Raw genomic sequence first — 143,412 nt, forward strand, 5'->3', positions numbered from 1 at the left:
CATGTAGCATCTGAGGCTGCTATGGAGGACCTTTGAGAGTCTCTTTTAGTTAAACTGTCTATTGTTTTAAAGAGAACTTTGGGATGATTTTTGTTTTGTAAAATTAAGTTTTAGAAGTGGAGGGTTCTAGCTTTTTTATTGCATGACTGTACATCATTTGCTGTTCTTTCAAAATTTCGCGATGTACAGTAAATTTAGTTTTTTTCCACTTCCTCTCTGGCCTCCTGCATTCATGTTTCAAGGCTCTGATTGGTTCGTTCCTCCAGGGTGCTGTAGCTTTAGTTTTCAACGTTTTTCTGTGGAGCTAAAGCATAGATGGCTGACTGTAGTTTGTTGTTAAAATTCTCAACCATAAAATCACACGACGCAGGTAAAATCTGAGCAGGAGTTTGATGTAAAATATTACTAAAATTTACAGCCACATCAGGAGTTACGTTTAGTTTTCTCACAGTTCTATCTGGAGCTTCCTGTCGAGTAAAACTGGTGATATTCAAAAGATATACAACAGTGATCTGACACAGCCATGTCAACAACAGAAGACACACTACAGGATAGGGCATAGGCTATGACCAAGTCTAGAGTGCGCCCCTGTTGTTGTGGGTAATCACCAGTTGTTAAAACTCTACTGTATTTGGAGTGTATGAATGAAAAAAAATCAGAACATTCTAGAATAAAACACGAGGGAGGGTTTGGTGGTCTGTAAACAAAATAGATGGGCTGTTAAAAGAAAATGCATGATGCTCAAATGAGTAGTAGCTATCTAGCGTGATTGTTTTGGTTATAAATGAGCCACAAGCAATCGATGCAGTGCCACCACCTTTCTTTATCTCCCTTGGTAAAAAATAAAAAGTTAAAATTTAGCGGGGAAGTTTCAGTGAGATTAACAGGAGCATGAGTACTTATCCAGGTCTCTGTTAAAAGAAAGTAATCTAAGTTGTTGTCTGAAATGGGCTCTTTCACAATAAATGATTTGTTTAAAGAGAGCGAATATTTAAAACAGCAAAGTTCAAAACCATGTGTGTGTGCAGATGGATTGATTCATCTTTTTTGTCCAGTCATGTGTGAATGCGATTGAGATATCTAGCTGTGCTGGTGGATTCGAGCTGGGGGTGTTTGTGAGATCTGATTCTTTTGTGAACTGGGATGTGTTGTATGATAACTGGTTTTAACTGAGGATGGATGCTGGTGGACCAGACGGTCAGTGATCAGTTTAGCAGAGCGGAGTGTGAGTTCAATGTTCATGGACAGAAGTTGAGATCCTGTTTGGTTTGGATGGACGCCGTCTGTTTTAAAGAGAGATGGTCTGTTTTAGAAGGTGGTGAAATTGTCAACATATGGAATAATATTGAAAATACAGTGTCCTTTAATGAGATATGAATGTATCTGGGATGCCTTGGCGAGCAAAATGAGCTTTAAGTTTCTTTATCACTGTAGTGGACTTTGTGTCTGTTAGATAATCTATTTCCCAAAGATGTGAGTAATAGTGCACTGTGATCAAATGGCCTCTGTTGTCAAAGCAAAACAAGTCTGTGCCCACCTTTGCCCAAGGTCTATTTGGCAAAGGGGGCTTGCCATTCTGCACGAGTGCTGCTCCAAACCATGTGTCTGAGGCATCACTCTGCACTGTGAGCTCCTCCTCCAGGCTGTAATACTTCAGCACAGGAGCATTGGTACTAGTTTCCTTTAGTTTTTGTGTGAGTTTTCTCAGCACCTCACACTGGTCAAAGAGATGTGGGCAGAACTTGGCTAAATAGTTCACCATTCCTAAGAGCCTCTGTAGTGCTTTGACATCTGCAGGTTGTGGCATTTCATTGATGGCTCTAACTTTTTCAGGGTCTTTCTTCAACCCATCAGCTGTTAGAAAATGTCCAATGTAGGCAACTTCTTTTCGGCGCAATTTCAATTTTTCGGCATTTAATTTGAAGTTCTTCTGTATGCACCTGTTTAAGAACAGTCTTAATTTCTAATCATGATCACGTTCAGCAGCCTCTTGTGTCTCCCCTTAGCCTGTGATCAGTACATCATGTGCAATTTTGAAATATGTGAAGTTTCTGTGTGAATTTTTCATGTGCAGCTCTGACCAGGTGATGCAATCTATGATGCATAGTGGTTCTAGCGGCCGGGGTGCAGCGGTAGGGCGGTCGACCCATGATTGTAAGATTGCAGGTTCGATTCCAGCCTTGCACACCCATGAGTCGAAGTGTCCTTGGGCAAGACACTGAACCCCACCTTGCCTCTGGTGGTAGGCGGGCGCCTGTGTTTGGCAGCGGAGCCGCCACCAGTGTGTGAATGTGTGTGTGACTGGGTGAATGGGTGTGTGACTGTAAAGCGCTTTGTCCTTGTAGGAAGAAAGGCGCTATATAAGTATACGCCATTTACCATTTTTCCTTCAGAAAAACACAAATCAATGCATTTCTCTCAATCACATCTCTTTAAATATTCTCTGAGTAGAGTCCCATTGATCCCATTGATCTGGTGAGTGGTGAGTGGAAATTCCCTTCTGTTTGATCCCATTAATCATTAGCATTTCGCTTTAAAAAGTGATTTGTGTGTACCGAGAACACAAAAAGTTTGAGTTGACCCCATTACAGGTTTTAAAAGCTCCTGTCAGTGCGGCAGAGTTTCTGTGTCTGATAAAGATGAGTGCAGAGAAGATCTCAGTGCTGCTGCTGCTGGCAGTGATCGGCTCACATGCAGCTCCAAACGCCTCAGAGTGTGACGGTTTGACCAAAAGGCTGCCGACAAAAGACCTGAACAAGGTGAAGCACGGAGGGACGCTTTCATGAGGAAGTTTGACTGCATGATGAATCAGCAGGTTATGGAGACGTGTTGACAGGCTCTGCAAGTATGAAGAAAAGATGGAAGGAGATGTTTGAAAAGCTCATCTTCTTTAATTCTTGTGTCTCGCTGTGGGTGGTGAGCAGGTGGAGGAAACATCTAGAGGTGGAGGTTTGACTGAGGAGGATAGGGATAGACGGAGGCAGATGATCGACTGTAGTGACCCCTAAAAGTCGTGCTCTCATGTGCAACATTTCCCTTCATTTGCTCCACAAACGTTTCAAACGTTTGTGTTTTTTATTTCATTGTTAAATTCTGACATGTTTTCAGCCGCTGATTCAAACACGCCTTTGCTTCATGCAGATTTTCAGTAACTGGGTTCTGGTCTGGGGCGTGTCCGACCGTGAAGAAGCTATAGATATGTTGCCAAATGTCTCCAGCTCACACGTGGAGTTTAAACTCCTTCCAGACAACAAAACCTTCTCGTACATCGAGAGGAACATGTTCAAGTGAGTTCTGCCTCTGGAACTTAAAGCGTATCATTCCATGTGACGTTTCCTGTTTACGTGACGTCGGTTTGTGTTGCTGTTTCTCAGTCACAACCTTTCTTCCTGCACTACTTACTTCATCCATATGACCGTACCATCTAATATTGAGACCGAGCTCCAAACCCTGCATGCTGACAACATCCGTAAGTGTCAAAAAAAAGACGGAGTGCACGTCTTAATCAATGATTCATCTATTATTCATTTAATTTTTTTATTAAATAAAAGTTATTATTTTGTGATTGATTAATTAAACAAAAAGGATAAAAAAAAACGATGCTTTGGCTTTGATATGACCTAAAACGAGTTGTTTACTTTGTCCACTACTGTTTTTGTGTGTCAGGACTAGAGAAGGGCAGACAGCCTGTGGAGTACAATGACACCGGAGCTGTGGACTTCTATGAAAGCTGCTCTGATTGTTTGCTGCTGGTCTACAAGTCCTCAAGATTTCGATACCTGCTCAGCTACAGTAAAACCCATGTTCACACTGAAAACAGACTTTCGGTTTGACTGTTTGATCTCACTCTTATATGCTGTGTGTCAGAGGAAGAAGGGTCACATCGGGACGTTGAGCAGCACAAAGCCGCCCATGACGACCACAGGAAACTCGCCGAGTGTCTGGGGTTCCCTAAAAAGAAGCCGTACGTCTATGACAGAGTGGCTGGTGAGTGTCAATCACATCACGGAGAGGACAACTGAACAACCGGGGCACAGTACTAGAAGAAAGGACAGTAAAGGCATTTGTTGTTGTCAAAAATAACTAATCGTTTGTTTGTTTTCTTCTATCAACCCAGACTTCTGTCACAAGAAATCCGCTCCAGAAGCAAACCCTGATAACCAGTCTTAGGAGGATTGTTTCAACTTTTATCAGCAAGAATAGTTTGTAATGAAATAAAAAAACAAGCAAAAAAGTGTAATAAGTGTTTTGGATTCTCAAAATAAAAAGAGCTGCTCATTTTTTACCTGTATGTTTCTAAGGAATTAATAGATTCCTTTCCAAATCCTACTCTACACTGTAGAGGACATCCTGAGCTTTCCAGTGATGTGTCATGTGATGAGTTTGCATCCTAGGAACTCTAAGTTTTACATCTACCAAGATGGCTGCCATACCATTTACCTCATTTTATGGAAAGGTGAAAGGCAAGTCCAATATTCTGTATCTATTCCTTTTTTTTGCCATGATACTTATATATATTCTTGGTCATAAACATGTTAGGAACAATATTTTTAGATCTAAAAAAAGTTTCATGTTTTCTGTTTTAAAACAGCAGGCGTTTAATGAATGTCCACTGTAGAGGACACCGGGACCATTTTAATGTACTTAATGGCTGCACATTATTTTAGGAGAAAAAAGTGAAGCAGAGAGGATTCTATACCAGATGGTTAAGGGAGATTCAGATTTGGAGCTTTTGGATGATAAAAAGGATGAGGATGAGATTCAGGAAAAAAATAACTTATTTTTTTACTTAACTTGAATTCATTCATTTTCGTAATTCATTTTCTATACCGTTTTATCCCTTTCGGGGTCACGGGGCTGCTGGAGCCTATCCCGGCCACTTGTGGGCGAAGGCAGGGGACAACCTGAACAAGTCGCCAGTTTGTCTCAGGGTAGATTGTCCACAATCACACATCCATTCACTCTCACACTCACACCTAGGGACAATTTAGAGTTGCCAATTAACCTAAGAAGCATGTTTTTGGACGGTGGGAGGAAGCCGGAGATCCCGGAGAGAACCCACACATGCACGGGGAGAACATGCGAACTCCACACAGAAAGGTCTCCCATTGATGTTGATTTTTCACATCCCCCACCCAGGACCTCAGGTCCAGGAACAACAGTTCGGTTTCCGTCCTGGTCGTGGAACAGTAGTCAAAGTCTACTTTATTGTCGATTCTTCACATGTGCATCACATACAATGAATCGGAATTCCGTTTCTTATTCTCTCATGTCTGTTCAAGAGAAGAAAAATAAAATAAGATGAATAAATGAAAAGAAAGACAATTTGGCTAGTAGCCATTAAAGTACGAGTGCACTTGAGGCAGTGTCTCAAGGCAGCGGGGGGGGGGGGGTTTCGTTTGAGCACTGTTCATGGGGTGAGATGGGTGGTGGGTAGGTGGAGAGGGGAGAGGGTGTTTAGCATTCCTTATGGCTGGTGTGTGAAGCTGTTTCTGAGCCTGGTGGTGCGGTAGCGGAGGCTGCTGTACCTCCTCCCCGAGGGCAGAAGGCTTGTGTGCAGGGTGGTGTGCGTCCTTGATTATTGTTAGTGCTTTGTTTGTGAAGCGGATGATGTATAAGTCCTGCAGGTAGAGGAGTGGTGCTCCAATGATTCTCCTGGCTGTGTTGATTATGCGCTGCAGGGCTCTCCTGTTGCTGTGTGTGCAGCTGCCACCCCACACAGTGATGCAGCTGGAGAGGATGCTCTCAATGGTTCCTCTGTAAAATGTGGTCATGATGGCTTGAGAAGCACCTGATCTTTTTAGTTTCCGCAGGAAGTAAAGAAGTTGCTGGCCTTTCTTTGCCAATGATGTGGTGTTGGCGGTCCAGGAGAGGTCCTCATTGATGTGTACCCCCAGGAATTTTGTGGTGCTCACTCTCTCCACAGCAGTACCGTCGATGATCAGTGGCAGGTGTTGAGTGTGGCCCCTCTGGAAGTTGACAACAATCTCCTTTGTCTTGCTGACATTTAGCAGGAGCTTATTATCTCCGGACCATTTTGTCAGCAGATCTACCTCTTCCCTGTTGTTGGTCTCATGGCCCTTGGTGATAAGACCTACCATGGTTGTGTCGTCTGCAAATTTCACAAGGTGGTTGGTGCTGTGGGTTGTTGTGCAGTCATGTGTCAGCAGGGTGAAGAGCAGCGGACTAAGCACAAAGCCTCGGGGTTCCCCGGTGTTGAGGATGATTGTATTTGAGGTGTTGTTGCCGGCACGTACTACATAACAGCTCTACACCATCTTAAGGGTGCTGGAGGGAATGCGGGAGTTTGCTCATCCAGTCCAGATGTGTTTTGTGGATTTGGAGTAGGCGTTCGACCGCTTTCCACATGGTGTCCTTTGGAGGGTGCTTTGGGAGTATGGGGTCCGGGGAGCCTTACTGAGGGCTGTCCAGTGATCTTATCCTCACTTTAACTCAAACCTGTTGCTGGTGCAGGTTGGACTCCGGCAAGGATGCTCTTTATCACCGGTTCTGTTCATAGTTTTTATGGACACAGGCAGGGGCCGGAGGGGGGTCTGGTTTGGGGACCACAGGGTTTCATCTCTGCTTTTTGCAGATGACTTTGTCCTGTTGGCTTCATCAAGCTGGGACCTCCAGCGTGCATTAGGGCGGTTTGTGGCAGAGTGTGAAGCGGCTGGGATGAGGGTCAACCCCGCTTAGTCTGAGGCGTGTTTCTCGACCGAAGAAAGGTAGTTTGCCCTCTCTTGGTGGGTGAAGTGTCCCTGCCCAAGGTGGAGAAGTTTAAATATCTTGGAGTCTTGTCCATGAGGAGGGGAAGACAGGAGCATGAGATTGACAGGCAGATCGGAGTGGCGTCCATAGTTATGCCGTTGATGTACTGGTCCGTTGTGGTGAGGAGAGAGCTGAGCCAATAAGCAATGCTCTCAATTTACCGGTCGATCTTCCTCTGTAGCAGATGGTCCAACAAGTAACAAAAGAGTGATACAGAATTTTGTTGTTTTAGAACAAAATTGAATGTTTTTTGGGTGAATATCACTCTAAAGATTTAACCTGCTCCTTTTTTCTGATTTTCCAAATTTCAAAAACTTCTATTTTCACAGAAATATCGTGCTGTTATCTTCTACAGTGGACGTGTTGGGAAATTAAAATAAAAAACATCTAAAAAAAATTAAAATTGTAAGGTGTTTCTTTTAGGCCCAAATAGATAAGAAATCACAAAAAACAGAAATTGTGAGACACTTTTTTTCCTAAGTTCTCAGGAGGATATCTCATTTTATTTTAATTTTTTTAATGATTTTGGTTCTTTTGAGACAAAACACATTTGAAAAAATAACAACAGTCTGTCATTATAGAACTGGAAAATAACAAAATATACAAACCGCACTTTAAGATCCACTTAAAAAAGTCACACAGAACTAGGTTATTATATTCAAACTGATTAAGTAAATAGCTATTAAGAACAACAAAATTAATCCACAACTAGTACTTTAATCTTGTGGCACATAACCCCTTAGCAGAAAGTAGTCTATTTAAGTGTACTACAAGTTTACTTGGTCTGTCCCTGGGGGGTGGGTTCGGGTCTTTGCCCCTGGGTACTGGGCCCCGCCAAGTCTCCAACTGTGGCCGAGCCTGGTCGGGCCAAGTTAACAACACCCCTGGTGGGTCCCCTTTCTCCCCGGGGTGCTCCCCTCCTGGGCGGGGGCGGCTGGCCCCTGCCTTGCTCCTCCCTGGACCAACCGTGGGCCGGGTGGGTGGCTGCCTGGAGTGTGGGGCGGGTCTCCCTTGGGGGGTCCTGGCTCGTACCTGGGGTTGGGGCGGGGGAATGCCCGGAACTCCTGGGGGGTGGTGGGCTGCTCGTATGGGGCTGTGGGCGCCCTTCTCGGGTGGGGCCCTTCGTTGGGCTCTCCCGGCGCGGCGGGGGGCTGCCCTCCTGGTTGGGCTGGGGCGACGCTCCCTTTCCCTCCATGCCTCCCTGCTCTCTGGCTCTGGGGGCCTCGCGGCGGTCCTCCTGGCCCTGGCCTGGGTGGTGGGCTGGGTCGCCCAGGGTGCGGTTGTTCCCTGCCTGCGGCCGTGTGGCGTTGGGGGTTCCGGCTGCCGCTGCTGATGCGGCGGGGGTCTTGGTGTGGGGATGGCTGGGCACTCTCCTTCCTTCTTTTCACATTCCACCGTCCATTTTAGAAAAACATAAACACCTGAGCACAGGTGTTAGCTCACCTTTGCACTAAAAGTTTGCATGATTAAATGACTGAAATATTTCACACTAGTTGGTTTAAAGGCATAAGTATGTGTGTGTGAACACTATCTGTTTTGTGTACATGTTGACATGTGGACGTTTTTTTTTTCTTTCAGCCAGCAGGTGTGTTGATAAAATTTGAGTGTGTGTGGACAGGCCCCGCCCTTTTTGTACTACATTTGAACCTTACCATAATGATTAACAACCAGTAAACTTGTTGCTTTATGCTGCTTCATGGTCTTATCCCCACCCTCCTATTATCACCCTCTTACCCCCCCTCTCTCTCTAACATCCCTCTCTCTACTTCCCTTCTTTCCTTTTCCGTCCGGTCCAACACTAAAGATTTTCAAACCTGATTGGAATTAATAAAGTTTGGCCTCAATTACAAAAGGGGTTTATTCAGACATACCTTTGGTTTGTCTGAAGATTAATAACCCCTCTTGTTAAAGTAAAATATGTCCAACGCAAGAGGCCGTCAGCTCTCATCTGCCTGCCCAGCTGTTGGACAGGACAAGTTAAAAAAAAAAAAACAACTTTAAGTGTACTTTTTTTTTTGTGCCCTGCTGTCCTGTTTTAGTTCTTTGGTTTTTGTGTTTTTTGTCCGCTCCTCACGAGCTCACGCGGCATGATTGAATAATCAAGTGCAGGAGCGGACTACTTCTTTGTATTTTGTTTGTCATTTTTGTTAAAGTCACTTCCTCTCTTTTCTATTGGACATTGTTTTATAAGTGCCGTATCTGACCGAGTGTGCTGTGCATCACAGTTTTCTTGCATATTTGAATTTTTTATTTTTGGTTTTGCAACGATTGTGATTTTCTTTTTTTCGCACGTTTGCTGTGATGTCATCGGTACAATGGTATTGTACTGCAAATAATGATCCTGTGTTAATAAAACTTTGACTTGCTTTATGGCAGTTATAAGTTTTTACTCGGTGTAACATTTGGCGTTGTCGGCAGGATACCAAAGGGAAGTGACTTGATTTTTTTTCTGTAAACTCTGCAGAGCATTTGTCTTTTACTTATTTTTGAGGACAGCAGGGGCAGTATCTGCTCAGGAGTCGTGGAGTCTGAGAAGGGGGACATGTCACGGCGGATAAAGGACCTGGAAAATGAACTTGCTACCGTGAGAGCGGCAGCCACAAACCCCGGTCCGTCATCCTCACCTGGAGCCTCAAGTGCGAACATTGAGACTGTAAGACCAACTCCAGTGATCTATGTGCAGCAGGACAGAAAGCTGCCTGTTTTTTTCAGGAAATCTGGACAATACAGACTCATTGACTTTGAATGGATTGAACTAATGACCATTGCTGTACAAACCAGGGGAAGATCTGAGAATGAACGAGCCCAAATTGTCTTTGATCATCTTGAGGGAGCTGCTCGTACAGAGATAAACTTTTTGCCCAGAGATCAAAGAGAATGTGTTGAGGGTATTTTTGCAGCTCTTAAAGATGTATATGGTGGAACACACTCTCGGGTTGCATTACAACGAAAAAATTTTTAACCGCAAGCAACAAGAGAGTGAATCGTTAATCGATTATTCACATTCTTTAATGGAACTTTAATGGAATTCTTCAATGGAGCAGATAGTAAAATCTGATGGGCATGCTGCTGTTACAGCATCCAAAGACCTGCGTGACCAATTCTGTGATGGTGTCAGTAATTCAGCATTGAGGATGAGGTTGAATGATCTGATTAATGTCAACCCACAGTGGACTATTCGGGAAGTGAGGGGTAAAGCCACTACGTGGATGGCACAATATGGAAATCAGCCTCTGAAGCTTAACTGTAGTACAGTGGCTGCCTCCTCTGAGAGTGTTACCTGTAGTTCCTCAGAATATGGTGAATTAATGTCCTTGTTGAAACCACAACAGACACAGCTAGAATTGGTCATTAAGGCCTTCAAACGTCAGAGTTCACCTCCCTCTAGAGTACACACAATGAGGCCAAGAAGAACTGTAGATGGGAAACCAATCCTCTTCAGATGCGAACAGAGTGGGCATATTGCCAAATTTTGCCCTGAAAAGATTTAGGGGAGAGAATGTGACTGGAATGCCATCAAAACCAGCAGGAAACTAGAACCCCCCAGTGCACAGAGCCAAACACTGGTGGGGGGTTTGCAAGGCTACACTGATGACCTTCAAATGAACAGACTGATTGGGGAGTGTGTGGAGGGGGAGGTTGATTTTGAAGGGGTTATGGTTCCATGTCTGATGGATCCAGGGTCTTTGGTCACCACCCTAACCGAAAGTTGTTTTCGAACTAACTTTTCTCACCTGTCTGAACAAAGCTTTAAAGATTGTGGGTGGCTGGGCCTGTAAGCTGCAAATGGATTAAGCATTCCCCTACTTGGGTTACATTGAGTTGGATGTCACAGTACTGGGTGTAACCCTTCCCAGCCGAGGCATATTGATTGTAATAGACCCAATGGACTATTCCATGAAGCAAAGGAAGGTTTCTGTGCCTGGGGTGTTGGGAATGAAAGTGTTTAACCCTTTGTTCTGTGAATTACACGAGCAATATGGCTCAGACCTTTGGGAGGCCCCTGTCTTTAGTTGGAGGAAGTCCCTGAGATTCTCCCAGAAGATGGAGGTAATTAATAACTCTCCTGACCCTTATCCTGCACGTCTACAAGGTAAGAAGCCTGTTTGCATTCCGCCGGGTAGTCTGGTGTATGTCCCTGTGACATGTCCACATATGCCTGCGCATCAACATGTAGATCTTTGTGTTGAGCCCTTGGGGCCAGAGAATAATGGTCTCCCTGAGGGCTTGTTGGTTTCGCCTTCCTTAGTGAAAGCAGAAGGAGGTAGGACATATGTCCCCGTTACCAATGTTGGTACGAGTGAGACATGGTTAACACCCCGGAGAGTGGTGGCTGCATTCCAAACAGTTTGTGTGGCACAAGGGAGTGGACCTGAGGCATGCATTTCAGTTAATTCTGAAAGTTGTGTGGCCACAACCTTTAGCTCTGAAGCTACTCCAGATACCACTGACTCAATTCTGCCACAGCTTGAGCATCTGGATGAAAAGGACAAAGAGCAGGTTAAGGCTCTGTTGTCAAAATACAACAGAGTTTTTGCTAAGAATGACCTTGATGTGGGTTGGACAAATCTAATGACACATGAGATCCTACTATTAGATGAAACACCAGTCAGACAGCCATGCAGAAGAATTCATCCATTCCAGTATGAGCTGGCACGCAGCCACATCAAACAGTTGCTAAAAAGTCATTTTATCCAAGAAAGCAGCAGCCCATATGCATCACCCATTGTGCTTGTGCAAAAATAGGATGGTGGTCTGAGGAAGTTCGTAATGGTAAATGGTGTATACTTATATAGCACTTTCTACCTTCTTACGAAGGCCCAAGCGCTTTACAGTCACAGTCCCATTCACCCATGCACACACACATTCACACACTGATGGCGGCTCCGCTGCAGAACATTGGCGCCAACCTCCAACCAGGGGCAAGGTGGGGTTCAGTGTCTTGCCCAAGGACACAGGGGCGTGCAAGGCAGGAATCGAACCTGCAATCTCACGATCATGGGTTGACCGCCCTACCGCTGCACCACGGCCGCCCATTCAGCTGCCGAGTAGATTACAGGCAGCTGACTGCTAGGACCAGAAAAGATGCATTCCCCTTGCCAAGAATTGACGAGTCTTTGGAGGCTTTGGCTGGAGCACAGTGGTTCACAACACTTGATTTAGCCAGTGGATACATCCAGGTGGAGGTGGCTGAAAAGGACAAGGCAAAAACAGCTTTTTGCACACCGTTTGGTTTATTTGAGTTCAATCGAATGCCTTTTGGGTTATACAATGCACCCAGCACTTTCCAGCGCCTCATGGAAAGACTTTTTGAGGACTGTCGTTTTCAGTCGGTGCTACTGTATCTGGATGATGTCATTGTTTTTTCTTCCTCTGTTGAACAACATCTGCAACGTTTAGAACAAGTTTTCTCTCGGTTAGATGCACAAGGCTTAAAGTGCCGTTTTTTTTAGAAGCAGCTGAAGTATTTGGGCCATGTGGTGTCAGCTGAGGAGCTGTCGACTGATCCAGAGAAAGCTGTTGTAGTCCGTGACTGGAGAAGACCAGCTAACCTAGCTGACCTCAGATCTTTTTTGGGGCTTGCAAGCTACTACGGAAGGTTTATCGCATGGTTTGCAAAGATTGCTTCTCCATTAAACCATTTGGTAGCTAGATTTCTCCCTCCTGGAAGAAAGGGTAAGACGCCTAAAAAGCCGGTGGATGAATTTTGGGACGCAGAGTGTGAGCAAAGCTTTCAGGAACTGAAGCTTTAAAAACTACCCCTGTTCTTGCTTATGCAGACTTTCAGAAACCCTTTGTGGTGGAGGTAGATGCTAGTCATGCGGGGTTGGGGGCTGTACTGTCTCAAGAGCATGAAGGTAAGTGGCGTCCCGTGGCTTTTGCAAGTCGTAGCTTTAAGCCTACCGAAAGGAACATGAATAACTACAGCTCCATGAATTTGGAGCTTGTGGCAATCAAGTGGGCGGTTACGGAGAAGTTTCGGGAGTATCTGCTGGGGAACGCATGCAGTGTTCACGGACAACAACCCGTTAAGTCATCTAGCGACAGCAAAGTTGGGTGCCACAGAGCAAAGGTCTGAGCTGGCAGCGTTTGATTTTACAAAAAAAGTATAGCCCAGGTTCCCAAAATGCCAATGCTGAGACGTTGTCCCGTCAGCATCCAGTGTTGGAGTTGTCAGAGGCTAGGCCTTTGGAGAGTGAGAGGGTTTTAGGGGTGCAAGCGGAGATAAGTACTTTACCTGGGTTGTCTCCTTCAGACCTCTACCCTTTACAGCAGCAAGACCCTGTCCTTGGTCCCTTTATGAAATACTGGGAAAGCGGTAAAATGCCAGATGCAAGACAGAGGCACGGGTTAAGTAAACCAGTCTGGGAATTGATAAGGCAGTGGAAGCGTCTCCGGGAGCACGAGTCGGTACTCTACCGCTGTATTTACAGTTCAGACGGACAGGGAGAAGCTAATCAGTTAGTGCTGCCTCAGTCTTTACAGGAGTCCATTCTTCACTCCCTGCATTATGAGCATGACCATCAGGGCACCGAACGGACTTTGCAGTTGATTCAGTCGATGTATTATTGGCCGAACATGTATTCAGATGTGGAGAAGTGGTGCAGGAGCTGTAAGAGGTGCGTTTTTTAGGCATTACAGCCTAAAATAAAGACTTATATGGGTTCAGTGAAAGCCTCTCGACCTCAAGAAATTCTGGCAATAGATTTTACTGTGCTGGATCCGGCTACTGATGGTAGGGAAGAACATTTTGGTGATGACAGATGTGTTTTCAAAATATGCACAAACGGTCCGTACAAAAGATCAATGAGCTAGCACTGTTGCAGAGCCAGCATTTATTCGGACCAGAAGCAGAATTTTGAAAGTAATCTAGTGCACCAACTTTGCAAACTTTATCAGATTGACAAAAGCCACACAACCCCTTACCATCCCCAAGGGAATGAGCAATGTGAACGCTTTAACCGCACACTGCACGACCTCTTACGAACATTACCTCCTGAACAGAAACGCAGATGGCCTCAGCACCTTTCTCAAATTACATTAGCCTACAAGCGACTGTCCATCAATCAACTGGTATGACCCCATATTTTCTGATGTTTGGCAGAGAACCGAGGTTTCCCTTTGGGCGAATGGTTTGAAGAGCACCAGATCTCTTTAGCTGTGGCCTACGAAGCGGTGCAGCGTAGGATGGAAAACGTCAGGAGACAAAGAGACCTTAAGATGAAGGATCAGTGTCTGGCCCCAGATTTTGAGGAGGGTGATTTCGTGTACACTCGGAATCATGGAGGTTTTGTAATGAAATTAAAAGCCTTTTGTCACAGTCCATAATATAATTTTTCATCTTTTTCTATTTAATTGTATTAAATAAAAAAATAATCATAATTTTAAGTTTACCAAATATAGATATTAAATACAGATAAAAATTACACTGGCTCACTTTTACTGGTAAACGTTTTCTTATGCTAAGGGGTTACAGACACTTTAAAAGGTTCCACAAAAGTTGGACATTTTGTCTAGAATTATTAGGAGAATACTTAAGAACCCTATTACCACAGCTACAGTGAATTCAGAGATACAACTATTAATGTAACTTAAATTAGTACAAATGATCATGGAAAAAAAATCAGCTTAAAACTTTTTATTACAGTCCATAATGTAATATGAATACTTTTTTTTTTACCTCATTCTAATTTAACGAAGAAAAAACCAAGTCAGTTAAATTTTAACTGAAAAAAACTATTTTTCAAACTAGTTAAAGATGAGGTTTATGGGAAAGGCTTTGAATTTGCGAGTTAATTTACCCAACAAGATTCTTTGAAATTGCAAAATGCATTAATATCGTTTTTATTGTTGATGATAGTGTTGTTGAAGGTTTGTCAACTGTTGTTTTTTTTAACTTTATTATTAAAAACAAATAGAACAGTTATTCATGACAAGAACAATAGTCATAACAATAAGAATGCCAGGGGATAGTACATGTATTACAGACTAAACAAAATAGATGGTGTGTTAAAAAAAAATGCATAATGAGTAGTAGCTATCTAGCGTGATTGTTTTGGTTGCAAATGAGCCACAAGCAATCGATGCAGTGCCACCGCCTTTTTTATCTCCCTTGGTAGTAAATAGAAAGTTAAAATTTAGTGGGGAAGCTTCAGTGAGACTAACAGGAGCATGAGTACCTAGCCAGGTCTCTGTTAAAAAAAGTAATCTAAGTTGTTGTCTAAAATGAGCTCTTTCACAATAAAAGATGTGTTTAAAGACAGCCAATGTTTAAAACAGCAAAGTTCAAAACCATGTGTGCGTGCAGATGGATTGATTCATATTTTTTGTCCAGTCATGCGTGAATGTGATTGAGATATCAAACTGTGCTGGTGGATTTGAGCTGGGGGTGTTTGTGAGATCTGCTTCTTTTGTGAACTGGGATGTGTTGAGTGAAAACTGTGGTTCTAACTGAGGATGGATGCTGGTGGACCAGACGGTCAGTGATCAGTTTAGCAGAGCGGAGTGTGAGTTCAATGTTCATGGACAGAAGTTGAGATCCTGTTTGGTTTGGATGGATGCCGTCTGTTTTAAAGAGAGATGGTCTGTTTTAGAAGGTGGTGAAATTGTCAACATATGGAATATTATTGGAAATACAGTTTCTTTTAATGAGATATGAATATATCTGGGATGCCTTGGCGAGCAAAATGAGCCTTAAGTTTTTTATCACTATAGTGAACTTTGTGTCTGGTAGATAATCTATTTCCCAAAGATGTGTGTAATAGTGCACTGTGATCAAATAGTCTCTGTTGTCAAAGCAAAACAAGTCTGTGCCCACCTTTGCCCAAGGTCTATTTGGCAAAGGCGGCTTACCATTCTGCATGAGTGCTGCTCCCAACCATGTGTCTGAGGCATCACACTGCACTGTGAGCTTCATTTAGTCTTTAGTCAAAGAGATGTGGGCAGAACTTGGCTAAATAGTTCACCATTCCTAAGAGCCTCTGCAGTGCTTTGACATCTGCAGGTTGTGGCATTTCATTGATGGCTCTCACTTTTTCAGGGTTTATCTTCAACCCATCAGCTGTTAGAAAATGTCCAATGTAGGCAACTTCTTTTCGGTGCAATTTTAATTTTTCTGCATTTAATTTGAAGTTCTTCTGTATGCACCTGTTTAAGAACAGTCTTAATTTCTAATCATGATCACGTTCAGCAGCCTCTTGTGTCTCCCCTTAGCCTGTGATCAGTACATCATCTGCAATTTTGAAATATGTGGAGTTTCTGTGAGGATTTGTCATGTGCAGCTCTGACCAGGTGATGCAATCTATGATGCATAGTGGTTCAAGCTGTCTTTTTCCTTCAGAAAAACCCAAATCAATGCATTTTTCTCAATAACATCTCTTTAAATATTCTCTGAGTAGAGTCACATTGATCTGGTGGGCAGTTGAAATTCCCTTCTGTTTGATCCCATTAATCATTAGCATTTCGCTTTAAGAAGTTATTTGTGTGTACCGAGAACACACAAAGTTTGAGTTGACCCCATTACAGGTTTTAAAAGCTCCTGTCAGTGCGGCAGAGTTTCTGTGTCTGATAAAGATGAGTGCAGAGAAGATCTCAGTGCTGCTGCTGCTGGCAGTGATCGGCTCACATGCAGCTCCAAACGCCTCAGAGTGTGACGGTTTGGCCAAAAGGCTGCCGACAAAAGACCTGAACAAGGTGAAGCACGGAGGGACGCTTTCATGAGGAAGTTTGACTGCATGATGAATCAGCAGGTTATGGAGACATGTTGACAGGCTCTGCAAGTGTGAAGAAAAGATGGAAGGAGATGTTTGAAAAGCTCATCTTCTTTGACTCTTGTGTCTTGCTGTGGGTGGTGAGCAGGTGGAGGAACATCTAGATGTGGAGGTTTGACTGAGGAGGATAGGGATAGATGGAGGCAGATGATCGACTTTGGTGACCCCTAAAAGTCGTGCTCTGATGTGCAACATTTCCCTTCATTTGCTCCACAAACATTTCAAACTTTTGTGTTTTTTATTTCATTATTAAATTCTAACTTGTTCTCAGCCACTGATTCAAACACGCCTTTGCTTCATGCAGATTTTCAGGAACTGGGTTCTGGTCTGGGGCGTGTCCGACCATGAAGCAGTTGAAGCTTTCTTGCCAAATGTGTCCAGCTCACACGTGGAGTTTAAACTCCTTCCAGACAATAAAACCTTCTCGTACATCGAGAGGACCATATTCCAGTGAGTTCTGCCTCTGGAACTTAAAGCGTATCATTCCATGTGACGTTTCCTGTTCACGTGACGTCGGTTTGTGTTGCTTTTTCTCAGTCACAACCTTTCTTCCTGCACTACGAGCTTCATCAATGTGACCGTACCTTCTAACAATGAGACCGAGCTCCAAACCCTGCATGCAGTCAACATCCGTAAGTGTCAATAAAGACGTTGTGCTCGTCTTACTCATTGATTCATCTATTAGTTATTTAGTTTTTCAAAAATAATAGTAATAAAACACATTTTGTGATTAATGAATTAAACAAAAATGATCAAAAACCGGTGCTTCGGCTTTGTAATGACCTAAAACGAGTTGTTTACTTTGTCCACTACTGTTTTTGTGTGTCAGGAGTGGAGGAGGACGGACAGCCTGTGGAGTACAATGACACCGGAGCTGTGGACTTCTATGAGAGCTGCTCTGATTGTTTGTTGCTGGTTTACAAGTGCTCAAGAGTTCGATACCTGCTCAGCTACAGTAAAACCCATGTTCACACTGAAAACAGACTTTCGGTTTGACTGTTTGATCTCACTCTCATATGCTGTGTGTCAGAGGAAGAAGGTTCACATCGGGACGTTGAGCAGCACAAAGCCGCCCATGACGACCACAGGAAACTCACAGAGTGTCTGAGGTTCCCTAAAAAGAAGCCGTACGTCTATGACGGAGTGGCTGGTGAGTGTCAACCACAACACTGAGAGGACAAACAAACAACCGCGGCACAGTACTAGAAGAAAGGACAGTAAAGGCATTTGTTGTTGACAAAAATAACTAATTGTTTTTTTTCTTCTATCAACCCAGACTTCTGTCACAAGAAATCCGCTCCAGAAGCAAACCCTGATAATCAGTCTTAGGAGGAACGTTTCAACTTTTATCAGCAAGAATAGTTTGTAATGAAATTTAAAAAAGCAGAAAAGTGTAATGAGCGTTTTGGGTTCTCAAAATAAAAAGAGCTGCTTCTTTTAAAAGGCCTTTCTTTTTATTTCATATCTCATATTTTGTTGATATTTTTTTTAATGATCTGTTTTTTTGAGACAAAATACATTTGAAAAAATAACAGCAGTATGTCATTGTAGAACTGGAAAATAACAACATATACAAACTGTACTTTAAGATACACTTAAAAAAGTCACACAAAACTAGGATATTATATTCAAATTGATTAAGAACTCCTCCAGGGCCAACTTGATGGCTAAGAGTTCCCAGTTTCCCACGTCGTAATTGCTTTCTGTGGGTGATAATTTTTGTGAGTAGATGGCACAAGGTTTTAGCTTGCCTGAGGACAATTTTCTTTGAGACAGGACTGCACCAACACCGGAATCGGATGTGTCGACTTCGATGATGAATTGCCTAGTGGGATCGGGTTGAATAAGAATGGGTGCGGAGACAAAGAGTCTTTTGAGGGTGTCGAAGGAGGCCTGAGCTTTTGGGTTCCATTTAAAGGATTTGGAGATCGAAGTGAGCTGAGTAAGCGGAGAGGCAATGCTGCTATAGTTAGGAATAAATGTACGGTAAAAATTACAGAGCCCCAGAAATTGTTGCAACTTCTTACGAGTTTCTGGCAGTTCCCACAGGGAAATGGCTTCAATTTTGGCCGGTTCGGGGCGGATGCTACCTGCTTCAAAGACGTAACCCAGGAAATGAATGGATGAAACATGGAATTCACATTTTTCGGCCTTAACAAAAAGTTGGTTTTGCAAAAGTCTGGACAAAACAAGGTGTACATGGTTCTCGTGTTGAGTGGGGTCATAAGAATAAATTAAGATGTCATCTAAATAGACTAATACAAAGCAGTTAATGAAGTCACGAGAGGACATCATTCACAAGCAGCTGGAAGACTGTGGGGACATTGGTCAAGCCAAATGGCATTACAAGATACTCGTAATGACCAAGGGGAATGTCACGCTCCGGTCCGGAGTGAGACCAACAGGTCCAAGGCAAAAACAATAAAAACCACTCCAGAAGTTTTTGTGAATGTAAAAATGACTTATTTATTTTCTAGCAGGTAACCAGCAATGTCAATACATGCTCTGAAACACAAACTCCTCTCTCTCCTGAACCAAAATTCTCACTCTTTTATAAGACATGGTCCCTCCCCTGGGCCATGTGGTTCCAGTTGAGGTTAATGGTTGATTTTTGGTCAGGCTCTACAAAAGCCTACCAAACCCAGAAGTTGGGTCCGTTGACCCAGGAAGTGAAACTGAAGAAGGTAAGACACAAGTCAGCAAAACTTACAAAAACATAAACATAATACACCCAAACAAATCACCCAAAACAATAAAAGAGTTAACAGTGTGTATATCAGCGTGTGTTATCAGGAACTTGCTAAAATGTTTTAAATGGTTGAATGTGTGCGCCCACCCAACCAGCATTAGCTTGGTTCCTGAGTATATGATGTGTATGTGTGTGTATGTTTGAGTTCCTGTGTGGAGTTTCAGTCACGGGAAACTGCCACAGGGAGTGTTGAATGCGGTCTTCCATTCATCACCTTCTCTCATGCATACAAGGTGATAGGCGTTTTGGAGATCTAATTTAGAAAATATACTAGCTCCTTGAACTGAATCGAATACGGAGCTAATGAGTGGAAGAGAATACTTATCTTTAGCTGTTATTTGGTTAAGTTCGCAGTAATCAATACAGGGGCGTAAGGATTTATCCTTCTTTTCAACAAAGAAGAACCCCGCGCCCACTGGAGAAGCTGAGGGACGATTGTGTCCCGAGGAAAGTGCCTCTTGGATGTATGACCCCCATGGCTGCTTTCTCGGGACCGGATAGATTAAATAATCTACCTTTAGGTAAGGTAGAGCCCTGAAGTAATTCCATGGCACAATCATAAGGTCAATGAAGTGGTAGGGAACTGGGTTTGGCTTTGCTGAAAATGGCCTTGAATTTATGATAACACGAAGGAACTTTAGAGAGATCAAAATTTTCGGAAATAGCTTCACAGTGGGGTGTGGCGGCAGGAATGGCTGACTGGAGACAGTTAGCCAAACAAAACACGCTCCAATTAATAACGCGATGATGAACCCAATCAAACTGGGGGTTGTGAAGTTTGAGCCAAGAATAACCTAAGACTACGGGATTTTGAGTAGACTGAGTGAGGAAAAATTGAATATGTTCACGGTGATTTCCTGAAGTGATTAGTATCGGTTTCGTGCGATGGGTGATGAGCGAGAGGTGTTGATCCCCCAAACCAGCTGCTCGATTGGACTCCATTCGGCTCCGGAATCAATGAGGGCTCGGGAGTCAGAGATCTCTGAGTTATAGCAAAGCTTGACAGGGATATATAAAAAGTCTTTTCTGGTGGAAATGACCGACTGACCCTTCTGCGGCCTGTCTTCTAGCGGGGGGGGGGGCGCTCCGGAGTTTAAACGTAGTCGGCATTGCGAAACCTGATGGCCCTGCTTGCCGCAGTAGTAGCACGAACCCTCCTCTCTGTGTTTCTGATGCTCCTCATCGGATAACTTAGAATGGCCAATCTGCAATGGCTTTTCCAGAGGTTTACGTGTCATCTCGGACGGAGAAAATGAATTGGTGCTGGTGGAATGCTGAGGAATGCTAGGCGATAGCTTACAGGGGTGATGACTGCATTCTTTGTGGCGAGGTGAGTGACAGAACGTAGGGCTGCAGAGACAAGTTTTGTGAAAGATGGGGCTTCAGGTTGAGTGCATAGATGGTCTTTGATGGTGTCATTAACAGATTAATAGAAAATACCTCTTAGTGCTGGATCGGACCACCCTGCCTCCAACGCTAGAATCGGGAAGTCGATCCCGTGATCGCTGACCAATCGATTGCGTTGCTTGAGCCTCAGCAATCGTCAAGTGGCTTCTTCCTGCTTGTTGGGTTTATCGAAGACTAGGCGGAATTCTCAGATGAAGCGCTCGTAGGGAAGATGTGTGATGGGATTGGGCGCTAAGAAAGCCTGGGCCCATTGCAAAGCCTTGTTTCTGAAAGAGTCAACTATCAATATAATTTTACTGCGGTCGGTGTGGTAGTACATGGGAGCTTGTTGGAACAAAAGTTGACATTGCAATAGAAATCCACCACAGGCTACGACCTCACCCAAAAAAGGTTCAGGCTGGAGACGGAAGTTTTCCGGTGCTGAGTCGGAAGTGGAAGTGGGCATGTTGCCGGAAGACGGGAGTGGATCTGAAACAGTGGAGTTAAACAAATGACCAGTTATTTCCGTAAAAGTTCGTGTGATACCGTTAATACATGAAAACAGATCCTATTGAATAGTCTTACTACGAGAAATTATGTTGGAGTGGAGTTCCAAGAATATTCCTTGCTGTGAGATCGTGTGGCGGAGACCTTCAAGGTCAGCTGGGTCAGGAGTTGGGCCAGTTTGTTCTGTCATGATCCGAGGACGAGACAGACCCAGATACTGAAACCCAGAAGGAGGACACAGGTAGGATGTAAGGTAAATAATAAGATTTATTTTGATCCGGCGAGGTTGGTTGATTTGGCGTGGCTGGAGGTTCTGGCGAGGTTGAAGATCATGGCGAGACTAGAGGTCCAGATGTAGTATGGATTTGTGGCATGGCTGAAGGTGTTTGCGAGCTCGGGATGCGTGGCGTGGCTAAAGCCTAGGACGAGGTAGGTCTCTTTAGGAGATCAAGGAATGTAGCTACTGCTCGTGGAAGCGTCTGACTCAGGTGACTCTTGTGGCATGACGTCCTGAGGCAGAGAAAAACAAGGGTTAGCTAGAAATGAGGCTAGGGGGCCAGACATGGTTCTAGGAAAGAACGAGCACCATTAGGGGCAACGAACTGGCGTGAATACTGGAGCTGGGTCTCCTTAAGTAGAGAAGAGTCTTGATGAGGTGAGTAGTCACACCTGGTGGGGGAAGAGAACTGACAGAGGCACCATGACAATAGATGGGCTGTTAAAGATAATGCATGATGCTCAGATGAGTAGTAGCTATCTAGCGTGATTGTTTTGGTTGCAAATGAGCCACAAGCAATCAATGCAGTGCCACTGCCTTTCTTTTTAAATCTCCCTTAAAAAGTTAAAACTTAGTGGGGAAGCTTCAGTGAGACTAACAGGAGCATAGGTACCTAGCCAGGTCTCTGTTAAAAGAAAGTAATCTAAGTTGTTGTCTAAAATGAGCTCATTCACAATAAAAGATTTGTTTAAAGAGAGTGCATGTTTAAAACAGCAAAGTTCGAAACCATTTGTGCGTGCAGATGGATTGATTCATATTTTTTGTCCAGTCATGCGTGAATGTGATTGAGATATCAAACTGTGCTGGTGGATTCGGGATGGGGGTGTTTGTGAGATCTGCTTCTTTTGTGAACTGGGATGTGTTGAGTGAAAACTGTGGTTCTAACTGAGGATGGATGCTGGTGGACCAGACGGTCAGTGATCAGTTTAGCAGAGCGGAGTGTGAGTTCAATGTTCATGGACAGAAGTTGAGATCCTGTTTGGTTTGGATGGATGCCGTCTGTTTTAAAGAGAGATGGTCTGTTTTAGAAGGTGGTGAAATTGTCAACATATGGAATATTATTGGAAATACAGTTTCTTTTAATGAGATATGAATATATCTGGGATGCCTTGGCGAGCAAAATGAGCCTTAAGTTTTTTATCACTATAGTGAACTTTGTGTCTGGTAGATAATCTATTTCCCAAAGATGTGTGTAATAGTGCACTGTGATCAAATAGTCTCTGTTGTCAAAGCAAAACAAGTCTGTGCCCACCTTTGCCCAAGGTCTATTTGGCAAAGGCGGCTTACCATTCTGCATGAGTGCTGCTCCCAACCATGTGTCTGAGACATCACACTGCACTGTGAGCTTCCTATAGTCGTTATGTGTGAGTTTTCTCAACACCTCACACTAGTCAAAGAGATGTGGGCGGAACTTGGCAAAATAGTTCACCATTCCTAAGAGCCTCTGTACTGCTTTGACATCTGCAGGTTGTGGCATTTCATTGATGGCTCTCACTTTTTCAGGGTCTATTTTCAACCCATCAGCTGTTAGAAAATGTCCAATGTAAGCAACTTCTTTTCGGCGCAATTTCAAGTTTTCTGCATTTAATTTGAAGTTCTTCTGTATGCACCTGTTTAAGAACAGTCTTAGTTTCTCATCATGATCACATCCAGCAGCCTCTTGTGTCTCCCCTTAGCCTGTGATCAGTACATCATGTGCAATTATAAACAGACCAGGTAGGTTATCCAGAGCCTTTGTCAACTTCCTCTGAAAGATCACTGGTGCAGTACTGATTCCCATTGGCATCCTGAGCCAGCGGTAACGTCCAAATGGGGTGGAAAATGTTGTCAGGTAGCTGGACTCTTCTTCCAGTTTGACATGCTAGAATCTACTTTGACATCACTCACGGTGACAACTTCACATTTTGACAGATCAGGGAGATTATCTTCAATAGTCGCCTCAGTGCTTTGTTTAGAAGTCTTGGATCAATGCAAACCCTTGGTTTCCCATTTGATTTTTGGACAACCTTCATACCGCTAATCCAGTCTGTGCTTGGCTCTACAGGCGAGATTATTTCTCTTTGCACTAAGTCTTGTCGTTCATCTTTAAGTGGTTTCATCATTGCTACAGGAACACGTCTTTTTTGTGGCTGCACAGGTTTAATGGACTCATCTATTTCAACTTTGTGTACTCCATCCAGACATGCATCTCCAGTGAACACATTTGCATACTCTGTTTTTATCTGTTCTAATGTCCACTGCTCTATTGAGGGAGTATGCGAGGTGACGATGCTGTCTATTGCCATGATGTTCTCATAATGGATTTTAATGAGTTTCATGGCCTTACTTGCTTTTTTGCCCAACACCGGCACTGAGCAGTCTTTATTCTTGACCTGGAACTCCAGCTTGTAAAGCTTTTTCCTAGTGTTCTAAGCTTGCTTTTGTTGTAAATAACTAGAAGTGTCTTTGTGTCTTCCAGTCTTATATCAGGATTCAGTAAGTTAACTGGGATAACATTGCAAGTAGCAACACAATCTGTTTGAAATTTACAATGTCTTTCCTAAGAGCATGCAAGCAAAAAGTTTAGTTTCTGCTGCCTTCTTAATGTCTGTTGCATGCGCTGCGTCTGACCCTGTTACACATAGGATTTCATCATATTCATTGCTTTCGCATTCCGTCACATTATGCACTGATTTCCTTTTACTATGTTCTGCTGGCATCTTACACTTTATTGCAAAATGGTTCCCTTTGCCCCAAAATTGCAGGATTTGGTCAGCAGCTTTAACTCCGTGACGTAGCTGTGGATTGACTCACCCCCACCTTGGTTCCTCGAGAATAATTTGTAGCGTTCCACCGTCTCATTAGTGCCTGGACTACAGTGATCATCAAACCTCTCAATTATGTCTGCAATCTTCCAAGCATCCAGCGCCGATTCACCCATCAGCGTTTCTAGAAGCTCTCTGCCACTTTCTCCAATCAATCAGATAGGGAAATAATTTAACTTTCGCTTTTTCATCGTCGGCGGGAACAGTTAAATCCACATAAAGAATGAATTCTCTCCAGGTCTACCCAATCTTTGTAAGGTTACCGGACTCAGAGCAGAGTGGCTGGGGAGGTTTCAGACCTTCCACGGCTTCACGTAATGCAAGTCTCTGATTTTCCCGCGCCTCAGGGCGGGTTTGTGCGTACTTAAATTATTATTATTATTATTTTTTTATCAGACACTAGTTTGTTTTTTGTAAAACGTACTGACATGTTTCGGTAAAATACCTTCCGCCTTCATCAGGTGGTGGTGTGTGACGTCTTTAAAAACAGCTGATTGTGAATATGGTGGGGTCACCTGTCAAACTTTGACAAGTGACTCCGCCTCTTGATGTCCGTTTTTTGTTGGAAGATGTTACTCCAGGTGTGAGAGAGCAGGAAGGCCCCCTCATCCCTGTTCATGGAAGTATGGGCTCGCTTTCTTATCTCCACCACCTCCATGATCCATCTGCGGTGTCTGTTGTCTTCAGTGTGGAGGACTTTGGCCTTTTCCCAGTCCATGATGTGGTTTTCTTGTTTGCAGTGGTCCGTTATGGCTGATTTCATATTTTCTAGAAGTGCTTGTTGTCGTCTGGCTCTTGTTAGTATTTTATTTGTTTCCTTTTCGCATTTTTTTTTGATGTTCTGTTTTTCTTGTGATGAAGGTGCGTCCTGTTTCTCCGATGTATGTTTTATTGCAGGTGTGACATGGGATTTCATAAATTACATTGTATTTCTTATTTTGTTCGATCTTGTCTTTTGGGTGAACAAGAAGTTGAGCTGAGTTTTTTTGTACGGTGTAACCGGGGTGCTGATGTGATGTTTTTTCATGGCCCTTTGGATGCGTTCTGTTATTCCTCTGATGTACGGCAATGTGACCATTCCTTTGTTTTCTGATTTCTTCGTCAGATTTTTATTTTCTGCTTCCTTGTATTTCCTCTGCTCCACCTGTGTTTGTCCCTTTTTATGGCCCATTGAGGATATTGACACCTGGTTATTGCAATTTGTATGTGTTTCTTCTCTTCCGTTTTGTCCCCCTTGTCCGTTACCAGTTCTGCACAATCAAATAAGGTTCTTACGACGGATATTTTGTGAGTGGTAGGATGTTCTGAGGTTCATAATAAATATTGGTCTGTGTGAGTTGGTTTCCTGTATACTTTTAGTTTTATGTCCCTGTTTTTGGCGTGGGTGATGTTTATGTCCAGAAAGTTGACGGAGTTGTCTTTTTCCTCTTCATGTTTGAATTTGACTAGTCCCGTATCGTCCATGGTGTTCAGGTGGTCTGTGATCTCCTGTGTGTGTCCTGCTTTGATTTTTTCCAGAATGTCATCAACGTAGCGTTTCCATAAGGTTGGACTGAAGTGCTCCAGTGCAGATGTTATTGCTTTCTTTTCCAGGTCCTCCATGAAAAAGCTGCACATTGTGGCTAATAGTGGGTCGTCCATGGAAAAGCCTTCCTTTTGTCTGTAAATTGTGTTGCGGAATTGGAAATAGGTGGATGTAGTGGTTAAACAGAGAAGTTGTGTAATGTCGTTAACTGAGAGATTTGTGCGTTTCCTTAGCAATTTGTCTGCTGTCAACTGTACCTGCACTATTTGTAGTGTGGCTTCTACTGGAGTCCTGGTGAATAATGATATTACGTCATGTGAATTGAATATTTCGTTTGCTTCCATCTTTGTGTTTTTGAGTTCTTCTCCCAGCTGTTTTGCATTTTCGCAATGGTAGTCTGTGTTTCCTAGGAAGGGTTTCAAGATATCGGCAATGAATTTGGATAGGTTGTATGTTACTGATCCCATGCTGTCTATTATGGGCCTCAGTGGTGCTCCAGGTTTGTGTATTTTTGGAGTGCCATAAATCCGGAGGATGATGCCTGCTGTTGGTATGAGGTGATTGTAGGTTTGTTTATCTATTTTCTTTTCCTCCTGTTGCTGTTTCAGTATAGTCAAGTTTTTTCTTCTTTGCTTCTGTGGGGTCTCTTTTCAGGTCTCTTTTCAGGACCTTATAGGTGTTCCCGTCTTGAAGCATCTCATTCGTTATTGTTCTGTGTCCAGGATGACTGTGGTTCTGGCTTTGTCCGGCAATATTGTGATTTCTCTATTGTTTTTCAAACTGTGGATGGCTGCCATTTCTTTTTTGGTTATGTTACTTGGTGGTAGTTTTGCGGTTTTGAGGATGCCTGCTATTTCATTGCGTAATGCTGCTTTTTTCCCCTGGGTTCTGTATTCTTTCACATGCTAATTCGTTGGCTACGATGAACTCCTCATGCGGGATCTGTTTTAGGATCATGGCGTAGTTTAATCCGTATGACAATACGCTACGTTCAGCTTCAAATAGAGTGTGTTTTGATAGATTGCAGATCTATTTATCATTTATGGCGTTTTTTTGTTCTTGCTTTATTGCTGCTTTGGCTATTCGTTTTTCAAGTTTTGCTATGAGACGTTGATGCTCCCATTCATTTTGACTGTGCAACGTCAAACTGGAAACAAACACACAACAAATGTTCCTAATGTTACTGAAACAAAACAACAACAAAAGCAGCATTTTGAAATATGTGGGGTTTCTGTGTGAATTTGTCATGTGCAGCTCTGACCAGGTGATGCAATCTATGATGCATAGTGGTTCAAGCTGTCTTTTTCCTTCAGAAAAACCCCAATTTATGGAATTTCTCTCAATCACATCTCTTTAAATAGTTTCCGAGTAGAGTCACATTGATCTGGTGGGCAGTGGAAATTCCATTGATTAATCCCATTAATCATTTGCATTTTGCTTTAAGAAGTGATTTGTGTGTACCGAGAACACACAAAGTTTGAGTTGACCCCATTACAGGTTTTAAAAGCTCTTGTCAGTGCGGCAGAGTTTCCGTGTCTAGTAAGAAGAGTGCAGAGAAGATCTCAGTGCTGCTGCTGCTGGCAGTGATCGGCTCACATGCAGCTCCAAACGCCTCCGAGTGTGACGGTTTGACCAAAAGGCTGCCGACAAAAGACCTGAACAAGGTGAGGCACGGAGAGACGCTTTTATGAGGACATCGGGGCGGGGGAAGTTTGACGGCATGATGGATCAGCAGGTTATGGAGATGTGTTGACAGGCTCTGCAAGTGTGAAGGAAAGATGGAAGGTGACGTTTGATGAGCTCATTTTCTTTTATTCTTGTGTCTCGCTGTGGGTGATGAGCAGGTGGAGGAACATCTAGAGGTGGAGGTTTGACTGAGGAGGATAAGGATAGATGGAGGCAGATGATCGACTGTAGTGACCCCTAAAAGTCGTGCTCTGATGTGCAACATTTCCCTTCATTTGCTTCACAAACTTTTCAAACTTTTGTGATTTTTATTTCATTATTAAATTCTAACTTGTTTTCAGCCACTGATTCAAACACGCCTTTGCTTCATGCAGATTTTCAGGAACTGGGTTCTGGTCTGGTCCGTGTCCGACCATGAAGCAGCTGAAGGTTTGCTGGCAAAAGCCTCCAGCTCCCACGTGGAGTTTAAACTCCTTCCAGACAACAAAACTTTCACATACATCGACAGGAGCATATTCCAGTGAGTTCTGCCTCTGGAACTTAAAGCGTATCATTCCATGTGACGTTTCCTGTTCACGTGACGTTGGTTTGTGTTGCTGTTTCTCAGTCACAACCTTTCTTCCTGCACTACGAGCTTCATCCATATGACCGTACCATCTAATAATGAGGCCGAGCTCCAAACCCTGCATGCTGACAACATCCGTAAGTATCAAAAAAAGACGTTGTTTTCATCTTAATCATTGATTCATCTATTAGTTATTTAAAATTTTAATAATAATAGTTATAAAACATGAATTAAACAAAAAGGATAAAAAAACGGTGCTTTGGCTTTATAATGACCTAAAATGAGTTGTGTACTTTGTCCACTACTGTTTTTGTGTGTTTGTGTGTCAGGATTGGAGGAGGACGGACAGCCTGTGGAGTACAATGACACCGGAGCTGTGGACTTCTATGAGAGCTGCTCTGATTGTTTGCTGCTGGTCTACAAGTCCTCAAGATTTCGATTCGTGCTCAGCTACAGTAAAACCCATGTTCACACTGAAAACAGACTTTCGGTTTGACTGTTTGATCTCACTCTCATATGCTGTGTGTCAGAGGAAGAAGGGTCACATCGGGACGTGGAGCAGCACAAAGCCGCCCATGACGACCACAGGAAATTCGCCGAATGTCTGGGGTTCCCTAAAAAGAAGCCGTACGTCTATGATGGAGTGGCTGGTGAGTGTCAACCACAACACTGAGAGGACAAACAAACAACCGCGGCACAGTACTAGAAGAAAGGACAGTAAAGGCATTTGTTGTTGACAAAAATAACTAATTGTTTTTTTTCTTCTATCAACCCTAACTTCTGTCACAAGAAATCTGCTCCAGAAGCAAACCCTGATAACCAGTCTTAGGAGGAACGTTTCAACTTTTATCAGCAAGAAGCATTTGTAATGAAATTTAAAAAAAGCACAAACGTGTAATGAGTGTTTTGGATTCTCAATATAAAAAGAGCTGCTTCTTTTAAAAGGCCTTTTTTATTTCATATCTCATGTTTTATTTATGTTTTTTTGTTGTGGATAATCATAATTCCTGTTCTTTTGAGACAAAATACATATACAAAAATAACAGCAGTCTGTCATTATAGAACTGGAAAATAACAACATATATAAACTGCTCTTTAAGATCCACTAAAAAAATACTTATACTTATACTCATGTATGCTTAATAAAGAAACTTTTACTGTACTTTTTGTTAAGGAACCATCACCTGACTGTAGCCATGGTGGAAAAAATACTAATTTTAAAGCTTTTTGTCACAGTCAATAATATAATATTTAATTTGTTTTCCATTTTGCCTATGAAATAAATAATAATCATAATTTTAAGTTTACAAAATATAGATATTAAATACAGATTAAACTAATCTAATTACACTGCCTCACTTTTACTGGTAAACGTTTTCTTTTGCTAAGGGGTTACAGACACTTTAAAAAGTTACACAAAAGTTGGGCATTTTGTTCAGAATTATTAGGAGAATACTTATATAGAAGAACCCTATTACCACAGCTACAGTGAATCAGTTTAAAGCTTTTTATTACAGTCCATGATATAATATGGATCCTTAAATTAAAAGGAAAAAAACAATTCAGTTATAATTTTATTAAAAAAACTATTTTTTCAACTAGTTAAAGATGAGGTTTTGCAAAATATATTAATATTGTTTTTATTGTTGATGATGGTGTTGTTGAAGGTTTGTCAACTGCTGTTGTTCTTTTAAAACTTTATTATTCAAAACAAATAGAACAATTATTCTTGACAAGAACAATAGTCATAACATTAAGAATGCCAGGGGATGGTACATGTATTACAGAATAAATTGTCATGGTGCCTATGTCAGCTCTCCTCCCCCTCTTCTCTCTGCCTTGCTCCTGATGTGACACAGCTGCTACCACTCACCTCTTCACTTGCCTGCCTACTTAAGAAGATCCTGGACCAGCATTCATCGCCAGTTCGTTGCCTCTGATGGTGCATTGTTTGGTCACTATTTGTCTTGTTCAAATACTCTTGCTTTTTGCCTAAGTCTCGCTCTCTGTCTCATGCTCAGAAAGTCATTCCCACGAGTGGTCACCTGTGTCCTCAACTCTCACGGATCCAAGCCTCAACCTACCTCCAGTTTCGCCACGAGCTACTGCCGGATCTCCAGCCACGCCACGAGGCATGGTCGTATCTTCCGGTCACGTCATGAGCCAAGGACAAACCTCCAGTCACGCCACGAGCCATCATCCATTCTCCCGCAACACCAACTATCACACTGGACCAAGAAAAAAAAAATTATTACTCACCCACCATCTCACCTGTGTTTTCCTTCCGGTTTCCAGCATCTGGGTCTGTCTCATAAAGCTAGCCATGACAGAACGAACTGGCCAAACACCAGACCTAGCTGACCCGGAAGGACTTGGCCTCGCAGTTACCCAGCAAGGGATCATGCTTGGACGTCAAGCAGATGCCATATCTCAAATGGCCGCCGCTCAACAAGATCTGTTTCTTCGTCTAGACCAGGGGTCCCCAGATCCAGGCCTCGAGGGCCAGTGTCCTACATGTTTTTCAACAAACCTGCCATTGAGGCTCCTTATTGGCTAAACACACCTGATCCAGGTAATCAGCAGCAAATAAGGCAGGGTTTCTGGAAAACCAGCAGGACACTGGCCCTCGAGGCCTGGATCTGGGGACCCCTGGTCTAGACGGTATGACACAAACTATCCATGATCTAAACGGACAATTTTCTCATACTGCAGCAGCTGCATCCCAAGTATCCACCAGCAACTTAAGCCATCTCCTCTTTCGGTTCATTCACAGCACCAGAAAACTTCCGTGTACAACCGGAACCGTTCCTTGGAGACGTCGAGACCTGTGGAGGATTTATGTTACAGGGTCAATTGATCTTCCAGCAAGCACCCAAGTACTATCAGTCTGATCACAGCAAAATAACTTTAATCGTAAATTCCCTAAGGAATAAAGCTCTGCAATGGGCCCAAGCATTCATAGCATCCAATGCCATCTCCCATTTATCATATGACCGTTTCGTTAATGAATTTCGACTCATCTTTGACCAACCCCGTAAACAAGAAGAAGACACACGACGATTGCTGAACTAAAAACAACGTAATCGATCGGTCAGCGAACATGTGATCGAGTTTCAAATTTTAGCTGTGGAAGCATGATGGCCCGATCTTGCATTAAAAGGCATTTTCTATCAATCCCTTAATCAAAACATCAAAGACCATCTCTGCTCACAACCCGAAGCTCGAACTTTCGAAGTACTTGTGTCTGCGGCTCTCCGTTCAGATATCCGTCTTCGAGAATGCCAAAACGAAAAGAATCAGTTCCCTCGTAAAACCTCCACTAACAACACTTTCTCAATACCTACTGCTGATTCATCATCCAGACCTGAGCCTTTTTCTATCCATAAAACTCCTGAAGAACCTATGCAAATCAGACATTCAAAATTAACTGAAGAAGAACGTTGCAGACGCCGTGAAGAAGGTTCCTGCTTTTACTGTGGAAACAAAGGCCACCTTGTACTACAATGCCCCCTGCGTTTAAACACCAGGGCCCCCCGTTAAAAGACAGGCCGTGGGCGGGCCACTCTGTAAATAATACAGAGAACAATTTCTTATTTATTCCTGTCAAAGTCTGCTTTCAGTCCAAAATTCAGGATTTACGAGCCCTCATTGACTCCGGTACCGAGCAAAGCCTTATCGATCAGCAACTTGTCACCACAGCAACTTGTCTCTGCCCACAGAACCCCTGGAAGTACCCATCAAAGCCTCTGGATTAGGGGCATCAACACCTCTCTCAAATCACCCATCGCACCAAACCCATCCTTCTCATCTCATCCGGTAACCACAGAGAATCTATTCAGTTCCTCATTACTCCGTCCACTCATAACCCCATCGTGCTGAGGCTCTCCTGGTTAAAACTACACAACCGTCAGTTTAATTGGTCTCTACGTACTATTGTTAATTGGAGTGCTTACTGCATGGCCAACTGCCTCCAGTCTGCCATCCCCACTGTATCATTTTCCCACCACGATGAATCCTGTGAGGTGGATCTCTCAAAAATCCTTTCCTGTTATCATGACGTAAAAGACGTTTTTTGTTAAACCAAGGCTAGCTCTCTACCACCTCATCACCCGTATGACTGCTCTATCAATCTGTTACCTGGCGCCACCCTTCCCTTCAATCTATCGGGCCCAGAAAAATTGGCTAGGGAAAGCTACATTCAAGACGCCCTGTCTCTTGGACACATCAGGCTGTCCTCATCTCCTGTGGGTGCAGGGTTTTTCTTTGTAGAGAAAAAAGATAAATCGCTATGCCCATGCATTGATTACTGTGATTTAAATCAAATCAGGATCAAAGATGAGTACTCACACCCGCTCATAACCTCTGTTTTCTTTTTTTTTTTTTCTTCTTTTTTAACTTGTTCTGTCCAACAGTTTAGCAAACAGATTAGAGCTGAAGGCTTTTTGTGTTGGACAGGTTTTACTATCACAAAAAGAGGTTATATAGCTTCGAGAAACTAGAGTGTAGCTTTGTATAAACCCCTTTTTGTTGTATTAGTTTTTATTTATTTGTTACATTTAGTGTGTGTGGGGAGGGAGAGGGGAGAATGTGAGGGGAGGGTGGAAGAGAGTAAAAGGAAGAAAGGTGAAAAGGTGGGGGATACAAGCACTGATTTGAATAAGTTATTATTTTAAGCTGCAACAATTATACCAGATCTGCTGGAAAGACAAATATTACATCAAAGGTGAAAATCTGACTCTAATATGAGTGAAAAATAAAAAATAAATTTTTTTTTCCATCAATACACTGTGGGTAAGGAGGAGGGATGAAGCAGACAGGGAGCAGTGTGGCAGTGTGCACGTGCACGTGGGGGTGGGGATACATAAGCAACCCAGGGATCGCCACGCACCCACAGCCACCCCCCATAACCCTACAACCCTACACACTACAACCCCCCCCCCCCCCCCCCCCCCGCCATAATATCTGAGCCCCCCTCCCCAACCCTCTCAGTGCCCTCCCCTCTCTGTGATGGGGAGGGAAAGCCCCAGAGGGTCCCAGCGAGCCAGCCCCCAGGTCCGTCCTACCCATGCACTCACGCACACATACTCACAATCATCTGGTTACCCTCCCCACCCCCCGCCGCCTCGCAGTAACCCCCCCCCAGCCGGCCGACCCCCAGCGCAGCATGCCCGACCCCCCCCGCAGCCGACAGGATTCCCATAAGCCCGGCCGCCCTGAGAAGACCAGGCGGGTGAAGACCGGCCGCCCCCCCCGACCCCACCCATGTGTGGAGGTGTCGGAGTGCTGTGTGTGTGCTGCAGGTAAAATAGGAGGTCCTCAGTGTGGGGGGCCCCACCGCTGCCAAGCCGCAGAGCCACCCACTCCGGGGTCCCTCTGAGTGTGGTGTGTATTTGCTGTGTGTGTGCTGCTAGCATGCAGTGTGTGTGTCTAAAGAGGAAGTTAAAATTGTGGGGGAGGCCAACGAAAGGTGAGCACGGATGTTTCACCGTGCCCCCCTCCACCAGACCCCCTCCACAAGGCCCTAGATGAATCAGAATGTCTAATATGCAAGTAAAAAGCGGGGAGGAGGGCGGGTGCCGACGAGCACCCAGAGAGGGGTATCCCCAGTGAGCCCCGCCAGCATACCCCTCCCATCCAGTTCCCGGAGCCCTATGTGCCTGTGTGCAATACTTGTTTGGGTGAGAGCGGGGAGGAGCAGGCAGATGGGCACAAACGGGGGAGAAGGCTCCCCCAAGCGACCGGCCCCCCAGCCGGCCGCGGTAGGCGCCCCCCCTCCCAGAGCGGCCAGGCAGCCAGACACGGCAAGCCAGCCGCAGTTGGAGGCCAGAGCCTCGCAGCGCCGAGAGACAGCCAGCAAGGAAGGGTCCCGGTGCCAGAACGGAGGGGCAGGGGGTCCAGCCCCACCATTCATACCCTGACCTCCCTAAGGACTAGCACGCCACCCCCCCAGGCCCCCCTCTCAAATAAATAAATAAATAAATAAATTAAATAATAATAATAAAATCAATAAATAAATAATAGTAATAATAATAATAGTAATGATAATAATAATAATAATAATAATAATAATAATAATAATAATAATAATAATAATAATAATAATAATAATAGTAATAATAATAATAGTAATAATAATAATAATTATAATAATAATGAAATAAACTCACCCAAGTGAACCCCTTAACCCCTGCTGTGACTGCGGCGTCGACCCCCGGGGGGCCAGGCCACGCGCCAACTACCGGCCACGGGCGAAACACCGGCCATGGGCAGACGACCCCAAGCCCCCCCCCCCAGCCCCCGCCACGGCTACCAGCCACCCAGCACGGCACCCGGCCGCCGTTCCCGGTCAGCCGCACTGCCTATCCCGCGCCCAGAAGGCATCCGCCCTCCGGAACCCCTGCTAAGTTGCCGGCAGAGTGTGCGCCCCCACCACCACACCATCCGGGCAACCAGAGCCCCGAGCCGGGAGAACGGCAGGCCCGGCAGAGCCCACCCCCCCAAACCCACCCCGGCCCACCCAACCAGCCAGGACCCGGCCCAACCTATCACCATCCCACCCCTATTAGGGAATGTGACTAATCAGCTGGAGCCAGGGAGAGTCTGAGGCCGACAGGTTTTTTGTGGAGGACATTATCTCTAAACTAATATGCTCTGACATGAGGTTTCTGTAGTGGTTGATGCTAAGATTATTTTTAGATTTCCAGTTTAGGCGGATAGTTTTCTTTGCGATACATACAGCAGTGAGAACCATATAAGCCTTGTTAGATTCCATGTTGATGTTATTCAGGTCACCTAATAAGCAGAATTTGGGGCAAGCAGGAATCTTATGATTAAACCAGACTGATAAATCCTCACAAACCTTACGCCAGAATGATTGGACAGGTGGACAGAGCCACAGAGCATGCAAATAGTCGTCTATGTTGTTACCTATGCACTATGTGCATATAGCAGACTGATTGAGACCCATTTTAAATAGCCTCTGTCCAGTGTAGTGAGTTCTGTGGAGAATCTTGTATTGAATAAGTTGCAAATTAGGGCTTTTGGTCATATTAAAGGCATTCAAACAGATCTGTAGCCAAAATTGATCACTAGAATTCAATGATAGCTCAGACTCCCATTTTGTCATGGGTAAGTAAATTGTTTCATCTATGTCCGATAACATCTTATAAATTTTGGAGGTGAGTTTGGGATTTTTCAGGTCAATGAAATGTGTTACTGTAAGGGGAAGGTCTTGGTCTATTTGGGTCAGGCAGTATTTAGTGCTTATAGCTGATTTAAGCTGCTGATATTCTAGAAATTTGTTTATATTAATTCCATAGGTTGAGGATAATGTTGAGAGGGACATAAATTTTCTATTCTGAATTATATGCTGAAACTGCTGGATTCCTTTGTTCTTCCATGAAGCAAAATGAATCATGGTTTTGTTAATCAAAATGTCAGGGTTGTTCCAAATGGGGGTAAGTTTACATGGAAATAATGTGAGGTTGTTTTTTTTAAGAAAATCCCACCAGGCTGTTAACGATGAGCTGATGTTTAAACTTCTGAAGCAATTGTGTTGTTTAATTTTAGAACTGAAGAAAGGTAGATTAGAAATATCTAGGTTATCTGTCACGCTGATCAGCGGAGGTGGTTGCCTCGCTGTGACCTGGAGTGCGCAGTGCCTCACATGAACGCGCAGCACCTCACACATGAGCGCACAGCTATGAGGGGCCGTATAAGACATTATTTATTCTGAACCATTCACATTCATACATTCTTGCTCTCACAGTCATATATACTCTCTTTCGCATACATATATTCTCTTACGCATCCATATATTCTCTCTCTCACATTCATATATATTCTCTTACGCATTCATATATTCTCACTTGCACATCCATATATTCTCTCTCTCGCATGCATATATATTCTCTTACGCATTCATATATTCTCACTTGCACATCCATATATTCTCTCTCTCGCATGCATATATATTACTTTACACATACATACATTCTCACTCTCATTGTCACTCTTAATAAAGAATGTATGTATGTGAAAGACAAGTATATATGAACGTGTGAGGAAGAGTTTATATGTGTGTGTGAGAGAGGAGTATGCATGAAACGGAAGTGACTTTGAATGAAAAGGAAGGCACTTTGAATGAAACGGAAGGCAGATGATTTCTCGTGCTCTGATTGGACGAGAGGCCGCCACCTCCCATTTTGAACACACTCTAAACCCTATCACTTGTACTGACTCATAACTATTAAGGTTACACAACTTAAATGTCATTTTGTAGTTGATTCAACTATAAAGTATTAAGCTCTATCAATATTTTTTCAAATTTAACTTAACAGTGCTAAATATTTTAAAGCTTATTTGTATCTAGCACTCAAAAATTTTAAGATCCCTGAAGTAGCGTCATGACGTCATCACGTACTGGTGGGAGGGTCTTTCGTTTTCTCTACGTTAGCTCAGGTGGCCATGTTGGATTTGCCGAATGCGAGTATGCGACGTTTGAAATTGAAAGTCAAGCATTTTATTTTTCTGCAAAGCGTTGCGATTTCGTCCCGCTTCAAGACGCCCCAACCTCGGTTTTTTTTTTTTTCATCCGCCTCATCGCTGATGGTGCCGTCTTGTCTTCAGCCCTGATTTAATTTGGTAAGTATCGTTCATGGTTTATTTTGAATGAATGCTTTAAAAATGCTCTTATACTACCGTAAATGTGATTTACTGTTGTTTAAACATATGTGTGTTATGATTGTTTTAGAGATTAATGTGGAAATGTATACATGATTAGTTTGTCATAGCAGACGTATGGCGAGCCCAGCCCAAAATGCATTTCTGCCACGACGCTGAAGTTAGCTTCCGATTCACAGCTTCCGATTCGCGAGGGCACAAAAGAAACATTCCGCTGCAGTTTTCGCACTAAGACCACCCTGAAACCGGGTCCTGTTCAAAAGCCGCTGGACCTGGACTGCTCAAACCTGGATTAAATTATACATTAGATACTAAAGAACACATTAAACACAGTTTCAGATTTGTGAAACCTTCCTCTGATTTGTGAAAATCTCAAATAGGTTGATTTTTATCGCATTTTACGCACTGAGTCCACCTTAGACCAGGTCCTGTTCAGAAACCGCAGGATCTGGACTGCTCAAATCTGGATTAAATAATAATTTAGATAGTAAAGAACACGTTAAACCCAGTTTCTGATTTGTGAAACCTTCCTCTGATTTGTGAAAATGTGAAATAGGTTGATTTTTATCCCATTTTACGCACTGAGTCCAATTCAGACCAGGTCCTGTTCAAAAACCGCAGGACCTGGACTGCTCAAATCTGGATTAAATAATAATTTAGATAGTAAAGAACACGTTAAACCCAGTTTCTGATTTGTGAAACCTTCCTCTGATTTGTGAAAATGTGAAATAGATTGATTTTTATCCCATTTTACACACTTAGTCCACTTCAGACCAGGTCCTGTTCCAAAACCGCAGGACCTGGACTCCTCAAACCTGGATTAAATTATGCATTAGATACTAAAGAACACATTAAATACAGTTTCTGATTTGTGAAACCTTTCTCTGATTTGTGAAAATGTGAAATAGATTGATTTTTACAGCATTTTACGCCCAGAGTCCACCTTAGACTAGGTCCTGTTCAAAAACCGCAGGACCTGGACTGCTCAAACCTGGATTAAATAATAATTTAGATACTAAAGAACACAATAAATGCTGTTTCTGATTTGTGAAACCTTCCTCTGATTTGTGAAAATGTGAAATAAGTTGATTTTTAATCACATTTTACGCACTAAGTCCACTTCAGACCGGGTCCTGTTCAAACACCACTGTGGGAAAAAGTATCATTTCATCGAATTTTATGCAATTTAAGGATAATGGGGACAAGGGAAGGACAACTTTAAGGAAAACACCATAACAGGGACTTTAAAGTAAATCAGAAAACAAACCAAGAAATATTGAACAGAAAAACAAAACTTAAGTCAGTGGTACATGCTAACCATGACCATAACTATTTGTCCAATCTGACATCTGTTTCCCAGTTTCTTTTGTATGTTGAGATTTTGAGACTCAGTGCGTAAAATGCTATAAAAATCAACCTATTTCACATTTTCACAAATCAGAGGAAGGTTTCACAAATCAGAAACTGTATTTAATGTGTTTTCTTTAGTATCTAATGCATAATTTAATCCAGGTTTGAGCAGTCCAGGTCCTGCGGTTTGGGAACAGGACCTGGTCTGAAGTGGACTAAGTGTGTAAAATGGGATAAAAATCAACCTATTTCACATTTTCACAAATCAGAGGAAGGTTTCACAAATCAGAAACTGGGTTTAACGTGTTCTTTACTATCTAAATTATTATTTAATCCAGATTTGAGCAGTCCAGGTCCTGCGGTTTTTGAACAGGACCTGGTCTAAGGTGGACTCAGTGCGTAAAATGGGATAAAAAATCAACCTATTTCACATTTTCACAAATCAGAGGAAGGTTTCACAAATCAGAAACTGGGTTTAACGTGTTCTTTACTATCTAAATTATTATTTAATCCAGGTTTGAGCAGTCCAGGTCCTGCGGTTTTTGAACAGGACCTGGTCTAAGGTGGACTCAGTGCGTAAAATGCGATAAACATCAATCTATTTCAGATTTTCACAAATCAGAGGAAGGTTTCACAAATCAGAAACTATATTTAATGTGTTCTTTAGTATCTAATGTATAATTTAATCCAGGTTTGAGCAGTCCAGGTCCAGCGGTTTTTGAACAGGACCCGGTTTTGGGTGATCTTAATGCGAAAAATGCAGCGGAATGTTTCTTTTGTGCCTTCGCGAATCGGAAGCTGTGAATCGGAAGCCAACTTCAGCGTCGTATTTCTGCCCGTAAGTTACGACAGTGATGAGGTTTTTTTTTTCAGAGGTAGAAATGATCTGTTATGCTGCAATCACACTAAACATGATCCGCGTGTGAAATTCGCGTTGGAGGCCTCTGTCTGTGGCTAAAGTTTGCTGCTGGACATTTGTCCAAAAATGTCACTCAAAGCCTCTAACGGTTGTGTGGGAGGAGCTACCGCCAACAGTTTTAAGCCTGGTTGCTACATGGAAGCATTGGGTTTTGAATGCAGCTTTAAGCTTTTATAAATCACTGATCTCCGTTATAAAAAAGGTTTTTGTAAAAATAAATTAATCAACGTGCTCGTGTTGTGTTCAGGTACCGAACTACAGAGTGTTCAGTGTTTCACCTCCAGGTAGACGCCAAGGCCAGCGAGGTAACTTGTCTCAGTTATTTGTCTAGAGCTATTTTAAAAAAAACAAAAAATGCAATGGGTTGTGTAGTGCAATAAATGTTTTTTGATCAGAATATAATTGAAACATTTTTTAACATTGAAAAATCTCTTTTGGACTTTTTCAGATACTGAACTTCAGAAGGTTCACCAGAAAGTCACCATTTCACCAGAAAAGAGGTGTCAGTGGGTGAGTTTTATACTTATTTAATGCATTCATCCTGAACTATTTCCATCATTATATTTATACGGCAGCATGGAAACATTTATGCACATTTTAACTAGCCAAAGGTCTAAATAGAGCTGAAATTATTTACATTTGAACTAAACATATTTAGATTGCAGGCTGAAGGTGGCACAATGGAATGGAGGTGCAAGTTGTGTTCTGTTACTTTGGCACTATGCAGTACTACATATAATACTGCAGTACTACATAGCCAATATTCCAAAGTGTTTCCACTGCCATGTATGTGGAGACACTTTGGAATATTGTCATGTCTTTATGACAGTATATTACAATAATAAAATGATGTTGCATTAGCACCATTCCATCATTTGAAACCATGAAAACTCATCTGTCAAGATCTGAAATGGATTTATGTAGAGTAGATGCAGTCAGAGGAAATTGTGCAGTTTTTACATGTTTGTGTAACTTAAAGCTGCCCTTTTCTGAGACTAAGTCCACCAAAACAGACAGGAACTGGCCAGCTTGGTTAGGATTTATGACCTCCAGGTGAATTTCTAATGTGCATAATTCAAAAACGGATAACAAATCATTTGTAAACAGCTGTAAGAAGCCAAGGTGCAACTTGCCTTAAAAATGACTTTGGGTCTTTGACCTGAAGTGGATCATGCCATGAACACTGTATTGTCCTCTTACTAGAAATAGACATCTAGAAAAGGTATCATTTTATTATTTCTTAAAGTTCCTTAAATAAATATTGGAAGTGTTTGCTTTGCATTTGCTTCAAAGGTAATGGATATTTCTTTTTATTCTTTTAGGACCAGCGTGACGTGAACATGAGACGGGCACTTGTCCTCCTTGCACTTCCTGTTTATCTGCATGAAGATGCCTCCAACTTCTTCAAGACCTGTACTGTAAGTGCACATGACTCCCTGTCAATGGTTTTCACTAATCCTTTAATATTGATTGAGATTTTATTGAGTGACATAATAAATAGGGCAATTGTTTGTAGTTTGTAAACTGAGTGATATTTTTAAATGGTTTTAAAAATGAGATGGAAGATGAAAGGCGAACATCAGGGACTCCTGATTGGAAGGAGCGGGAACCTTTTCGTTTACCATTTCTGCTCCTGATCCATCATTATTTGAATAAAGAAAAATGAAGCTTTAGTCTTAAATTATTTTATAAATGTCCTCCTTCGGAAAAATGCTAAAGAACTTTTTAAAAACACAATTTTAATTGGAGTTGGTCCTTAAAACATCATAGCCAGTTGATTAGAAGCTAACAGAATGTTAGCATGAAAAGATTCCCATTGACAGATGGCAGGAATGTCAGTTTTGGACATTAGTGTGATGAATATCTTTGAGGGTCTGAACTCATCTGTGTTTTTTGTTTTGTATTTTCCAGAATACCAGACCTCACAGACACTGCTGTGGGTATCTTCTCAGTTGTCGTGGTGATGCTCCTGATGCTGCCGTCAGTGATCCCACACATCTGGCTGACTAATCTCTTCTAACTCTTCGGGGACATCTATGCTCTGGACCTACAGCACCCCAAAAAACTTGAACTCGCCTTCATATTTATTCAGAATGCTGTCTTGAGCCTTGAGGACAGCAAACCACTGAAAGGACATTTATTGACGCTGAAGAATGTTTCGTTGAGTGAGTCTTCCAGAATGGACTATTTGTTGGTGTAAGTGTTATGTAACTAATGTGTTTTGTTGTGATCATTTGCTTTTTCTGCCGTACAATACAAAACCAACTCTTTTTGTCAATATGTTGTGTGGCACTCTTATAATGCAGTTTTATTGCACTTATTGTTTCTTCATCCTCTTGAATTTGTGCTTTTTTTTTAAAGAGCAATTAAAAAAAGTGTATTAAGCAATCACTATTGTGTGGCCTTCACGTTTGTTGGTTTTTATCAATGTTAGCCTTTAAAATGTAGTGGGGCAGTATCAATATCTCTGTTTAGAATACATTTTAAGCTGAAGAATTTTAAATATTTTCAATGCTACACATTTAATGAGTTAAAGAATTTATAAAGCATTTGAGTGAATTTTACATATTTTATGAGTTGAGTAATATAAAAATATAGTTAGTTAAAGCGTTTTTTAGTTGGAAAATATTAAAAACTTTAAGAATCTTAATATTTTTTATATGAAATAATACAAATGTAAGCCAACTGACAATATTAATTTTAATAAATGTTAACTTAAGTTTTAATAATATAACTTAACTGTTGCGTAATCTGTTACACAATAATTTTTAAGTTCAGTCAACTCGCTAGGGATTACAGTGCAGACGCTAACATGAACCAGCAAGAAATCCCAAATTAACAGACTTGTGGTGTGGAAAGGTATGTTTTTCAGCTAGCAGGAATAATCAAAGTATCCGTTCTCTGTTGCAAAATGAGATTGCCACAAAACCGTATATTATCTCATACTGGAACAGCTTTGGATGTAGAATTCAGTGGGAAAAGGTTTGGACCCTGCCACAAAAGTATTTCATCACCAATAAAATCAGAGAAATTTCTTTCAAAATTCTTCACAAATTTTATCCAGTGAAACATTTCTTTACTAAGTTTAAAAAAGATCTGGACATAAACTGTTCATTCTGTCATTCCTCACCAGAAACTGTGCCTCATCTTTTTTGGTTTTGCTCTTTCACTCAACTATTTTGGAAAGATGTGATACATTTTATAAGAACTCATCAATGTGAAAATTATAGATTATTTTACGAGCATATTATTTTTGGATATTTTACACAAGAAAGACTTAAAGTGTGGGTGACATGGCCTATTTTAATAAGCCAAAATATAGTAAATAGTTTCTATTTCATGTTGCGATTGTTTTTAATATTTTTCGAAAAAGAATAAATAGCGAAAAATGCAATATAAACAACGAGGACGGCCGCCGGCTTCACGCATTCCGCCGAATTCGCGCCGCCCTGTTTGTGACGTAACGAAAGGAAGACAAGGAAGACAACATGGCTAGCACCGATAGCGAAGCACAGAGTGATGCTACCGTCTCTATTAGCGATTTATCATCAGATGAACAGAAAGATGAAGAGGAAAGTTGCGGAGATTATCATGATGATGAGTCACTTTTGCAACCGTATCGATTCGAACCCTTTTGCGAAAGTGAGGAGGATATAGCAGAAAGTAGTAGGTCTAGTGATCATGCCGATGACGATAGCCAGCATGAAGATTCGGTTAGACTCCAGTAAGTCTAAAAAATGTATAAAATTAAATTACTCCACTTACCCTAAAATATACTCAAAATGTCCCCTTTTGGCCTAATCTAAACAAAGGTAAACACTGGTTTTCAACCCAATTTACAAAATAAATGTCACAAAATAAAAGTTTCCCAGATGGTACTACTCTTTAGTTAACAAAGTCACTGTATACCATTAACAACTGTGGAACATTAACAGTTTTACCCGTTTGAACCCGTTTGAAACCTTTTCTCGTGCGCGCGCGCGCTCACACACACACACAGTTCAGTTTACTCACGGTACCGGCACCTCAAAAGCAAAAGAAAAAAAACGTTGCAGGCCTGTTGCTTCTCTTGCAAAACATTGAGTGCGTTGAAATACTCCAGTTGGATCCAAGGACAACAGAAAACACGACTACTTCGCCTCAATGTGATCCATCGTGATGCACACTAGCTTAGCAGCCTCCGCTCCCGACTCCAGCGCCGTCCTCTCCGACCCAGAAAACGGCTCGCTCGCTTCCAGCTCACCCGCCTTTCCTCGACTCAGAAGCCAAGATCCTCCTCCCAACTCTCCGTTCAAAATTCTTCGTTTGTGTCCCGGTTTTTGTCCCTTCGAAAACGCAGACTTCTCTCCTGCAGATCTGGAGGGAAAAATCCTTCGCCGTCCACCTTCTTGAACTTTCCCCTTTTCAGCAGCGTTTCTTGTTTTGGGAATTTTATACACAGATACACTTTCACTAGATGTATTGCTACATCCAGCTGCCACACAACGACTTGGCATGTTGATGATTAACAGATTTAAACACGAGAGAAACGAAGACTACCTGTTTTGTTTACATGCTGTCCGAAGCGGAACTGCGAAAGTCAACGCCTTTCATGACGTCACAGGTTATATCGGGTTCACTTCCAGCCTGCGCTCTAGCGGCAGATCCAAATCTCTGATTCCTTCGAAAGATGTCTATTATTCATATGCTTCGGATTTTTTTCGACGCGAACTATTGGTATCAATAGAATCAGCGTTTAAAGGGCTTTTTTATTTGACAAAGTTGTTCAAAGCATGGCATCCACACTTTAATGCAGAAAAAAATATATGTAGTTAATTTACTTATAATTATGGCTAAATACTTTATACACAAGTGTAAATATGCCAACAAAAAAACCGTGTTTTATGTTTTTCAGAAAGAAATGGTTTTGTATGTGAACAGTATTAAATCTTCCACTAACAAAAAAGCTGTCAGAACAGTTGAAACATGGTCTCTCCTGAAACTTTAACAGATTCCTTTGCCTTATTATTTTTGTTTTCTTTTTGCATAACCTGTTTTACATGGTTATCATTATGTTTTTTTTGTTCATTCTCATGGCGAACGTGAAGATTGTATTTTGCAAAAAAAACGAACCGGCAAGAAGTAGCCACGGGGGTCCTGCAGCCATCGGAACCTTAACAAATATTTCATCTCCACCTCACCGTTGCCTTTTTTAAGAAATGACAGCTGGTTTTCCCACATTTATATGTAGTTATGGATCGAAAACAAGAGGAATTTGTTTTAATGTAAATGCGTGTTCCAGCGTCTACAGGAAGTGTCGCCCATAATTCACGCAAAGGCTCATGGGGGCTAGGAATAAGGTGGATACGGATTTTCTGTTTCGGTGGCACTTCTATTACCATTATTGGTATTTGAGACATTCCTTTGTGTCTCTAGAGATGCAGACAGATTTGTGACCACTTGAGGTGAAGATAAAATATTTCTTAAGGTTCCGATGGCCTTCTTATTGGTTCGTGTTAGCGTCTGTTCAAAATGGGAGGTGGCGGCCTCTCGTCCAATCAGAGCACGAGAAATCATCTGCCTTCCGTTTCATGCAAAGTGCCTTCCTTTTCATTCAAAGTGCCTTCCTTTTCATGCAAAGTCACTTCCGTTTCATGCATACTCCTCTCTCACACACACATATAAACTCTTCCTCACACGTTCATATATACTTGTCTTTCACATACATACATTCTTTTTTAAGAGTGACAATGAGAGTGAGAATGTATGTATGTGTAAAGTAATATATATGCATGCGAGAGAGAGAATATATGGATGTGCAAGTGAGAATATATGTATGCGAAAGAGAGTATATATGACTGTGAGAGCAAGAATGTATGAATGTGAGAGAGAGAATATATGGATGCGTAAGAGAATATATGTATGCGAAAGAGAGTATATATGACTGTGAGAGCAAGAATGTATTAATGTGAGAGAGAGAATATATGGATGCGTAAGAGAATATATGTATGCGAAAGAGAGTATATATGACTGTGAGAGCAAGAATGTATGAATGTGAATGGTTCAGAATAAATAATGTCTTATACGGCCCCTCATACACAGCAGCCTGCGTGCGCTCAGCACGGAGGACAATACACGCGCGCCGTTACCAGCTGAACTAAATGAACGCAATCAGCGCGGAAGCTGGGAACGCTTAAAACGGCGTTTCACCACTGCGTGTGTAAGAACTGAGCTGGATGACGGCAGTTTCCACGAACTTGGATGCTAAACTCAAACCACTGCGTGAGTGGGGCTTGGACTATAAAGGGCTACTGGTAAGCTCAATGCTGGACTTTAATATGTCACATTATTGTATTGGATTAAGAGAAAAAATAATTAAATGTTGTAAAATGTCCTACAAATGTTTGTTTTGAAATTATATATATTTGTTAAACTGGAAAAAGATAATTATTGGTAAAATAATCTACTTAAGTTAAGATAAATTGTATTTAAGTTTCCTACAATTTAAACTGAGTTGTTGGTTTAATTTTCTTGGTTACAAATTGTTGGTTTAGATTTCATTTTAATTTACTTACCTGGTTTACCTTATGTTTGATTTAAATATGCTGAGCATTTTATTGATTAAAGGTTTTGTTTTGATTGTTTAAAGGTTTTTCACCTATCCCCACTACTACCTACTTCCTACTTCCTACTTCCTATTTTCAACAATGTTCAATAACTTCCAACTACTACCACCTACTGCCAACTACTGTTGCTAATAAAAGACTTGGAAAGAGTGAAATCCTTGGTCCAGTCCTGTCCCTTTGCAAGTGTGGGAGCACGCAGTTTACAAATACACTTGACAGTGAAAAACCAAAGTGCAACAGTGTGAATCACGTGCAACAGTGTGAATCACGTGCAACAGTGAAAAACCAAGTGCAACAGTGAAAACCCAAGTGCAACAGTGAAAACCCAAGTGCATCAGTGTGAATCACGTGCAACAGTGAAGACTCCACATAAAGCCCACCACCAAGAGGGATGGAGAAGACTCCACAAGGGGGCCTGGAGACTTACCTGCCGTCCATCCAACAGCTAAAGAAAGAGCAGCATGGCCGAGTCAAAAACACTCGAGGAATTAAAAGTGGAGCGGACCACAGCAAAAAGACTTTTTTCCCGCTTGACCAATAACATTGTGAGGACCCACATGGAGATGTCTGTGGAGGAGCTACAGGAAAACTTCAAAATGCTTTCAATGGAGGGCTCCAGAGTCATGGAGGCAAACGAAGACGTGAAAGCCGCATATCTGGAACAGCGCAACGCAACAGAGGGCGCACCAGGGCTGAGCGATCTACAAAGAGCCGACATAGAAAAGACGGAGAAAGAATGTGAGCAAAGATTAAAAGAAGTTAAGCTCCTGATTCGAGAGACATTGTGGGCCTCGTATGGGGAAAAAGAACTGTTGCTGGCGCTTCAAGTTGCAGAGGCAGAGTGTGAGAATGTCTCTTCCACTCAGCCAGACACGCCACTGGGGGCATATGATTTTATGCTCACCAACCTTGAGAAGCTGGTGTACAAGGTCAAAAAAGAGCATCAGATCTGGAATCGCTGGGCGCCACCTGCCGAGCAAAGAGACTTTGATCGCCGCCTTAAAGAGCTAGAGTTATGCCTGCCCAAGTTGGTGTCAAGGAAGGCTGCCTTCATTAAAGCAGCAAGCATCAAAGAGGACACTGAACGTCACCCTGTTACAGCCCACAGCAGTGTAGCAGCTATAAAGCTCAAAGCCACAGCTCTACCAAAGTTTACCGGCATTCAACGTGACTATTACAGATGGAAGAGAGAATGGGAGGCTCTGCAGAAGCAAGGGGAACCAACCGGGTCCAGAGAAGTCCGGAAGTTTCAACTGCTCGATAGTCTCGAAGAGAAGGTGGCCAAAGATCTACGTCTGTCAACTTACGCAACAGCAGATGAGATCTTCAGAGTCCTCGAGAACCGGTATGGGAACCAGACCGCCATTGCACTAGAGATCATTGAAGAGCTACAAGCCATTCCACCTGTCAGGGGAAACAACCCGAGAAGAGTTGTGGAGCTGATCCAAGCTGTTGAAAAAGCGCTCTATGATCTGAGTCAACTAGACAGTGCAGAGGCCTTAAAGAACCCCCTAGTCACAAAGTCCATAGAAAGCAAGCTGCCAGAAAATCTGAAGAAAGATTGGTTGACCTATGCTGCGGACCAGAAAAATTTTGTGAACCACCAAAATCGCTTTGATAAGTTGCTTGGATTCCTGCATTCCCAAGAAGCAATTTATGAACAATTAGAGCAACTGAGGGACATCGACCCTGCCAAAGAGAAGACAAAGGTTGCAGTAAAATACGCTAGAACAAAGACCACAAAGTCTACTAGTGAAGCAGGCTGCACAATCTGCGGAGACACAAGACACAAGAAAAAGCTTTACGTCTGCAGAAAATTTAGGACCTCAAAGCTGTCAGAGAAAAGAGACGCTGTGCAGCAGCTTGGCGCCTGCAGGAGATGCCTTGAAGTTCATAATGGCGAACCCTGCAGAAAATCCACTTACCTGTGTGGCAACCCAGAGTGCAAAGACCAACACCACTATCTTCTGTGTCCATTATCCAGAGACTATTCCCAGAGGTCATCAAAGTCCACGCCAGTGAGAGCAGAAGGAAAGAAATTCACTGAGGTCCAAGAAGCATTCTTCTCCAAACTTTCACCTGAGCTGGCCCAGCAGTGTCGAGACGCTTTCTGCAACGTCATGTCTCGTGCATACAAATCTGCTGCAGCTGAGAGGGGCCTTCTGGAGGAGCATGGCTTACACGAGTATCCAGTCATCTTGATGCTCCTCAATGTCACTGCCAACGATGGACAGAGAGTTGGGACTCTCATTGATCTGGCTTCTGACACAAATTATATAACGCATCAAGCTGCAAGCAAGCTGAACCTTCAGAGTGAGAACGTCACATTAGTGGTCCATGGCGTTGGAGGAATGAAGGTGTCCGTTGCAACAAAGCGTTACCTCCTCAAAATACGTGTGAGCACTCCAAGAGGGACTCTCAAGTCACATCAACTCATCTGCTATGGACTTGATGAAATTGCAGAAGTTCATAGACATGTTTCAGCTAACAAGCTACAGAGGATCTTCCCAGATGTTGCCTTCAAAGACCTCGTGAGACCCAAAGAGATCCAGCTACTGATTAGCCACAAAGAAGGTCAGCTCGTACCTCAGAAAGTTCGCTCAATCGGTGATCTGGTGCTCTGGGATGGCCCACTAGGCAAGACGGTCGGAGGCACGCACCCGAACCTCTTTGAGGAAGTTACTGTAACAGCTCATACGTCAAAGACTCACTTTGCAAGATCCATGAGAACTGCGGCTGTTAAGTACAATGAACTTACTTCTAAAGAGTCAGTTTCCCGTCAGTACACTAACCAACCTGAGGTCCAGTCCAATACAGCCACCAGCAGCAAAGAGTTCCTAAAATGGTGGAAATGGGAGTGTATTGGAGCCGCCAAAATGTGGAGGTTGCCGCTGCGGGAACTGCCAGCCTGGAGGAAAAGAAATGACACTCGCTGAAGAAAGAGAAATGGAGATCATAAGAAATGGCCTGACTTATGTGACCGGAGATGAACACAGCACTGAACCACACTGGCACGCAAAGTATCCGTGGACCGCAGAGCTGGAATCTCTGCCCAACAACAGAAGAGCAGTAGAAGCAACTTTCCTCAGGACAGAAAAACAACTGTCGAAAGAACCTGAGTGGAAGACAGCCTACACCTCACAAGTTCACGAAATGATCGTTCGTAAAGCTGCAGTGAAGCTGTCCAAAAAACTTCTACAGAGCTGGACTGGGCCAGTGTGGTATGTCAGCCACTTAATTGCACCAAACCCACACTCTGTCTCCACCCCAGTGAGATTGGTGTGGAACAGCAGTCAGAAGTACAGAGGTCTCAGCCTGAACGACATGCTGATCAAAGGTCCAGATGTCCTGAATCCAACAAGAGCCGTCCTGCTGAGGTTTCGTGCTGGGGTCTTTGCTGCGCTTGGTGACATCCTTAAAAGTTACAACTCTGTCTGGTTGGAGGAGAGAGAGGTCCATCTGCATCGATTTCTCTGGCGTGACACGGAAGAGTCTGAGATAGAAGACTATGCTATCACCAGGGTAAACATCGGAGATAAACCTGCCGGTTGCATCGCCCAGGTTGCCATGCGAGAGACTGCCAACCTACCTCCATTCAGTCACCTAAAAGAGGAAAGACGTGTACTTGAAGAAGATGCATATGTGGATGACATCTTAACTTCTCACAACAACCTTGACCATCTAAACCTCCTCACGTCTAACATCGAACGCATCCTGAGAGCAGGCGGGTTCTACATGAAGCCTTGGGTCTATTCAGGTCAAAGTGGAAGGAAGCCCAGAGATGAGAAGACAGAGCACCCAGAGGTTATGATCTTGCCAAACCAGCTCACCGAAGATGACAACAAAGCCCTTGGCCTAGGCTACACAATAGACGACGACAAACTCCATGTTATGGCTGCAGTAAACTTCTCTAAAAAGAAGAAAAAGATGCGCCTCGGCCAAGACCTGCTTAAGGAAGAAGTAAGAACCCAAACTCCAGATCCGCTGACAAGAAGACAACTGCTGAGCCAAGTCTCTGGACTATATGACCCCCTTGGACTTGTGACTCCTGCAAAACAAAAAGGGGCCATTCTTGTCAGGAGAGCCTTTCAGGAAGCAAAAGCAAAGTACTCTTTAGAAGAAGACACCTGGGATGCTGCCTTATCCAAAGAACTCAGAGAAGACGCCATAAAACTGCTCGAAGAATATGCTGTCCTGAGCCAACTTCGATTCACTCGCTCCCTGACTCCATTAGATCCATGCGCACAACCAACTGGCATTACCTTTTCAGATGGCAGCGAACACGCATATGGTGCTGTGATGTACCTTTGTTGGAGCTGCAGCGATGGTGTCGTCGTGAGACTGGTCGAGTCTAAAGCCAAGCTGACTCCTCTTGACCACAAAGGTGATCCTGTTAAAGCAGAGATATGTGGAGCAGTCTTTGCAGCTCGACTGAAGAACTATTTCCAGAGACACTGCAGAATTGACGTCAAGGAGTGGTTTCATCTTGTCGACAGTCAGACAGTCCTGGGCGCCATTCAGCGTGAGAGTTATGGTTACCAGACCTTCTTCGCGAATCGAGTAGGTGAGATCCAGAGCAGCACGAACGTTGACGACTGGTGGTGGATTCCAGGACAAACAAATATCGCGGACATCATCACCAGAGGGGCCAGTCCTGAACTTTTGACTGAGGACTCTGAGTGGCAGTCGGGTCCAAAGTTTCTTAAACTCCCTACAGATGAGTGGCCGAAGAAATCCGCCAGAGACGTTGCTGCACAAGCCAGAGACAATGTCGCTAAAATCCAGAAAAAGACTTTTACAGCAATAATTACCAAGACTCACCTGAAAGACCATAATCTAGTCAAAGACTCCAGAAGACCACCTGCAGGAACAACAATCAAAGAGCTGGTAGACGAAAGGCGCTTCAGTGATCTGAGGAAACTGGTCAAGACCATTGCATTCATCTGGAGAGCAGCAAAAAAGTTTTTACATGTCAAGACCAAAGACAAAGAAAAGTGGGAGGCAGTACAGTCATCGGGTGTCATCACAGTCTTTGAAAGAGAAGATGCATTCAGAGACCTTTGCCTCGCGGCACAACAGGGCGTGAACTTTCAAAGTACCACAACAGACAGGCTCGTTGTCTACAGAGACCAGTCAACTGGACTTTTAGTGTGTGGTGGCAGAATCCAGATCTTCAAAGAGGACTTAAAAGCTGTTCCCCTTCTACCATTCCAAGCCTGGATCTCTACCCTCTTAGCCAGAGAAGCTCATGGAGAAGGGCATGAAGGAGTGGCTGGAACCCTACTGAGAATGAGGAGGAAGGCATGGGTCATCAAGGGAAGAATTCTCGCCCAAAAGGTCGAAATCAAGTGCATCCTCTGCAAAAAGGCCAAAGCGAGAACCTGTCGGCAAATCATGGGGGACTTACCTGAAGAAAGATCAAGTCCTGCCGCACCATTTCAGTTTACATCCGTTGACCTGTTTGGACCATACCATGTAAAGGATGATATAAAGAGGCGAGTGACCATGAAAGTATGGGGCGTCGTTTTCTGCTGTATGTCCAGTCGAGCCATCCATGTTGAACTAGCAAATACGCTATCAACAGAGAGCTTCCTGCTTGCCTACCAGAGGTTCACTGCCGTCCGAGGCCACCCCCGAAAAATCTGGTCTGACCCAGGCACAAACTTTATAGGAGCAAAACCTATACTAAAGGACATGTATAGTTTCCTGAGAGAGCAAAACGAAGCATCACTAGAAGAATATGCCACCAGAAATGGAACCCACTGGACATGGAAGATCCACCCTGCTGATTCACCTCACAGAAATGGGGCTGCTGAAGCTGCTGTTAGAGTCACCAAAAGAGCTCTGTTGAGTCTTCGCAAGGTAGAAGGCCTTACTTTCAGCGAGTTCCTAACAACACTTCAGCTAGCTGCCAACCTAGCCAACGAAAGACCCATTGATGCCAAAATCCAGAGTCAAGAGGAACGCATAGAGTCCATCAGTCCAAACACCTTGCTGCTTGGTAGAGCCTCATCGAGTGGAGACTTCAAGTCATTCGATTACACCACCTACCCTCTGAAGAGACTAAAGGAAATTCAATGCCAAGTCAACTACTTCTGGAAGTCCTGGAGCCAACTGGCCGGTCCCAATCTATTCGTTCGCAGTAAGTGGCATACTGCTGAAAGGAACGTTGCCGTTGGAGATGTCGTTTGGCTCTGTGACCAGAACGCATTACGAGGTCAGTTCAAGCTTGCAAGAGTGGTTGGTGTGAATACTGACAAGAGAGGTGTTGTTCGAGATGTCTTTGTAAAGGTCTCCCCAAGTTATGGTGCTTTCAGTGTGGTGAGGTCTCCAAAGCCAGTTCCTGTCGCTGGAGATTCTGAATCCTCAAAGAGCTGTCAGAGTACCATCCTGCATCGAGACGTCCGACGCCTCGTTGTCCTCTTGCCAGTGGAGGAGCAAGTTCAGAGCGACCAGATCGCCTGAGGAAGTACGATCTTTCAGGACAGTGCCACAAGATCGAGTGGGAGGTGTCACGCTGATCAGCGGAGGTGGTTGCCTCGCTGTGACCTGGAGTGCGCAGTGCCTCACATGAACGCGCAGCACCTCACACATGAGCGCACAGCAGCCTGCGTGCGCTCAGCACGGAGGACAATACACGCGCGCCGTTACCAGCTGAACTAAATGAACGCAATCAGCGCGGAAGCTGGGAACGCTTAAAACGGCGTTTCACCACTGCGTGTGTAAGAACTGAGCTGGATGACGGCAGTTTCCACGAACTTGGATGCTAAACTCAAACCACTGCGTGAGTGGGGCTTGGACTATAAAGGGCTACTGGTAAGCTCAATGCTGGACTTTAATATGTCACATTATTGTATTGGATTAAGAGAAAAAATAATTAAATGTTGTAAAATGTCCTACAAATGTTTGTTTTGAAATTATATATATTTGTTAAACTGGAAAAAGATAATTATTGGTAAAATAATCTACTTAAGTTAAGATAAATTGTATTTAAGTTTCCTACAATTTAAACTGAGTTGTTGGTTTAATTTTCTTGGTTACAAATTGTTGGTTTAGATTTCATTTTAATTTACTTACCTGGTTTACCTTATGTTTGATTTAAATATGCTGAGCATTTTATTGATTAAAGGTTTTGTTTTGATTGTTTAAAGGTTTTTCACCTATCCCCACTACTACCTACTTCCTACTTCCTACTTCCTATTTTCAACAATGTTCAATAACTTCCAACTACTACCACCTACTGCCAACTACTGTTGCTAATAAAAGACTTGGAAAGAGTGAAATCCTTGGTCCAGTCCTGTCCCTTTGCAAGTGTGGGAGCACGCAGTTTACAAATACACTTGACAGTGAAAAACCAAAGTGCAACAGTGTGAATCACGTGCAACAGTGTGAATCACGTGCAACAGTGAAAAACCAAGTGCAACAGTGAAAACCCAAGTGCAACAGTGAAAACCCAAGTGCATCAGTGTGAATCACGTGCAACAGTGAAGACTCCACATAAAGCCCACCACCAAGAGGGAGGGAGAAGACTCCACAAGGGGGCCTGGAGACTTACCTGCCGTCCATCCAACAGCTAAAGAAAGAGCAGCATGGCCGAGTCGGAGTAGTAGTCCTGGAAGTCTGGAAGGCCTAGTCCTCCTCTATCTTTAGGTTTTTTAATAGTTTTTAAACTGATCCGTGGGGGTTTACCTTCCCAGAGGTATTGGGAAATGAATGAGTCTAATGATTTGAACCAAGTAGTTGGAGGTTTGGAAGGAATCATTGAAAACAGGTAGTTCATTTTGGGGAGAATCGTCATTTTTATGGTTGCAACTCTCCCGATTAGAGAAATGGGTAGAGTTTTCCATCTAGTGAGATCAGCCTCGGTTGTTTTAAGTAGTTGGGTGTGGTTTAGCTTGAATAAATCAGAAAGCCTAGAGGAGATATTTATACCTAAGTACTTATGTTGCCTGTTTGTATTTTAATAGATAACGGATTTAGATAATTGCAATTAATTGGTAGAATTGTGTTTTTAGACCAGTTTATGGGGTATTCTGAAACTGAGGAAAATCTATTAATTAGGGAGATGATTTGGCAGATGGAAGATTGTGAATTTGGAGTAAATAGTAAAACATCATCTGCATACAGACTTATTTTGTGTTCTAGATTTTTGGTTTGAATGCCTTCAATGTCTCGACTTTGCCTACTAGCAGCAGCTAGAGGTTCAATAAATAGTGCAAATAAGGACGGAGATAGTGGACAGCCTTGTCTGGTTCCTCTTTGTAAATTAAAGCTTGGAGATGTTTGATCATTTGTTCTGATACGAGCATTAGGAGAGGCATATAATATTTTAATCCAGTTAATAAATGATTTTCCAAAGCCAAATTTGTTCAGGGTGGCTATTAAAAATTTCCAGTTGACCCGATCAAATGCCTTTTCTGCGTCCAGTGACAAAATGGTTGCTTCTCGGTTGTTGATGGTTGTATAATCTATGAGGTTGATTAATCTGCGCACGTTGGTAGATGAATGTCTACCCTTTATAAAACCTGTTTGGTCAGGATGTATTAGAGAGGGAACTACCTTCTCCAGCCTTCCTGCCAAGGCTTTGCAGATTATTTTAAGATCTGCATTAATCAGTGATATGGGTCGATAGCTGGATGGTGATGTGGGATCTTTTCCAGGTTTCAGAAGTAAGATTATATTAGCAGAATTCATATTTGGAGGTAGATAATTGTTGTCCTTAATTTCTTTTGTCATTCTGAGAAAAATGGGAGCTAAGATTTGCCAAAACTCTTTATAAAATTCTGCTGGGAAGCCGTCTGGTCCTGGGGCTTTTTTACTAGGCATGTTGGTTAATGCTTTATGTAGTTCTTCTTTAGTAAAAGGGGACTCCAGGGCTGTGATTTGTTCCTCTGTTGGTCTAGGCAAATCTATGCTATTGAGAAAACTATTGATGTCATTGTCAGAAGGATTAATTTGGGATGAGTAGAGAGATTGGTAAAAGTTTTTAAAAACTGAATTTATTGCAGCTGGATCATGTGTTGCATTTCCTGTTAGGTCTATGACTGATGAAATAGTTGTCTTCTCTTTGTTTATTTTGAGTTGATTTGCCAAATATTTCCCAGATTTATTACTGTGATCAAACCTCTCCAAGCGTAGTCTCTGTAATGAAAACTGTGTTCTTTGATTAGTTATTTCATTTAATTCAATTCTTACTTTCCTTATTTGTTGTAGAGTTTGATCATCCGGAGAGTTGCTGTAGGTTTCCTCTAACAGTCTGATTTTTTGCTCTAAATCCACTAGTTTAGAGTTTTCTTTTCTTTTTTTGTGGGATGAGAAGGCGATTATTTTCCCTCTCATGACTGCTTTCCCGGCCTCCATAACCTCTGTTTTCGACTCTGTTCAAGAAGCCTGTATCTTCTCTAAATTAGATTTACCTAATGCCTACCACCTCGTTTCTTTTAAAGAAGGGGATGAGTGAAAAACGACCTTCAATACTCCTCTAGGACAGTGGTCCCCAATCTTTTTGTCACCGCGGACCAGTACAACGCAAGACACGTTTACCGCGGACCGCTGGGAGGTGTTGAGGTGCTACGCAAGGCACGTTTACCGCGGACTGGTGTGTGCATGTGTGTGTGGGGGGTTGAGGTGCAACGCAAGACACGTTTACCGTGGACCGGGGGTGGTATTTTCTCTTTAGTAATAATAAAAACAATAAACATGTTTGTTTTTTGCTCATTTTGGTTGTTTGGGTTTAATTTCAGCGGGGTGTATCATGTGATGTTTGGTGTCGCGACTTTGACGTGCGTTAAGTGTGACGGATTTAACAGAGAGAATCCGGTCACTTTTCAAAATAAACGTTTTTTTTCGGAAAAAAAACAATAAAATGGAGATTATTTTTTCTTTCTGTGCGTCCCAGGTGCCAAAATTTCCCGCGGCCCGGTGCCAAGTGTCCCTCGGCCCGGTACCGGTCCGCGGCCCGGTGGTTGGGGACCACTGCTCTAGGACACTATGAATACCTGGTCATGCCTTTTGGATTAACCAACGCTCCAGCCATATTTCAAAGAATGGTCAACGACGTTCTCAGAGACTTCCTAAACCGTTTTGTCTTCATTTATTTGGACGACATCCTGATATACTACCAAAATCAAACACAACACAACAACCACATCCGCCAAGTTCTGGAAAGACTCCTGGAAAACAAATTGTTTGTAAAATACGAGAAGTGCGAGTTTCATGTCAACACCGTGCAATTCCTAGGTTACATCATCGAGGCCGGTCGTATCCAACCAGATCCCTCTAAAATCGAGGCCGTCTTAAATTCGGAACCTCCTGAAACCCGTAAAAAACTACAGCAGTTCTTAGGATTCGGCAATTTTTACCATCGTTTTATCCAGAATTATAGTAGTATTGCACCCCCCTCACACGACATACTTCTACCAGCCACCCATTCCTTTGGACTCCTGAGGCCCAAAACGCCATTGATAAGCTTATAGAACTCTTTGTTACAGCGCCTATTCTCATCCAACCCGACCCGTCACGACAATTTATTGTACAGGTTGACGCCTCCGATTCTGGAGTGGGAGCCGTTCTCTCACAGAAGGAAGAAAGTTCAGGAAAGCTTAAACATTGTGCCTTTTATTCCGGCAAGCTGTCTCCTGCAGAGCAGAACTATGATGTTGGAAACCGGAGTTGCTGGCCATCAAATTGGCTCTGGAGGAGTTGCGTCACTGGCTGGAGGGAGTGGATCAACTATTCATTGTCTGGACCGACCACAAGAACCTGGCTTATCTATGAACCACGAAAAGACTAAACTCCCGGCAAGCTCGTTGGTGCTTATTCTTTGATCGCTTCCGTTTCAACATCACCTACAAGCCAGGTACCTGTAATGTCAAACCGGTTGCCCTCTCACGCAAGTACTCCCCCACAGAACGTACCACCACCACTATTTTGCCCTCCACCTGTGTCGTGGGGAACCTCACTTGGACGTTGACACCAGGGTTCTCCAAGCCCAAGGTGAGGAACCTAACCACCCACCTTGTCCCAGTGGTAACTTGTTTGTCCCCTCTCGTCTCAGGTCGAAGGTGATCTCTTGGGGACACATGTCCAAAGTATCTTGCCATGGAAGAGTACAACGGACCCTCAATCTTATCCAGAGGAGGTTTATCTGGCCCTCAATAGAGAGGGACGTCTGGGAGTATGTCTCTGCCTGAAGCTGAAAACATCCCAGTTCTTCCATGGCCAGCATACTCACCGGACATGTCACCCATTGAGCATGTTTGGGATGCTCTGGATCGGCATATACGACAGCGTGTTCCAGTTTCTGCCAATATCCAGCAACTTCGCACAGCTATTAAAGAAGAGTGGACCAACATTCCACAGGCCACAATAGACAACCTGATCAACTCTATGCGAAGGAGATGTGTCGCACTTCATGAGGCAAATGGTGGTCACACCAGATACTGACAGGTTGTCTGAGTCCCCTGACCCCCTCAATAAAACAAAACTGAAGACCTTTTCTTGTGGCCAGTCTAAGGCACACCTGTGCAATAATCATGCTGTCTAATCAGCATCTTGATATGGCACACCTGTGAGGTGGGATGGATTGTCTTGGCAAAGGAGAATTGCTTACTATCACAGATTTAGACAAATTTGTGAACAATATTTCAGAGAACTGGTTATTTTGTGTATGTGGAAAATGTTTCACATCTTTGAGTTCATACCATAAAAAATGGGAGCAATAACAAGAGTGTTGCATTTATATTTTTGGTCAGTGTAGAAGAAAAAGATAAGGGGAAATAGGACACCCCTGTCTGATTCTTCTATTAAGATTGAATCCAGGGGAGGTACCATTTTTCAGTTTGATAGAGCATTGTTACACAGAGTTTTAACTGTATTACAGAAGAAAGGGCCAAAACCGAATTTATGAAGACAACTGAAGATAAAATGATGATTAACAGTCAAATGCTTTGTAAAAGTCTGGAAAGAGTATAAAACTGTCATCAGAGATTAGGTGTGAGTAATCTAAAATATCAAGAACAAGACAAATGTTATTGGAGATAACTGAGTTTAAAACAGATTTAAGTCTTTTTGAAAAGACAGATGCAAGAATCTTGTAGTCATTATTTAATAGGCGTATGGGACGCCAGTTGTCAATGAAAAGTACATCTTTTTTGGGTTTGAGAGTCTGGGTAAGTACACCTTGATTTAATGTTGGAGGAAGGATGCCTTTTTCTATGCTCTCCACAAATACCTGTGTTAGATAGGAGGTAATTTTATCACTAACTTGTTTATAAAATTCTCCTGTTAAGTCATCTGATCCTGGAGATTTGTTATTTTTAAGGTGGTTAATAGACAAAAGTATTTCATTTTGTGAGATGGTAGAATCACAAAGATACCATTCAGAGGCCTGTATTTATTCTATATTCTAGTTTAAGATGTGGTCAGGGTCTTCACTGGGTTCAAAGGCATACAGTTTACTGTAGAATAGGTTAACATAATTTGCAATAATTTTGGGATCAGAGGTAATCTGGCCTTCAATATTTAATTGATGTAGTGTATTTGACTTGGCACGATGTTTCTCCAATTGAAGAAATAAGAGGAATTATTCTCCCCCTCTTCTAACCATTTCAGCCTTGATCTAACAAAGGCTCCTTCAGCTCTGTTCTTATAAATACTGTCTAATTCTAATTGAAATAATGCCACATTTATTTTATCATCGTCTGATAAATCTGCAGGATTTTCTTTTGGAAATTGTCATAATTGTCATGGTGCCTCTGTCAGACTCCTCCCCCTCCCCTCTCTGCTTGGCCCTTGATTCTTCCCAGCTGTGTCCACTCAACTCATCTGCCTGCCAGACCTACTTAAGGAGCTTCAAGACCAGGATTCATCGCCAGTTCGTTACCTCTAATGGTGCTTAGTCTGACCCTTGATTCTTCCCAGCTGCGTCCACTCAACTCATCTGCCTGCCAGACCTACTTAAGGAGCTTCAAGACCAGGATTCATCGGCAGTTCGTTACCTCTAATGGTGCTTAGTCTGGTCACTCATGTTCTCAGATTATGTACCTCACGCCTTTAGCTCACGACTCTCTGTCCTGTTCCCAGGAACCACATTCCCACGAGTGGACGCCCAAGCTGTCACGCCGAGCAGGAGCTCTTTTGGACTCAATTACCTCCTTGTGGAACTTCGCCAAACGCCACGCATCTCACGAGTAATAGCCGGACCTCCAAGCCACGTAGAGCCACCGCTGATCCTCAAGTCTCGTCCCAGACATAGGGAACCTCTCCAGCCACGCTGCCTCCCTGCCGCACCAGAACATCCTCATCAGCAGAGGAAATAAAACCCTTACTTACCATAACTCACCTCCTGTCGTCCTTCTGGGTTTCAGCATCTTGTCCGCCTAGCCTAGCTAGCCATGACAATCATGTCATAGATAATTTGGCTTTCTTTAGATTTTTTTTAGTTTTATTTAATTCTGAACTAAGCTTTCTAAGAAAATTAGTCATTTCAATTTTAAATAGTTCCCAGTTTTTACCATAGCAGTTGTCTTCTTTTGCTTGATTATAAAAGTAAGAGATTACTTTAGAAACCTTTTGTTGTACTATGTCTAATTTAAGCAGTGAGTTATTTAGCATCCAGTAAGCTCTCTTATTTAGGATCCAGTTTTGGATAATTTAATGGAAATGTAAATTGCTTAATGATCTGTTAGTGGAGAAGGAAGAATGTTGACTTCAATATCATCTGGCACCCAGACAATCAGACACCAGCCAGTAATCGATGCGAGATTGTTTGAATCCATCATCGTTACTCCAGGTAAAAACAGACTTTGATGGGAGTTTTTCTCTCCAAACATCTTTCAGGTTATATTTCTGCATTAATGAATGGGAAGGGGACTATCGTATGAATGGGACTATCGAATGAATGGGTAAGGGACTATCAGAAGAAAAAGCACATGGTGGCCATTTTTCTATTAGATTATTTAATGTGACATTAAAATCCCCTCCAATTATAAGAATTGCATCAGGAAATATGTTTAGACCAAAATTATATCATTTTCAATCAAAGAAAGGAGCTGAACGTTTTCAAGTTTGGAGTTGTAACCATATATATTAATAGTAAAAAAGATCTTATTTTGAGTGGATATTATTTGAAAAACATAATGACCCTGACTATCACATTTGCTCATAAGAATGTCGCCCTCAAATGTATTTTGAACTGTGAGAGTTACAGCTGAATACTGACTACCATGTGATGGATAAACATTTTCACCCTATTGAAATTTCCAGGGGCTGCACGGTGGTGCAGTGGTTAGCGCTCAGCAAGGTTCAACAGTACAGTTCAAGGTAAACAGCTAGAATGATTGTCCAGAAGCTAACGTCAGCGTAGGAAACAGACCTGCAGCCCCCAGTCGGTAAGTGTGGCCGTTTTCCGCTGTTTTCAGGCTTCAGCGCAGTCTTCTGCGTAGAAGAGTGCGCTGCATTTTTGCGCACTTGCTTCAACGAGGACGTTTGAGTGTTTTCATAAAACTGACTCAGCGGAGTTAGCTGGAAGAGTTAGCCCAAAAAAATGTTTGCTAGCACGGAGAGTTGTGTCAGAGCAGAAAGCGGCTTAATGCTGAGCTGTCAGTTAGTGCCAGGGATCCTGACATACTTCTTATGAGATGACGGCTGTTGTTGGCAGAAGCTTTGGTTCATACATATGAGTGACGCAGAGTTTCTGTTTATGGTTTTCTATCTAAATGAGGTGCATTGTGGGATACTTGACATACAGCTTGATTGACTAATCACTATTTCAGAGATTACTCTAAGTACTGGTTCCAAAAATCTTGTTTTAATTAAGCAAAAATAAAAACTCTTAGATTTTCTCCATCTATCTACAGTGAACAACTTTTAATAAAATACCACGTTTTCCCCATAATAAGGGTGTATCATGGCCACCTGACCACAAAAAACCCTCTTATGGTGTGTCCTGACTTATGTATATTTTTGTCTTAATTAAAATATGCGTGTGTGTTTTTCTTGTTTGTCTTGTTTCTTTCTCCTCAGGTCTGGCAGGATATCTTGGAAAGTTTTGGTTTGTTTGGTGTATTTAGCTGATTTCGTGCCCTATTTTTTTGCTCTCGAATCTCTATGAGTAAAGATGTGGGCGTGGCCAACATTAGACACTGTGGTCATGCTGACTTTCCAGTAAAATGTTAGTAAATAGTGGCCACACCTGCTAAAAATACAACCATTTGAGAAGTGTTCAGTGTCCTTGTAGTTCTTGGTGCTTTGTGGTGACCATGTCTTCTTAGTGCCAGATGTTGGCTGCCTTGGCATCTTGTTTCAGCCAGACATGGCGGAATCCAGCTCACAGCCTACAGCAACGGCAGACGTCCTGATTGATGACAGTCTGGACGGGTCGCCTCTTGGCGTCTCCAAAGGACTGATTGTAAACACGACAAAGGAGGGAGCCGGCGCCTTAAGAAACGAGGCGTCAGCGGCAGGGCTGCCTTTTGGTGACAGGCCTTTTGCTGCTAGAGTCACAGAAAAAAAGGAGGAGGCCACGCCCACACCGCCAGAGTGTGAGAAAAATATGAGATATGAAATAAAAAGACCTTTTAAAAGAAGCAGCTCTTTTTATTTTGAGAACCCAAAACGCTCATTACACTTTTCTGCTTTTTTAAATTTCATTACAAACGATTCTTGCTGATAAAAGTTGAAACGTTCCTCCTAAGACTGATTATCAGGGTTTGCTTCTGGAGCGGATTTCTTGTGACAGAAGTCTGGGTTGATAGAAGAAAACAAACAAACAATTAGTTGTTTTTGAAAACAACAAATGCCTTTACTGTCCTTTCTTCCAGTACTGTGCCCCGGTTGTTCGGTTGTCCTCTCGGTGTTGTGGTTGACACTCACCAGCCACTCCGTCATAGACGTACGGCTTCTTTTTAGGGAACCCCAGACATTCGGCGAGTTTCTTGTAGTCGTCATGGGCGGCTTTGTGCTGCTCAACATCCCGATGTGACCCTTCTTCCTCTGACACACAGCATATGAGAGTGAGATCAAACAGTCAAACCAAAAGTCTGTTTTCAGTGTGAACATGGGTTTTACTGTAGCTGAGCAGGTATCGAAATTTTGAGCACTTGTAGACCAGCAGCAAACAATCAGAGCAGGGCTCATAGAAGTCCACAGCTCCGGTGTCATTGTACTCCACAGGCTGTCCGTCCTCCTCCACTCCTGACACACAAAAACAGTAGTGGAACACAACTCGTTTTAGGTCATTACAAAGCCAAAGCAACACTCTTTTATCCTTCTTGTTTAATTCATGTTCTATAACTATTATTATTAAAAAAGTAAATGAATAATAAATAAATCAATTTTTAAGACGAGCACGTCTTTTTTGCCACTTACGGATGTTGTCAGCATGCAGGGTTTGGAGCTCGGTCTCATTATTAGACGGTACGGTCATATGGATGAAGTAAGTAGTGCAGGAAGAAAGGTTGTGACTGAAAAACAGCAATACGTCACGTCAACGGGAAACGTCCCGCTTCGAGTTCCAGAGGCAGAACTCACCGGTACACGTTCCTCTCGTTGTACGTGAAGGTTTTGTTGTCTGGAAGGAGTTTAAACTCCACGTGGGAGCTGGAGGCATTTCCCAGCACATGATCACCCTCTTCATGGTCGGACACGCCCCAGACCAGAACCCAGTTCCTGAAAATCTGCATGAAGCAAAGGCGTGTTTGAATCAGCGGCTGATAACATGTAAGAATCTAACAATGAAATAAAAAACACAAATGTTTGAAATGTTTGTGGAGCAAATGAAGGAAAATGTTGGACATCAGAGCACGACTTTTAGGGGTCACTACAGTCGATCATCTGCCTCCGTCTATCCCTATCCTCCTCAGTCAAACCTCCACCTCTAGATGTTTCCTCCACCTGCTCACCATCCACAGGGAGACACAAGAGTCAAAGAAGATGAGCTCTTCAAACATCTCCTTCCATCTTTCCTTCACACTTGCAGCGCCTGTCAACACATCTCCATAGCCTGCTGAACATCCTTCCATCTCCTGTGCAGATTCACCTCTCCCTCCTTTGAGGCCAACCTGACAAAGAAGCTCTTTGTTTGGACCTTTGCCACCTTCCTCTTGATCTCGTGGTCCTCACTTTGATGATGAAGACTTGAGTCGGCTCTACCAGTCTCCCTCATCCCTTTAGCTGTGGCTGTCCAGTCATCTAGAAGCACCTTGTGATCTTTTCAACGTCCTCCCTGAAAGTCTCACAGGACTCTTCCTGTGCCTAACTTCTACCACAACCAGAGTCATCCTCACACCATCTTCCTCTGCTCTCCGGCTCCACTCTCCCCAGCCTCCACTTTGCAGTCTCTGATCTCTTTCAGATCCCAACATCTTCATCAAGATCTAATCAACTCGTGTTCTCCTTTCTCTTCTCCCATTTGTCCAACCTTGGGTTCTTCCTTTCCCGGAAAAAAACATCTTTACCGCAAAGAAAACAAAGACGTATATGATTTGAAATGTATTTTTTGGTCTGCTCCTTGATTTGAATAAAGAAATACTTAGAAGTGGAGTTTTAAACTAAATTTAGTCCTTTAATCATTGGAAAACGACACAAGAACATGTTAAAAACACAATTTTCATTGGCGTGGGTCTTCAAAACCTTCGCCAGTATCCATTCTATCCTCTGTAGGGATGCCCTGGACCTCCTCATCCGTCTCCCTCCACATTTTCTCCTTCTCCTCTCGCTCACATCAACATACCTTAAACTTCCGTCTTCAGACTCATCACCCTATCTGACCCTTTCTTCCCTTCCAGAACTCCTTCACTCTTCTTTTCATCCACTCCATAATAAAACAGTTTCACCCCTTTCTGTTTTCCTGAACACACAGCTTTCTTCTTTCCATCATGCAGTCCAACCCCCCCGATGTCCCCATGGAAGCGCTTCACCTTGTTCAGGTCTTTTGTCGGCAGCCTTTTGGCCAAACCGTCACACTCGGAGGCGTTGGGAGCTGCATGTGAGCCGATTACTGCCAGCAGCAGCAGCACTGAGATCTTTTCTGCACTCATCTTTATCAGACACAGAAACTCTGCTGCACTGACAGGAGCTTTTAAAACCTGTAATGGGGTCAGCTCAATGTTTGTGTGTACTCGGTGGGTTACTCAACAAAAATGTAATCATTGAGCCATCTGCTGATTGCTTGATTTTACTCTAGAACTGCTGTTTGTGGAAGAAGGATAAAAACAGTTCAGGGGAACTGAAAAACGCAGCAGATTCTAAAGACACATTATTATTATTTAACAACTTCAAAAAACTCTGGATGTCTTCCCTTGAGTGATATTTCTATTTTATTTTTGGGATTCATTAACATTTAAAAAACTTAAAGTCAAATTGTGTCCAAATAACCTCATGGGAAAAAGACATATCTTTCTTTACATATAAACGGCTGCAAAGGGTTTTATTTAAAAAACGCAATGTTACGCATTTATCAATCACTTCCTAAAGTGAAATGCAAATGATTAATGGGATCAAACAGAAGTAAATTTCCACTGCCCACCAGATCAATGTCTCTGTACTTAGAGACTATTTACAGAGATGTGATTGACAGAAATGCATCGATTTGGGTTTTTCTGAAGGAAACAGACAGCCTGAACCACTTTAGATTGCATCACAGATTGCATCACCTGGTCAGAGCTGCACATGACAAGTTCACACAAAAACCCCACATATTTCAAAATGATGCTTTTTTTTAGTGGTTTTGTTTTTATAGCAACCATATTATTTTTTGGTCGCCCAGGGGTGACGAACAGATATATGTCATTTCTACAAGAATCTGCAAAGGTAAACTTTTGGATTTTCATGGCAACGGAGGTTTTTTTTTGTTAACCATTCCCACACTTCTGACAGTTTGTATCATATGTCATGTATATTTTTGGAATATTCTGGCAAAATAATTTCAATTTCCTTTGGATATCCCCAACACATGTGTTTTGGTTTCTTTAGTGGATTTTGAAACTTTTTTATGAGCCCAATAACAGAATTCTGATGGTTTCTCCAGCTGTGATGTCATCATTTTTTAGACAGGGTCTTTCACAATGCTCAAACTTAATTTTGAACGGATAGGCCTACTACTACTAGTTCTTGAGCACAAGCAGATTATTTAATTCTTCCTGAGAAGTATTAAACAAGCTGGTCCTTGCAGTTTGATGATAGGCACGTTCTTGGTCTTTAAGTGACCCCCCTCACCCCCATCGCCATGGAGAAGCTGCAGTCATTTTCAGTAGAAGCTACTTAAGAGGTGTGGAGGCTTACCTTCGGACTCTGGATGGCAAACCCAGTCCTTGAAAGTGGAAAGCGTCCACAGAAAGACCAGAGCAAACATGGGTGAAACCTTTCTGCCTTTTAATATAAAAGCAATTGTTTGTTCAACTGTAAAGGAGGATTTGATGACTGTGATTTTTGATGTTTGGAGGCAGATTTGGTTTGAAAGATGGAGGGATGCGTAAGGTTCTTTATAAAGGAAAAGGATTAAATAATCATGTACTGTATTCACTTGTATAAAAAAATAATTCAGGCTACAATTGGTACGAGATGGTACAAAGATTGCATTTCCCTAACACATATGTGCAAAACTTTATCATCAATATTTTGCACCTTATGCTAACATTGTGGTCATCAAAAAAGTCATTCAACAACATTTTAATTCCAAAATATTTTTTATTTTATGAAATTCTCTGATGGAGTGGGCTGTTTTATTCTTTGTAGGATGAGTTGTGATAAAGTATTTTGTTCATAAACATTGGTCACTGACACTCATTGGATGTTTTTTTAATTTTACTTTTTATTTTATTGAAGTTAGAGACAGATCACATTTTAACAGATGAAACTATTGGGAGTACGGCATTCGGATTCCTTCCCCTTCTCGACAGAAACCTGCAGAGACACACAGGTGATTAAGTTACGGGGTTTTCTATGCAAATGTTCAAAGAATTTGAGTTCAAAATCACTTTTTTCTGGATTGAAGAGAAAATCTGGCTCTCCCATGAAGCCGAGGCAGCTGGCTTGCTTCCTGAAATGCTCCAAGTCTGACGGGCTTAGCGTCAACTGTTTGCCTGGAAACCAAAAGACAAAAGATCGTAAAAAGCTGCAAAGGCAAAAATTAGCCTTTTTTTGGGTCTTTGTTCAGTTGTTTCCTACCCATAAGATACAGACTGCTTCCCTGAGCCTCATCAGCCGTAGCTTTGTCACTGACATTGATTTGTTCGAGGAGTTTTTTCACATTAGTGGCTGTAAAGTTGATGTAAAAGACGAAGCAGCCGTCGCAGCTTGGCAGCACAGACAGCACCGAGTTCATGTCTGCAACTAGAGACAAGAAGAAAACAAATGTAAATGTTTTTTTTAATTAACACATCATTGCCTACATCATATTTCATGCTGCTTCTCTTTATACAGTGGTACAGCTGAATACTCGATCCTGATTGGCTGCAGGGTGTCCATTAAGTAAGGGATAATAATGCCTGACGAGGTGTCCATGATCAGAAATGAATGAACGTGAAAGCCTGAAATGTCCAGTTCACATCCAATAATTTCTGATGGTGGACACCTTTATTTAGATTTAATAACGTACACAATAAGGTATTGAATAAAAATGTCCAAAACACAAATCCAGAAATATGAAACAATCAATGAGAATCTCCTAACTCAACAGCTCTTTTTTATTGTTTTTTTTATAAAAGGAAATTTTATTTCTTGGCTGTAATTTGTCCTCAAATCTCAATAAATTAATGTAAAAGTGATACAATTTTTTTTTCTTATTTAAAGGAATTCAAATTCAACTTGATTTCCATACAAAGCATCTCAAAGTGCTTTCCAAGATAAAATAGATAGCAGTAAGACAATAAAAATAGTAGTTTAAATACCATACATAGTAAAAATAATAAAACAAATAATAATGAAATAAATAAATAAAAACACATAAACCCCCAAACACATATCCCACAAGTATAGTCAAAATCAATCAAATAAATTGTTAACAAGATTTATAAAATCAAATGAAAACATGTGGACAAGTAAAACTACATAAAGGCTTTACTAAAAAGGTGTCTTTGAACGCTAAAAGCTTACGTTTTAAAAATGTGTTTACAAGACAGAAAATTATAAAGAAAATAAAAGAATAGATGGGAAATAGACACTAAATCTATTTTCTGTAGACGGTTTAATGTCTGAGATGTGAAATGTTAAAAGATTTTGAAAGAAACTTAAAAATAAAAGATAAAAGCAAAGAAAAATCTCAAATGAAAACTGTAAATGTAAGAGTCATAAAAATGAGGTGGAAACAGGAATCTAAAGTCTCTTAAAATAAAAAATACACAGACTAAAATGATAAAAGTCTTACAAATATGCAGATTTATCTGATTACAAAGATGCAAAACTTTTTTCATCAAATTTCAATTTCTAAAAAATGAACTAATCATCTTTGCTGCACTTTTGTTAAAGACAATCAGTCTGGTGGTGTTTTCTGTTTTTGCAAACCAAATCCTTGTGAAACTAAAAAGGATCAAAAGTCTGCACAAAATTATTTTCCCAGTTTGTTTAATCTCAAAGGAAGCGGACTGTGCGCAGGAAAAAAAAGTTTCATGTTGACAGGAGCCGGTTCAGGGCTCAAAACTTACATGCAACCTTTGCACTCTGCCCTTCCAGGGTCATCGCCACCGTCGACCCAACGCAGGTTCCATTTCTGTTTGAATCGTCACACAAAGAAGTGAATCAGATCGGAAATACTAAGAATATGAATAAAAGTGACTGAAAATAGAAACATTGTAATTCAAAAGCAGGCAAACAGTCATTGTTTTTGTTGCAAATTTTGCTTCCGACGGTCAGAATTGCCAGATCTGACCATTTTAAGCCCAAAAAAACAGCAAAAATCCACCCCAGTTCATCAAAATCCACCCGATTCTCAGTCTCTGAGACAAACAAAAGACGGTTTATCAGAGTAAAATAAACAATTAGGCAATACTATTTATGGCTCCTTAAATTAAATTGCAGCTAAGTTATACTTTAGACGTGTCAGGCAGCAAGTTAGCAAAAGAAAACCTCCAAAAAACAAACCAATAAAATTATTTTTGACTTCAGCAAATTCAAAAAACAATTTGTTCTGTGGATGTAGCTCTCAATTCTGTCATATTTTCAGATTAAGACTTTGTCATGGGGCATAAATGATTATTTCACACATTGAAACACAAACTTTGTTCTTTGTTTTCATCAGTCACAGCTTTGAGTTTCCCTTTGCCCACATATGACGAAGCCCATTGAGACGACTGTTGTTGTGATCTTGGGCTATACAAATGAAATTGAATTGAATTGAATATTCTAAGTTGGTCATGCTTTACAATTTCAATTCTTAAAATAAATTAGATATTTATATAAAAAAATAATCAAACTAGTTTCCACAATACATCCATGAACCTCTGTGGCTTCCACAGTCGTCCTAAGAGCTCCTCATCAGAGACTCAGCCTGCTTCTGCAGATGTTGCATTGAAATAGAAGTGTTTCTGCTGCGACGACTCACATCCTGTTCTCCTGAGACATCAGCACTTCAGAGGCGATGTTGGACTCTGTGATGTTCAGCCAGGAGCTCTCTGTGGCCTTCAGGATGCCTTTAAAAGCACCATAATCCGTGTAGCCTGCCAGGAAGTTTGTCTTTCCGAGAATCTGTACAGGAATACGTGGTGACAGCTTTCATTCAACATCCGAGGGATTTGATTTTTTTGATAAGCTGAATATTTGCTGAACTTTTACACTAAGGATACAGTATTTACTTTTGTGCATCAGCTTGTTAAAAAAAGAGAGATTAAGCTTCTCCAAGTGGAAAAAAAAAATAAACCTTGAAGTCTTATTAAGGACAAATTGACATGTCAGCTTTCATTTTTGGCACTTTATCTGTCTTTTTGCTTCTTTCTAATTAAAAATATGTCTCCTAATTTGGATTTTTAAGGAGGATTTTTACCACAGAAGGGTCGGCCAGAGACAAAGGCGTGACCAGCAGCTGGCATTCTTCAGGCGTCGCAGCAAATACGTCCAGAAAAATCCCAGCAAGCAGGAGATGACAGCTCAGGCACACACGCATCATCATCTTCATCAGGAAGAAGAGCCTTTCCTGTTTACCGCGGTGAAGCTTTTATACCAGCACCTAACGTTACAAATATGAGATTTCCAGAAATTGCATAAAAAAGTGTTTGTTTTGTCTAAATGTGTTAGTTGCATAAGCAAAACTCCAGATATCTTGGTCGGTTCAGGGTCCGGTTTGCTTTTGTGGAATTTCACCTCAACGTGTTTTAATGATTTACTGATTTGCTTTAATCACACCTGAGGGGAAAAGAGAAAAAAACAGTATCTGTGCCTTTGTTTCTGTTCACAAGGCCTGCAGCTAAAAATGTAATTTTCTATGATTTGATGATTTTCCACACATAAAAGAACAAAACATTCCAGAAAAGTAAATTAAATAGAGTATAGAGAGAAGAAATACCCATAGGGCTTCTTTAAACCCACTGCCTAATAAATTTGAATAAAGAAAAGTACAGAAGTGTATAAAATAATACAGAAAAAATAAAGTTCAATTTCAAAAGAAGTGTTCCTTTGTGACACTTCATAGAGATTCATCTTTTTCCTATGCTGAATTCAACATTTTATAGTTTTTCGTAGGTAAAAACACAGATTGGAAAACTATGCATGTCATGATTGTGAGAATTAAAAGTCTCTGAAATAATGGGTCAGATGAAATGTGTTGTGAACTTAACATTCACTTTGAAATGAAAATAAAAATACATAGAAAAGAGGCAAAAGTAAAAACAAAGAAAAAACAAAATCCAGTTGCTTTGATTGGAAACTGTCCAGAAATATCTGCCCACCTGATAAACTTGGAACATTTGCTGTTGTTCAAAGCAGAAACGGACTTTTCAAGTGTGGCAAAAGGTCAGATGACCAAGATCGGCCTTAAGCAAAGGAAAAAAATCAGATTTTAAATGTGAAAATAGGCATCAAAAATTTCAATAAAATATTGAAAATGTAAAATATAAAAAAAATTGAAACTTGAATAAAAAAAAACTATAAAGTTGAAGCTGTAAACAGATATGCCGACATGCTCAAAGCTCGACTGCCGCGTAAAATCCGGTTCAACATAGAAAACAAACATTCTGAATTGAATCTATAAATGTAGGACAAAAACGACGAGGAAAACGAACAAATTCATTATTCATTCATTATTCAATTCAAATTAATTTCGTTGTTTTGTTGTTATGATTGTTGTTGAGTGGGGGTTTAGATTTTTAGAAGCTTTCGCTTCTTCCATTCCCCTTTCAAATCTTATTTTCCAAGTCATGTATTGACTTATATTTTCTTTTTCCAGGTAAATGTTGATTTGATTTGAAATAAACTTGTTACTAAATGCGCAAAATAATTGAAAATGCAAAAAAGCTGCTGTAATAAAAAGAAACATAAAAGTTTTAAGCCTAAAGTTATTTTTTCTCATCATCATATTTTTAAAGATTTTTTTTACATTTTCCAAATGTTTTCAGGTTTTTAAAAATGTCATCATGTCTGTTTTTTTAATTACACAATTTTTCCCCCCATTTACTTTTATATGATGTTTGCAGACATAACAGTGAAGAGAACTTATGAACTTTGTGAAATCCAGAAGAACGGCTGTTAATCAGAAAGGGAAGGAATACCAACCTTGTTAGGTTAGGAGTAAGCTGGACCCAAAAATGCAAACAGGGACTTACGGTAGTTTGAAATTGTGAAATTTATTGTAGGATGAAGAGGGGTTTGGCTTTGGATCTTTGGCGTTGGTTTTTTGGTTCTTTGACATTGGCTTTGGTTCTTTGGGGTTGTCTTTGGTTCTTTGGCGTTGGCTTTGGTTCTTTGGCGTTGGCTTTGGTTCTTTGGCATTGGCTTTGGTTCTTTGGGGTTGTCTTTGGTTCTTTGGCGTTGGCTTTGGTTCTTTGGGGTTGGGTTTGGTTCTTTGGGGTTGGCTTTGGTTCTTTGGGGTTGGCTTTGGTTCTTTGGGGTTGGCTTTGGTTCTTTGGGGTTGTCTTTGGTTCTTTGGCGTTGGCTTTGGTTCTTTGGCATTGGCTTTGGTTCTTTGGGGTTGTCTTTGGTTCTTTGGCGTTGGCTTTGGTTCTTTGGGGTTGGGTTTGGTTCTTTGGGGTTGGCTTTGGTTCTTTGGCGTTGGCTTTGGTTTTTTGGGGTTGGCTTTGGTTCTTTGGGGTTGGCTTTGGTTCTTTGGCGTTGGCTTTGGTTCTTTGGGGTTGGCTTTGGTTCTTTGGCGTTGGCTTTGGTTCTTTGGGGTTGGCTTTGGTTTTTTGGGGTTGGCTTTGGTTCTTTGGGGTTGGCTTTGGTTCTTTGGCGTTGGCTTTGGTTCTTTGGCGTTGGCTTTGGTTCTTTGGGGTTGGCTTTGGTTCGTTGGGGTTGGCTTTGAGTTTTTTGGTGTTGGCTTTGGTGTGATCTTTGGCGTGAGCTTTGGCGTAGGCCTTGGCTTTGATCGGTGAGTCCTTCATGAAAGCAGGCGAACAGACAATGGCTGGATGGCGTGAAGGACCAATGCAGGATGTCTAAATGCCAAACAGGATTGAACGAGTACTATGGCGACCCTGATATCTGACAAACCTTGGTCATGCCGCAGAATATGGACCCTTTTTATTTCATAGAATTACCTTAATATAATGAAAAAAATAAAAATGCTTAATCTATTATTGAAGATGGTTAAATGATTATTTTCTAATTACATTATTTTAATTGCTCCAAAAATTGATTCAGGATTTTTCCTAGTGAAACTTAATTTGCACCAATTTTTAACTTTTGATACTTGATTAATTTATGCTATGAATATTTTTGAAACAGTGTTATGTCCATTTTACTGATATAGTATTTTATTTATCATATACATGATATTTATGTCTATTTTGTACATCATAATTAAGTAATTCATTTTCGTCATGTGCTTTATTGATACCTAATGATTCTTAATTTTGTCTGATTAAAGTAATAAAATGGTTACGGTAGAACAAGGGTGGGATTATATTAGTTCACTTCCTTCCACTCCCTTTCAAGCAATATTTAATTTTATGTCTAATTATGCTAAATTTGATACCTCATTGTATGAATGTATAACTGATGATTGTAATGTTTTTTGTGTATTATACTTATTTGATTGCTTGAAATAAACCATTTAAAAATATATATGTATATATATTTATCAAATCAATTATCCTGATTTGACGTATGTATATAGATGACTGTTTAATTGGATTGGGCAAATTATTGGGGTGGAGTTTTCCTTCCTTTGAGTGACTTTTAAAGCTAAAACAGTGGGGCAAAAAAAAATAAAAATGTCACCACTCGTGAAAGTTAATAAGATGAGAGGCCTGTACTTTTTATTAGCGGTAAACCTCAACAATGAAAAACTAAATGAGGAAAAAAATCCAGAAAATCACATTTTTCAAAAATTGTCTGATTTTTAAAGAATTTATTTTGAAAATTATGGTGGAAAATAAGTGGCGACCGTGGTGCAGCGGTAGGGCGGTCGACCCATGATCGTGTCATTGCAGGTTCGATTCCCGCCTTGCACGCCCATGAGTCGAAGTGTCCTTGGGCAAGACACTGAACCCCACCTTGCCTCTGGTGGTAGGCAGGCGCCTGTGTTTGGCCACCAGTGTGTGAATGTGTGTGTGACTGGGTGAAAGGGTCTGTGACTGTAAAGTGCTTTGTCCTTGTAGGAAGATAGGTGCTATATAAGTACAGTGATCCCTTGCTATAACGCGGTTTACTTTTCACGGTTTCGCTACTTCACGGATTTGCATCATGCATTGTGTTCTGCATTCTGATTGGCTAAAAAAGTCACTCCGCTTCTTCTCTACCTGTGCGTCAATAATGTTGCAGTTTAATGTAATGTACACGTACGTAAATCAGCTTTCCAAATTACGTACATGCAAATCATCTTGCAATTTCAAGTTTCTCTAAAACCCATAGAAAAAGAGCAACACCAACTGCCAATCACTATGTTCTTCTCCCGAGCAAACACACACAGCTGCACCGCGGGCTTGAGAAGGAGAAAACACTGCAGCTTCTCAGACTGAAGAGCATTGAAATACACCCGAGCCACTATTTGTCCGTTTGTTTTTTTTGATTTTTTGATTTGAAATGGTTTATTTCAAGCAATCAAATAGAAATAATACACAAAAACAATATTATCATCAGTTATACATTCATACAGTAACTAATCAAACTTAGGATAATTAGACATAATTAATAAATATTGCTTGAAAGGGAGTGGAAGGAAGCGAACTTATATAATCCCACCCCGTTATACTATAACCATTTTATTACATGATTTATCAATATCCGGTTCCTAGGTTTTATCAGACAGAATTAATAATCATAAGGTATCAATAAAGCACATGCCAAAGATGAATTACTTAAGTACTACGTCAAAAATAACTATTTTAGAAATCAACATGGCAAATGCAGCATCTGAAATATATGCAAATTATGTTACTTTTAAAAGTCATGCTTTAAAACATAATACTATATCAGTAAAATAGACACAACACTGTTTCAGGAATTTTCATAGCAAAAATTTCATCAAGTATCAAAAGTTAAAAACATGTGCAAAGTTATGCTACATTAGGAAAGATTTTTGAATCAATTTATCAATTTTTGGAGAAAGTGAAGTACTATCATCAAAAGTCAATCAATTTAACAATTTTCAAAGGTGATTAATCATTTGTTTTACTCTTTTTGTATTTTTTTTGTATTTTTCTTTTTTTTTTTCTTTTCTTTTTTTTTATATAATAAAGTAATGCTGTGGGGGAAAAATAAAAAGGGTCCATAAACTGTCGAATTGTCCAAGGTTGGCATTTCTTCTTTTACTGATAACAGCCGATTCTCTTGGTTTAAACAGTTAATAGTTTTCTTCCATGTTATGTCTGCAGACATTAGATTCAGGTCCATATCCTTCTTCAGCTGATATCAGCTGCGGTGAAAGTTGAGGTCAAGTTGTCTGCAGGTCAGAACTCTGCTGTTATTCAGGTTACGTCAGACATACAGAGAAAGTGATGATTCCAGGTGTCATATTTCTTGAAATTATTTGGCTCTTTGATTTATTACTCCACGTTGTTTCAGACAACCGTAATCAAGCACTTCTCAAAGTCCTTCAATGTGTTCACGACCAGAACCTTGGACCGGTCCTCTGGACCGAGCGGTTTGACGTAAATCCTGCAGCCTTTAACCCAAGTGTTCTCAATCTGCTTACGCTTCCTGAGAAGCCGTGCATGTTTTGAGATTTCAGCATTCCTTCTGGTCAGATGGTCGTTCAGATAAACAGCCGAACCTTTCAGTTGTTTCCTTTGGTTCATCAAAGTTAGCTTGTGTTTGTGATTCACAAACCTGATGAGGATCGCTGGTTTATCCGTCTCCTTTCTCCTGGGGAGCAGGTGGCAGGTCTCGATGGTATTGAGATCCAGGGAAATCCCTTTAGATGTGAGAAATGAAAGTATTTGCTGTTCCAGCGACGCTGCACCGAACTCCGTATTAGAACTGCTAGCTACGCTAGCGCTAGCATTAGCAGTGCTAGCTCCTGCTGCATTCAGCTTCGCTCGAGGCTTGATTGGTACTCCAATGAGAATGACATTATTCATCCTTACTTGCTGTTCCACATCGTCCAGTCTTTTCTCCAGAATCTCGACGCGGTTTTCTCGCTGCTCGTTCTGAGCCCGAAATCTTCGGAACTCTTCCATCATCTCCCAGAGCGGTGTTAGCTTAGCCGACACTTGATCCATAAAACGTTTTAGCGTTTCTTGAATAATGTCAAGAGACTTTTTGAGCTCTTTATATTCCTGGGGTTTCTTCGGGGGCATGGTCAGCTCTCTTTTTTGGAGAAAAATCAACTTTTTAAGTAATTTGAAGATAGTTGTATTCGCAGAGAGGCACGCCACGCGTCCTGCTGTATAACCCGGAACCGGAAAATTCGTACTTTGTATTTTTTTCATGATCATTTTAAATTTTCTCCCGTTTAATTCAATTACTCTCGGGTCGCGGTGGGCGGGGCTAATCTCCGCGATTTGAAGCCTTCTGTTCACATCGATGATTCAAATTATTATTTGAGAGTACAGAAGTTATTTGTTGAAAAAAAAAAAACGTTTCTGAAGTACTTTGATTTGTGAAACAAATGCTTGAGCCTGTAAAATGGTTTGTTCTTTCTTTTCTATGTATAACAGAGTATTTAATTGTATAATAATTGTTAAAAAAAAATAGAGGTTTCTACTTCACGGATTTTGCCTATCACGGGTTCTTTCTAGAACGTAACCCCCGCGAAAAACAAGGGTTTACTGTATACGCCATTTACCATTTTACCAAAATTGTGGTGGAAAATAAGTATTTGTTGTTATGTTTTTTTTTTTTACAAACAAACAAGATTTCTGGCTCTCATAGAGCCGTAACTTCTTCTGTGGAGAATCCTTTGTCCTCCAATCATTACCTGTATTAATGGCACCTGTTTGAACTGGTTATCTATTTAAAGACACCTGTCCACAACCTCAAACACTAACACTCCAAACTCCACTATGGCCAAGACCAAAGAGCTGTCTAAGGACACCTGAAACCAAATTGTTGACCTGGACCAGGCTGGCAAGACTGATTTTGAAAGAGGTAAGCAGCTTGGTGTGAAGAAATTAACTGTGGGAGCAATATTTAGGAAATGGAAAAGAAAGAAGGAAAAGGGGGATTAATGAAATTGGTAGATGAAAACTGGCTGGCGGGTGTTGAAGCTACACTTTTAGAACATTTGAAATAAAAAACAAAACAAATTTTACCAGTCAACCGAAAGTCCCTCTCTGATCATCTATTGATCTATTTTCAAAGCATTCTCAGTGGTCTCTTCATGTGGATTTTTAGAATAAAATAAAATATATTAGCGTATCTTCTACGTCACATATAACCTTTTTTTGCATGTCTTTCTTTCATCTGCTCCTGATTCACAAGAATTTGAATAAAATAATACTCAGATATGCATTTTTAAGCTTAATTTTGTTTATGTATGTCCTTCATGATAAAAAGAAATGCCCCAAGAAGTTGTTGAACACCAAAAACCTAAGATTTCATTTGGAAAACTAGGGGGTGGGACAAATGAAAAATGGCATTTTAGGGGAAACTCCAGACTTGTATAGTATTATATTTAAGTATTTTTTTCTCTTAGTTTTTGTAGATTTGGTCAGAAACCGCTTGTTTTTAGTACTTTGTATGTGGATTATTTCAAATATGTCAGGTGGAACGAGAAATGTTGGTAACTGTTATGGTTTTTGTTTTATTCAAATTTTACATTTCCATTTTTGTCAAACGTTCAATATTTCTTTCAAGCTTAAAGTCTAGTTTTCCAAATGTACAATATTATTTATAATGAATTTTAGTATTTCATTTAAGTTTACTATGTGTACATTTGAGTTAAAAACTGTTTCCAAATGATCACATTTTTTTGTTTTTTTTAATTTTACAATCTAGTTACCAGTTTCATCTCCTCTAAGTCACTTTTAAAGCACTTTTAAAACGTGCAAAATTTCAAAAAGAAAAAACTTTAAACTGTGAAATCCCAGTTTTTGTATTTTTTTTTAAGTCTCAGGTTATGTCAGAATTCCCTCCAAGCTACTAACTAACTAGATAGTGTGGAACCGTCTAGTGCCCTGGATTTTAAAATCAATTTAGACACCGTGCTCACGACAACGACAAAAATGACTTTACCAATTTCCCAAAGTAAAAACCTAATAAATATGAACATTTTGCAAAGACATTTTATGACTCTGATTATGAAAACTCAGATAGTTGATTAAAAATAAATTCAAATACCGTTTTTTAAAAGGAAAAAGCATTCAGATGCAATGCATTGTGGTCTATATTTGCCAATCTTAGTGAGCACCGATGCACAGTGGCTTTTTTGCAGAGATTTCTGTGAAATTTTTAGGGAACTGGATTTGTAAATAACTATTATGAAGGAATTCAGACACAAGCCTATTTTCTTTCTGGAAGGCATATGGATATCTAATATCGCATAAACGGATATTTGTGATAATAAGTGAAAATAAACTCACACCTACAGAACAAAACAGACCCTTTAATCTAATATTATTATTATCATAAATCACAAATGAAACAAATCCTCAAACGAAGGATAATGAAGGTCTCGTACGGCCAAAGAGCCACAGTGAGAGAGAAAAAACAATCTCCTCTCACAAAGCCTCATTAAAAAACATTTTTCCGGTCAAATGAGAGGTAACTGCTGTAATGATCATTATGGGAGCCGTTTCCTGCTGCGTCGATGAGGAAATACCCAGAATGCTTGGAGTTCAACCTAAAGGTTAATGACAGACTGCTTATTAATGTTATGGATCACACTGAAGGTCCGTCTAAAGCCCTTGAACTGAAACTTCTGCATGCAGCAGATGTTTGGCTCTCGGCTGCTCGCTTTAGGGGATCATCATCCTCCTCCACCCTCATGTTTCACCACCTCCTATTTGGTCTTCCTCCTCAGCATCTTTTCACCAACACCATACATCTCCATCTGCTTCCCTGCATTTATCTCCAGAACATATGCCATGAGCTGTTCCTCCGATGGATTCCTTTCTGATTCTATCCATCCTCCAGTAGAGAACCTGAGCATCTTCATCTCTGCTACCTCCAGCTATGCCTCCTGTCTTCAAAACCTTTTCTTTCATCCCACCTGAAACCTTCCTCCACACATTCCAACCTGCTTACACACTGCTCTGTTGACCCTCCACCGTCTTCACCTCATCATTCCTCTGAAATTTCCCTCATTTAAACTCTGATACTCTTATGTTGACCTTCATTCCTTTCTAGAGCAAATCTGCACCTCTCCAGATGTTTCTCCTCCTGCTCCCTGCTCTCACTACACATCACAGTGTCATCTGCAAACCACAGAGATTCCTGTCTAACCTTATCCGCCAGTCTGTTCAACCCTGCATGAACAAAGAGGAGCTCAAAGCTGATCCTTGATCCCACCATCAGCTCCTCTGTCACACCTACAGACAGTGTTGGGGGTAATGGATTACAAAGTAACGAATTACTGTAATTTAATTGATTTTTTCAGTAACAGAGGAACATAACGAATTACAGTTCAAATTTCGGTAATTAATTACAATTGCTGACTGTATAAACCCCTGGTTACTTCATTACTTAGGTTTTTCTCTCGGTTAAATGAAACGGTTAAATAAAACTTTAAACCTTTGTTTCAAAGGTTGATTTAAATAAACAAAACAAACACGCACATGTGCACGCATGTGCGTGCAGAAATGGGGATCGGTCAAAGAACAGACTTCATTGCTGCTGTCACATTGCTTTCTAAACTGGCAAAACTGGTTGAGACGGAAACAACTCTAGAGCCGCTATTCGGTGTGGTGTTCATTCACCCTCTCTAGGCTGCACGTGACTGCGTCTCTGGTCAATATGCGTTGGCGCTCAATGTGCTCCGTAGAGGATTGGGGGTAAAGTTCGGTAAACTCACAGCAGTGCAGAACTGTGCACAAACGGCAGACGTAGAGGGAGAAAGGTGCAACTCATTGTAATGGAATACCTAAAGTCAGAGAAAATGACCATGAAGTCATTAAATAGTTCTGTGTCTTCAAAAGAGGGGCTTGATATTAGATTTGATAGATGAATGAAGGTGTAACAGGTTCATCTCCCTTTGAGCATTGAACGAGGTCATTGCTTTAAAAAAACAAAGTTAAATGAAAGACAAGACGATCTTGGTTGTGTCCAAATTCCTTCACTACTCACTACATAGGGCGTTCGCCATTTTGTAGTGCTGTCCGAATCTACAATTCCAAAATCGAGTGCCCTAGAAATTTCCCTGAAGTCTCCTTCTGACGTTCTCTGTTCTTCTCTAGAAGCCTAGAAGCAAATATTACAACTGTAGTTCTCCTTTATCTAAATATGCAAAACAGATAATGAGACCAACCTGAAACACAGAGAAAAAAAAAAAATTAACCTGAGAAAAGGCAAGTTTAGATCGAAAAATAAATAAACAAAACCCAAAACTTCAAATTGAGATGTAAAAAAGGAAAAAACAAGTGAGTCTTTTAAAAAAATCACATAATTTAAATAAACAAACCTCAATTTCCAAAGTCACCTTTGATTGTTTTAATTTATTTAACAAATAGGTATTTCACCTTTACTTGGTTTGTAACCCTTGTGCTATCCTAGGCACTTGGGAGTTGGGTCATCTAGACCCACTAGACAGTGCTCTGAACCTTTTTTCTTCAATGATTTGTGATCTTCACTGGTGTCCATGGATTACATGAAATCTTTCCACCTTTATCCACCTTTGTCATGGTAGGGAGAACACGTCAATGTAAGGGTGGGGTCATAGGATAGCACAAGGGTTATTAAATATATTTCATACTAAAAAAATAAAAATGAAATGATCTAGTGTCTGTGATAGCAGTCAGTAAACACAAGGGGGAGGCAGACTTCAACTGTTTAGTTAGTGCAATTTCAAGGTACATTGTGTCAGTTTAGAAAACTAAAGGCTGCATTAGTTTATCTCAATTAAACTAAAAACACAATTATGGGAAATAATCCACTTAAAAGCTGTATTAAAGAGTGAAAAAACACAGCACAATGATTTAATTTAAAAAAAAAACTTTATTTCTTTAGTTGTTGGTGTAAAAATATGCAATTAAAGAAGAAAATCTCGGCAAAATATTCACAACGAAGTACGAGTGATGGAATAGTCTGAAGTCAGTTTTTAACTTCTGGTGTTTCTTAACCTACAAGAACAGGATGTGAAAAAGAAGTTCAGCAAGATTAAATTCAATAAAAACTAAAAACTTCACACCTGTTCTATAGAGTCCTCCCATCGCTTTCACCTTTATTATTTAGAAAGAGGCTGGATGTGGTAAATCAATGACTGCTTTGAGTGTCAACAATGTAGAAATTATTTCATACAAACAAATATATCTTTATTGATCTTATTTTTGGTTAACTTTGGACTTAGAATAAAAGTTAAGTAATCAAATCATACAAAAATGCAGCTTTAAAAAAACAGTTGTTTTTGTGTTTTTTTTATTATCAAAACAGACACAAAAATGTCAATTTACATGCTAACACTCTGTGGTTTAAGGACAGAATGCCATAAATCTCCTGTCATTGACAGTCTGTGTTAGAATAATGTTGTTTTTATTATCATTTTAATAATTCCATTTTATTCCAAGAACCGCAGCATTGGCTCCTGATAATGAAAACCGTAGAGAACAAACAGCAAAATGAATCCTCGTTAAGTCACATGTTTTGTTCGGCTTAATTGGAGAAATCCCCTGTGAAAGCATTCAAATTGTAAATCCTGACTCGGAATAATAAAGAATTAACGACAGGAGATAGATAAAGCAAAATGTTAAAAACGTGACATGATTGTTGCAAACAAAGCAGATATAACAGGAGGTCAAATGCTAAATGAAAAACATAAAGTTCAATACTCTGGGATTGCTTTTCTGCAGCATTAATAACAAATAAATACACAAAAATCAAACAAAAAGCATCAAACCATGCTTACATTTCCTCCATAGAAACATAATAGGAAGATTAATAATCAAAAGGAATATTATATGTAACATATAAGCATGACAACCCACAAAAAACTGGAAAAGGAATTCTGGGACATCAGAATGATGATGTTTGCTCAACTCTTCAGCAGGAAGCTGTTTGGCATGGTGGTACCTTCCAAAAGAATTTATTTCTTCTTTCTGACCACAGACACAAACGTTTGGTGATTGCAGGCCAAACATCTTCCTGCTTTTTGTCTTTTTCAAACCTCAAACATCATCATCCAATCAGTGGTGGCCCAAAAGACCCCAAAAGACCTACCTTTTTTAGTTTTCTATTTTTATTTTTTATTTTTTTTTCTGATATGCAGCCTAACCGCGCTCGGAAGGCAGTAGCGTTAAGATCTTGCCTAAGGACCTCAATGGGTGATGTTAATTGCTCACCATTGATATGGTAATTGACCCAGTACCATTGTTTAGCCCCCTCTGGGAATCGAACCCTACCTCACCAACTAAGCTACCCAGCCGCTGTTTCCTCTTATGTACATATCATCTTGATTTTTTGGAAATTAATTTAGTTTTCAGATTTTTTTAATGTTCTGGTTTCTGGAATTTTTTTCTATTCATAAAATTAAATGCTTTTTAAAAAAATGTGTTTTATTTTTTATTTTCTATTGTTGTTGGGTTACTTAAAGACCCACTCCGAGGAAAAATGTGTTTTTTACATGTACTTGGAGGACATGCTTAAAGAAAATTAAGCTTAAGATTGAATTTCTGGGCATTTATTTGTTACAACTGTTGTGAAACAAAAGCAGAAGCAAAAATGCCGTTGGATTAAAAGGTTGTAAGAACTACTATGGTTAGCCAGCAGCTCCCTGCTCTGCTCAATTCTGAGCATCCACTTGCAGACAAATAGATCCATGAACGTCTTTGTTTTCCCCGTCTGAGCTGGTCCAATGTTTTTGTTGCTGCGGTAATGTTGGGGTGGGGGTGTTAGGGGCTGCAAATTGGCGGGAGTGCACGTATTCAGATTGATGATAGGAAGTTGAGGCAGGCTTACTACACTCAAACGGTCATGCCAACTCCTGCCACTAAGCTGGAACTGTGTCCTAGAAAACAAAACAAGTTTTTTGATTTTGGCTAGAAACGGTATAATCATAAAAAAAAAAACACTGAGAACAATGAGAAAGATAATTAGAGTGATTCTTTAATTATTATTTTTTTGTGTGATATTGTTGACTTGATTTGCACTTCAGGGCCACCGTAGCTTTTAGATTTCAATTACGCTTTTTCAAATAAATGTTTATTTTGTTAAGATGAAAAAAAACAGATCCACATACATTGTTTGAAGGGCTTTAACGTCATAGTAATTATTTGGTTTTGTAGCAGCAAAAGTTAATCTTGTGTTTGTGAACAAACCATTCGAGACTAAATATGTGACCCAAATTCAGCTTTAAAGGTTAAAACAATGGAAATGTAAATCCCATCTCAGACTTTTCTCATTCTGATGGGACTTTACCTTTAACTTCAGCGGAAAAATACAATTTTTTTTATCAAGGAAATTGTCATGACGCTCTAGCGTGAGGACCCAGATGCTGTAACCCAGAAGGAAGACAGGTGAGGGATTTGGCGAGAAAAGGTTTATTATTCCTGCTAGGACGATGGTAGGAGTTGTAGCTGGGTGAGGTCCGGACTTGACAACGGCTGGTGGCGTGGCTGGAGGGCTTAGTGCGGTTAAAGAGAGCCGTGGGATCCTCAGGATGTCTATGAGCAGCAGGAGGTAAGAGAGCGCTGACGTCACTCGTGAGGTGCTGGTAATCCTGAGACAAAAGGCAATGATTAGTTTGAGGCTTGGAACAAGACAAGAGTTTGCAGAGCATAAACTTAAGACCAGGCATAGTCACCATAAGGGGTAACGATCTGGCGTTGAACTGATGAGTAAGGTCTCCTTTTAAGCAGTATGGCCGATGAGGTGAGTGGCGTCAGCTGGTGGCAATCAGGGAGCAGAGCAGGCAGAGCTGGAGGGGGAGGAGTCTGACAGGCACCATGACAGTACCCCCCCCTCAACGACCGCCTCCAGGCGGTCCGGGACGACGATCCGGGTGGGCCCGGTAGAAGTCGGATATGAGGGTCCGATCCAAGATCAGGGAACGGGAGACCCAGGAGCGTTCCTCCGGACCGTAACCCTCCCAGTCCACGAGAAACTGGTAACCGCGACCCCGGCGGCGGACGTCCAAAATCCGACTAACAGTGTAAGCCGGTGCGCCATCAATGAGCCGGGCGGGTGGAGGGGAAGCGGACGGCGGGCAAAGGTCGCTGTTGACAACAGGCTTGATCTGTGACACATGGAAGGATGGGTGGATTTTGAGGGCAGCCGGGAGTCGGAGTCGAACACAGGTGGGATTGATGATCTTGTCGATGGTGTACGGTCCTATGAAACGGGGGGCAAGCTTGCGAGAGGTGGCCTGAATAGGGATATTGCGGGATGAAAGCCAGACCTTTTGACCAGGACGATAGGCCGGTCCCTCCACCCGGTGACGGTTAGCCGCACGGCAGTTGTTGTCTCTGGTACGGAGCAGCGCTGCCCTGGTTTGGTGCCAGATTTCCTGGCACCGGCTGAGATGGTCTTGTACCGAGGGAACAGCGAGGTCCAACTCATGTGAGGGAAACAGCGGGGGATGATAACCCAGGGAGGCTTCAAACGGGGATAAGCCTGTAGCAGAAGATGGGTGAGTATTGTGGGCGTATTCCGCCCAAACGAGATACCTGGACCAGTCCGAGGAGTTCTGATCGACAAGGCAACGTAGCGAGGTCTCGAGCTCTTGATTAGCCCTTTCGGCTTGGCCATTTGATTGAGGATGGTATCCTGAAGATAGGCTCACGGAGGCTCCCAGTGCTCCGCAGAATGACTTCCATACTTGGGAGACAAACTGGGGGCCCCGGTCGGAGACGATGTCAGCCGGGATACCGTGGTGGCGAAAAACGTGCTGGACGAGGACTTCGGTGGTTTCCGTAGCAGTGGGTAACTGAGGGAGTGGAATGAAATGAACGAATTTTGAGAACCGGTCAATGACTGTGAGAATTACTGTGTTACCCTGAGAAGGTGGGAGACCGGTGACAAAATCCAGAGCAACGTGGGACCAGGGGCGGCTAGGAGTAGACAGGGGATGCAGGAGACCAGAGGGTGGAGAAGTGGAGGACTTTGAGCGAGCGCAGGTGGTGCAGGCAGCAACGTACTCCTTAACGTCCTTATGCATGGATGGCCAAAAGAAACGACGACGGAGGAGGTTGAGGGTTCTGGTAACTCCGCCATGACAGGCAATGCGTGAGGCATGGGCCCAGTTGATGGCATCGGACCTAAGGGAACGGGGAACATAAAGGGTGCCGTTAGGGGGGTCCGGGTGATCGGGATCCTCACCTTGAGCCTGTAGAACTTTATGTTCAATGTCCCAAGTGATGTTCCCGATTATACAGGTCGAGGGGATGATGGTGGCCTCTGTGTTGTCCTGGTCGTCAGAGGAGCAATATTTCCGGGAAAGGGCGTCTGGCTTGATATTGCGGCTTCCTGGTCTGTAAGTTATGGTAAAGTTGAAACGATCGAAGAAGAGACACCAGCGGGCTTGACGGGAATTCAAACGCTTGGCGGAACGGAGATAAGAGAGATTTTTATGATCAGTCCAGACTATAAATGGATGAACCGCACCCTCCAGCCAATGACGCCACTCTTCAAGAGCAAGTTTAATAGCTAAGAGTTCACGGTTGCCCACGTCGTAATTGCGCTCTGCGGGTGTAAGTTTCTTTGAATAGAAGGCGCAGGGTTTTAACTTGCCAGTCTTCTCCTCACGTTGGGACAGGATGGCTCCTACGCCTGAGTCTGATGCGTCGACTTCAACCACAAATTGTCTGGTGGGATCCGGTTGAATAAGAATGGGTGCTGAGACAAAAAGGCTTTTAAGGGTGTCAAAAGCTTCCTGGGCTGCAGAGTTCCAAAGAAAAGCCCGGGCCGTGGAGGTGAGCTGTGTAAGGGGGGCGGCAATAGCGCTGTAATTTCTGATAAATCGTCTGTAAAAATTAGCAAACCCCAAAAACTGCTGCAGTTTCTTGCGCGTATTGGGGGGTTCCCATAGGGAAACTGCTTCAATTTTTGCAGGGTCTGGACGGATGCTACCAGCCTCGAAGATATATCCTAAGAAAGGGATAGTGGTGGCGTGAAATTGACATTTTTCAGCTTTAACAAAAAGCTGATTTTCAGATAAACGTTGGAGAACTAGACGAACATGATCGGAATGTTGCTCAGGATTTTTGGAATAAATGAGGATGTCATCGAGGTACACAAAGACAAACCGGTTGATAAAGTCCAGAAGGACGTCATTAACAAGACGCTGAAAGATGGCAGGAGCGTTGGTTAGCCCGAATGGCATTACGAGGTATTCATAGTGACCAAGTGGGGTGTTGAAAGCAGTTTTCCACTCGTCACCCTCCTTGACCCGAACGAGGTGGTAAGCGTTGCGCAGGTCAAGCTTAGTGAAGATGCGAGCTTCCTGAATGGAATCAAACACAGAGCTGATAAGTGGAAGGGAGTATTTATCCTTAACGGTGATCTGATTAAGTTCTCTAAAGTCAATGCACGGTCTGAGGGTTTTGTCTTTCTTCTCGACGAAGAAAAACCCCGCCCCGACTGGAGATGACGAGGGACGGATGTGTCCTGAAGAAAGCGCCTCCTGGATGTAATTCTCCATGGCTACTTTCTCGGGACCGGAAAGATTAAACAGCCTACTCTTGGGAAGAGGGGCACCATCTAATAAAGTGATGGAACAGTCATAGGGCCGGTGAGGGGGTAAGGCACCGGCCCTAGCTTTGCTGAAGACTGTGCGTAGATCATGATAACAGCTAGGTACATTGGAGAGGTCAATCTCCTCCGGGGAACTTAACGGGGAAGAGCTAATCGGAGGTACCGCCGATTGTAAACAATTGGCGAGACAAAACTCGCTCCAACCGGTGATGCGATGACGCACCAAATCAAATTGAGGGTTATGACGCTGGAGCCAGGAAAAACCCAAAACGACTGGATTTTGAGGGGTGCGAGTGACAAAAAAACGGGTATATTCTCTATGATTACCGGAAGAAACAAGTAAAACAGGTTCGGTGTGGTGAGTAATGATAGAGAGATGCTGACCCCCCAAACCAGCGGCTTTAACAGGCGACTGAAGGGTTTCCGTGGGCAAAGACAGACGTGACACGATACTCTGATCAATGAGATTTTGTTCAGCACCAGAATCAATTAAGGCATGGAGTTCTAAAGTTTCCGAGGCATGACATAGCTTGATGGGAATTTGAAGAAAATCTTTAGGAGATGATCTGACATAACCCGCCCGTGGCTGGTCTTCTAGCGGGGAAGCTTGGGAGTTTGAACGTAACCCGCAATGGTGTACCTGGTGTCCTGATTGTCCACAGTAAAAGCACGCTCCCTCTGCACGTCGTCGCTGCCTTTCCTCTGCGGAGAGCTTGGAATGCCCGATTTGCATCGGTTTGACAGGTTGGCTGTGGGGATTTATAGATGGAATTACTGGTGGGACGTGTGGCTTCGTACCTTGTGCGGGATTAGATGAGCTCGTGCGTGTGGGGGGAGGACTCTCATGCTGTCGTTCACGTAAGCGTGTGTCCGAGCGGAGAGCTGCAGTGACGAGTTCCTCGAAGGAGTGAGTCTCAGGTTGTAAACACAGGTGGTCCTTGATGGTTTCATTTAAGGATTTGTAGAAGACCCCGTGTAGCGCTGGATCCGTCCAGCCTGCTTCCACCGCCAGGATTCTAAAATCAATAACATGGTCGCTGACCGACCGATTACGCTGTTCGAGAGCGAGGAGCTTGTGTGCGGCTTCCTCCTGCTTACGGGGTTGATCAAACACCAGCTTGAATTTGTCGATGAAACATTCATATGTTAACTGAGAAACAGGATTGATGGCTAGAAACGCCTGAGCCCACTGTAGGGCTTTATTACGGAGTGAATTAATAATCAAAGTAATCTTGCTGAGGTCAGAATTATAGTACCTTGGGGCTTGTTGGAACAGCAACCGGCATTGCAGCAGAAAACCTCCGCAAGCTTCGACGTCACCGAAATATGGCTCAGGTTGTAGGCGGAAGTTTTCAGGTGACGGAGCGGAGGTTGAAGTAGCGGCAGTGACGGGAGCAGGAAGAGTAGATACGGGAGCAGACATTTGGCTGGTAAAAATCCTTATAGTATCGTTGATACCGTTGATACGTGAAAGAAGATCCTCTTGGACTGTGGTGACACGGGAGATGGCGCTGTACAGGAGTTCCAAATATAAACTGTGTTGGTTAACGGCGAAGCGGAGTTCTTCTGGGTCAGCTGGGTCCGGGGAATGGCCAGATCGTTCTGTCATGACGCTCTAGCGTGAGGACCCAGATGCTGTAACCCAGAAGGAAGACAGGTGAGGGATTTGGCGAGAAAAGGTTTATTATTCCTGCTAGGACGATGGTAGGAGTTGTAGCTGGGTGAGGTCCGGACTTGACAACGGCTGGTGGCGTGGCTGGAGGGCTTAGTGCGGTTAAAGAGAGCCGTGGGATCCTCAGGATGTCTATGAGCAGCAGGAGGTAAGAGAGCGCTGACGTCACTCGTGAGGTGCTGGTAATCCTGAGACAAAAGGCAATGATTAGTTTGAGGCTTGGAACAAGACAAGAGTTTGCAGAGCATAAACTTAAGACCAGGCATAGTCACCATAAGGGGTAACGATCTGGCGTTGAACTGATGAGTAAGGTCTCCTTTTAAGCAGTATGGCCGATGAGGTGAGTGGCGTCAGCTGGTGGCAATCAGGGAGCAGAGCAGGCAGAGCTGGAGGGGGAGGAGTCTGACAGGCACCATGACAGAAATAAACATTACATATTTATTTACCCATTAATGTCACAGGAAAGGGGCAGCTTTGCTGCTTTGATGACTTTATTTCTGCATATTTGTTCCAAAATAAATATAAAACACGTTTTTTCCACTTTGCCTTAAACTCTGCATTGCAGCTTTTATCAAAATCTCTTGCTGTCTAAATCCTTTTCCTTCTTTTACTCACTTAACAAAAAAAAAGTGAAAAATTTCCATTTATTTACAGCATTTGGTTAATTAATCAGCAGTTGCTGGAGACCGAAGAGTGTATCAGCAAGCATTTTAATTATTTACGGCTGTATGATGTATCGATCAAGCCCCTCATCAATAAATGACTGCAGCTTTAGTCTTGTAAGGTAAAAAGTCCTCCTCTCGTCCTCCATTACTGCGGGAACTCATCTCACTTTGCCTCCGCAGTGTGTCAGAATCAATGAGTGAGGGCTTTTATTTTACACTTTTAAAAGTGTCATCTGGTACATATTAACACAGGGATTGAAATTCCTCGCGGGGTACAGAGGAAGTTCGTGCAAAAGCTTTTTTGTAAAATCTCTTGCTGAGCAACATTCAAATCCTAGCTTTTGTTTTATTATTGCAAACGAATAAAATTATATATGCAAGGGGACCCTGGGGCCACAAAGAAAAGATACTGCAGTTAAATTTTTTTTCAAACAAATGTATTCTTTAAAATAAGAAATAGAGACTTTAGAAGAAAATATTGTCCAGATTCAGAAAACATGCATGTCTTTCAATGCTGATTCAAAATCTTTAATTCATATTGGATTTTAATATTATAAAACTACAAAGCCTGCCAATACTAATGAAGAATACACTATTACTTGCGTGCAGAGTAGATAATATTATTCACTAATGCAGCTCAGTAGTATAAATAAGTCTACAAAATGGGGAAAAATAAGAAAAAAAAGCAACAAGATCAGTGTGATAAATTGACTGAATTTGGCTGTCAGCAGCTCCCTTTTTTCCTTTAAGGTTGTTATTGGTGATTTATGTGAATGACTGTGCTGTTATGAACCTAGCAAGTGTCCAAAAATATGAAAATGCTAATTTGACTGAAAATATGTTTTTTATTTATTGATTTTCACTTTTGTAGCGAAGAACTTACAGTAGAAAATGAAATCTTCTTGTTGCTTCTGGTAGTCGTGGCGTGTACAAATGAATCGCATTGAGGCTTTGAGGCTTGTGGGGAGTAGTGGAGGGGGCGTTCCCTCGATGTGGGTATCGAGGCTTGCCTCATTAAGTGGAGGAATTAAAAATGCTGACGTCCGAAGTCTTGCTGCCCGTCTGTACCATGTGACGATTCAGGAAGTGGTTCAAACTTGACCGTTGATCTGAATCCCTCAGGCTCCACTCATGTTGTTGGTGTGTGATGGAGAGTTGCGGAAAGTGAGTTTGGAAAGAATTTGAAGATTTAGGAGAAACTGTTACTTTTAGTAAAAATAACTGATATGTCCCTATTTTGCTGTCCTGTTTGTCACTTAAGCTCTGGTGGTGGGTTCTGTAGAGGTTGTCAATAATTCAATAATTGCACTTTCGATGTGGTTTATGAACACTTTTTTGAAAACAAACATTGGCGCATGTGACCAAACAGAGGCAGTGAAATAATGTTTCAAACCACCAAAGCTGGGCCTCATACACAAACAGTTCAAATTTGGTAATAATTCATAAATCACACGATCAATTTGAGTGCATAAAATGTCTCAACATCAACCTGGTACTATGTTCACTCCACCCTTGGAAACACATGTTCAAGCGACTGCCTCTATTCAAAAGTCTATGTAAACACGCATAAATGTGTGTTTCTGGCTTCTGCTTTCAAAACTCTCGTGGTCACCCATAATAACTGCACACGTTTTTAAGTCTGTTTTTGGGCTCTGCATACAAAATGCACGTTGAAAGTCAAACTAGTTGAACAATCAGGGACTCAGATTTGGTAGTGATGTATGGATAGCATATTTTTAAATATATAGAAGTACCAACTGTCGGAAAATTGATCATGAAGGAAAAATTAATAATTGCGGTTTAGATGCCACCAAGTCTTTCATATGTCGGAACAGAGCTGTGAAAGAAAAGCCTGGAGCATGATTCCTGGGATTTGCGCTGTAGGTACATGCACTAATATGAGGTAGCAGCAGTCCAGTGTGAATGCTGTATGCTAAAAGAGTATTCAAGAACCTGCATTCAGCAGGCATTAGGACAGTGTAAACGTAGCATAAGAACTGTGACGGATTCAGGGTGTACCTCGCCTTTGCTCGACAGTAACTAGGATAGGTTCCAACAACCCCTTCACACTGAAAAGGATTTGACAGGTTCAGAACATGGATGGATAAACTTTAGAACTTTAACCCTTTAACCCTTGCCCAAAGAGAGGATGAGTAGGGGCCTCTCAGGGGAGGTTGGTGCTAACACAATATGGCTATTCCAAATTATGTCCTGTGGTACAAAGTTAACCCTTGGTGGCCCCCTGCTGGCCTGGAGCCTCAAATGTTTCCATGCCTCTCAAGCAGTGCCTTTACATGTTGATCCCTTATGTTATCTTTTATGTATGTTAACTATAATAAGAGGGTAATATCCAGCTCTTTGAAATTTCCCTCCAGCCTGGCAGAAACAAAGCACAAAACTCATTTTAGTGCGATGGGAATGACCACCATCACTGGAGCATGTCTCGGAGTGATTCACACTTCTACAAATAAAAATCTGTCCAAATCAAATGCACTCTCTTGCTCACGCTCGCTGACCTGCTCTTTTTCTGTGGCTTGATCAGAAATCCGCTCAGGTTTTCTTGGCGTTTCATCTCCTTCATTAAAATGCTTCACCCTTGGGCGCCTGCGTCGCTTCACAGGCCTAATACATGCGCTAGATAAGGTAAGGCTCACACACACATACATATAGTGTAATTACAGGAAAGAGGGGTGAGCTATTGGAGATCCTCAGCAGGATTTCACCCAAATGTTTTCCTAAACTGATATGTCATTTTCTGTGTTTGAGCAGCACTTTTACACAATTCTGCTTCTTAGTGGCATTGACTTCCGTCCAGCTTCTCACTGTGAGTTTTAGTCCTAGTAACATGCACACATATGTGGGATTGATTCTGGTTTTTGGGTTGTAGAGAGGAATGGCTGCATCTTAAGGTTAGCGCAGGTGTGTCTTGAATTTCCATTGAGGCTCGTATGGCCACGTCAAAGCACACAAAAAAGAAATGTACGTTCCATTTTCATGATGTCCTATGATGTGTCAGTCATGAAAATGGAAATGTCAAAAGATTTAGTTAAAATGGTACATGCCATTCTTGTGTGAGTGGAACCATATTCTTTGCACTTTGAGGCACACTTTAAAACCTCTATTTAAAAAAAACCCCGCAACAACGGCTTTATCAATTTTGAGAGGTACACAGTGGTCTGTAAAAATGTATGTCTTTGTTTTTACAATTTGCAAACAAGGTTGGTTGTTATCGTAAATATGCGACCAACGTGCATCTGTGTCAGACTGAGTCTTTACCTGTCACTCACAAAGTTGGGAGTTAGCAAAGACACAGTAAAGTTTCTTTTAACTGTATTGCGCAGATTTGCTGACATATTGCAAAATAGGTTGGGAGTTACAGATATTGTGAAAACTCTTAATACAGGGCCCCTTAAATCCAGGCCTCGAGGGCCGGTGTCCTGCTGGTTTTCCAGAAACCATGCCTTATTTGCTGCTGATTACCTTGATCACGTTGTGTGATCAACACAATGTGTTATTGTGTTTAGCCAATAAGGAGCTTCAATGGCAGGTTGGTTGGAAAACATGTCGGACACCGGCCCTCGAGGCCTGGATTTGGGGACCACTGCTCTTATATGTTAAAACATTTCTATTGTTTTAACGCTCTGACCTTTAAAGCTAAATTTGGGTCACCTACTTAGTCTTGAATGGTTTGTTCACATACACAAGATTAACTTTTGCTGCTACAAAACCAAATACTTTAAAGCCCTTCAAACAATGTAGTGTGAAGTGTGGAAAACACTCTGGAGTGTTATCAGTGTTATCCACGGTGTTCATGTGGTTTATCACGTGAGCATATCCCCTTTTATATGACATCTTAGAACATTTTTTTTCTTTATAAGTAAAAGGGATGTTTTTATTTTGAAATCTGGGCTTTTTTCCTGTTACTCCAACATTTAAGTGTCAACGGACTGGAAATAGAACTTCTGCATAAAAGCCTGCATTACGATGCCGAAAGACAGATGTCAGAGGTAGACATGATGCAGGCGACGTAGACATTGCAATTGATTAATAACATTATTTATGTTTTGTGCCAATGCAACTCATTAGAGATGTACCAGTTTAATTCAGCATATACCCTTGCATGCTGCATAAGCCACCTACATCATGCCCCATAAAGGTTTGCCTATTTTTCGCAGACAGCCTGTATCCACTCGTAGGGGCAAATGTGACAAAGGGTTCAATTGGAGTTTCTTATATTTAAAAAAAATATGCAGAGACAAAATACCTTCTTAAAGAATGAAGTCTGGTTTGTCTTTTTTCAACTTTTATCTGATTAGACTGTAAAATTTCTCTGACTCTGTGAGCAGACCAACCCCGCCTCTCCGTCCTCACCTCTCTACTCAACTTTAAGAATCCGTTCATGGACCGACTCCTGTCGAGCTCAGCTCTTCCAGGCTCTGTGGATTAAAGGATTGTAATTAACATTCACACTGTATGCTAAATCAGTGCAAACCTGCGTTTGTTGTCAGAACAGACTTCTTGGGGTTATAACATCAAATATGACGGTATACTGTAAGGAAGAATAAGTGTCTTAATGAACTCATTTCAAATTCAGCTTTGGGTCCTTGGTGTCAAAATGCTGCTCCGCTTCCAACTGTGATGTATTAACATACCAACGAGCGGATGCAAACTTAATCTCCTCCAGGGTGGATTAGGAGATCCATGGAAGAGGATGGTTCTGAAAAAGCAGAGTGGTTCAGACATGTATAATCTCTTATAGCATATAACATTTAATAAGCTTTGAGAGAAAAAGTGATTGTAAATGAAGAAAATGTCCAAAAAAGGGACATCTTTTGAAAGTGACTAAAACATTTCTTTGAGACGAATGGAGCTCTACTAAACAGCACATTTAAACAGAAATAAGTGCGTTGTTACAGCATGTTCAGTCTATATTTAGTGGAGAAAAGATATTCTCGCACTTCTAAAGAAATGATTATTTTGCCTGTAATGTTTTTAATACGAAAACTATAAAATGCACAACTTTTTTTGTACTGTCATTTAACAGCCAAAATACATATCATTTAAATTTTATTGTGTGTTTGTGTGTGTGTGTGTGTGGGGGGGGGGGGGGGGGTTCATGGGGTGTCTATGTTAATGGAAGGGGGGGGGGTTGTATGGTTTTCATTATTTCTCTTATTTTGTATTTTGTCGCCTTCCTGTTTTGTCAATTGTAAGGCGCTTTGAGCTATGATGCACGAAAATGCGTTTAAAAAAAAAACATTGATTGAAACAAAATTAAATAAAAGTGTTGAAAATAAAATGAATCTGTTTAACATTACCTTTATATTGCTGATCATATCGAGGAATAAAATAGTATCTGGGTGTGTGTGTGTGAATCCTTATAGGTGCAGCCCAACAGATGGTCGATGGGTGGATAACAAGTCACAACATGGTGCCAATAATAAGGATGTAGGTGGAAGTTCTTGGCAGGAATGCTAGTTTAGCAGTGCTGGAGGTCACTTAGCCCAAGGCTTGATAACAAATCTTAAAAAAGTTCAATAAATATGCATTATTTCAAATTAGCTTAGAAATAGCTGGGTGTGTGTTTGTTTATGTAGCATTGTGGGGACCGCGACGCTCTTAAGACATCATGAAGTGAGGACATCTATACTGAGGACATCCACTAAAAAAATATTGTTAATTGTTGACAAAACTGTTTTGAGGGGGCCGGTTTAGCTCGTGCTGGTTTTGCAGCGCCTTCCGTCCGTGAAACCAGGGTTCAATTCTGGGCTGCTCCCTATTCCCTTCTCTGCTGCTGTGCCGGTCCCAAGCCCGGTTGGATTGAGAGGGTTGCGTCAGGAAGGGCATCCGATGTAAAACATTGCCAAGTTAACCATGCGACTCATCCTCGAGGGAGGGTTGTTTCGCTGTGGCGACCCCTGATGGGAGACGCCAAAAGTAAAAGAAGTTGACAAAACTGTTTTGAAAAGCACCAAAAAGCCTAGTTTTGGTTAAATGTCATCACAAAAATGTGCTTTTTAGTGTTCAAGCTATTAAGAGGCAATTTGGCTTATAGTTGAAGCTTAATATTAGTGCAAAAAAATTGCAGGCAAAATGATATTTTTTTTTATGTAAGTGCAGATCTTCTTTCTTTCGTTATATGACTGACTGGGTAATATGGACTCACCTCTGTCCTTTAAATCAACTCCAGTCAATCTTTTTTTTAAATAGCACTTTTCATATGAAACACAACACAAAGTGCTTTAGATTGAAATAAAACAAATAACATAAAAACAACCATAAAAAGATTGCGGCCATTTTCTGAATAGTTCGTCATTCAAATCATCGTGCGTCAGGAGCACACACAAAAAAAAGCTGTTTGAAAAAGATCGTGTGGGATGTAGAAAATACACTGGGCAGCCCACAAGCTCCGTGTTCTGCTCCATTCTCATAAATCTACTTGCTGATAAGTAGATCCATGTACGTCTTCATTTTCCTCGTCTGAGCTCGTTTCTGGCTCAAAACTGTATGGCTGGATAGCTCCAATATTGCTCAGTTTATTGTTGCACTATGTAATGTTAAATTGGGGTGTGAGGAGCTGTAAACCAACTGGAGAGCTCTCAGTTGTGGGTGGGGGAAGGGGTTGCTCCATGCCAACAGTCCCAGCCACAAATAACTCAGTGGTAAATTTCTAATGAACTCCTGTTGCTCTGTAGAAACTATGTCTAAGAAAATGAGACGCTTTCTTTTTTTAATTTTGGCTAAAAATGGTAATAATTAAAAGACCCCTGGGAACGCTTTGAAAATAGATCAAAAGTTTAAAAGGGAAATCTGATTTTTTATTTTCATTTAAACCAAAACACCTTAAAATGGGTGAATATGTTTATGGGAGGCTTTACCAAAATATATATTAAAAAAAAGAGAGTAAAAATCTCAAATCCACAGATGGTAAAAATTGAAATAAAAAGAGAATTCCAATTAAATGTAAACTTTAATTTCACTGGATTTCTGAATTTCAAAACCAAAAGAAGACCCAAAATGTAAACAGTTCCAAAAGAAAATGACATCACAATGACATCAGTATTAGTCCAACGGGAAACTTTATTATTATTATTTTTTTTTTAACAAAAAAAGAGCGGAGCCTCATAAAGGAGTTAAGACAGAAGGCAGAGAGCATATCTATAGTTAAAGTTTAATGCAACCACTTCCAGCCACTTCACAGAGCAGTGTGCACACGCTGATCACATATTTTGCACACCACCTGTATTGTAAAATTAAATTGATCTGGTAGAAAATACAGCTGACAGAGCACAGCAGTGTACACTTTTTTTCTAATTATTCTAGGAACTGCAGGTAAAGAAAGCCACCATCTTTGGCCAAATCACAAAACATAAAAAAATTTGCAGAAAACTAATTTCCTTTCCTTAGGTTTGATTTCCAAATGTCTACTAAGCAATCACATTGATGCTGTAAATGTAAGTGTAAATTAACGGTAACATTTGAGATTTAAAAATCCTTAATTATTTTGTTTTCTTTAGTTTCTTTAGTCTAATTTGACCTAAGTATAGCAACTTTAATAAATCCATTTATCTTTATTTTTTTGTTAAAGAAGGCAAATAATTAAACCAAAAACATGTTTTCATCAAAACCTCCCTCAAAAAAAAAAAAAGAAAAGAAACACACCTGAAAATAATATCACCATTAAGGTCAGATAACTTTTAGCAGAGACATCATTTTTACAAAGCTTGAAAACACTAGGCTAATATTACATTGTTTTAAGATTGTGTGACACATTTTATGGACACATCACCCCCAAAAACTATATACACAAAACAAAATGTAAAAAAAGAAAAAAAAAAGACTTCACAGTTTTCAAGGCAGATACATTTTAAACACCGCAAGGCACTTAAAGAAAAAAAAGAACCTTTAAAGTACCTGTTAAACTCACAAAATTGACATTTCTTTTGACAGATATATGCAGCTTAAAAGTTTCACTTTTTTATGTTTGCTAGTTTTGTCTTCTTTTTTTTTTAACCACATTTCCCAACAGTTGATTTAATTTTATTTGCACTCCTAATTGTCTTTCTGTCCGTCTGAACTGCATTGTACATACAAAGATACCTCTGGGTGGATTTTTCCCGACAGGTACAGCGAGAATAGCGAATAGCAACAATCAGCTGCTTTAAAGGCAGAGTTCATTTGTGAACCTTCTGGCTTCACCAAACTTTCTAGAAAGAAGAAATTCGTCACAGAAACAAACACTCACTGGAGACAGAAATTCAGTCCTGACTCCCTTAAAGGGTAGAACTAGCAGCCAGAGTACTGCTTCACTCGCTAATCCTATGTAAACAGACTTGTGTAAGGCAAGGAGGGAGAGGAGCAGAAGCGTTTAGAGGAAGGACGTAGGGAGAGGATGTGGGAGGAAGACAGGATGAGGAAGAGTGGAGAAGGAATAAGCAGATGGCTAAAATGAAAGAACCTGAAACCTCTACTGAGAACATTTAGCATATTTTCTGAAAAAAAATTTTTTTTTGATTTTCCCTTTACCATTTAAATTAATTCACTATCGAATTGGGTGTTATTATTTTTTAAGTTTCATTTTTCACTTTTGTCATTTGTCTTGTAAAAATTAAAAACAAAATATATGATATTTAACTTAGTAAGAATCTTTGGTTCAAACTTATTTAATTAAACTTTCAAAAATGTATATATAGTTTTCATTCTTCTGGAAATTTTTGTGTATTTAAAATGACCTTGCTCTTCCTGTAAATTCTTGTATTTTTGCTCCAGAATGTTTTTTTTCTCTAAATTGTTTGTTCTTTAAAAAAATGTTTGGTTGTTTTGTGCTGTTTGTGCTTCTATTAGTCTTAAATAAAAGTTAAATTAAAAAAAAAGATGACCATTATATTTTTAAGACTGTGAGAAAAGTTTCAATGAATCTGTTTGCTTTTATTTTCAATTTTTGTCTATGCGAAAAACCCCCAAAGTAAATCTATTTTTAACATTTTTATCACAAATTAGAGTTTGCTAATAAAGGATACAAATTAACACTTTAATAATCTGAACAGACTTGAACACATTTTAAAGTAATAGTTGGAGACTTTGCACATAATGAAAATGTGTTTACCAGATAATATAAATAGAAATTAAAGACCCACTCCCATGGAAATGGTGTTTTAACAGTTTTTTGTGGCTTTTTTCTCATGATGGAGGACATAAAAAAGCAAAATTAAGCTAAAAATTGAGTTTTTGAGTATTGGAGCAGAAGAAATTTAGTGAAATAATATCATATTTGGGACATATATATTATGCTGGTTGAGCCACAAGCTCCGTGTTCCCAGCTCTCAGCAATAGGAAGGGGAAGAGGGACGGGATTGCTCTGTAACAACAGTCCCGACCATAACTCAGAGGTGAATTTCTGATCAACTACTGCTGCTTTGGAGAAACTGTCCTAGAAAGAACTGTTTTTATTTTCTAGTTAAAAACGAACGGTATCATCTTTTTAATTAGGTGCAAACACCATGAGGTTTCCATATTTATAAAGTTAATACCCTAACCATTAAGTTAAAACCCTTAACTTTCGGTTTTATTGATAGATTTTTGCTCTAGGAAAAAAAGGGTTTTAATTTTTGTAAAAGTAAAAAAACAAGTAAAAAAAGGTTGAATGGACACATGATTCACATTAACGACTCCTGAAGAGAACTTACGAACAAACACAGATTTCTTCTTGTAACTATCTCTGCAAACTGAGGAAATAAGTTTCTCAAAACAAAACTACTCAAAAAAAGAAAAAAAACAATGCATGAACATATGGTTGTTTCCCTACAACACGGATTCATGAATTTCTAAGTTGTACAACTAAAGCAAGTTATAAAAAAAACACAAAGAATTTCAATTTAAACAGACAAGAGTTTGGTAATCCAACCACAGGAGCAGGTAAAGCTGTACCCGCAGCGAGGCTAAGCCACACTTTTCAAGTCAGTCTAGCGTAAAAACAAATATGACCAAGCTGTTGGCAGTCTTTAAGCACATTACAGCTTCTTCAATAAAAGCTCTGACAATGGTCATCTCATCCACCTGCAGTTGACAGCTGAGTAATAAGAGTTTTAGCTCTTTCAAGGGGAGACGAGTGTGAGGGGGGGAGAGGAGATAAGACAAAAAGACGTCCAAGAGAGAACTTTTTTCCCCCCCTTCCTTTAGCGCCGCTTTACTTCTTTATTGGTGTTAGCAATACAAATTCATTTCACCTGTCAGGGTAGTAAAGCAAAAAGGAGATTAAAAACCATCTGAGTGCAGGGAAAACGGGGTTGGACTCGACAGGGAGAGAGGATATGGAACGAGAGGGGTAGGACGGAGGAAACGGTTTGGTTTGGCAGTGAGACGCTAAAAGTGTTTGACAGCCAGCATTCGTTTGTGTGCAGGTGTTGTGTTACTGTGATAAGAGTGTGTGGTTTCATTGTGCGTGTTTGTTTCTGCTGGGAAGGCATGCGTGTGAAAAAGGAGGCCGTGCATTTCCTTTTGTCTCCCACATAATTTGAGGAATAATGAGCATGCACTGCAGTGTAAGAAAAACAGAAGCATCATTGTTTTTTTTTTTTTAAAGAACATTTGAAAAAAGTAAGATCTTGATAACACCTAGCTTGGGTTAGGGGTCTGAAACCTCCTGAACCACATGTGGCTCTTTTATCTCTCCAAAAAATGCAGATAATTTAGATAAATAATGGTTTTATAGTTTTGGTTGATTTGTTTTAACTTATTACAGTTGTGGTAGTTTATCTTTAGTAAATTCTTAAAGCATATTTTCTGATCTTCTGTTGCACAATTGTATTTAGTTGTTGTTCAAAGACAAAGTCATGAAAGTACATAATTGAATCTACATGTATAGATACAAAAAATTGGATTCATAATGAAAAATGATAGAAAAAACCATGTTTGACTCAACTTTCTTGCCTTTTTTAAGCAAACTGGAGGATCTTATTTGAATGTATTTTATTTTAAAAGGAACTCGTGTGTGTTTTGGTCAAAAGAAGAAAAAAAGTAAAAGGTTGTCAAATAAAAAATATTTTGGACAATAACTCACATAAGTCGCAGAAACAAAAATGCATAATAAAGAGAAATAAATCATACATAAGACGCCCTTTTGGGAGAAATTTATATAACAGAAAACGGGAAATCAAATTATTTTAACAAAATGAATAACACTAATAACCATATTTATCGTTATGAAATATAGAAGAAATAAATGTAATCTAGCCACAGGGGTTGCAAGCCAGTTACTTCTGTGCCGGTCCCAAGCCCGGATAAATAGAGAGGGTTGCGTCAGGAAGGGCATTCTGCGTAAAAATTGCAAAAATAACCATGCGAATCATCCACAACGTAGTATTGGAGGAGGATACAAACTGTTCTATCATGGTGTTGATAGGAAGAGAAATGGGGTAGGAGTGATTCTGAAGGGGGAGTTTGTAAACAGTGTTCTAGAGGTGAAAAGAGTCTCAGACAGGATGATGAGCCTAAAGTTAGAAATTGAAGGGGTGATGGTGAATGTAGTCAGTGGGTATGCGCCACAGGTTGGCTGTGAGTTGGAAGTGAAGGATAGATTCTGGAGTGAGTTGGATGAGGTCATCGAGAGTATCCCCAGAGGAGAGAGAGTTGTTATTGGAGCAGACTTTAATGGGCATGTTGGTGAGGGCAACAGAGGTGATGAGGAGGTGATGGGCAGGTTTGGTGTGAAGGAAAGGAATCTGGAGGGACAGATGGTGGTGGACTTTGCAAAGAGGATGGAAATGGCGGTAGTCAACACTTACTTCCAGAAGAGAGAGGAACATAGAGTGACATACAGAAGTGGAGGTAGGAGTACTCAGGTGGACTACATCCTGTGTAGACGAGGTCATTTGAGAGAGGTTAATGACTGCAAAGTGGTGGTAGGAGAGAGTGTAGCCAGACAGCACCGCATGGTGGTGTGCAAGATGACTCTGGAGGTCAGGAAGAAGAAGAGAGGGAAAACAGAAAAGAAGACCAAGTGGTGGAAGCTACAGAATGAAGAAACTTGTGAGGAATTTAGGCAGAAGTTGAGACAGGTCCCGGGTGGTCAGGATGAGCTTCCAGATGACTGGGAAACTACAGCAGAGATTATAAGGGAAACAGGTAGGAAGGTGCTAGGTGTGTCATCTGGAAAGAGGAAAGATGGTAAAGAGACTTGGTGGTGGAATGAGGAAGTACAGGAATGCGTCCAGAGGAAGAGGTTGGCTAAAAGGAAGTGGGATGTAGAAAGGACTGAGGAAGGTAGACAGGAGTACAAGGAAGCGCAGCGTAGAGTGAAGAGAGAGGTTGCAAAGGCCAAACAGAAAGCTTACGATGAGCTATATGACAGGCTAGACACAAAGGAAGGAGAGAAGGACTTGTACAGGCTAGCCAGACAGAGAGACAGAGATGGGAAGGACGTGCAACAGATAAGGGTGATTAAGGACAGAGATGGAAAGGTGCTAACAACCCAGGAGAGTGTACAGAAAAGATGGAAGGAGTATTTTGAGGAGCTGATGAACGAGGAAAATGACAGGGAAAGAAGGGAGGAAGATGTGGTTGTTGTGGAGCAGGAAGTAGCAGAGATTGGAAAGGATGAGGTTAGAAAGGCTCTGAAAAGGATGAAGAGCGGAAAGGCCGTTGGTCCTGATGACCTACCTGTGGAGGTATGGAAATGCTTAGGAGAGACAGCAGTGGAATTTCTAATGAGTTTGTTCAATAGGATTCTAGAGAGTGAGAAGATGCCTGAGGAATGGAGGAGAAGCGTCCTGGTCCCGATCTTTAAGAACAAGGGTGACATGCAGAACTGCAGCAACTATAAAGGAATAAAGTTGATGAGCCACACAATGAAGCTGTGGGAAAGAGTAATGGAAGCCAGGCTTAGGAAGAAGGTGGAGATTTGTGAGCAACAGTATGGTTTCATGCCCCGTAAGAGCACCACTGATGCCATTTTTGCTTTGAGAATGTTGATGGAAAAGTACAGAGATGGTCAGAAGGAGCTGCATTGTGTGTTCGTAGATTTAGAGAAGGCGTATGACAGGGTGCCGAGGGAGGAGCTGTGGTACTGTATGAGGTCGTCTGGAGTGGCAGAGAAGTATGTCAGAGTAGTTCAGGACATGTATGAGAGAAGTATGACGGTGGTGAGATGTGCTGTAGGTCAGACAGAGGAGTTCAAGGTGGAGGTGGGACTACACCAAGGATCAGCTTTGAGTCCTTTTTTGTTTGCTATGATGATGGACAGGCTGACAGACGAGGTAAGACAGGAATCTCCCTGGACAATGATGTTTGCGGATGACATCGTAATTTGCAGTGAGAGTAGAGAGCAGGTGGAGGAACAGCTAGAGAGGTGGAGGTTTGCTCTGGAAAGAAGAGGCATGAAGGTCAGTCGTAGTAAGACAGAATACATGTGTCTGAACGAGAGGGATCAAGGTAGAAGCGTTAGGTTACAGGGGGCTGAGGTGAAGAAGGTGCAGGAGTTTAAGTACTTGGGGTCAACAGTTCAGTGTGATGGAGAGTGTGGAAAAGAGGTGAAGAGGCGAGTGCAGGCAGGTTGGAGCGGTTGGAGGAAAGTGTCAGGAGTGTTGTGTGACAGAAGAGTGCCAGCAAGACTCAAAGGAAAGGTGTACAAGACAGTGGTGAGACCAGGTCTGCTCTATGGGTTAGAGACGGTAGCAGTGAGACAGAGACAAGAGGCTGAGATGGAGGTAGCGGAGATGAAGATGTTGAGGTTCTCCTTAGGAGTGACCAGGTTAGACAGGATAAGGAACGAGTACATCAGAGGGACGGCTCATGTTGCCTGTGTTAGCGACAAAGTCAGAGAAGCCAGACTGAGATGGTTTGGACATGTTCAGAGGAGGGATAGTGGATATATTGGTAGAAGGATGTTGGAGATGGAGCTGCCTGGCAGGAGGGCAAGAGGACGGCCAAAGAGGAGATATATGGATGTCTTAACAGAGGACATGAAGTTGGCTAATGTTAGGGTAGAAGATGTCCATGACAGAGTGAGGTGGAAAAGGATGATTCGCTGTGGCGACCCCTGATGGGAAAAGCCGAAAGAGAAAGAAGAAGAAGAAGAAATAAATGTATAAATAAATGTATGAACAAGTATTCAGAGTATTCATATAAAGAACATGCTAACGAGTCAATTAAACTCTTTTTGTCACTTCCTTATTGTATGTGTCACTTTTGAGCAACTCCACGAGGCCAGTGCTGCTTCTTCTGTGTTGCAGTCCGTAACAAATGCTAATACACACATCTATAGTGGCCTCTAGTGGTTATTAGGGAGAAAAACATGAGGCTATAAATAAAAAAAATGTGCATATAAGTTGCACCTGAGCATAAGTCGCACCCCTGGCCAAACAATCCAAAGGGACGCAACTTGTACTCCAAAAAATATGGTAAAGAAAAATAAAGTGCTGGTTATATTCAATTACTGGAAATATTTCAAAGCTGTATTTAATAAGTGCATGGCTTAATGGTCAGAAAAACATCAAGAAAGTTTGTTTTTCTAAATATTAGAAATTGGAATTTGTGGTTTTTGCTGGGTTTTAGTCGGCAAGAAACTGGACCAAATGGCTCTTAGTCTTAAAGGTTGCAGACCCCTGGCTTAGGTGAAGTCCAGACCGAAAATGTAGGTACATTATAAAATCAATAAATCATTATCTGCCTTTTGCAAAGTCTTGAAAATTGGTTTCCAACAAAATCTCGGACTAAAACATAAAAGCAAACATGTTGCTACATCCTCAGCAGCAAAAACTTAAGTGAGCGCTTTTCTTTTATGATGAGTCTTTTGCATCAAAGCAGGACTTCATTCATTTCAGCTCAATGATTTTTATGGATACCTTTGTTTTTTTCTCCTAAAGCACCTCCTTATTGTTTTTACTTGTTTGAGGCCAATGAAACAACATCTCCCTCCAACCATTGAAACATGGATTTATTGGTCATCAAGAAACCCTTCCTTTATTTATTCGCTCCATTTATGGCAAAGCTTTCAGACAGATGCTTGTAAATACTTTAATGTTCGCTGGTAAACAGTTTTTCTGCCTAGAAAACTGCCAATGCATTCGTCTTAATGAATATGTAGATGATAAAGATATTAGTTAGCAGCATTTGGCTTGATATAAATCTGTTTAAAAGTTAATTTATGCATTATTTATTCCTGCACAGACTTTTGATTTGGTTTAATTTTTGCCAAATGAGCAATGCAATTAGATCACTTGTGGTGTTTAATTGTTTGCTTTGCATTTTACACTTAAAAAACACAAAAAAAGGATTTATGAGCGCCATCCAGAAAATAAATCTACCACTAATATAAATTTAACTAAATTATGATAAGTTTAACTACTGATAATGTTCTCTAAAACTATAAAACAAAGAAATGCTGCTGTTAGAAAAAGGATTTTTAAAAGAAAACCAGATTTTGGCTTTTTTGTGACTAAACTGAAATCACACGACAATAGTTTTTCATGCAAAAATAATTGGATTCTTGACAAAATTTCGGTCCTTCTTTGTTGGCTGCTAGACTTTGCATATGTCACCTTAAGCTGTGGTGAAAAGACACAAAATGCAGTTGTCTATTAGAGCTCCAAAGGTAACACCTGTGGGAACGCCAGGACGGACTGAACAAAGAAAGAGAAAAAGAAACATCTTCTGCACAATGTACTGCTAAAGAAGCTTGTTTTTAGTTTACATGGACAGGTTAGTCCTGTCTGAACAGAAAAGCAAATAAAAATAATGTTAAGGAGAATGATGGCAGCTTTTGAGGCAAAGTTTGGTAGAATACTGCCTCTTGATTCATTCATACCTCGTTTTGCCCCTAAATAATGTAAATATATCACAGTGTGTTGATTTAAAGAACACCAGAAAAAATAAATAATTGTTGAAAAAAAAAACACAGCTCACTGCAAAAACAGAATCTTAAGAAAGTAAAAGTCCTTTTCTCTGTCTTGCAAGAAAAAAAAAATTCAATTGCAAAATAATCTTAGTGTAAGAAAATTTAGTTTAAGATGTCTTTGTGAATAGAAGTTTTTTCTTAAAATAATAATTCTCAGTGAGACTTTTTTATTACCCCATTTGCATTATTTTTTAGCTTATTTAAAGAATTAAAAAAAATTCTTTGCTCATTTTTTTGAAGGTTGATTTTTGCAGTGCAGGTGCTCAATCCTAAAACTGTCAAGATGTGAACAATATCTAAAATAATTACAGTAAACACTGACTTGAAATTACATGTTTAGACAAATAAATAAAATACTCTTGAGTTTGTTCTCTGACCATTTAGGTCTAAAAAGATGAGTATGAGATGAATATGAATAATAAAGATAATTGTAATCCTTCAACAGAAAAGAAAAATCCCAAACTCCTATTCATAGAAATTCAGATTGTCTTTTTAGCTTGATCCCATTGAATTCTGATGCTTGAAGAGGTGTTGGGCTGTTTTTGCTTTAAGGAAAAAAAAAAGTTATTTTCTCCATTTCTGTTAGTGTTCCCTTTGAGCCAGAGATTTGGTCACCTTGCCTACAGCGAGGGTCGCTGCCATGTGGACCACTAGGAGAAGCAAAAAAAAAAAAAAAAAAAAAAAAAAAAAAAAACAAAAATATCCTATTGAAGGTTGCAGAGATGGTGGGCTTTAGTCTTCCGTGGAAAACCCCTCCTTCAATCGTGCACACATACAAACAAAACCCAAAAACCTTGGCCTTTTTTTTAAAAACTGCTGCACACAAAAAAAAGCAGTCTTCTCCTTGGAAATAAATCAGCCGTTGTTTTCTTTTTGCTTCCGGTGACTTCGTCAGTGAAGAAAGTTAACCATGTTAATGCTTTCCAATCTCCCATCAGGAGAAAGCTCAAAGGGAAGCAGCTTTTCATTTCCTTCAGATGTTTTTACTCTGACTTCAAACTGTTTTTCTGCTCCAAAAGGCGTTCGGCTCAGCAGTTTGACAGGAGACCTCCAACAACGAGAAGGGCCATTAATCCCTACAGGCCACCCAAGGGTGGGCCGCTACAAGAGAGAACACACAAAACAAAAGACGGCATCACCGCAGTTTCTCTGTGAATGTGCACTTTAGAACATTAATACCCTTTAGAGCACGGGTGTCAAACTCATTTTCACTGAGGGCCACTTCAGCATAGTGGCTGTCCTCAAAGGGCCAGATATAACTTATACATGTAACTAAATGTAATGAAAAATAAATGTAACTACTACTTAATGTTAAATAACTCATTATTTATTTATTATAACTTTTTAAAGTGACAATTACAGTTGCAAAGAAAACATACGTTTGCTTGTTACTCTAGCATAAATCCTTTTAAATTTGATTCTGTCAGGTTAGGTTATATGGACAGTGTTTAAGTCCTAATGTACTGTAGCCAAATCCGATATTTCAAGTCTGATTACCCCTAGATATGAATAAATACACACCCATTTTTTATTTCCATTTTAAGAAATTAAAAACTTTTTTGTTCTCGCAGGCCAGATAAAATGACATGGAGGGCCACATTAAGTTTGACACGTGCTTTAGAGTCCCATGAAGCTAATAGAAAAGCTTGTTTGTTTGCCTTCTAAAATGAAACATTTGTAGACGTGATTTTTCTCTTTTTAAATGTCAACAAGTTCGCCTCGCTCTTCGCTCACCCAACACTGCAGATTGACCCCCAAGCCCTTTCCTTCATAACTGAGTCCTTGTAAAATACATGTTTTGTCATTTATGATGTTATGTTTTTTAATTCATTCAATTAAACTTTTGTCGCCCATGCTAGTGTTAACACATGTTTTTGCGTGAGCACGTCACCGTAAATGTGAAATGAAATCTTATTAAGTTTTTATTTTGAAAGCACAACGGAAGTTTTTATCTTGAAACCTTTTTCCGTTCCCTGGATTTTTGCCTCGAAATTGACGCGTAAACAGACTGGAAATAGAACTCGTGCGTAAAGCTGCATAGGGCTAGATGTGGAACGCAGACATGACGGAGGCGATGTAACCATTGCCTTAAGCCTGAAGTCTCAAATGCCCTACCTGGTGAGATATATAGTTGGATGAAGTGAGGTATCCCGACAAGGATCGCAAAACGCAGGATTCCCATTATTCTTTCTTTCATTTCTTCCCCCCACCCTTGTAATTCCTGGCCAATGCACAAAGAGATCTTCAGTCATGGGTTTGTGTACAAGCTTCGGATTGAAACATAAATGTCCGGGTGAAGTCAGTCTGAATGCAGAGCAAACTCAAGATTCAGGACTCAATCTGGAGCGAATTAAGTGGACTTGTTGTAGAGTCTAGACCAATGGACTTTTCCAGTATGAAAACACCCTAAGACACACCTGCACTCCTTGAAAGATGTGGCCACTCCTTACATGCACCTGTATGGCGGGTTAACCCATACAGGTGCTCAGGGTCTGAGAGGAGATTGACTGCATCTTAAGGAGAGTGCAGTTCTCTGACAACCACCTTAAGGGACTTTATGAAAATGGAACGTACCATTGCCGTGTGTGTAGTAAGTGCATCTTGAAGTCTTTGTTATGAAGTACAGGGATTCTGTCAAACGGTTCCCTGACGCCTCACTCTAGTCATTGCTAAGATGTGAGTACCGAGTCCCAATGGACTGCATGGACACAAAGGCTGCATGCACTAGGTGTGCAGGTGACACGTAAGTGTCCATAGGATGCTGGGAGGATGTCCACACAAACTACTCAGATCTAGGCCAACATGTGCATCCACATTTTTACTCAATGGGATTACCGTTTTATCTTCAATCTTAAGATGTTGCACGGACCACCTACGTGCCCTGTACAGATTTCCCAGTTCTGACTAAGCGATTAGCCTTACGGATACTTCACAATACATATACCATACAATGACAATGGTGCGCTCCATTCTTGAGATGCCCCTTGAGATGTACAAGCCACAAAAAACCTGAGCCTCAGGGGAACTGGAAGACACACCTGCACTACTCTTTGGATGCGGCCACTTCTCTCTACCACCCCCTACGGTCCCGGAGAATCCAAAAGCTCAAAACATTTTACAGGTACACTTGACTGAGGCTTTATTAGTAATTGGAAAGCAATGTTGTCCTAGTCAGTGGTCTTACCATTCTACTTGCATCCCTACTTTTTCTGTGTAATGTGGGGATTTTGCTGTTGTATCTGCAACCTTTCTAATCTTGTTGTTTCTTCAACTTTCTTTAAGGAAACATTTGTGGCATCATAAGATCCCTGTTTATTTTTGTCCAATTTGGACCAAACGATTGATATAATATCAGAAGAGAAACTTTCACGGTGACGCTACATAAAAATGACCACACCCAAAAAGGAAATGTACTTCATGAGGGTTTTTTTTGGCCGGAGATACTTGGCTTTCAGCGTTTTTCGCATTATTTTGAGACACAATCTGAAAAAAGACTCACCTGTTGACTTCTGTTCAGAAAACCGATGGGAGTTGAGGTCGCTGGCTGGTTTTGTGCCAAACTGGCTGACAGATGCTGTGGAGCTCACTTGGAGTATTTTTTTGTCTTCATTTAGTTTGTGTTCCTGTTCCTTAAGAGCTGTTTTTTTTGGCTCCAGATCTCAGCTGGCACTGAAAACACCAGTTACTAAGCAACGGACAGGCTGACAGGACAACGAAAAGGCGCTGGAAACCGTCTCGTCTCTGCAGTCCAACCAATTCAGCACAGCCGTGTTCCTTCTGTCCTCCTACCTCCACCTCTTCTGGGCCTCCTCATGCTCCTCCACCTCCCAATACTCTTCAGAAATAACACTCCGTGTCAACATCAAGTCCCACGAAGTTGTTTAGATGAAATTCTTACAATCTGTTTGTTTTAGAAAAACGGGGAACACATAGTAAAAAAAACAGAACAAGTTTGTCTTCCCATGAGAGACAGTAACCCTAACGTGCTGCCCGACAGGCGCATGACGGCATGACGAAATCCCTGCCCGCCTCTCAGGTTCTTACATTCTCTTCATGTTCTGGCTGCACTGCTGCAGATTCCTGCAGTGCTGCTGTCAGAGAGCTGCAGAGCTGAGGGATTTCTTCAACCTTCACGAGGTCTGAGCAAAAAACGCAACTGCTTACTGGTGTTTTATCACTCTGCTAATGCCACACGTGTTCAGGCAAACGATTCCCCCAATTTTGGCCCTATGGGAATCTGGGGAAAGAGACCATTTTTTAGCAATACATTTCAAAAAGTTTGTTTATTTGAAGGTGGATTGAGTAAGATTGGGTTTCAGTTGCTGTTTTGCTCAGATGTGCTGCCTGCCGGGCAGACTGAGACTTCTATCAGACGTAAAGCAACACACACACAAAGTGCACGTTTCCTTTTTGTGTCAACATCCTACAGTGTGTAGTGGTGTGCAGGAGATGGATGAAGCATGTTGGTCATGTGACCCCTCACTGGTTGGTTTCAGGCATTGACTGTATCTGAGAACTGGACCGAGTGAGTATCACATCAACCAGAGAAAACTGTTTTCTTCCTGCTCAAACGAGATGAAGTCAATTCAGTTGCCTTATCTTTTCGCAGTATGGATGTTGCCATGTTGGAGTCAGACGTCATCAGCAAGCAGCGACAGGTCCCTAACTGCAGTTTATTTCTCTATAGAAGTCTATGGGAGTTTGGCTTCTAGCAACCAGCGGGTCCTTCCTGTTTGGAGTCACTTAGTCCATTTCTCATATACAGTCAATGGTTTCCGACTGAGCTGAAACCATGGTCATCACCTGACCAAAAAGGCAAAACTAACCTGACAGTGATTGAAAAAAAATAAAATAAATTAACACTTAGTGGGGTCATGCTGAACCACCTGTCAATCATTTGACCACAGGTCTGTGTCTGAGCAGTTCTAGGGCAGAAATACCAAATATTTGAGGTTCATTAGGGTTCAGTTATATTCATCACCGATACTTAACGAGGTGAAAACAAGTTTGTAGAGCTTGTCAAGTTTTAGACAATTACATGAATATAATAGTCTATAGCTGTGTAATAAGCTACCTGGTGATTTTCTTGGGAAACTGATATTGATTTTCTTTTTAAATGTACTTCAGTCTGGAAGTTATGAGGCTAATATTTTAGATTTAAGTTGTTTTTCAATAACAAAACTAGTTACTTGCTAACCAAGTTTGCAGAAAGTTTGACCATAAAGGACAATAACTTTGGGTCCATCTGTCAACTTGCAAACTGAACAGTACATAGCCATTTCCATGGTTACTGATGAACCCCATGAGATTCATCAGCAGCTCCGGGAAAGTGCAGAAAAGTCAAACGTGGCAACTTTTAACATGTGAAATTAATTTGATATTTTGAAGCGAATGCTAAAACAAATATTAACTTCTTGTTCAAATGACGAAACAGTTGCTCTAAGTGTTCTAGTTGGGGTCACAAACCCAAACTTCAAGTGGGTTTGGAAGAAAACATGTTTAAGAATAAATGAGAAGTGGAAAGCGGAGAAGGAAACGTGCACTTGTGCTTTTTGCTTTAGGTTATCTGTGTGATAGTTGCCTCAGTTTAACAGTTAATTAGTCAGGGTTGCTGCCTCTCAAGCTGCCTGTCAGGAAATTCGGTAATCGAAGGTGTCCTTCTCCATGTAGTCTGTCCAGGTGGAGGACGGCATGCTGCGATACGGGTCCAGAAGGATCCGGAAACAGCGAACGATCAGAAGGCCCAGGAAAATGAAGAGGATGAGGACGAAGACGAAAGCCGCCCTCTGCTCAACCGTGAGAAAAGGAGCGGTCGCTGAGGACGAAGAGGAGGAGGAGAGGTCCGACTCGGAAACGGAGAAGGTGCTGCTGTAGAGGTCATCAGCCATCGTCATCCACAGGCCAGCATCACCCTCAGCAGAAGATCGCTGCGTTCCAGAAGAACGATCTACACAGAGAAGAAGAGGGAAACAAGCTCAAACAAAGGATGTTATTTGATAGAAAAACTATAAAATAAATATTTGTCAGTTAAGTAATCAATAAATCAAAGAACCAAATAACTAAAATGACATTTACAACCATAAGAATTCACGATAATTCATTCATAATTTTTGCAATCCGAACATTGCATTTTTTTTCTTTTACTACCGGTAATTCATAAAATGCTTTGTTCTGATGGAGCTGACATTTAACTGTGGGATATTTAGGAGCGAGGAAATGTCACGACTGGATTTGTTGCACAGGTAGCGTCCTATGACAGTTTCACGCTGGAAACTGCGGCCCATTCTTTCACAAATGTTTGTAAAAACAGTCTGCATGCCTGAGGGTTTGATTTTAGACACGTGTGGCCAGACCAGGTGATTGGGACACCTGATTCTGATCATGGGTGAGCCAATACTTTTGGGAATATAGTTTAATTTGAGTCAATAGTGATTTCCTAAAATGATCGACCACACCTTAGTTGACCTTAAAAGGTAGAAGAGTGAGGTTTCAGTAAACTCACTTTAATGCTGCAGACACAGCCTTGCACTGAAAGGTGTAGAACCATAAGGAGGTTGTAGGATCTTTTATTCTTCTGGTTTGATATAAAATCCTATAAAACATCCCTGTTGATGCAACACGCAGCTGAGGGTCTGATCAGTTCGGATGAGAAAAGCACAGGGCGTTTCTGGAAAATGTGCTTAGTCAGCACTTTTAAACTCCCTCATCGTTAATATTTCACCAGCAGACTTCATTTTTATTCAGTTCACCTTCACTTTCTGAACTTCTGCTGGAGTGAAAAGAAGGAAGAAAGAGTTGTGAAACGCAGCGGGAATGTCTCAGTGTTTTTTTTTTCTTATCTGCTGGTTATTTATTTACTCTTGTATTTGGTTCTGATTAACGGCGATGTCGCAGTGAGCTCTTAACTGCTGAACTTCCTGCTTCTGAAAAGGCCCTCAAAGACGTCATTAGATTGGAGGACACAAATCCAGAAATCTGCCATCACAGCAAACCTGATCAAACCCTTTAACATTCCTCCAAGATCAAGGAAATGTAAATTTAAAAAAGCATTTTTAAAGGTGTTTGAATGTATTTGAGGTCAGATCTGGCGAGCAGAGCTACCTACTGTCTTCTCTCTGTTCCAAAGCAGCAATAAAAAAATGAAATGAAAATAGTTTGACCGTCAAAAACAACTCATTGCTCCTCTTTAGCTGCATTAAAAAACTGCTTTAAAAGTTTCCATACCAAGCACAAAACGGGCAGAAAACATCATATTTGATGTATTTCTTATTGTTTTGCTTCAGAACTGCAGTTTTTGTGTGTGATAACAAGTTTAGGGTGGACTCAAATATTTAGAATACAGCTGGCACATTAATATTTTTTCTGACTGATTCTATTGGAAATCTTTCCTCCGACTGATGTTGGAAGTCACAGAGGAGCTCAAACAGAACTTCTTCTGACTCAGCTGAATCAAAAACATCAAAAGATGGTTCTTATTGACTCTTGCTGAATCAGAGTTTGCTCACAGATTCAACCCACACTTTGGATATTTTAGAAATTCTGCAAATTTCTGCTGAATAAACAGCGTGTTCAAACAAATAAAAGCTAAAAAAACATATTTAAACCATTAAGGACCTTTTAGAAAGTCTTTCGTGAGTAAAACTGTACATTTTTGATGCCTTCAAATCCAACAGGATTGCATCAATCATCACCAGTTTGTTCAAATTTGAATTTCTTTCTTTAACATTACACTGACAAAAACTATTTTCTTTTTTTTTTTTAGAAGCCACACAAGCTGATAACTCCCAGTGTGACTGCCTGAGGTGGAAAAAAACAAAGACAAAGCACTGTGGAAAATGCAGAACGTGTTGGCTTGGAGAGCAGGTGGAGGCGTGAGCGTGGGCAGGCGAGGAGAACGGCGTCTGTGTAGGAAAAAAAGGCTGAAAAGCTTTTGCAGAAGTGTGGGCAAATGTTTTTCACTTGGTTTAGTTGTTTTCTTTAAATCACATTTCTTATGTGATCTATGTGACACTTCATTTTTTTCTGGTAAAAAATTAGGAAGCAGATGTTTTTAAATGATGAACAAATAGAGAGGTTCTTTAATTTTTTACATTTGCTGTAAAAAAAATTATTAATATTTTTTTGATGTGGCGTAGAGAAGTGATAATGTCCTCCCAAACATTAGAGAGGGGAAGACACAGGCGGCGGCAACAACAGACACTATTCTGGAGAGGAAATAACATAACAATAACCTCTTAATCCAATGTCAGTCATGTTCTGGTGGCCAATGGGCTCAAAGCCCCGCCCCCATGTAAAATTAGGATCAACACCTGTTGTTCACCTTTCTGCACATCCCTTCAGGTGTCACCACAGCGAAACAGCTTTCAGTATTTCGCACAGGTTGGCACTATTTCGGACAGTATTTTATGCCGGATGCCTTTCTTCTGTAATTTTTCCGGGCTGGGGACCGGCACAGGGAGACCTAAACTTGGGGGCCCCTTGTGGCTACATAGTTAGGCAGTAGGGCAGAGGGCCCTGGATAAGGGCCCATAATGGATAAAGCTCATTGCTCCCCCTGGGAATCGAACCCTGATTTCCTGCGTGACAGTCCTGCACTTGACCAACTATCCAGCTGCAAAATTCATATCTACTCCGAAATAAAAAAAAATCCAAATAAAAGCTGTAAACTGAGGACTGAAAGTGAACACAGATGAGAGGAAGGAAAAAGCAAAAATGTAAAACACAATACAGCAGCTGTTACATACCCTTTTATTTTTTTTACATTTGGTGTAAATGCAAGTTTTAATTCAACTTTAAAAATAATAATCATTATGTTTCTTGCCAAAGTGAAACTAATTTTCATCAAATTTGCCATTTTTTATTTATTTTTGTAATATTTCCTTCAAGTTTACAAGGTATAAATTCAGGTTTGAACCTACTTTCACACTTCTCTTTTTTCATATTTGAATCTATCTTTTTTAAACGTAATATGTTGTTTTTCATTCATTTTAAGCTGATCCTGACCCCCCACGTCTAACACTAACCAGTGTTTTATGGGAAGAACTAAGAACATTTCGAACTTCCTGGTTTCCGTTAAGTTTGGGATTTAAGGTGAGGGCATCAAAAGGTTAAAAAGTTTTGGGAAAAGGTACATAAACATTTGCAGAACAAAATTCAGGCTAGCTAACTGGTGCCTACCTGCTCTGAAACATATTTTTGATAAGAAACTCAAACTTTATATTTCGAAAAAAATTTTTTATAACCCTCAAAGCTGCTCTGCTCATATTCTTCAGTCTGGCAGTTTTTCTGGCTCTTTTTATTGAATAAAATCAGGATTTCCTGTTTTGAAAACCTCTAAATTCAGTTTCTTCATGACATTTCTTCAAGAAGAGAAAATTCTTTGAACCAAACAAGAAAGGAAAATTGAATTGTGGATTAGTGCTTTGGTCCTGGCAAGTCCCCTCTGCATAACAACAGTCAGATGACTCATCAAATATGGAAAAAGGATGTAATAATATGTTTTCTCATCCACTCATGGATTCTCAAAGCTGCAGTTTTCTTTTCCATCAGCTCTGATATTAATGCTGTGTAAGTACTATTCAGAGATCAACACAACACAGTCATATAATGTGTAAAAAGTAGAAAGTATGAAAAAAAAGTGAGGATGCAGAAAGGAAGACGCGTTCTCAGATGAAGTTACAGCTCTTTTGTGTTTGGAGGCCAACACTTTTACAGACATAAAAGTGGTTGTTTTTTTAAGGAGATTGCCTTGAAAAGCAATATAACCAAGGAAATAGATTTTCCGGAATTCCACAGAGAAAAGTGGTCACATTTTATTTTATTTTATTTTATTTAGGGCAGGAAAAAACTAAATGGTGCCATTCAGGGATCTAATGCTAAACTCACTCACTTGTTTTCTAACAAATACATGATCCGTCAAAAATCTTTTGTGGCTTCATTATTTTATTTTGCAAAATTGAGACACAGCTTAGCAGGATAAAGAACATTGAATAAAAGTCTGGATTATTCCATCAATTTACTGCTTGACTGTTTCTGTAAAGTAACGAGGTGTGCTCTGGGTTGTGTGTGTGTGTGTGTGTGTGTGTGTGTGTGTGTGTGTGTGCAGCTTTCATGCAAGAGAAATTTCAATTAAGGAGATGATGTAGTTCCCCAGAGCCTCCAGTATGGATTTGACAGCGGAGAGATGATGGGGCTTTATTTATTCCAAAGGTTTACAACTCATCTGCCTCTCGCCACACACCTCCAAGCAGTGTCACAGCCTCGCAGTGGAATTCATTTGAGGTTCGTTTTGTGGAGAACAAGAAGTCTGAATTCATATGGGCCACATGATTAGGGAAAATGAAAAATAAAAAAATCCTAAAGAGACCTTCACTTAATCTCACTAAAGTTGTAGTTGCACCTGTATAGTAAGGGGGGGTTGACCTGTTCGGCTGCTGCTGGTTTTTGGGTGATCCTGCTCCTGCCTTGCAATCAGCCTCATGCCTGACACCTGTGCAGTTGCCTCTACAATGTTCAGCTCACCACCACCTCTCTGCCAGAACATCAGTCATTGGTCAGCTCTCCTGACTCTGCTCCGTCTGTTCCAGCTCTGCCTTCTGAACCTCCTCCTGCTCCTTTACCACTGGAAACCTGGGATCTACCCTGAGACATTCTCGACTATAACAGATCACCCCGCCTCTGAAGGACTCCATTCCTCCTCTCTCACTGTGTAGAAGTGCCTCAGTGCTGCCCCTTCATGGTTTCCTGTCAAGTGCCACGCCCTTCTAAAACAAAGCCTGGCTTCTTCCTGAGTTCTGTGCATCTTGGGGTTCAAATGCCGTCCTTCCAAAAACCCAACATCTTCGGCATGTGGAGCGTCGCAGACTCGAGTGGTCGCATCTTAAGAGGAGCACAGGTGTGTCTTGTGAGGGATGCCATAAAAATGGAACGTACCATTTTTGCGGCTGTAGTGAGTGAATCGTGAGATATTTGTTTACAGAAGCTCAGATAATACTTTTTCCACCGTGAGAGGGTGATAAGACCAAGTATAGGTGTTGAAAAGATAAACTTTTTTACATTGATCTAACTTAATTATTTGCTTCAGTTAAGATAAATCTTTTTTTTTAGTTCAGTCACCTTAAAAATAACACGTAGTTATCAGACAGTTATTTTATTTTCATTTAAATTAATTCAATTAAGTAGGTGTAACTTTGGTGCTGCTGTTAGATCGGCACCGCAAGGAATTGTGGGATACCATTCCCTTTGCCTGTCTGGACGGAATTGGGTACAAGTGTAGGTTTTTGTCTGAATATATTTAGTTGTAGCTGTTTTACTGTGTTTTGCCTTGTTATTTGTCCTGTTATGTTTAATTCTTTCTGCACCATGAGTGAGAGGGATGGCGAGGATGATGATTTTTTTTTAACACACGTTTTGCTTCATGTTGAAAATCCACATTAATCATTCATTTTCATGTTGTAAAAATGAGAATATCTGCAGCCTCAAACTTAAACACGAGAGTTCAAGAAGTACAATGAATTAAGATGGAAAATCGTTTAATTGAATTGAAGTAAAATGACATTTAGTTCGATAAATATGTACATTTGAGTTGTATAAACAATTATTGAGTTGGATAAGCGTAAGAAATTAGGTTGAATGAATTTAACTCAATTACTTGTTACCAACTGAAGTAATTAATTTAAGTTGGATAAGTTTTATATATGCGTCACAATGAAAATAAGATAGAAATTTGTGCGTTTACTTTGTCCGTTCTTTTTCTCCAAGCAGAAACTCTTTCTTTTGCTGATGATGCAGCCGTATTACTTTTTTGATGGACGTATAATCTTCACACACCGTTATTAAAATCTCCGACTCCACCTCAATGAAGTATAGCTCTCTCTTTTTGTCTCCCTGCGTTTCCATGGTGACTCAGGAAATCTGCGATCCATTGAGAATGTCTTTATGTACTTGCTGTGCACGTGCATTAACCCAGGGTTACCAAGTCCAGCGTAATTACGCCAACTCATATCCGGTCTTTTGGAACCGACACATCCAGAGTAAGCAAGTTCAGCCAGAGTTCAGGGTTAAAGTCAGGGTAGTTTGAACATGCTTTCTGGAAAACCTCCTGCAGTCCCAGATTTGTTATTTTCTGTTTGTTAGAATAAGTTCATTGCTGAAACTGAAGTCATCTTGTCCTTTAGACTTGAACACAACGTATAGAGGAATGAGGGAGATGTTAACAGGCTTATTCAAGGCAGAACATGACTGTTACTAAGGCACATGTGGCATTCAAAGACCATTTAAAAACAAAAAACAAAAGGAATAGTCAGCACTCAAAACAAGGAAATGAACTCTTTAGACAAAACAAGTATGATTATTGGTCACTGAAAGTAACAGTTGCCACAAAGACAAAATAAGAATAGAAATAATCAGTTCTGTCGCTTTTTTGTAAAACCTTTGATGTGACACCTTCATGCAAACTGCATCCTGCTTGATTTTTAGACATGAGCAGTAACATTGAAAGATCAGAAAAAATTAAACCAAAGGTGACAAAATAAAAGCTAAAACCATAAAAATACATTAAAAATAAATGATATTCTCATTCTTACAAAAGTTTTTGCTTTTTTTAATTTTATGATTTTGATCATCAAACGCCATTTTATAATTGTAAAAGACAACCTGGGTAAAATGCAAAATGCACGACATGGAGTAATAACCTTGTCTAAACATGGATTGAGTTTTGTACTTTTGAAATTTTGGATATTTATTTTTCTTTTTGCACAAAACCTGGTGTTTACGCAAATGTGGCTGCTGTTGCTGCACCTTATTTTGTAATTTTATAACAAAAAAGTGTTCACAAGATTCACAAGGCAGCTGCCATATTTTCCACTCTCTGTCTCTCATTTACCAGCTGCGATTTCTCAGAGAAACTCAGAGTTGAAGCCTAAAAATTGTAGTATTTGCTGTAAAATGTATATTTCTCTTTAGCTCTGCAGCATCTGTGCGGAATGTGTTGCTTTCTGTAGCTCCGCTGAGAAATGAGGGAAGTGCAGAGCTGAGTGTGGGATCCAAACGCAGGACTCCAGGGGGGGTAGAAGGCAGATGGCGAGGCAGAAACGATTTTAAAATTAGAAAAAAGAAGCTAAATTAAACCTGGGACAGCACATGGCAGAGGATCCAGAAAAAAATGCTAGAAAAACAATCTCAAAAGGAAACCTGGAAGAATCATTGGCAAAATGGAAAGAAAAAATATAAGTTCAGAAGGTGAATCAAGAAAAACTTTTGGCGTCATAAACCAAAAAGCAATTAGACTAACAAAGATGACAACTGGAGAAGGTTTTGTTAGATTAGCAGATTTCTGGAAAATGTTTTCGACCAAAGTTTCAGAAAGAAAATAATAATTGTTTTTCAAATTTGATGACAAATCAAATCATTTGATGAGAAATTAAGTACAAAACAACACAGAACAAACAAAACAAATGTGGGGGGGATCTGCATGATGATCTATCAAGAATTAATGAGAACAAGCACTAAAAACCATTAGAAAAGCATAAGTACCCCCCCCCCCCCCCCCCAAAAGGAGGGAGCTGTAGGTAGGCAAGGGGGGTAGCTGCCCCCTCCCAAATTTTTGAGTCAGTGTCATTATTGACAAAGATTAAGATATTATTAATAGAAACTTCTTTAAACGTTAGATCTGCTGTTTTAATACGAACAACAGCAAAAATAATTAAAGTGTTTGAAATCTGTACTTTTCATTCTTTCATTTTCAATGGCCTTCCACTCTACTGTTCTCAATTGACACCCTTCCATTAAAAAAACAAAAACAAAACGCCCCTCTCACTCTCTGCGGGTGGTTTCTCCTCCAAGCTCGGGTCCTCTACCAGAGGCCTGGGAGCTTGAGGCTCCTGCAGTATCTTAGCTGTTCCTGGCACTGCGCTTTTCTGGTCTGAGGTCTTTCCAGGTATCTGTTGTAGCCACTCCTCCAGCTTGGGGGTTACTGCCCCGAGTGCTCCAATTACCACAGGCACCACTGTCACCTTCACTTTCCATGCTTTCTCCAGTTCTTCTCTGAGTCCCTGATATTTCTCCAGTTTCTCATGTTCCTTCTTCCTGATGTTCCCATCGCTTGGTACTGCCACATCCACCACAACGGCTTTCCTCTGTCCTTTATCCACCACTACAATGTCTGGTTGGTTCTCCATTACCATCCTATCAGTCTGGATCTGGAAGTCCCACAGGATCTTTGCCCTCTCATTCTCTACTACCTTCAGAGGTGTTTCCCATTTTGACCTTGGGGTTTCCAGTCCATATTCTGCACACATGTTCCTGTATATTATTCCAGCCACTTGATTGTGGCGCTCCATGTATGCTTTCCCTGCCAGCATCTTACACCCTGCAGTTATGTGCTGGATTGTTTCAGGCGCCTCTTTGCACAGCCTACACCTTGGGTCTTCTCTGGTGTGGTAGATCTGAGCCTCTATCGCTATGGTGGTTGCGCACACTCACTGCGTACGTGTGAGACTGTTGTACGGTGTCCTTACACTGCACTCTCTAGTCTATATTAAGCTGCGAGCATTGAACCCTTACTGACCGGGCACAAATGCTGCATGCACAGCAGTGTGCATGTGATTCGTAAGATAACAAGTAGGTCTAATGTCCTTATTTGTAGCAATTAGGCCTCATGCAAGGAGAATGCACTATTCACGTAAACAAGCCCCTTGTGCAGTGCACAGGGTTCAGAGGGGTTAACAAAAATGGAAAAATTCGTTGACTTGCCTGTGTGTCACCTACTTCACCGTTACATGTTGGGTTCAACATGACCTGTCACCCGCAGCATGCCTGTTGAAAAAAACGTGCATGAACATTTTCACTCACAGGTTCACTAAGCAGTCTATGGCCTTGATATTTTGGGCAAAGTCCACTTTTAAAAACAGGAAAACGCACGCACAGAAACTACCTCACGGTAATCTTTTAAAGTAAGTTTTCTGTTCTGAAACTGATTCAAGTTTTTCAGGAAAAGGCAAAAAAACAAAACAAAGATGAAAGTATTTTATCAGAAGATAAATCCCCTCATAACTTTAGTTTTAATGCAGGGAGCCGCAACAAAGAAAAATATAATTTAAGATTCTTTTCTTCTTGTGGGAGATTCCCTCTTAATTAGTGCAAAAACAATATTTGCACTTCTTTTCTTCCGTAGGATCAAATTCAAAAACAAATAACTTCTTCTTTCTCTTTCGGCTTTTCCCATCAGGGGTCGCCACAGCGAATCATCCTTTTCCACCTCACTCTATCATGAACATCTTCTACCCTAACATTAGCCAACTTCATGTCCTCTGTCAAGACATCCATGTATCTCCTCTTTGGCCGTCCTCTTGCCCTCCTGCCAGGCAGCTCCATCTCCAACATCCTTCTACCAATATATCCACTATCCCTCCTCTGAACATGTCCAAACCATCTCAGTCTGGCTTCTCTGACTTTGTCGCTAACACAGGCAACATGAGCCGTCCCTCTGATGTACTCGTTCCTTATCCTGTCTAACCTGGTCACTCCTAAGGAGAACCTCAACATCTTCATCTCCGCTACCTCCATCCCAGCCTCTTGTCTCTGTCTCACTGCTACCGTCTCTAACCCATAGAGCAGAGCTGGTCTCACCACTGTCTTGTACACCTTTCCTTTGAGTCTTGCTGACACTCTTCTGTCACACAACACTCCTGACACTTTCCTCCACCCGCTCCAACCTGCCTGCACTCGCCTCTTCACCTCTTTTCCACACTCCCCATCACACTGAACTGTTGACCCCAAGTACTTAAACTCCTGCACCTTCTTCACCTCAGCCCCCTGTAACCTAACGCTTCTACCTTGATCCCTCTCGTTCAGACACATGTATTCTGTCTTACTACGACTGACCTTCATGCCTCTTCTTTCCAGAGCAAACCTCCACCTCTCTAGCTGTTCCTCCACCTGCTCTCTACTCTCACTGCAAATTACGATGTCATCCGCAAACATCATTGTCCAGGGAGATTCCTGTCTTACCTCGTCTGTCAGCCTGTCCATCAGCATAGCAAACAAAAAAGGACTCAAAGCTGATCCTTGGTGTAGTCCCACCTCCACCTTGAACTCCTCTGTCTGACCTACAGCACATCTCACCACCGTCATACTTCTCTCATACATGTCCTGAACTACTCTGACATACTTCTCTGCCACTCCAGACGACCTCATACAGTACCACAGCTCCTCCCTCGGCACCCTGTCATACGCCTTCTCTAAATCTACGAACACACAATGCAGCTCCTTCTGACCTTCTCTGTACTTTTCCATCAACATTCTCAAAGCAAAAATGGCATCAGTGGTGCTCTTACGGGGCATGAAACCATACTGCTGCTCACAAATCTCCACCTCTTTCCTAAGCCTGGCTTCCACTACTCTTTCCCACAGCTTCATTGTGTGGCTCATCAACTTTATTCCTCTATAGTTGCTGCAGTTCTGCGTGTCACCCTTGTTCTTAAAGATCGGAACCAGAACGCTTCTCCTCCATTCCTCAGGCATCTTCTCACTCTCTAGAATCCTATTGAAAAAACTCGTTAGAAATTCCACTGCTGTCTCTCCTAAGCACTTCCATACCTCCACAGGTACGTCATCAGGACCAACGGCCTTTCCGCTCTTCATCCTTTTCAGAGCCTTCCTAACCTCATCCTTTCCAATCTCTGCTACTTCCTGCTCCACAACAACCACATCTTCCTCCCTTCTTTCCCTGTCATTTTCCACGTTCATCAGCTCCTCAAAATACTCCTTCCATCTTTTCTGTACACTCTCTTGGGTTGTTAGCACCTTTCCATCTCTGTCCTTAATCACCCTTATCTGTTGCACGTCCTTCCCATCTCTGTCTCTCTGTCTGGCTAGCCTGTACAAGTCCTTCTCTCCTTCCTTTGTGTCTAACCTGTCATATAGCTCATCGTAAGCTTTCTGTTTGGCCTTTGCCACCTCTCTCTTCACTCTACGCTGCGCTTCCTTGTACTCCTGTCTACCTTCCTCAGTCCTTTCTACATCCCACTTCCTTTTAGCCAACCTCTTCCTCTGGACGCATTCCTGTACTTCCTCATTCCACCACCAAGTCTCTTTACCATCTTTCCTCTTTCCAGATGACACACCTAGCACCTTCCTACCTGTTTCCCTTATAATCTCTGCTGTAGTTTCCCAGTCATCTGGAAGCTCATCCTGACCACCCAGGACCTGTCTCAACTTCTGCCTAAATTCCTCACAAGTTTCTTCATTCTGTAGCTTCCACCACTTGGTCTTCTTTTCTGTTTTCCCTCTCTTCTTCTTCCTGACCTCCAGAGTCATCTTACACACCACCATGCGGTGCTGTCTGGCTACACTCTCTCCTACCACCACCTTGCAGTCATTAACCTCTCTCAAATGACCTCGTCTACATAGGATGTAGTCCACCTGAGTACTCCTACCTCCACTTCTGTATGTCACTCTATGTTCCTCTCTCTTCTGGAAGTAAGTGTTGACTACAGCCATTTCCATCCTCTTCGCAAAGTCCACCACCATCTGTCCCTCCAGATTCCTTTCCTTCACACCAAACCTGCCCATCACCTCCTCATCACCTCTGTTGCCCTCACCAACATGCCCATTAAAGTCTGCTCCAATAACAACTCTCTCTCCTCTGGGGATACCCTCTATGACCTCATCCAACTCACTCCAGAATCTCTCCTTCACTTCTAACTCACAGCCAACCTGTGGCGCATACCCACTGACTACATTCACCATCACCCCTTCAATTTCTAACTTTAGGCTCATCATCCTGTCTGAGACTCTTTTCACCTCTAGAACACTGTTTACAAACTCCCCCTTCAGAATCACACCTACCCCGTTTCTCTTCCTATCAACACCATGATAGAACAGTTTGTATCCTCCTCCAATACTACGTGCCTTGCTGCCCTTCCACCTTGTCTCCTGCACACACAGTACATCTACCTTCCTTCTCTCCATCATGTCTGCCAGCTCTCTGCCTTTCCCTGTCATTGTGCCAACGTTAAGAGTCCCTATTCTCAAACCTATGTTCCTGCCTTTTCCCTTCTCTCTCTGGCCACGGACCCTTCTGCCTCCCCTCTTTCTTCGACCAACAGTAGTCAAATTTCCACCGACACCCTGTAGGTTAACAGCATCGGTGGCGGTCGTTGTTAACCCGGGCCTCGACCGATCCGGTATGTCAAAAGTGTTGTGGATGATTCGCATGGTTATTTTGGCAATTTTTACGCCGGATGCCCTTCCTGACGCAACCCTCTCTATTTATCCGGGCTTGGGACCGGCACAGAGGCAACTGGCTTGCAACCCCTGTGGCTAGATTCAAAAACAAATAACATTTGCATTTAAAAAAAACTAAAAGTAATTAAAGAGTGTACTCCAGCCAAGTGGATTTATTTTCCCACCACCTCCAGAAGCAGTTTTTACTTGTGACTCTGAAAGATAATTGCTTATGATTCCATGCGACTGGTCACAAAGACAGATATATTCTTATCGGCATTGAGGGGAAAAAAAACGTTATGAGACTGCATTGATCCCTGCAGCCACTCAACCCGTATCTGTGAACCATCTGCAGACCGTGAGAGCAGCAAACCCAGCCTCCCTGTGAGCATAATCCCACTCAGAAAAAGACTAACATCTACGGCTGCGGGGACGTTGGCTGTAGAAGCCTCAGAGCTGTTCAGCCTCCTTCTGTCCCGCAGCAGTCCTGACCAGATTGTTTTAGCAATTCTTCTTTTTTACTGCGCATTTGAGTGAAAATGTCACCCCTGCCTCATATTCGAAAAATGATAACATCACAGCGGGAGAAACTTTCCAAAAAGGACGAGTGTGGCCAAAATTTTTCTAAATCCACAAATGGAGAACAAGCCGCCACGTTTTGTCTACAACAACAACAACTAAAGTTTTGACCTTTGATCTCACAACGAGGCTGCCATTGAATTTTCCACACTCAAGTTCACCACCTGACTCCTCGAGCATCATTGGGAAGCTAAAGTGAAGTGAAAAATGTTGGCTTTTAAGTTTGTAGATATTGGACAGCGATTGCGTGGTGAGCCAACAGAAGTGGCATTTAACCTGTTGCTCATTGTGTCTGGTTGGGCCATATTTACAACACCCCTTGTGGGCCCTCTTTTTTCCCCGGGGTTCCCCCCTCCTGGGCGGGGGCGGCGGGCCCCTGCCTCGCTCCTCCCTGGACCAACCGTGGGCCGGGCGGATGGCTGCCTGGAGTGCGGAGCGGGTCTCCCTTGGGGGGTCCTGGCTCGTATCTGGGGTTGGGGCGGGGGGATGCCCGGAACTCCTGGGTGGTGGTGGGGTGCTCGTTTGGGGCTGTGGGCGTCCTTCTCCGGTGGGGCCCTGCGTTGGGTTCTCCCGGCGCGGCGGGGGGGCTGTTCTCCTGGTTGGGCTGGGGCGGCGCTCTCTTTCCCTCCGTGCTTCCCTGGCCTCTGGCTCTGGGGGCCCTGCGGCGGCCCTGCTGGCCCTGGCCTGGGTGGCGGGCTTGGTCGCCCGGGCGGCGGTTGTTCCCTGCCGGTTCCCGTGTGGCGTTGGGGGGATTCCGGCTGCCGCTGCTGCTGCGGTGGGGGTCTTGGGGTGGGGATGGCTGGGCACTCTCCCTCCTTCTTTTCACGTTCCACCACCCATTTTAGAAGAACATAAACACTCACCTGAGCACAGGTGTTAGCTCACCTTTGCACTAACAGTTTGCATGACTGAATGACTGAAATGTTTCACACTAGTTGGTTTTAAGGCATAAGTATGCGTGTGTGAACACTATCTGTTTTGTGTACATGTCGACAGGTGGACATTTTTGCAGCTAGCAGGTGTGTTTAATACATTTGAGTGTGTGTGTGGACAGGCTCCGCCCCTTTTATTTTTATTTTTTATTTTTTACTACATTTGAACCTTACCATAATGATTAACAACCAGTAAACTTGTTGCTTTATGCTGCTTCATGGTCTTATCCCCCTTCCCCTCCTATTATCACCCCCTACCCCCCCCTCTCTCTAACGTCCCTCTCTCTTCTTCCCCTCTTTCCTTTTCCGTCCGGTCCAACACCAAAGATTTTCAGACATGATTGAAATTAATAAAGTTTGGCCTCAATTACAAAAGGGGTTTATTCAGACATACCTTTGGTTTGTCTGAAGATTAATAACCCCTCTTGTTAAAGTAAAATATGTCCAACACAAGAGGCCCTCAGCTCTCATCTGTCTTCCCAGCTGTTGGACAGGACAAGTTAAAAAATAAAAAAATAAAAAATAAAATAAAACCTGTTGCTCATTTTTCTACATTTTCTACCAGAATATCGTGAAAATTCAATCTCTGTTGCTAAGGAAATCTAAAAATTTACTTTTACCAAATCTTCAAAAAATTACATAGACCTGTTTGTCAGCCCCAGAAAGAAATCTTAGAATACATAAAGAAACAACACCCCTGGCTTCACATGGACTATTTCGACAAAAGGAACTTCTTTTTTTTTTTTTAAGATTTAGGAGCAAGAATCTCGGGTTATAAACAGAGTTTCTGAGTAAATATTCCAGGCTCTGTGCCTAGATCTGTGTGCACAGCCTGCATTTTGTCTTCTCACACCTCCATGCGATGCCGATCATCCAGTTAAACCTGTCTGTGTGCTCACACACTGTGTTTGCGTGCTCCTTATATTTAAATGTGTGTCTCTTCTCTTCAACAGAACACGTCAGACTATAAAAATATGTATAGACATCCTTCTTAATCTATGCTGCTGCAGCTCTGAATGACAACAAGCCTCTGACTTTTTCTGCAGGCTGAAACTCCAGGAAAAAAAAAAACACGGATACATCAGAGACAGACTGCAGCAGGGATTGAATAGAAGCTGCTGGAAGACTGAAGGTAAAACCTCTTGCTGTGTCACAGATTTTTGCATACATTCGGACTCTAAAATCAGGAGCCAGGACGCATACTTTATCTCTTATCAGACCTAGATTTTTGCCTGGCAACAGCGCATTCATGTTGAAATGAAATCCATCAGAGTTCAATCACTCAGATCACACCGTTAAAAATGAGAAGAGTGAAGAGTTTCAGGAAAACAGACTGACAAAATGGCGGAGTCGCGGCTGAGCTGACTGTGATTGGCGCGGCTTTACAGTATATGAAGCGTGATGTGGTGATGGAATGACAGAAACTGTCTCCGCTTCGTCTTTCAGCTAAACTTTGCAGTGACAGGAATCTCGCACAGCTTTGCTGAAAGAAGCAGCATCTAAAAAAATATGGAGTCTTGCCCATTTTTTTGCTGAAATATGGAACAAAACACAAAAAATGAGCCAAAACACACACAAGAAAACTTAAAAACAAATGGCTTGCTATTTGTTCCAAACAGAAAATTATTCTGCTGATTTTTTTTTATTAAGCTTTTGTCACACGGATTGACCTATAAGGTGATGTGGGTTTCTGTTTTTTTTCCGCCATATGGAGAGCTTAAGGGGAGAACAGGTGTGTCTTGCAGTTCCCTTGAGGCTCGTACGGCCACCTCAAGGGATGTCACAATGGAACGTACCATAGTCGTGCGTGTGGCAAGTGTATCATAAAGTACAGTGTTCCCTCTTTTATCGCAGAGGTTACATTCTAACAATAATCTGCGACAGGTGAAATCCGCAAAGGATTATAGATGTTTGAAGGATGTAAAACCCTCACTGCACAATTTCTACACTTTTCTCAAACAGATATGAGCATTTTCTCACTATTTTTTTTCAAAGTTCAAACCTTCATGGAAAGATACGTCCAGTAAATAAGTTCAGCACGAAACGGAAGATCTGATCGCAAATATTTTTGTAAATTTGGTGAGCTGCACGTATCTGTACTGGAGAAACGGTACGGAAGAGATTGAATGATTGCAATGAAAAAACTGCGAGGCTGCAAAAGTAGCAAGGGATCATTGTAGTATGACCTATATGGGTGATGCTGTCGGACGGTATCCTTACGCCACACTCTAGTCATCCATAAGGTGCGAGTACTGGATCCTTACTGACCGCCCATGAATACCACATGCAGGTGATGCCTAAGTGCCTGTAGGATGTCCACACAAACTACCCTTTGTCTAATTTCCTCATTTCTGAAAATCAGGCTGCACACGAGGAGCTCACACTTATCACCTAAATCTAACTAACAGCTCCTTACGCAATGCGTAGGATCTACTTACCCTTACGTGTTGAATCAGTGTTCACTGCGACCTGTCGCTTGCACCAAGACCGTAGAAAGAAAGAAATGTACATGAACATTTCTTTGCAGGATCACAGAGTGGTCTTAGACCCTTGATATTTTGTGCGTGCCACCTGCTTTGCCCATTTCCTGGCTGCAGACAGCCTGCATCCACCAATGAGGGCATTTGAAAAAAAAGGCTTTAAAAGGAAAGTAAAAAAGAACAAACATTTGCTCTACTTTAATGCGTCTGCATGAGTTTTCGCACATTTGTCCTGAAGCATTTGGCAGCTCAGTGTGTGCATGTGAGAAATGTTCGCTACTCTTTGAACTAATCAGGGACCGCGTTTGTCAGCTGACTATGTCTCCACAACGTTGTTCTCCTCCGTTGGGAGGTGTTGGATTTTCACCAGCTGTTTCTGCAAAGAGGCTGTCGACTGCCAGCTAAGTGTTAGAGTAGCGGGTGAGGCGTGTGGAGCAGAATCCTGTGATGCCACTCTGCAGAGAGTTAAATGGCAATCAAGTTGGGCTTGGCAGTAAAAACACACAAAAAAACCTTGATATCTTTAAATGAAAAAAAACCCCAGTGTTATTAAAAATTGCAGTTTAAAGCAAGTGACAAGAACCCACAGGTAGCTGTGAAGCAGTTTTTGCTATTTTATACAGCTCCAAGTCTTACAAAGCATTTCAAAAGAGTAAATGTGTAGGAGAGCTGTCCGTTTGGCAGGACATTACCAGTTGCCCATAGCTAATGTTGCGAAGAGTCTCCACCGGGCGTTTTATTTTGAAAATTGACCAGATCATCCATCCTTGTCATGATAAACTTTGTCTCCTAGGATACCAAAGCAGAACTGTGCCCAATGTTGGACTTCAATTAGCTGAAAACCTTCTTTTCCTGCCTGATAGCAGGATATGCTTCTGATTTGTTGTCTTAAACTCTGTGGCGCAGATGACGGTGGGATAGGAACAAGTTGAATACTGCATCTAAAGATGTTACAGCATAGGCAGGTCATCAACCACAGGTGTTAAAGCTAGAAGGGAGGAGCTAATAACTACTTTATAGTGTATGTAAGACAGGGGTGTCCAAATCAAAATGACGATTATCAAGAACATGCAAAAAGCAGAGCAAGAATGGTTATTCTAAAAAAAAATACTATGGAACTCTAGAATATTGGCTTCTTGGAGCCCGGTGGTACTTCCTGTTTGGACTGGCAGGGGGAGGGGTCACTTGGTCCATTTCTCATATATAGTCAACTGTTTGTACCCCATATTTTGTTTCACCTTGTTTACACTTTTTTCTCCTCAGGTCAGTGTTTCTGTACTGATCCTGAAACAATAATTGGCTGCAAACCTTTAAGAGCTTCTTCGACGCAAGAACATGTAGAAAAACTGCTCATCCACAGTCGGTTGAGCGTTGATGACATTCATGCAAAGAAAAGGGAAGTTGACTTTGATTAAAATCTATGTTGCAGTCTATCCTCTACTGTCAGCAAACTGTTTGATTGAATGGTGTTGAAGTATCAATCTCTGTCAGGAAGTCAACTTTTCATTTTATGGCATTTTTTTGGGGGCTGCTTGATTACACGCAACTCCAACTAAATTATGAATTTAGTCTCAAGACGCTTTCTCATTTGCCGTCAGAACAAACGGCGCTGCTGTTAGTCTGCAGCACATGGAGTCCTGCACCCGCGAGATAAGTCCTTGCACTGACATATGTCGTCACAAAGCACAACACATGTGTGGTTACACAAAACTCATCTGCTCAACAGATTGTTGCTCATCGACCGCCCCGTAGGGAGGAGGAGCAAGTGTGTTTGTGCGGAAAAGATGCTCCATCATCATCAGGGCTGTTTTGTAACAACTGCTACTGATGGCTATTACTTCACTGATCATCAGGGGGAATAATTGTGATAATTGTGTTAGCTTGTTTTAAGTCAGTCAGCATTTTGAGGTAAAACTGTATTATTGGGTTAGTTAGTACTTTCCCTTGAATATTTTAGCTCAATTTTTTTAAGGTGTCATGTTTTTCTAAGTCACTCAGCGTCGACCTAGAAGTCATTGCGGCTCTGAAAGGGACTTATGTTTTTTATTTTATTTCAAACGTGGTTGGGTTTTATTTTCCCAAACCTGTAACATCTGTTTCTTCTCTTAGATACTTTAAAGATACACAACACACCCTGTCATTTTGCAAGTTTTTGGCTTTTGGAGTCACGTTTTGGGGAGACAACAGAGATGTTCAACGGAAAAAAGATCTGTGTGTGTGTGTGTGTGTGTGGGGGCATTACAGGTGTGACTGACGGCTGGTAACAAAGCGCCTGCAGAAACACTTTGGCTCTTTGCTAAGTTGTGTTTTGTGCAGACACAAACTCTGGCGGATCCCTTGAGTCTGCATGTTCGGAGCTGCCCAAACCTCATCTAAAAGCGACAGCTTACAAGATGATGGGTGTAGGCAGGGGAGCAGAAGTGCAGCTTCAGACGGAAATCTGTGTATCGTTGTGAGCGAGGACGAAGGAACGACTAGAAAACACGTTTGGCTCTTTGGGCTCCCCCTGTGCTGAAGGTCCTGCACCAGCCTGAATGCGGGTTTTAAGCATTAACAGAGAGGTGGAAGAGCGGCTCGGATTAATTGGTACATTGCGAATTAGCAACGTACGGTGTAAATTAGGATGATGTCCTTATTTGATCCTTCAGTCCACCAATTTTATCATGTTGAAGTAGCAATGAAAATTGTGTTTTTAACATGTTCTCATCGTAGCTTTACGATAATGTTTGAAGAAAATCAAGCAAAACATTGCTAACATTTCTTCAGTCAAATTGTTCTGTTTTAGGAGCAGACAAAGAATGCCATTGGAAATCTGGTATCTGGCTCTAAACTCTACAACTGGATGGCTCTGATATTGATCGCCATTTTTGCTGCACCAGTAAGGTTAGGTTGGGAGGTGTGAGGGTGTGGTTGACACTGGTCCGTCTGTGACCAGGAGATTGTCCCACGACCGTTAGTTTACATTGTCTTCGCTGCGTCTTCCCGGAAGAGTGGGTTGTCCTGCCACCCCTGTGTCAAGTAGTTTTGTCCCACTCTCTTCGCTAGTGGTCCCCATGCTTTCCCCCTCCTCAATGACTCCTTGTAAAATGCATGTTTTACAAAGGCTAAAATCAAACATTCGTCATCCTTGGCTAAAATGGACGACTGTTTTTCTACGGTGTTAGTATGCGGTATCGTGTGGGCACGTCACCTTAAATATAAAATAACATTTATTTTGAAAGTACAATGGAAAGTTTTATTTTGAAATCCGTACCAGTTTTCCAATTTTGTCTTACTACTACAATGAAATAAACGTGTTTACGGACTGGAAATAAAACACCTGCGTAAGGCTTCAGTTGAGTTGTCAGGGCACAGATGTGTAAACGGAGAGCTCTCAGCAACGGGAAATGGGACTTTAAAAAGTTTCTGTTGTTTATATCTATCAATATATTAGTCTGCCTTAAGCTTGTCCTTTTCATGGCAAATGTCTGATAGAAAATGATTTTATTGTACTTTTTTCAAAGTATACACTATTCTTGTCTTTTTACCTTTATTGAGGTTTACGTGTTTACTGTGATAGAAGCTAGGAACCGGATATTGATAAATCACGTAATAAAATGGTTTCGGTAACGGGGGGGGGGGGGGGGGGGGATTATATAAGTTTGCTTCCTTCCTCTCCCTTTCAAGCAATTTTTATTAATATGTCCAATTATCCTCAGTTTGATAGGTCATTGTATGAAAAACTGATAATTGAATTGTTTTTGTGTAATATTCTTAGTTGATTGCTTGAAATAAACCATGTCAAATCAAATCAAATGATCAGGATTGATATGTTCTGGATATGAAAGCTGATCTGACAGAGACTCTGATGGGATGGCGGCATCCCGCCTGCTGTTATCACTAAGTGCATCTGCAGTTTCTTACAAGCGGGTTGACATACAAACACATCCATATAGAGCTGATTTCTTTACAAAAACTTCTTCTTTTGGGGGAAGGAAAAATAAGTTCTAGATTCTGTTCTTCAGATGATTCAAGTGGAAGTTTAGGGAGAGACAGACATTTGTTTTTCCAGGTTAATTAAACGTGGGAAAACGCTGCATCAATCTGCGCACTGACAGCAAACGCATTGATCTGATGAGACCCAGTGCTGCAACAAAAGCAGGGCAAGTGCAGTTTGTGCTTCTTAACAAGGAAAAGTGATTGTTGCCACAGTGACGCCTGACATCTTGTCAATAAGTCATCTCAGCAGGTAGACACCTGCGGGCTAGAAGCCGGGATGAAGGCAGAGGAAAAACGCAGGACGTACACTAAACCCATTTTCTGCTTTTGACTTTGTGAGGCGATGATAAGAAAACAGCTGCTGCTGGGAAGCCCTGCTGTGCCGCAGACAGGAGGCTGATTGTTGCATTAATGGTGAAGAATGATGTCTGTGGAAACACGGCTGGACTGCTTCTATTCGTCCTCTCTGCCAATTGTTTGTAAATTGCTAATAATCGGAATCGGATCGTCAGCAAATGCGGAATGAGTCCCTTCACTGCCACAAACGCCTTGTTGCTGTTGTCGTTTGCCACAGACTTCAGCCTCACACAGAGGTGTGATACCAGCATGGCGATGAGCTCCAAGCGTGTAACTGCTTTGCAAGTTGTCACTTTAGAGAAATCAATGAAATTTTAAAAATAGAAAGCTGCAACACCAAATCTGAAAAACTCTCTTTATATACAGAAAAATATCTGCCTAATGGGGTAAGAAAATTGTCTTATCAAGGGTTCATAATTCTATGACATGTTTTCTCAAACTTATCTTATCTTGCTATTGAAAAACTCTATTTTAAGAAGTTACTTTTCTTGCAAAACACTCATTTACATTCTTAAAATTCCGTTTTGGAAGTGCAGTAAAGATTTTTTTTTAACTTAAAACATGTTCACTTCTAGACTGTTAAATAGGGCGTCTGAAAATAACAATTACAAATATAATTAAAAGATAAACAAACAAACAAGCTTTTCTTATGTGTGTGATTTGAAAAGGCAACAATAAATAAAAAGCAGTTTTCTTCTGAGATATTTGTTCCTTTTACATATTTTAAAATAAATACAAATTGTTTTCTAAAACTAATTTATTATAATCTTTAACACTATTATTTTTAAAACTCATATTACTCAAAGTTGTTGCAAATGAAACAAAGTTAAAATGTGTTATTCTGTTTAAAAAGAAAATAAATTCATTTTCATTTGTTTTTTCTCACACATTAATTGTATATTTTCAAAAATAAAACTCGCGTGGTGACTAAACATTTTTAATGGATGTGATTATTTTCAGACTTTCAATCAGTGTTTTTCTATTTGTACAAATTAGAAAAGACAAAGTTCAGTTTATTTCTTGCAGAAAATACCACCACAGGATACTGAAACTAACTCGTTTTGACACATGTATAAATCTTTTTTATTATTAAAAGCAATTAATATTCATTTATAATGCATTTCTGCTCAGACATCATAAAGGTGTGATGTATCTTTCCCTCTTTATAAGCAAAAAAATCTATAGATAGTCAAACGTATCTTGGTGAGATTTCTTGAAATGAGTTGTGATGTTCTGCCCTTTTAACGACAAAATTGTAGGTTTAAATTAGCTTATAAACACTAATTTTTAGGTATATTGCTCTGGTACTTGGAGATATAATGTCTTTAAATAAGTATTTATCAAGTAAAAGAGTTTTATATATTTAAAGTGGGTATATTTATATGACTTTCTTCCCAAATATGTCATAATATGAGACCTACAGCGATTTAACTATTCACATTTCTTTATAGAATTACACAGTTTTAGAGAAATTTGTCTTACAAATATAAACAAACAAGCAAAAAAAAAATTGCACTTTTCCTAAATTAAGCAAGTTTATCTCTTGAAACACTACTCACAATTAAAACTTCTCAAAACTATTATGTAAGTAAATATTAATGTTAAGTGTTAATTAGTTATTTTTTCTAATAAGAAAACAAATGACTCAAGAAATTTAAGATTTATTTTCTTAAAAATGGTACATTCTGCTGAAAAGATGGTAAGTGGTAATGTGATGAGATACTTAAAGGTGGAAATTAGACAAAGTATCTGGTGAAATTTTGTGTTTCCGCAGTGTAATGTGGGGTTCAAGAACATTTAAATCTGTTTACGTGAAAAAAGATCTCATAAAAATAATTTATTCCCTTTAGGGTTTATATTTAGTTTTTTTCGTAGTTTTGTTTTTTATAGTAGCCTCATAAACACGGGACACAAATTATTGTTATTAATTATCAAATGATGTACATTTTTTAAGTGTATTTTTGAGTGTTATTCATCATCTATCTACTGTTTGTTTTTTATCCTGTTTGTAGTTTACGGTGTGGACCATCCTAATAAAAGCCAAGAAATGAAACCTATCCAATCATTGCATGTTTATCAAACTCTAGATGTGTTCAGAGAAATGCGTCTGTTTTTGCAGAAAATCAGTTTGTTGCTGATGTTTCTTTGTTTTTTTCTTTGGATGCTTCAAATCTGATCTGACCTGATGTTCTCCAGCTTTTCTAATGACCGTCCGATTTCAGCTGATTTTCCACCTTTCCACACTTGGTCTCACCATATTTCACCACCATAATTACTTTCTGCCGCCCCTTTCCCCGTCGCTGAAATCTCCCTGTCTGATATCAAGACCAGCGATCATTCCCGTCTTTGTCTTCTCTGCCTTTAACGCGCCATCCGGTCTGGTTCTATTTTGGGCTGATCGGGATTTTCTGAGATTAAAATCCATTTCCTCGTTCGGAATCGATTCAATTTGTGTGTCTGTCAGCCCGTCTGTGTTTAAACTTCGTCAGCTCTTCATCTTCCTCTGTTGTTATTCAGTTTACTGCTTCAGCTCTCATTTTTTTTCGGCCTAACCCAAACCAAAGTCACCCCCCCCCCCCCCATCTTTTAACTATTTATAGATACAACCAAAAAAAAACTTTCTAGGTCAAACATCATGTCACCCAATTTCCCAATAAATAACAAAAAAAAGATATATATCCATAATCTGAAACCAAAAGTGATTTTCACAAAAAGTATATTCTGAAAAACACTGCAAATGCAAAGATCTGCTGTTTTAAAATGACGTGTGAGAACCAAAAGCTGTGGAAAAATGATACGTAGTGGTACGTTAAACTGTAAATATCTAATATATGGAAAAGAAAATGCCCGACAAGGTGTCCATATTTAGAAATGAATGGACTTTCCAGAAGCAACCATCGATTTCTGACAACGATCGATGGGCATTTATCCCACGTATACCAGGGTCACTTGCGAAAGAATTAAACATAAAATCCATGATGTAAGAGATAATAAGGTGTCCATCATCAGAAATGAAGGGATAACACGGAGTACCTGATGAACCATGCGACAGAGATTTTTCATAAAGAACATTTTGAAGGCCATAATCCCACTCTTACCATGGTCATTTAAAAAAAAAATACTAAATTAGTTCTTATAATTTCATGCTTACTATTTTTTCGTTTCCTCGATCGCTTCAAATGCAAGAAATTTCCAACATCAACTCTGGTCATTAAAAGTTGATCAACAAACAATCTCTTTCATTAATAATATTAAAATTATTTATAAACTAATATCATGCTGTTGTTGTTCCGGTTCAGGCTGTATAACCTGAACTGCTGTTTTTTTTTGGGCGTCTATTAAATGAATGAAGCATCCAGCTGGACCGTGTTATAAATGAGTTTAACTCCTCTGAAGCACAGCTGATGGTTTATGGACAGTTTTGGTCATTCAGACGTGTTTATTTAGTTCTCTGGGGCAAAATCAATGACTTTGCCCCACAGGACACAGATCAGCCAGGAGGAGTAGGGAGAGGGGATTCTATGATGATTTTGAATGTTTTTTTTTTAAAGCTAACATTAGGACCCCCTTTTGCCTCATGAAGCAGCCAGCTTCTATTTTGTTAAACTCTGTGGTAATTTTGCATCTCCCCAAGAGCATCGATCCTGACAGCCAACTTCTAATTGTGGTTTTTCTGCCCCTCTTTGGGGGACCATCATCATCTTTTCTGTCTCTGTGGTCTATTTTTTTTTTGTGGTTATTATCTTTGTCATTTTGTGGTCTCTTCATGAGCATTGGCATCTTATGAAAATCATTTGAGGCATTTTTATGGTCAATTCTGCAACGGAAACCCTGCAGCCACTGTAAACGCAGCCTAATTGTACTTGTTTTAGGAATTAATGAATGCATAATTCATCTCCAGCTGACTGTGTTGTTTTTTTTTTATCTGCTTACAAACCAGGAAAATGGAATCAGTCTGATCTGGTTTGTAGTTTCTGTTTTGTGGTGAAACCGGCACAAACAAGATGAATTCAAATCTCATCTAATATGTTTTTTATTATATTTGGATACAAAAATCAAAGGGGGAACAGAAAAGATGTAGTTAAACCATTATAAAAAGGCAGCAAATATAAAAGGAGTCTTAAAATAATTGTTTTTGTGATGCTCAGATGTCTCCATCATCACTTATTGTCATTTAAAGCTTTTTCTGTTCATCTTTTCTGGTGTATTTTCGTCTCCTCTGGTTCTGTCTCCGTCTTATTTTTAAACCTACTCCTGTGTTTCTTTTCTATTTCTGTCCTCTAGTTTCACACCTGTCTTGTCATCCCTTTGGGAGTTTGCAAAATGTAGAAACACAACTGAGGATTGGGGCTTCAGAAATCTAAATTTCAATTGAATTGAAGGAGTTCTGACATCGTTGTTTTCTGTCTTCTCCTTATTTTTGCACAGCTGCTGTGTCTGAGACTCGAGTTCACGCTCGATTCATGCTGCCAAAAAAACTGACGTTAGTAGATTTATTGTTTTGAATCTGTGTGAAAAAAAACCAAACATTTAAAGCATTTAGTTGAGTCATTCTTGTCATCAATTTGAAACTTTTGCAGAAATGAACAGTGAGTTTCATAAACAGATCAGCTGATGAATAATAGAAACAGGTTTTTTCATCCTTTCCTTTTATTCTGTCCGTTCTTTACTTTTGAACCTTTGTTGTATATTTTACAGTCTTAACAAACATTTCCTAACTCCAACAACAAGTTCAAATGTTTTATTAATGTTTGATTTTAAATTATCCCTATAAATTTGTTCGTTTTAGACTCGAGAAAGTTTGTTCTTCAAAAAAGAAGAGCTTCCCTGTTTTATTCAAATGTCTAAACCCTGCAGTTCCGTCATTTTTCATGACCTCCAGTGAAACAAAAAGCTGACAAGTTCAGCTGCGTTTAGATTGATGGAAAGAGGCTGTGATGAAACACGACTTAAACCCAAAGAGTCACGGAGCTGCTGCACTGCCGTTTGCTTAAATGTTAGCGGAGAAAACGTGATAAAACTGAAAATTATTTAATAAACTGATCAAAAACTACAATGTGGCCCAAAATTAAACCAGGAACCATAAAAAGGACCAAATTTGACACAACTGAGACAAATAATCTTAAATAAAGAAATCGCCTGAGGTGATTAATAATTAACTCTGCTTTTTTGCTAAATAAAGTCAGACATGGTTTGTGAGAGATTAATCTGTAGATAATCTACTGCATTAAATCCTTTCAGTTTGTCACTTATTTTCCAACAAACCCACTTGCCTGCATAGATTCTCATTCATCCAGGTCCATTTGATCAAAGTAAAAGGCACAAAAAGCAGCAAACTGGTTTATTTTGTATTTGCTTTTAAAGATGTTTAAACTTTTTCTTTAAAAAAAACGTGCAACAAATGAACCAAGTCCATTTTTGTTACCCAGTATGTCTGGTTAAAGCTGCAGTTTTAAAATGAGCTATTTTTGGAAATGATTACAAGCTAAAAGAAGTCAACGTGCAATCAAATCAAAGCACGTTCGTAGAAAACTATGCTTGGAAATTATGAAAAGTTTGCGATATTTTGTTACAAAATAGAAAATATTGCAAAAAACATATTTTTACATTTATAAAAACCTAATCCTAGGTTTAGAACAATGCCACAATGAAGCTAGATGAGGTAATAACCCTGTGATTTCATTTCTTTAATGCTCCGTACACAATGGGCATGTGGTGCACGTTCGCGCTGAGCGCAGGTTCTTGAATGTGCATCACTGGACTGTGGCTACCCCATGCTGGTGCATTTACCAACAGTTTCAAGAGGTTGGAAATACCAAAGTGTGCTCCTGGCTTTTTCTTTCACAGCTCTATTCCAACATTCACAACATTGTAGTTGTACATTATACAACAAAATTGAGTGCAGTCCTCTTCTGGTGCATTCGTAGATTAAAAAAAATGAATAGAAAACTAAATAGATAAATCAGACACACACATTCATATATCCAGCTGATTCATGGCTCCTAAAATTATGCAAACAAGTTAAAAAAATAACTGCTTTAAAAAAATCCTAGCACCATCCATGAGGAAAACATATGGATGAAAACAGTCTTTTAGTCTCTCTGTCCTTGATTTAATTGCTCTGTATCTCCTGCCTGAAGGCTGCAGTGTAGACAGAGAATGTCCAGCGTGGGATGAATCCTGTGAAACGTCCATATATGAAAGACATGGGCAACACTTTATATGAAGATTCCTTAACGAGCTTCGTTAACGCATTGACAAGCATTATAATAGAATTTTTAGGGTGTTAGTAAGACATTTATTAGTACAAGGAGTCTAATAAGGTTAATTAAATTACTAAGTGCATTTACAAGCATTATTATTATGTTTTAAAGATGCTAATGATACATTTATTGGCATTATAGATGTCTAACAAATGTGTCGGTTTTAATAAGCTTAATAGGTTTTATTAACTAACTTAACAAATTAATAGGCTTTATTAATGTGTAAGATGCTAGTAAGATATTTATTAGCATTAATACCTGAAAGTGTTATTAATAAGATTTATTAACATCTAAAGTCAGACCATTGTCTTCAAAATCCATATTAATAAACTGCTTATGAGCTTTATAAATGTATTAATTAACTTTGTTAACAGTTTATTAATTGTTTTGCAGCACCTCATCTAAAGTGAGGAATGTTTTTACCACAAAAAACCGCAAAGCATTAAGCTTTTAAAAAGAACTTTGTATCATTAAAACTGACTAAATATACAAAAATCTTTCTGTAAAAAAATATAATTTAATTCAGACAAAAAAAACAAAAAAACACAATCAATTTGAAGACGGTTGGTACGTCTGTGAAATAAAAAGGACGGCATCCGTACGTCACTAAATCCAAGACCCTGACTGATCAAAGCTCAACTGGTTTAACGCTCTACTACTGAACGTACATCGAGTGTTTTGGAGGGTTTTGTTCGTTGTGCCCAAAATCACAATAACAACAATAACTCTTCGAACATTTACGCATTAAACGTAAAGGAAACTCACATTAGTAAAGTGTTGCATAACGGTGCAAAATCCCTTTTCTCTGCACAGGAATCAGCTGGAATTACGGCTAAAGCTCCGGTGTTAAAGGGTTAAGAACTCCTAGAGATGAGTCATTGGTGACAACACTCAAATTTAAGTTAAATGTTGTGACAAGTTGTCCATGAATATGGAATATTCTTTATTTTTCCCTTATTTGGTCAGAGTTTAATCCATTTTTAGCTTCCCACAGCACAAAAAGCAAGTGATTGCAATGATTTAAATACTTTGCAGCTGCAAACAAAAAGATTAAATTAAATCATGAAACTGTAAAACTACAACTTTTGAAAAAAACAAGTCTATTAATATTCCCTTGAAAGCTTTAAAGCAAATCCCAACACATGTTGCTCAAACAATCTCGATAGAATTATAAGAAACGAACAACTAAATCAATTGGAGTGAATGTGGTTTTGCCCTTTTATCAGATTCTGTTATGGACTAAATCCTCTTTTCTCAGGGGAAGAATAGAGAATTGAAGACAAATCATTCCCTGTGGTTCCTGTAATTGGGACTATAAATAGATCAGTAACGGACATGGATGTTCAGCAGGATAAAGGACAACAGGAAGCACACAAACAACAATGGACGTGCACGAATCTGCATTAAAAAGTGATCCCACGTTATTTGTGCATTGCCAAGCAGACGGATACCAATCAGTATTTCTGCCGTGGTACAAGTTTGTGGAATTGCAAAACCGTGCAGGAGCTGAAAAACGGGTCAGCCACCAACCTGTGGCTGCAACGGCACACAATCCAGCTCACAGGGTGCAGCTCTCACACCTTTCATTTCTCCCTGTCATCATTTTTCCCCCGCGATAAGCCTCTCTGTCAGCATTTCTCTGTTTCCATCAGATTTTCCTCCAATTTGTTTTATCCAATACAGGCTCAATTTCACAGGAGGCTGATAACACAGTAAAAGAGGAAATAGGCAAATAAAGTACGATTAGCAAAGAAAAAGATGGTTAAAATAATGACTCTTCACCACATAAAAACCAGTCAGCAGATAATTAAAGCCCTTCTCTTTGTGCCCAGATTTAATGGTCATAATTATCTCAGAGTGAAAGCTACGTGTTGCTCCACGACCTGACCCTAAAGCCCAAATGAATGTGTGAGAGCCTTCAGGCTGGATGCTCAGTTTTATCTGCGTGCAAATAATCACAAAGCAGGAATTTGGTGGCGTCTCTAACCAGACAGAGATGCCACTCCTGCCACAAGCATGCAGAGGTCCACGCCAGCGCTCACCTCCAGACCCCGCCGCCAATCGTCTAAGGGGCACCTGACTGCTGATAAACCCCAGCAGGTGAATGCAGGGAAGTTGGGACTCACCCTGCAGAGGCAGGCGAAGCGTCGGCAGCGGAGCCTCGGTCTCTGTGGTTTTCAGTGTCGGGGGGTCACAGCCGGCACTCCGGCGCCGCTGAGTGCTGGAGCAACACTTTCCTAGAAGAACAAGTTGTCACCATCGTCTCACCGCTGCCTCTAAGGGTGGAGGCAGAGATGAAAGAATCCAGCCGTCTGATTGGCTGTCTTTAACACTTTCTCATTTTTACCCTTTTGCGTTCAGTTGGTTTGAGTTTGACGGGAGAAAAAGCCGCTTCCTCCCGCCTTCACCGCTCGGCTCGTGTCTGTTTCTCTCCTCCCTGCCCGCCTTTGACAACAACTGAAGGGAGAATGCTGGCTGTGTCTCGTCACCCGTGGCAACCAGTTGCTATAGCGATGGACCTGAGCTCATTGGGAGATGGGAGCTGTGATGGAGACATGGGGAGACCTATGGAGGGATGCTAAAGAGTTGGAAATGTTTACTTGGAAGTTGACTGAATGATGTGACGAGTCAGAGGAGAACTTAAGACACTAAAAAAAATGTTAACAATTAGAGTAGAACTACAAAAAAAGCAACATTTCACATAATTAATCAAGATATTGACTTTAATCCGATGTTTTACGGGGAAAAAAAGCTTTTATCATTAGGAGTTATTTTTTTAATCCCCGACTCTTTTAGGTTCTCAAACTTTTTTTTTTTTTTTTAACCACCAAAATATTTAAATAAAGTATGGCTTATTGGGAGATCAATATTTGCAAACAGGAAAATTAGTCCTTTTACATGTTTTTTATTACATTCTGTCACATATAGGTTGGGGTAACAACATTAACCTTCACTGCAAACACTGAATTTTTCCTTTGTGCTGTCAGATGAAAGGTCCTGTAGGTACCAGAGCAAAGTGCTGTCGGCAATGAGGAAGAAGGTCGACACAATCCCATTTGTCAAAGCAGCGTTCACGCAACTAAAGGTTGTGTAACATTAACTGATGACAAATATTTATGCCTAAAGAACAAGTTTAACGCCTTAATGCCTGGAGTTTTTTTCAACTATATTATATTAAAAAAGAAACTTATTTAGCGGTTGGTCCGTTGAGAATTATACAGTTTGTGTGTATTTAACCTGGTTTAGACGGATTTATCACCGAAATTTTACACAATTGTGCATAATTTTTTACGCAAGCTTGTGGCTCTTCACAACGGTTCCATGTTGTGTCTAATGGACCTTTCACGCAGGTACCTCCGATGTGTAACTTTTATATCGCGTATACGATGCACATATGTTCCGATTAGGTAATTGACGCACAAATGAATTGCATAACAGCACAATAAATATGCCCGATTTGCATATTGTGTGGCTTTTAAGTTGATTTACATTTTCTTTCTTCTGATTTATTCGTACTTCTTCCGTGGTTTTAATGTATTTCATTCGTGATACATCTGTGAAACATGGAAAGATCACACCTTTTCTCACTTTTTCCAGTCACCTATCACCAATTTTCATTTGTGCAATATGCACAAAAAGTACTGTGTGACAAATGGGATTAAATGGTAGATTGCGAGTTAGCAATATGCAGAAAGAAAGCTCAAGATCAAAAGTAGAGCTGGGCAAGAACAACAACGTTTCAGCTCTTTCCGCACAAAATTTGACGATTTCAATCAAAAAAAAAATTTCTTTATCCTTTAAGGTGCAACTAAATGCAAGCTGTAAAAATACTTGTATGGGGGGGGGGGCTGCTGCTGTTATCATCACATTATGACTCAAAATGTTTGCAGTTGCAGATGTAGAACATTAGAATGTAACTCTAAAAAGCTTTTTGAACAGAGTTAAGTTTTTGAACATGGATTCAAGTTTAAATGGATTTTGCAGTTTGCGTTTTGTAAACTGGTTCTTTTTTGGGAATAAGTTCCTCTTTACTGGCTGCTATTTTTCTGTCTGCCTGTTGCTAACTTTACTCCAAACAATGGAAGCCAAAGAGAGCAGAGAAAAAAACCCCAAAAAAATCCAGATTTCTCCCAAAATAAATTGCATTTAATGTCAAATTTGAACGAATTGATTAAATCGAATAATTAAAAGCGATCAATCAAAAATCAATTTTTGTTTAGCATTCTTGGCTCATTTTGAAAATTGATAAAGCTGACAAACTCATCTTCTTCTTAACCGTTTATTCCCTTTCGGGGTCACGGGGTTGCTGGAGCCTATCCCGGCCGCTTGGGCGTAGGCAAGGGATACCCTGGACTGGTCGCCAGTCTGTCGCAGGGTGGAATATCCTCAATCACACATCCATTCACTCTCACACTCACACCTAGGGACAATTTAGAGTTGCCAATCAACCTATGTAGCATGTTTTTGGACGGTGGGAGGAAGCCGGAGACCCCGGAGAAAACCCACGCATGCACGGGGAGAACATGCAAACTCCACACAGAAAGGTCCCCCATTGTGTTTTTTTTTTTTCATGTCCCCCAACTGGGGGCCTTCTTGCTGTGAGGCAAGAGCGCTAACCACTGCGCCACCGTGCAGCCCAAACTGCTGACAAAGCTGACAAACTGTAACCAGATTATTGTAAATAAAACATGGTCTTCATGGTCAGTGTTATATTAGGGGAGTGAGATCTTTATTTTTAGAGCTTCATCCATATGAAGATGTTCGAAGCATCAGGATTCTGATTGAGTGGGTAACTACGTGCAACTCACATCAACAAATCACTCATTGCAAAAACAACACGACTATAAAAAAAAAAATATTTGTGAAATGTCCTGTCATTTGTTTTTTAAAATTTGATTGTTTTCATGTAAAGCACCTTGAGTAGCACGAATAGGAAAAGTGCTATACAAATAAAGTTTGATTTGATTTGAAAACAAACAATGACATTCTAGAAATTTAAAACAAAATTCCAGAAACCAAAATCTAATTCCAAAACAATAAAACTAAATGAAAAGGAAAAACTTTGGAAAACAAAAATAATGTCCAGAAATCAAAATAGTGTTTAAAAAAATTAAACAAAACTGGAAATATGAGTTTGTTCCCCTTTTTATAACTTCGAAAGTTTGGTGATCGCTTAATCAACCTTAACCACAGACGAATTTGACTCCTACTTTTCCTCTTCTTCAAAATTTAAACATCATTCAATCATTGATGTCCTATAATACCCCAATTTTCCAGTTTTTATTTTGTTTAATTTGTTTCAAATTCTCTTTGGATTTCTGGTAATTACTTTTGTTTTAGCATTGTGATTTCTTGATTTGCCCTTCAGGGCCACCGTAGGTAACTGCTCAATAACAAATGATATAAAGACACCCACTTAATGCTTCAGTGCCCTTTACCAGCCTTGTTAGGTAGAGAATAATAAAAAAAAAAGATATTTAGAAATATTGTCACCAAGTTTCCTTTAGTTAAGTCCCTCAGTTCTGTCTGTTATAGGCTTTAATGTGAGCCTATTTAAAGTTAACTGTGTGGAAAGTCTTTCATTCTCACCCAAAAAGTTATAAGGATTAATGTGGCTTTCAGTGTCCAGGAAATTAAACTGTAGGGTGTAATTTTCCTGCCCTCAGCAGTTGGTCATTAGTACTCCTTATGTATACTAGCTTGAACTGTGCAGAGCTGATATTTTCCAGGACTTCACATCAATGTAAAGATTGGGCCATTGTTGCTATCTAGACTTAAGTTCAAACACAAACATACAGAAAATAACAAAGTTTTTCATGCTGTTACATTGTAGAAGTTCCATCACAGACATCTACATTGAGTTGGAACACTAATATGCAAAAGAAAATGAAATGTCTTCTAAGAAACTTGTCAGAAATGATGACAAAGCAGAATTATCAGGGGAAAAAGTCCTGACAATTATTTATTTTTTTGTCGTTAAGTAAAATGTAAAATAATGCAAAGTGCTTTAAAGGATGCTCAGGTAAAAACAATTAATATATATGCAAATTTAGACAATGGAAATAATCCGAATTCAAACAAAAAAGTGTCAAACTGATGGGTAAGGTAGTTTGAGGTTAAATAAGATTATTAAAACATGAAATAACAGACAAATACAAAGTGTGACATAGCAAATAAATGAACAAAAAAACAACTTTGTGGATGACTTGGTAAAATGAAAATAGCTGTTAATAATTGTCTGGTTGCTAAAAGCAATCGGTTTGCTATCCTACTTCTCCCTTATATTCTTATTTTTGCTGTATTGGGGTGGCTGTCTGATGTGATTTGGTTTGATTTCATGCTGTCAGATTCCATGAAGCAATTGTCTTGTTTCAGTGGCCTTGTGGTAGAGTGTGTGCGCCCTGTGACTGGCAGGTTGTGAGTTCAAATCCATGGCACATAGGGAAAGACTACAAAAATGGGACCCAATGCCTCCCTGCTTGTTCCTCAGCATTAATGCATTAATTAATGCATCAATTTTGAGTGTGGTTTATTGCCATTGAACATTTGAATTAGTACCAAAAAGGTTTTGTTTTTGTTTTGCTGTTCCAGCTGCAAATCAATTTTGAGAAAAAAAAAAGGTTTTAGAGGTGCAAACATCCTTTTATATGCAGTAATCTTTGTTCAATTTCCAAAATGTGATTCGAAAACCATCCACAAAAGAAAAAAATCAATCTTTCCTTGATCCCTGAGAGTTTGCCCAACAATGCGCCAACTTTGATTATAATGCATGCATTTGATCTTTTTCTTATTAAGAAGAAATGAGAAGAAGCATAAGAGGATTACTTTGGTAAACAGTGCAGCTGAAACGGATCATCACAGCATCAGAATATTCCATTTCACTTTTATCTCTCAGAATTTGCAAAACTAGGTGAAAAAGTTACAGCTGTTAAAAATGTTATTCCAACTTCTGTCCGAATATTTTAGATAAAGACGGATTATCAACTCAGTTATGGGTTTGATTTCCACTCTAGCAGAACCAGACGGACGACCATATCTCACGGCCGAATGGAATCTTGGCAAACAGTAAAAAAAAAAAAAAAAAAAAGACAAAGGCAAAAACAGTGGAGAATCTGATTGAAGGATTAGTCATAGGCAAGAAAAAGAGCAGAAAGAGAAAAGTCAACAAAATAAAACCAATCCTTTCTGGACTGTGGGGCTGCCGTAGTTTATGAAACTTTGCAGACAATCTTTGAGAACCCTGGTCCTAGGGAACATTCTCTCAATACTACAGTCTTTAATTTACTGGTACATCAACCAGGAAGTAGAATACATTTTTAGAAAAAGATTTGTTTTTATAACGTAATGCTCCCACCGCCCCCACCTGACACCCCCTCAGTGGCTGAGCGGTTCATCCATTTCCCTCACTCCGCC

The 143,412-nt window shown here is 41.0% G+C and overlaps 7 protein-coding genes and 1 long non-coding RNA gene across 14 annotated transcripts; 6 read left to right on the top strand and 2 right to left on the bottom strand.

Annotated features, from left to right (window-relative positions):
* Positions 1-2,483: 2,483 nt before the first annotated feature.
* On the top strand, positions 2,484-17,984 carry LOC101169298 (saxitoxin and tetrodotoxin-binding protein 1). Its single transcript, XM_004073733.5, has 14 exons — positions 2,484-2,759; positions 3,142-3,287; positions 3,375-3,469; positions 3,667-3,792; positions 3,868-3,987; positions 4,118-4,168; positions 12,552-12,629; positions 13,877-14,029; positions 16,244-16,464; positions 16,846-16,991; positions 17,079-17,173; positions 17,371-17,496; positions 17,572-17,691; positions 17,818-17,984. Exons 1-14 carry the CDS (start codon positions 2,640-2,642, stop codon positions 17,868-17,870), a joined length of 1,650 nt encoding a protein of 549 aa, XP_004073781.2. The 5' UTR covers positions 2,484-2,639; the 3' UTR covers positions 17,871-17,984.
* Positions 17,985-26,221: 8,237 nt separating this feature from the next.
* Positions 26,222-28,984, top strand: LOC110015915 (saxitoxin and tetrodotoxin-binding protein 1). Its single transcript, XM_078955282.1, has 7 exons — positions 26,222-26,288; positions 27,287-27,453; positions 27,850-27,995; positions 28,083-28,177; positions 28,370-28,495; positions 28,571-28,690; positions 28,817-28,984. Exons 1-7 carry the CDS (start codon positions 26,222-26,224, stop codon positions 28,867-28,869), a joined length of 774 nt encoding a protein of 257 aa, XP_078811408.1. The 3' UTR covers positions 28,870-28,984.
* Positions 28,985-30,704: 1,720 nt separating this feature from the next.
* On the top strand, positions 30,705-41,382 carry LOC144995395 (uncharacterized). 3 transcript variants are annotated; one of them, XR_013658935.1, is made up of 5 exons: positions 30,705-30,888; positions 39,239-39,296; positions 39,440-39,501; positions 40,314-40,409; positions 40,903-41,382. It is a non-coding gene; the product is annotated as an uncharacterized LOC144995395 (long non-coding RNA). The 3 variants fall into 3 exon arrangements; XR_013658934.1 differs by lacking the exon at positions 30,705-30,888 and adding an exon at positions 34,588-36,683; XR_013658933.1 differs by lacking the exon at positions 30,705-30,888 and having other exon boundaries at positions 37,520-39,296.
* A 256-nt stretch (positions 41,383-41,638) lies between these two features.
* LOC111948154 (uncharacterized) lies at positions 41,639-48,538 on the top strand. Its single transcript, XM_023959569.2, has 2 exons — positions 41,639-45,284; positions 45,620-48,538. The coding sequence occupies exon 2, from the start codon at positions 46,058-46,060 to the stop codon at positions 48,530-48,532; it is 2,475 nt and encodes an 824-aa protein (XP_023815337.1). The 5' UTR covers positions 41,639-45,284; positions 45,620-46,057; the 3' UTR covers positions 48,533-48,538.
* LOC105355030 (uncharacterized) lies at positions 48,538-58,933 on the top strand. 5 transcript variants are annotated; one of them, XM_078955078.1, is made up of 4 exons: positions 48,538-56,407; positions 56,506-56,591; positions 58,518-58,602; positions 58,680-58,933. In XM_078955078.1, the coding sequence occupies exon 1, from the start codon at positions 48,543-48,545 to the stop codon at positions 52,059-52,061; it is 3,519 nt and encodes a 1,172-aa protein (XP_078811204.1). In that variant the 5' UTR covers positions 48,538-48,542; the 3' UTR covers positions 52,062-56,407; positions 56,506-56,591; positions 58,518-58,602; positions 58,680-58,933. The 5 variants fall into 5 exon arrangements, with proteins under 5 accessions (XP_078811204.1, XP_078811203.1, XP_078811201.1 ...); XM_078955077.1 differs by having other exon boundaries at positions 48,538-56,591; XM_078955075.1 differs by having other exon boundaries at positions 56,506-58,602.
* Positions 58,934-61,172: 2,239 nt separating this feature from the next.
* On the bottom strand, positions 61,173-63,681 carry LOC101169047 (saxitoxin and tetrodotoxin-binding protein 1). Its single transcript, XM_004073732.5, has 6 exons — positions 63,515-63,681; positions 62,127-62,272; positions 61,965-62,059; positions 61,665-61,790; positions 61,470-61,589; positions 61,173-61,339 (listed from the first exon to the last, which is right to left on the bottom strand). Exons 1-6 carry the CDS (start codon positions 63,632-63,634, stop codon positions 61,287-61,289), a joined length of 660 nt encoding a protein of 219 aa, XP_004073780.1. The 5' UTR covers positions 63,635-63,681; the 3' UTR covers positions 61,173-61,286.
* Positions 63,682-65,381: 1,700 nt separating this feature from the next.
* On the bottom strand, positions 65,382-68,717 carry tbt-bp1 (tributyltin-binding protein type 1). Its single transcript, NM_001201521.1, is given in 6 exon segments — positions 65,382-65,498; positions 65,573-65,677; positions 65,763-65,927; positions 67,238-67,302; positions 68,134-68,276; positions 68,572-68,717. Coding segments are annotated over 6 exon segments (657 nt in total). The 5' UTR covers positions 68,704-68,717; the 3' UTR covers positions 65,382-65,451.
* A 29,777-nt stretch (positions 68,718-98,494) lies between these two features.
* Positions 98,495-120,296, top strand: LOC144995391 (uncharacterized). The gene is made up of 2 exons (XM_078955081.1): positions 98,495-100,937; positions 118,755-120,296. Exons 1-2 carry the CDS (start codon positions 98,495-98,497, stop codon positions 118,793-118,795), a joined length of 2,484 nt encoding a protein of 827 aa, XP_078811207.1. The 3' UTR covers positions 118,796-120,296.
* Positions 120,297-143,412: the final 23,116 nt, after the last annotated feature.

This window comes from Oryzias latipes, chromosome 11 (genome assembly GCF_053564925.1).
Source record: "Oryzias latipes strain Hd-rR chromosome 11, Olatipes_Hd-rR_3.1".
NCBI classification, from domain to species: Eukaryota; Metazoa; Chordata; class Actinopteri; order Beloniformes; family Adrianichthyidae; genus Oryzias; species Oryzias latipes.

Coding starts and splice junctions, on each gene's coding strand:
- LOC101169298 (XM_004073733.5), top strand. CDS start 2,640: ATGAGTGCAGAGAAGATCTCAGTGCTGCTGCTGCTGGCAGTGATCGGC. Junction 2,760..3,141: donor CGACAAAAGACCTGAACAAG/GTGAAGCACGGA, acceptor TGCTTCATGCAG/ATTTTCAGTAACTGGGTTCT. Junction 16,992..17,078: donor ATCGAGAGGACCATATTCCA/GTGAGTTCTGCC, acceptor GCTTTTTCTCAG/TCACAACCTTTCTTCCTGCA.
- LOC110015915 (XM_078955282.1), top strand. CDS start 26,222: ATGAATTTGGATAGGTTGTATGTTACTGATCCCATGCTGTCTATTATG. Junction 26,289..27,286: donor GGGCCTCAGTGGTGCTCCAG/GTTTGTGTATTT, acceptor ACCCCATTACAG/GTTTTAAAAGCTCTTGTCAG. Junction 28,691..28,816: donor CGTCTATGATGGAGTGGCTG/GTGAGTGTCAAC, acceptor CTATCAACCCTA/ACTTCTGTCACAAGAAATCT.
- LOC111948154 (XM_023959569.2), top strand. CDS start 46,058: ATGGCCGAGTCAAAAACACTCGAGGAATTAAAAGTGGAGCGGACCACA.
- LOC105355030 (XM_020706973.3), top strand. CDS start 48,543: ATGGAGATCATAAGAAATGGCCTGACTTATGTGACCGGAGATGAACAC.
- LOC101169047 (XM_004073732.5), bottom strand. CDS start 63,634: ATGAGTGCAGAAAAGATCTCAGTGCTGCTGCTGCTGGCAGTAATCGGC. Junction 62,273..63,514: donor CGACAAAAGACCTGAACAAG/GTGAAGCGCTTC, acceptor TGCTTCATGCAG/ATTTTCAGGAACTGGGTTCT. Junction 61,340..61,469: donor CGTCTATGACGGAGTGGCTG/GTGAGTGTCAAC, acceptor CTATCAACCCAG/ACTTCTGTCACAAGAAATCC.
- LOC144995391 (XM_078955081.1), top strand. CDS start 98,495: ATGAAATATAGAAGAAATAAATGTAATCTAGCCACAGGGGTTGCAAGC. Junction 100,938..118,754: donor CAAGACAGTGGTGAGACCAG/GTCTGCTCTATG, acceptor CCTCCATCCCAG/CCTCTTGTCTCTGTCTCACT.